General features: G+C 38.1%; 13 protein-coding genes, 4 long non-coding RNA genes and 1 other non-coding gene across 31 annotated transcripts; 10 read left to right on the forward strand and 8 right to left on the reverse strand.

Moving 5' to 3' along the window:
• Positions 1-1636: 1636 nt before the first annotated feature.
• LOC139190280 (uncharacterized) lies at positions 1637-2346 on the reverse strand. The gene is made up of 2 exons (XR_011574380.1): positions 1938-2346; positions 1637-1845 (listed from the first exon to the last, which is right to left on the reverse strand). It is a non-coding gene; the product is annotated as an uncharacterized lncRNA (long non-coding RNA).
• A 4719-nt stretch (positions 2347-7065) lies between these two features.
• LOC103452999 (uncharacterized) lies at positions 7066-12161 on the forward strand. 2 transcript variants are annotated; one of them, XM_008392526.4, is made up of 3 exons: positions 7066-7374; positions 7928-8027; positions 8687-12161. In XM_008392526.4, exon 3 carries the CDS (start codon positions 8849-8851, stop codon positions 11759-11761), a length of 2913 nt encoding a protein of 970 aa, XP_008390748.1. In that variant the 5' UTR covers positions 7066-7374; positions 7928-8027; positions 8687-8848; the 3' UTR covers positions 11762-12161. The 2 variants fall into 2 exon arrangements, with proteins under 2 accessions (XP_008390748.1, XP_008390749.1); XM_008392527.4 differs by having other exon boundaries at positions 7114-7374; positions 8695-12161.
• A 569-nt stretch (positions 12162-12730) lies between these two features.
• TRNAP-UGG (transfer RNA proline (anticodon UGG)) lies at positions 12731-12802 on the reverse strand. Its single transcript has one exon. It is a non-coding gene; the product is annotated as a tRNA-Pro (tRNA).
• A 492-nt stretch (positions 12803-13294) lies between these two features.
• Positions 13295-19282, forward strand: LOC103452998 (uncharacterized). 2 transcript variants are annotated; one of them, XM_070811144.1, is made up of 9 exons: positions 13295-13713; positions 14033-14584; positions 14945-15001; positions 15521-17910; positions 17990-18259; positions 18334-18414; positions 18545-18656; positions 18743-18809; positions 18991-19282. In XM_070811144.1, exons 1-9 carry the CDS (start codon positions 13599-13601, stop codon positions 19085-19087), a joined length of 3741 nt encoding a protein of 1246 aa, XP_070667245.1. In that variant the 5' UTR covers positions 13295-13598; the 3' UTR covers positions 19088-19282. The 2 variants fall into 2 exon arrangements, with proteins under 2 accessions (XP_070667245.1, XP_028946955.2); XM_029091122.2 differs by having other exon boundaries at positions 13359-13713; positions 15557-17910.
• A 668-nt stretch (positions 19283-19950) lies between these two features.
• LOC103452996 (uncharacterized) lies at positions 19951-24061 on the reverse strand. 5 transcript variants are annotated; one of them, XM_008392523.4, is made up of 8 exons: positions 23581-24061; positions 22584-22997; positions 22037-22151; positions 21530-21842; positions 21028-21100; positions 20587-20677; positions 20426-20505; positions 19951-20235 (listed from the first exon to the last, which is right to left on the reverse strand). In XM_008392523.4, the coding sequence occupies exons 1-8, from the start codon at positions 23659-23661 to the stop codon at positions 20095-20097; spliced, it is 1308 nt and encodes a 435-aa protein (XP_008390745.3). In that variant the 5' UTR covers positions 23662-24061; the 3' UTR covers positions 19951-20094. The 5 variants fall into 5 exon arrangements, 4 of the variants coding, with proteins under 4 accessions (XP_008390745.3, XP_017192636.3, XP_070667246.1 ...); XM_017337147.3 differs by having other exon boundaries at positions 20365-20505; XM_070811145.1 differs by having other exon boundaries at positions 22584-23011; positions 23581-23983.
• A 1994-nt stretch (positions 24062-26055) lies between these two features.
• Positions 26056-27944, forward strand: LOC139190464 (uncharacterized). Its single transcript, XR_011574696.1, has 3 exons — positions 26056-26195; positions 26320-26416; positions 27668-27944. It is a non-coding gene; the product is annotated as an uncharacterized lncRNA (long non-coding RNA).
• Positions 27945-41998: 14054 nt separating this feature from the next.
• Positions 41999-45230, reverse strand: LOC114824375 (uncharacterized). Of its 2 annotated transcripts, XM_070811147.1 has the most exons (5): positions 44912-45230; positions 43319-43426; positions 43165-43234; positions 42994-43089; positions 41999-42243 (listed from the first exon to the last, which is right to left on the reverse strand). In XM_070811147.1, the coding sequence occupies exons 2-5, from the start codon at positions 43372-43374 to the stop codon at positions 42139-42141; spliced, it is 327 nt and encodes a 108-aa protein (XP_070667248.1). In that variant the 5' UTR covers positions 43375-43426; positions 44912-45230; the 3' UTR covers positions 41999-42138. The 2 variants fall into 2 exon arrangements, with proteins under 2 accessions (XP_070667248.1, XP_070667247.1); XM_070811146.1 differs by lacking the exon at positions 44912-45230 and having other exon boundaries at positions 43319-43575.
• A 2029-nt stretch (positions 45231-47259) lies between these two features.
• Positions 47260-51336, forward strand: LOC103414631 (peroxidase 24-like). Its single transcript, XM_070811225.1, has 4 exons — positions 47260-47518; positions 47854-48045; positions 48172-48337; positions 48555-51336. The coding sequence occupies exons 3-4, from the start codon at positions 48184-48186 to the stop codon at positions 48935-48937; spliced, it is 537 nt and encodes a 178-aa protein (XP_070667326.1). The 5' UTR covers positions 47260-47518; positions 47854-48045; positions 48172-48183; the 3' UTR covers positions 48938-51336.
• Positions 51337-61884: 10548 nt separating this feature from the next.
• On the reverse strand, positions 61885-66003 carry LOC103453010 (probable 1-deoxy-D-xylulose-5-phosphate synthase, chloroplastic). The gene is made up of 10 exons (XM_008392542.4): positions 65545-66003; positions 65262-65393; positions 64998-65162; positions 64728-64878; positions 63981-64252; positions 63601-63874; positions 63053-63360; positions 62626-62907; positions 62244-62528; positions 61885-62134 (listed from the first exon to the last, which is right to left on the reverse strand). Exons 1-10 carry the CDS (start codon positions 65668-65670, stop codon positions 61985-61987), a joined length of 2145 nt encoding a protein of 714 aa, XP_008390764.1. The 5' UTR covers positions 65671-66003; the 3' UTR covers positions 61885-61984.
• Positions 66004-76400: 10397 nt separating this feature from the next.
• Positions 76401-76970, reverse strand: LOC139190735 (uncharacterized). The gene is made up of 2 exons (XR_011575092.1): positions 76801-76970; positions 76401-76641 (listed from the first exon to the last, which is right to left on the reverse strand). It is a non-coding gene; the product is annotated as an uncharacterized lncRNA (long non-coding RNA).
• A 34-nt stretch (positions 76971-77004) lies between these two features.
• LOC103453009 (uncharacterized) lies at positions 77005-78389 on the reverse strand. 2 transcript variants are annotated; one of them, XM_008392540.4, is made up of 2 exons: positions 78252-78389; positions 77005-77377 (listed from the first exon to the last, which is right to left on the reverse strand). In XM_008392540.4, the coding sequence occupies exon 2, from the start codon at positions 77373-77375 to the stop codon at positions 77202-77204; it is 174 nt and encodes a 57-aa protein (XP_008390762.1). In that variant the 5' UTR covers positions 77376-77377; positions 78252-78389; the 3' UTR covers positions 77005-77201. The 2 variants fall into 2 exon arrangements, with proteins under 2 accessions (XP_008390762.1, XP_008390763.1); XM_008392541.4 differs by lacking the exon at positions 78252-78389 and adding an exon at positions 77949-78089.
• Positions 78351-80317, forward strand: LOC103453007 (NADH dehydrogenase [ubiquinone] 1 alpha subcomplex subunit 8-B). Its single transcript, XM_008392539.4, has 2 exons — positions 78351-78703; positions 80029-80317. The coding sequence occupies exons 1-2, from the start codon at positions 78516-78518 to the stop codon at positions 80159-80161; spliced, it is 321 nt and encodes a 106-aa protein (XP_008390761.3). The 5' UTR covers positions 78351-78515; the 3' UTR covers positions 80162-80317.
• A 124-nt stretch (positions 80318-80441) lies between these two features.
• Positions 80442-84328, reverse strand: LOC103453006 (serine/arginine-rich SC35-like splicing factor SCL28). 2 transcript variants are annotated; one of them, XM_008392537.4, is made up of 7 exons: positions 83970-84328; positions 83469-83546; positions 83115-83279; positions 82914-82975; positions 82752-82791; positions 81117-81389; positions 80442-80662 (listed from the first exon to the last, which is right to left on the reverse strand). In XM_008392537.4, exons 1-7 carry the CDS (start codon positions 84152-84154, stop codon positions 80653-80655), a joined length of 813 nt encoding a protein of 270 aa, XP_008390759.1. In that variant the 5' UTR covers positions 84155-84328; the 3' UTR covers positions 80442-80652. The 2 variants fall into 2 exon arrangements, with proteins under 2 accessions (XP_008390759.1, XP_008390758.1); XM_008392536.4 differs by having other exon boundaries at positions 82914-82978; positions 83970-84326.
• A 7352-nt stretch (positions 84329-91680) lies between these two features.
• LOC103453030 (squamosa promoter-binding-like protein 7) lies at positions 91681-97670 on the forward strand. Its single transcript, XM_029091185.2, has 10 exons — positions 91681-92457; positions 93629-93801; positions 93909-94132; positions 94229-94303; positions 94410-94517; positions 94631-94748; positions 94871-95006; positions 95438-95600; positions 96114-96677; positions 97133-97670. Exons 1-10 carry the CDS (start codon positions 91895-91897, stop codon positions 97454-97456), a joined length of 2448 nt encoding a protein of 815 aa, XP_028947018.2. The 5' UTR covers positions 91681-91894; the 3' UTR covers positions 97457-97670.
• Positions 97671-102315: 4645 nt separating this feature from the next.
• On the forward strand, positions 102316-106435 carry LOC103403801 (sugar transporter ERD6-like 16). Its single transcript, XM_008342648.4, has 18 exons — positions 102316-102732; positions 103073-103135; positions 103223-103312; positions 103413-103472; positions 103603-103668; positions 103813-103878; positions 103982-104057; positions 104158-104222; positions 104339-104431; positions 104523-104603; positions 104712-104796; positions 104893-104936; positions 105023-105085; positions 105174-105233; positions 105335-105388; positions 105494-105553; positions 105648-105762; positions 105876-106435. The coding sequence occupies exons 1-18, from the start codon at positions 102526-102528 to the stop codon at positions 106016-106018; spliced, it is 1491 nt and encodes a 496-aa protein (XP_008340870.3). The 5' UTR covers positions 102316-102525; the 3' UTR covers positions 106019-106435.
• Positions 106436-115873: 9438 nt separating this feature from the next.
• On the forward strand, positions 115874-121005 carry LOC114820471 (LEC14B homolog). 5 transcript variants are annotated; one of them, XM_029091139.2, is made up of 10 exons: positions 115874-116041; positions 116320-116797; positions 116942-117061; positions 117320-117397; positions 118124-118297; positions 118474-118551; positions 118921-119096; positions 119681-119839; positions 120071-120131; positions 120552-121005. In XM_029091139.2, the coding sequence occupies exons 2-10, from the start codon at positions 116408-116410 to the stop codon at positions 120741-120743; spliced, it is 1428 nt and encodes a 475-aa protein (XP_028946972.2). In that variant the 5' UTR covers positions 115874-116041; positions 116320-116407; the 3' UTR covers positions 120744-121005. The 5 variants fall into 5 exon arrangements, with proteins under 5 accessions (XP_028946972.2, XP_028946973.2, XP_028946974.2 ...); XM_029091140.2 differs by having other exon boundaries at positions 119684-119839; XM_029091141.2 differs by having other exon boundaries at positions 118921-119093.
• Positions 121006-121499: 494 nt separating this feature from the next.
• Positions 121500-122487, forward strand: LOC103453011 (uncharacterized). The gene is made up of 2 exons (XM_008392543.3): positions 121500-121999; positions 122096-122487. Exons 1-2 carry the CDS (start codon positions 121852-121854, stop codon positions 122236-122238), a joined length of 291 nt encoding a protein of 96 aa, XP_008390765.1. The 5' UTR covers positions 121500-121851; the 3' UTR covers positions 122239-122487.
• A 642-nt stretch (positions 122488-123129) lies between these two features.
• Positions 123130-124063, forward strand: LOC139190323 (uncharacterized). The gene is made up of 2 exons (XR_011574469.1): positions 123130-123255; positions 123452-124063. It is a non-coding gene; the product is annotated as an uncharacterized lncRNA (long non-coding RNA).
• Positions 124064-140340: the final 16277 nt, after the last annotated feature.

The following is a 140340-nucleotide window of genomic DNA, read 5'->3' on the forward strand; positions in this document are numbered from 1 at the left end:
CTAACAATAATGTGGCATTTGACGAGAATCGAACTTAAGACCTCTCACTTACAAGTGAAGTAGAATACTACTAAATCATACAACTGATACTATGCATATAATAAATAACATTAAAAAAGAGATTACTAATATTTAAACAACACATCATTAATACAACTGATACAATGCATATAATAAATAATATTAAATATTTGTACCAATGATAATGCATATAATTACTAGGACGGACTTCCATATTTAATAATCCGTGATTATTGATGACTTGTTTCTCCATATAATAATTTTTTTTATTATTATTAAAAATGTAAACGGTTTGGATTCTGGGATGCCCCAAATAACCATAGCCAAATTCAAAATCGAGAAATTTACCTAACAGTTACCCATAACTGTAAAATACTCAATATTTAATCTTCAAAATCAAACAGTTCGGACCGGTTACCTGTAGAGATCAAGTTTGACGGGTTAAATATCTACAGTGTTGATTGTGGCTTCATGAAGATATTTCGAGGAATATAATTGAACTCTTCAATGTCGCCTTTTTTTTTTTTTGGGTCAAACGATAGATTTGTTAGATTAGATGTTAGACTAGGGAATCGATGGGGTTCGAACCCATGCCAGGAGTGCAAGGACCACACTCCTCTCCACCACTATGGTAGAGGACCACTTGCCTTCAATATTTCTTTCAAATCAAGAGTTCTAAAAACTTATCTATTATGGCCACTTAACACTACAATTTAATGATATTCCTCTTCACTTGTAAGTAAGAGGTCTTAGGTTCGATCCTCACCAAAGATAAATTTGAACCAAATTATTGCTAGCCCATTGTGAGGCTAAGCCCATATCTTCTTTTTTAATATAGATAATATTGTTTGTTTAATTTTTTTTTTTATATCTATTATGTTGTTAAAAAAAAACTTAACTATTATGGTGGTGTCCTCCATAAATAATGGTGTGCTGAACAAAGAGGGTGAAATGACTAATGTACCTTTTTGTGTTCGTTAAGTTTCTCTCTCTCATAACATCCATCATCACATGCACAACATGTGTAGAAATTTCAAGGCAGCAAAGGGTGGATTTCCAACCAATCCGAGCTTCACCAATATTTGCCATGCTTCATCTCTTTCAGCAACAAGTGAAGGTTCTGCGACCCTCCTTCGGGTTGCTGCCATTAATCATATTGCTCCGCTACGAATAACTGCATCCACCACCTCGTACAACCTCATCCCCGTCCCTTTTCTGCAGGCATTTCGGAATCACATCTCACTTGAGATCGCATGTGGCTCTATTGCAATTTTCATTTGGTTTGTAACTTTGAGTTTTTGATTTAGAGCATTTTTAATGAGCTCCTAACCAAAACAAGAGTGAAATAATTTCTCTTATCATAAATCTTTTACAAGGCTACAGGAAATAAATTCAAGCCTCCTTTTTAATTCAAGATCATCCGGCCTACCCTCTTGAATTGCCTGGTTTGTATACCAGCAAAATTTGATTAGGATGAGCTTAAAAAGCTAGTAGGGTCATTACACCTTTATATATACAAAAGTATATCATCACTATGTAATCAAAACGCATCTATAGATGATACTAGCAAGAGTGCCCGCGCGATGCCGCGGGTTTTGAAACTGTACAAAATATGTAGAAAGTTATAATGTGTATATATACTATTTGCATACATGTGAAATCTATTTACAATCGTAAAAAAAGATTTCAACTTCGACATAACAAAAATAGTTTGCGGAAATCTTAGCAAGAAACAACTATATACATGAAGGGATCCCCTATAATGAATAGTTTGCACAACCCTAGATGATATAGCAAGAAATGAAGAACAAAAAACCTTTCCTTCTGTAAAAATGAAAGTAGTAATAACAACATTAGTTCTAGACATAATTAAAGTGTCGAATATAGGAGCATACTTATTAGCTATTGGATTATACCTCATCAATGACAAACAGCCAATTTCCGCACCATTTTTCTAGAGCTTCATAGTTGGCATAGTCTGGAGCTACGTAACAAATCTCTCCACTTCTTTGAGATAGTTTCGAACAATCTGTGGTTCCCATGGGACACCTTTGCTTAACATCTCAATGCCAAATCATCAGGAAATCCAAGAATAAGACATTGATGCAAAGATTCTCTATATTCCAAAAGATTGTTAAATAAAACCAACCACATACTCGAAACCAAAAAAGAGAAAAACTACATGCGTATAGAGCTATAGATAAGATAAAATTCAGTTCTTTGCGAAACCAAAAAAAATGAAATAAAAATAAAACCCAACGAAATAAAAGATGAGTATATGCAGTAATAGTCATATAGGAGTGAGTTCATCAGTTGTAATTTGGTATTTCAAATTGGCTCATTCATCATTGCTATAAAATTTCAATCATGGCATTCCCATTAAATTTCAATTTTGAAGTAACAACTCCACATTCCCCAAACGATTAAACCAAAACGCAACAAACTCACACCAAATTTTTCATTTTTTTCCGCATCTTTCAACACAATAAACACATTATGGACTGTTCATATCAACACGGATGGTATGATTATATTTAAAAGATAGCAAATTAGTAAAAAATAATAATCAAAACTTGGGAATTATGGTTGTTTAATTGTACCTAAGCTGCGGTAGTCCTTGTTGGTGTTGTGGTTGTTGGTGTTAATCAGCCTTTTAGGGAGTAGAAGACCTTCAATTATAGAGCAATACAGAACTTGGAATTAAATTTCAATTTCTCTGTGCACAGGACAGTTTAAAGTTTAAAGATTAAAATTCTACACACTTTCTAGCCCTAAATTTTCCCGGGAAACAAACGGAAAGTGATAGAAGTCATACCTAGTCCGCGAGAGCAGACGCGATCGGCGAGTTTGGCGGATCATGCTGGCAGAGATGTCTGGTGAGAAAAGGAAAGCAAACAGGGGCAAACACCCTATGTTGCATGGGTTGACTAAAATTGGGTACGGCTAAAAACCCAGAATTCAATCATTGAGAAAACATCAACAACCAAAATCACACCAAAATTCATAAAATTCAAAAAAAAATATATGGGTTTTATTTATCGGGTAGCGAATGAGTAAAAATACCACGAATGGTGCTGAGGACTAAATCAAACAATAGTAAAATTAAACCCTACTTTATTTATTTTTTTCAATTCGAAAAAAGGAAGATGGTAATGATTTTTCTTCACAAACCTTTCTAACCCCATGAAGGGCGCTCCTGTCAAGTCCTTCAGTGAACATATCTCTTCTGGGTTCTTCCTTTACCTGCACAAAAAGTCAAAAAATTAAAAACCCACAAACCAAAAACTGAAAAAAAAAAAAATCAACTTTTTTTCTCCAGAGATCTTGACAAAGAAGATTGGAGAGAAAACTGAAGAGATCTCCACTGTGTTCCTAAGAGAGAGGTCGAAACGAAGGAGACGTTGTCTAACGGATGAAGAGGAAAGAGGGAGGAACCTGGAGAATAAGGGAAGAACAGCGCATTGTTTCTATTGTTCCAGAAAAAAGATCTGCACAAATTTTGACTGGTTATGTCGTTTTTAGCAAGAAAGTGAGAGAGAAAACTTCATCGAAAGAACTCGAGAACGGCGATGGGAGGGGATGCCCTTTCTGAGATTAGCGAATGGAAAAGCAAATGGGTTTTTCCACTGCTTTCGTCGGCTTTCCACCACTTTTCTTTCCACGATGACCAACACGTGTAGACGTGGAGCTGAGAAAAAAAAAAGCGATTGCAGGAAAAGGAAGGCAGAGAATGAAACAGCAGAGAAATCCAACAGGAAAGGCCATTGATGAAGAACGCGTGGCCAGCCAGGACAAAGTGGTCATTTCACTGTGTAAAAGAGGCAGCACAACGGGGGATCAAGAAGAAACCGAGGGGCACATTCGTCAAATCACTGTTAATGAACAGTGTTCAGAAACTGAGTTTTAGTATATATAATGTATGAATGCACAACAACCATTCTTTCAAACTCTTTGTCTCAAACCCAATATACCACATCTCCTTTTTGCTAGTACTCTTGAATAACTCCTTATTGCCAGTCCCAAATATTACCCTGATTTAATGGGCACTTTGGGGCTAACATGAGACCTAGTACTTGCCAAGAATTAGACTCAACTACACAACAGTCTTCATCATTACCCATTTCCCTTTCTCCTTCACAAGATTCTCAACTCAAGATAATCAGTTCAGTGTTTGACAAATGAATGAAAAACATGCGTATCAATCCATCCAAGTGGTCTTATACGCAATGCGTTTGTAAATCAAGTGGTCTTTTATATAATAGCTAGTAGTAGATAAAGAGTTGGAACACCAACTCAAAAATCAGTTCTTTCAATTTGTCTCAACAAAGACCTACTGATAGGAGCATATTTATGCGCCTTAGTTAGCTAGTTCTTATACATTTTCGTTATGTTTTCTTCGTTAAAGTAGTCTTTTGAGCTACTTTCATGTGTTTTCAGGTTTAAAGGGCACATTACAAAAAATGATGCAATTCGGAGCTTTTGGAGCAAAAAGTGAGCTGGAATGTTGTGTATGCTTATGGAGCACAAGGAATGGACGAGTTTGAAGGTCAAGGGAGTTTAAGAAATGAAGAAATGAGAGTGAAGAACAACGAAGTCGGATTTGGCAACTAAAGTTTCTAAAGTTGGAAGTTTCTATTCTTGGAGGTTTCCGTATTTGTGAGTTTCTATTCTTGGCGATGGGCTTTTGAATGACCTATCCTTACCTCTTGGACTTGAGCCGCACTTCCTAGCCATTCTCTCTTAAATTCTGACTTAATAGGGCCTTTAGTTGTGGATTTGGGTTATACAAATCCCTGTCTAAAACTAAGTGGACCTAAGCCCTAATTCTTTGTGGATATTCACCATATGCCGCACCTAAACCCTAGCCCATTTCCAAATCTGATCTCCCTAATCCTATGCCGCACCTAGGGTTTTAAATACCTGATTTCCTTGCCTTGCAAGGCATTCTAGAAGCCTTAACCTTAGCCCACTAAACCAGCCGAACCCTAGGCCTCTTCCCATGCAAAATCTGATTGTTCTAACCTATTTTCTGTTGGATTTGGGCTTCTAGAAACCCAAATCTGATTGCTAGGGTTTTTAAGTGCCTATATATACTCCTTTAAAGCTTTTGGCCGAATATACCACCTCCCATATCATCCATTCTCTCCAGAAATCTACCCTAAGCCTTGCCGCAACCACCACATCATTCTCCCTAGGTCTAAGTCTCTGCCGTGCCCCCTAATCCCCTTAACCCTTCTACCCTATTCAAATAACCATTCATCCACCACAGCTGCACTTTTCCACCACCATCACCACCTCGTGCAGCCACCATTGAAGGAGAAAGAAGTAGTGCCGTGCAGTCCAAAGGAGGGAGAAACCTTGCACATGCAATCTGCCATTAGTGGAGTGTTTGGAGTTCTTTCTTCTCTTGTTTCTGTTTTCATGTTTAATTTAATTTGCTTTTCAATTATGTTAAACATGTGGAACTAATTTCTTTTTAGTTAGAGGCGAATTTGAAGCCATGGACATATGTTGGTTATGATTTGATTTACTCCAGTTATGAATTCATGAACTTTAGATGTGGTTTACTTTTCTGTTTTGATTAAGAACTTGTCTATGTATGTGGGTTGAGGGTCGACACTTAATTTGCATGCCTAAATTTGATGCTAGGATATAAGAGAATTTCACCTAATCGTTATGAACTTATATTCATGAGTAGTAAAGATCGCTAGTCACGATTGTGTTTAAGTAAACCCTAGGCTGGATTAACATGCGTATTCCATAGTTATGAATGCCTAGTTGATGTTCATGATTTCCGTTGAACTTAATGATCTTTGTTGAATATCTCTATCATGCGTATTCCATAGTTAGGGACTTTGATGAGGAATAATTTGGTTTTAATGCGTATCCCATTCAATCCAATGAATCTAGGGAAATCTGAAAGTTAATTTAAGCGAACCTAATTAACTTGGAGCATTGTCATTCATTGTTTGTTGAAGTCATAACTGGGAATCAAATTATATGCATATGTTCATGTGTGGATAAGGAACCCTCTAACTAGTTTCTCACCATTCTATTTCATCACAATCTGTTTTGTTTGAAGTTTGTTTACAAGTCTCTGTTTTAATTTCAATTTCGTCAAAATCAATCCCCCATTTATTTTAAAGTGTTAGATTAGTTAGAAATCAATTTAGTTTGTGTTTCTAAGTGTCTTGAGTCAAGTTTTAGTCCAATTTCGTCCAAATTAGTGTTAGGTACTCAAAACTGCCCAGAAAGTGGTTTTAAGGCAGTTTTGAGTTTTTTAGTTGCTGTTTTGAGTTTTTGGTTGATTTAAGTGTTTTAAACTCTAGTTTTGCATTAATTGAGTCTAGTTTAGTGTTCTACATTATGTTTTTATGTTCTTGAGTCAGTTTCACATTGATTAGCATCCCTAGTTAATCCCCGGTTTAGAACGATCCATATTTGCTCATATACTACAATTGTCATCCATAGGGTTTAATTTGTGTGTCAAGTTAATTTTCACATCACCTACCTCATATATCAAAGGGATGAGGTTGATCACTAACTCAAAGATAAACATCTACTTAACTTGATCCTTACTCCAACCAAATGGGATCATTCAATTACCAACTTTGCAGCATGACCATGGTAACCAATTTTAACATGCGAAATGTTTGGTATGATAATCGGTATACTATTTTTGGTTCGGTAATCGTACCAAACACAGTCCTACTATTATACATCTTTAGTTAGTAGTTTACAAGGAATTTGTAGCTTATACGGTTAAGTGCATTCGCCATTGCACTCGAAATAATGAGTTCGATTTCCCGCTTTCCATATTAGCACATTTTCATTATTCGGGCTCACTTTGACCCAAATCTGCGAGTTTTGGTTAAAGCTTTAAAATTGAAATCGTACTTGACCTGAAATAATCTATATGCTCAAAACGACCCAACTCGGACCAGAGCTCAACTCCAAGAGCTGGGCCGGGCCCGGGCATTGATAATCCCTATGCCCTAATTGATGAGTGTCCTTTTTAGTAATTTCCACAGAGGCTAGAATTGTAATTCCATGGTAGGTCATTGAAGTTCAATCCTAACGTTTCCCTTTCTTAGAGCGAAATGCAGTTCTTCACAAACACAACAATGGGAAGACCAAGGGGCAAATCGAAAATCCAATGAATATAAATCCCCCTCAATTTGAAATAAATTACAACTCTAATTACCAATAAACCCAAGAGACTGAATGAGTGGCATTAGAGAAATAAGCCGAAGTATCAGAGGTCTTCTTCTTCCCCACTTCTGAAAGCCCCAGGTCCGTCCGGACTCCTGTCTCCCAAATCCAGCCCTGTGATTTCTCAGCCAAAACAAACGAGTAAGCGCTTCTTTTTCAAAACCCCCCTTTTTTTTTTTGAATTCGTTTTACCATTTAATCACTTTCTGGGGTTTTCCCAAAGTTGTTCAAGCTTCCATCTTTAGCTTGAAGAGCGATGTTTGACTCTGTTTGTTCGTTGTATTATATTACGCATACTTTTTGGGGTTTATTTTTACGATTCAAATATGCCAACAAATTACAGTAATTTTTCAAAATTTTCAAACTTTTTTTAGTTTTTGGGTGAAATTAGGGTTATACCTCCCCATTTTACCAAATTTTACAAGGGTTTTGGTTTTTGGACTGTGATGTTATGGGTGTTTTTGGGGCTGGATTGCATGTGGATTAAGGCTTCTATGTTGGACCGGTTGGTATAATGTGTTTGGTTTATAAAGTGAATTGTGCTCTAGGACCAAAAGAAAATAAGTTTTTTTATTTTTTATTTTTATTTTTTAAATTTGCAAATGAATTCATTTGTGAATGGAATTTAATGTTTAGGACAGAGTTCAATGTTTATAATTCTCTAATTTAAACTTACAAGTCGTAATTGCTGCAGGTTAGTATAAGACCAATCCTTCCAGTTGGACCAAGTTTTCTCTATTGTGCCGGCTGTATACAATCGCCCGCTGTACAGATTTGTACTTGTTCGGGTTGAGGTAATACACAATTGTCTCAGTTTGAGAGGAATTTTGAAAATTCTCACAATTCATGAATTTGAGAATGAACTCTGCACAGTTTTAGCTTTCGAAATATGAGGAAAAATACTTGGAATTGAAATTCTATAAATTCAAGGATTTCATTTGGGTTCCAAAGGGACTGTTGCATAGGGGACTGTGTGAGATAAGTTGCTGTGTCTAGCTCTGGGAAATGGGATATTTTATTGTGAACTTCGTGTTCTTATTTCTTCCTTTGTTTTAATTCGTATTGTGTTATTATTTTATGGTTTTCCTGAGAAAGCAATTCATTGTTTGCGGTTTTCTATATTTATTTTTTGAACTTTGGTTTCCTGTTTTTCATTAATTATTTTGAATCTGGTTCTGGGCGGCTTATGGAGTTAGTTGAGTTGTTTTCTGATATGTGATGATAATATTTGCACCGGTTATTTGCTTATTACTCAAATTTGGTTTTGTTTTTCACACCTCATCTTTTTAAGTTTCACCACATAAGTGCTTAGTGATTTACTATTATACTGAAAAATGCATTTTCCATTACCTTTCTTTAGTTTGAATATCAACTTAATAAGTAACACTGGAGGTAAAATGTTGCACACTTGTAGTCGCTTACACCTTGTTTGTTTTTCTCTATGTTGATTAAGGGCTTCAGGGTTCAACTGGATGTGACTTGTGCTATTGAAAAGTTCGGAATTCAAACTTGGCTTCATTTCATTAAAGAAGCATGCTTTTGGGGTTATAATGTTTCCTGTTGCTTTATGCACTATTAAATCAGCTTAAGTCAACTCAGGTTCTCCATATTAGTGATGGATTGCAATAAGGAAGAGGCCATTAGGGCCAAGGTGATTGCTGAGAAGAAGATGCAGAGCAAGGATTTCGTGGGGGCTCGTAAGATTGCTATAAAGGCGCAACAACTCTATCCTGATCTGGAGAATGCATCTCAGATGCTTATGGTTTGTGATGTGCATTGCTCTGCTGAAAAATTGTTTGGGACTGAGATGGACTGGTATGGTATCCTTCAGATTGATCAAACAGCGGATGAGATAACAATTAAGAAGCAGTACAGGAAGTTTGCTCTCCAACTTCATCCTGATAAAAACAAGTTTTCTGGTGCAGAAGCTGCTTTTAAGCTGATTGGTGAAGCTCAAAGAGTGCTTTTGGACCGTGACAAACGGAGCATGCATGACCTGAAACGCAAGACTTCTGTGAGTAAAACAGGTGTGCCACATCGACCCCCACATAGGGCGAGTTGGAACTCAAATCCTGGAGTTCAAAACAACTCCAGAGGCAACTTTACAGGCGTTAATCTCCAGAGCCAGCAGCAACAACAGCCTTTTCCACCGGGGTATTCAGATGCCCGATCGACTTTTTGGACTGCCTGCCCATTTTGTTCAGTTAAGTACCAGTATTATAGAGAAGTTCTTCTTAGATCTCTTCGTTGTCAAGGCTGCGGTAAGCCCTTCATTGCATATGACACAAATGTGCCAGGTGGCGCACCACCACCACCACCACCACCACCACCAACTAACTTAAGTCAGCAGGCATTCCCCCCCAAAAAAGTCAATGTCAACATGTCTGAAGTGAGACTTCAGAGGAATGTTGGAGCTGAAAACTCCAAAGCTAAACCTTTCCAAAAGACAGACCAAAGGTCAAGTAGCTCTTCAGGTGTTCGTTCAGAAAAGGTAAAGCGTAAGAGAGACAGGAAACGTGTAGTAGAATCCAGTGAAAGCAGTGACTCTGAAAGCAACAGTGATTCTGAAGAAGATATGGTCATTGATGATGCAAGCGGCAGTGATTCTGAAGAAGATATGGTCATTGATGATGCTGTTCTTCAGGCTGGACTGAAATCTGGAATTTATGGAAACCAGCAACCACGGAGATCTTCACGGCATAAGCAGCATATTTCTTATAAGGAAAATCTAAGCGATGGTGAAGACACTCCTCTATCAAAAAGGGAGAAGAGGACTGTCTCATCCTGTGCCACTGAAGAGGAAAATGAAGACGCATCTAAAGTGGAGGAATCTATAATGAATAATAAATCTGATCGTGCCGCTGACACTAAAGGAGATGAAAAGGTGAAACAGAAAGAAGAGTGTTTGACAAATAGAGTTGGGGAAAAAAAGTCTGGGGCTAAAGAAAGGGTGAAAGTATTTGACTCTAAGAAAATTTCTGAGGCACTTGAGAATTCTGCATCACATAAAAGCTCCAATGAAAAACAAGAACCAGACCCCTTGTATTCTTTTCCTGAGAGTGATTTCAACGACTTTGAGAGGTACCGGAAAGAAGAACTCTTTGAAGCTGGGCAGGTGTGGGCTATTTATGATACTCGAAATGGGATGCCAAGATTCTATGCTAGAATCAAGAAAGTTCACTCACCTGAGTTCAAGTTGCAGATAACCTGGCTAGAGCCTGACCCCGATGATGATAATGAAATGAAATGGGCCAAATCTGACTTGCCGTTTTCTTGTGGTAAATTCAGACAAGGTGACTCTGAAATCACGAAAGATCTTCCCATGTTCTCTCATTTGATGACTTGGGGGAAGATTAGAAGTTCTTACATGATATATCCAAGAAAGGGAGAGATTTGGGCCATTTTCAAGAACTGGGACATAAACTTGTACACTGATGCAGACTCTAATCAGAAGCTGAACTTTGAATACGAATTTGTTGATATTTTATCAGACTATTCTGAGGATGTTGGAATATCTGTTGCACTCTTGGACAAGGTGAAAGGTTTTGTGAGTGTTTTCTGTCGAAGGGTTAAGGATGGGAAAGGCACATTTCAAGTTCCACCAGGAGAATTATTGAGGTTTTCCCACAGAGTTCCATCTTATACATTGACTGGTGACGAAGGAGTAGGAATTCCATCAGGATCTGTTGAGCTTGATCCCGCCTCTTTGCCTTTTAATATTGAAGAAGTTCCTATTTCTAGAGATCGGAAAACGGAGGCTAGTACTCATAGTAATGGTTTTTCTAAATCTCCGGATACAAGGAATGAAGACAGTAATGTTCCCAAAGGGTCATCGCCAGAAGGCATCGCTATTCCAGAAGCTGAGTTCTACAACTTTGATGCTGATAAATCTCTGGAAAAGTTTGAGATTGGTCAGATCTGGGCATTGTATAGTGATGAGGATGGCTTGCCAAAATACTATGGCCAGATAAAAAACCTTGATTGTCACCGATCCAAATTGCATATTGCATGGCTTGCTTCCAACTTACTACCAGACAGGGTGATTCGATGGCATGATGAGGGGATGCCTGTTTGCTGCGGGAGATTTAGGGTTAGAAGGAGTACGCTCCAGGACTATGATTCTACTCTGTCCTTTTCACACCGGGTAAATGCAATTTCTATTGGTAAGAATGATTTTGAAATATATCCTCAAAGAGGTGAGGTTTGGGCGTTGTATAAGAACTGGACAGCTGATCTCTCGTGTTCTGACTTGGATACCTGCGAGTATGACATAGTGGCAGTGTGGAAAGAAAATGATATTCAAAGAGAGGTCTTGATTTTAGAGCGTGTGGATGGTTTCAACTCAGTTTTCAAGACTCAGTTGAAAGGAGGATCAGCTGAAACCATGACCATCCGTGGGGTTGAGCTACTAAGGTTTTCTCACATGATTCCCTCTTTCAAGCTAACAGACCAAAAAGGCGGCAGCCTCAGAGGGTGCTGGGAACTTGATCCTGCTGCATTGCCGCTTCGGTTCTTTAGTCAGACTTGAGTTGGCAACCAGACTAGCCTTTTGCTTCATAGGGCCTCTTCCCAGGATGCCGGTGTGGGAAATGGAACCGTCTGGGAGAAGATTCTGATGTATTCTAGCGCGACCGAGCCTGCCCAGTTCTGATTAACGAATCAACCAGCCGTCTTTTGATTGGTATTATGAGGCAGGCAAATTTTGTAGCCGACTTTGGTCTTTGGTGAGGAAGGAGGAGGTGTCTCTGCTGGTTTTTTGTATTGCGTATTCTGAATATCTTGTTTATAGATCCTTTAATTTTCATTGAACCCTGGGTTACCAATGCTGGAATGTTGGCCAAACAGTTCAAAAAAGAAAAACTGAAATTTTTTACTGTATCTGGAACCTAGTATTTGAATTTTCTGATGAACAACCACATCTTCCTAGATATACGTTTCTGTTAGCTTTTTACTTTGATGTTTGTTCTTCCAACAGGTTGGCTTCCTAGTTATTTCCAAATTCATTGGACATGGAAGGCTTCAAGTAAGTGCTTTGGTCCGACCATGTCCGGCAGCTGCCGGGAAGTTCAAAGGCAATTGTATAGCATATGTTTGTTGTACTCGGGATTATATAGTCCTACAATAGTAGGTGCTGCATCCAATCAGATCCCATATACTTTTGTATGTTACTACTTTATTATTGAGGAGAAGATACACTTGCATTCTTGTTTAGCATAAGACCGTATCAGCTTACCGGTTGTATACTCATGTTGCATGTAAGTTTATCTCTTTACTAAAATTTTAGGATAAGGTCGTATCAGCTTCCCAGTTGTATACTCATGTTGCATGTAAGTTTATCTCTTTACTAAAATTTATTAAACGGCGTATTTTATTATATTACATTGGAGGACTAGAACTTAAACAACATATTTTAATTTTAACTCATTACCCACTAATGAACAGAGAGAAGAAACAAAACGTTACTAATGAACAGAGAAGAAGAAACAAAAATAAAAAGGGGCCGTTCCGAGAATCGAACTCGGGACCTCTTGCACCCAAAGCAAGAATCATACCACTAGACCAAACGGCCGATCTTGTAGTTGTGTTATTTATAATACTAGACTAGAGATTATCAAGTACATGCTCTATATTAGGCTGATGATTTTCAGCCGTTCGATCTTGACTTTATCGTTTCCTGTAACTGGTGAAGTGAAGGTTTTTTTGCCAACAGGATTCTCCGGATCCTTTTGGTAAGGATCTTAGGGATCTATAAATCGTGTCCATTTATCGTATATTGTACAGTTAATTTTTATCAGATACTGTTTGTATTTAATTTTAAATAAAAATATTTAAAATAATTTTTGACAACATAATATACGATGTATATATATGATTTCTGAATTCCTGAAATCGTCACAAATAGGATACGGAAAGGATCCGAATTCGTTTTTTTGCAGTACTTATGTTTTCACAGTTTTACTGTACAGGTGTCCGACAAGTAAAAACAAAAGAGAGAAAGTGAAGAAGAAGTTACCCATGTGACTCAAAAACAAAGAAGAAGTTACAAACTTGGGTTCCGGTTAAATCAGACTGTCACATAGTGTTGTCCTACACGCCTTAATTTTCCCTCCAAAATTTCATTACTCGCCCCCACTATTTTCCCTCCACCTCAAAAACCCTAACCCTAATCTCTCTCTCGCTCCTCTCTTTCCCAATTGGTCGTCTTTCTTTTCTCACTTCCGCATTTCCCACTCCGCTTTCGATCCTCTCCATCAAATTTTCTTCTTTTTTTATCGTATTTTTTCCTTCTGAAATTTCAATGCTTTTTTTTTTTTTTTTTTCTGGGGTTCCCGTGGATTCTGATCTAGTTTCCGATATGAGTTGAAATGGGTTCTCTCTGGAACGGCGAAGATGAAATCATGCCGATGGAGACAAACTCACTCGCCGATTGCGCAGACACCGAGCCCATTGACACTCAGATTTCAAGCCCTCCATCGTCCGGTAATTTTTTTGTTTGTTAAAGTTTTGCTTTTTATGGTGATTTTAATGTGAATTTATATACAAGGAGTCAAATTTGTTGAATTCATGCTCGCATGGTAAAACTTTCGATTCAAAGATTTCTGTTGTGTTTTTTCTCTCTGAATTTTTTTATGGAAAAGTGTGATTTTGTTACATGTTTGAGCTGAAGTGTGACTTGAAATTGACTGTGCTTTAGTATGTCTTTCACGCATGTCGGGATGTGAATGCTGTTGTCTTTTGGTGTAGGATTATTATTGTGATTGAGATTTCTTTTCTTCTTTTTTGTTTTATTGAAAATTAGATGAAAAGGGCAAATCGAGGGATGCGGATGAGTTAGTGCGAGACACCGTGCCTTGTAATGACACTGTTCCAGTTGAAGATGCATTTGAAACCCAAATGGTAGATTTTGGTGGTGAAACCCAATTAATAGATTTCGGTGGTGAAACCCAATTAATGGATTTTGGTTGGGAAACCCAAGTAATGGATTTTGATGGCGAAACCCAAGTAATGGATTTTGGTGGGGACACACAAGTGATGGATTTCGGCAGTGATACACAAGCAATGGGTTTTGGTGGTGAAACACAAGTAATGGATGATATCAACTGCTATGCGAACATGGAGGAGACCCAGTTATTAGAGTTTGATGATGTAGTTGTCAGTGCCACTGACAGTGAGGAGTCGGATACAACTGAAGTTTTGGATGATAGTAAGGATCTAAGTGATGATGAATCAGTACGGAGAGGTTCTGGTCAATTAGTGAATGAGGAGAATATCAGCCGCACTCCTTGTGAAAATAGTGTAAATGGGTTAATGGAGCAAGCCAATTATTCGGTCGACAATCAACACAATGCAGGTTTGACCTCTTTAATCTAGGCAAGAATACTAATCCTTTCATAACTACCTTATTTTAAAAACTGTCATTCACGGTCTAAATCTTAACCATGCATGATTAAATAATTGATGCCTTATTCTTTATCTTTATCTGCTATTTCATGATTTACATAATGGCCTCATAGATTGCAAATTAATACATTTTCCTTATTATTGATTCTTCTATTGAATGAAATTTTAATTTCTTGGTTTTCGAATGTTTGTTCTATTTCATCATTTTTAGGAATTCGTGAATTCAAATGAAGCTCTCATTTTCATATAAATTCTGCATGCACTCATTATGTGCTAATCTTAAAAAATAAGTTGGGCTTTTATCTTTTAGGGCTCCATGTTTCTGCTGCAACACCTGTGGTTGAAGGCTCCCCGGAACTGAGACCAGGTATGATCTATCCCACTTTTTCATGGTTAGACTGCATTTTTGTTAATCAGAAATTGGGTAAAGTTTTATGGATCAAGATCATGGTTGTGTATTAGTAACTCCTTCATTGCTTTGTTTGGGATGAACTCGCAAAGACTCGACCCTCGTAGAGTTGCATCTTTTATAAGACTCAAGTTGCATGGAAGGCGTATCATATATATTTTGCTAGACTGGTTTTGGTTTATGGCAATGTCATTTTGTTTGAGCATACTATTGGTTTTTTATTTCAAAGCCAGATGTCTGGGTCTATTATCTATTGATATGTTTAACTGATTTTCTACTAAAATAAAATAAATTATAAAGGAAACATCATCTGAATTATTGTCTGGCTACTTACATTGGAATTTCTGGTGGATTGTCTTTTTGGTCCTAATTGTAGGAGTATTGGGAAAGTCAGAATTCATGACTGCTCGATCTAATAATATAATGCTCTCCTGAGTCCTGATACGATCTAATAAGTCATTCTGCCATTTTAATCAGGTTCTGTGCATAAGCATTTTACCTCGGTTCGTGCAGCATCCTTACAGGCCTCTGGTCTAGCAGCTTGCAGTATGGTTTTGAAGGGCACCAACAATAAGTCTTGTTCTGTTAGAAGTAATAATCAGTCTTTGGATCAACTTTCCGGTAAAGATAATGCAGTATCTCTTCTAGGGGGTTCAGCCATAAATGGAGACGAAGTCAGGCAGGAACATGGTTCAAGGAATGAGAAAAAATGCAGGACTGGAAGTTCAACAGCGAGAAATCTTTTTCCTGAGGATTCAGATGCTGAAAACACAGAAATTTCTCATCACAGCGGTAGTGGTGAAGAAGGGGAAGATTTGCTTCAGTTTCCTTGTAATTTGGTAGGGTTAAGCTATGTTGACTCTCAAGAACCAGGTGAATTGTCACAAGCTAATGCACTTAATTTTGTGGATAAGTTCCTCCAAAATAATCTTGATGAGTCTAATAAAGAAGTTGGCCATGGAAAGAGAGCTAGGGACACTTCAAAATTTATCTCAAGTGCAAAAGGGCCACAAATATTGGCTAAGAAAGCCAATGACAAAAGCATAGATAAAGGGATTTTTGATTGGGATAATAACCGAGAGGATGAAGAAGGAGGTGAATTTTTCCGCCGAAGAAAAGCAGACTTCTTTGATGGTGGAAGCCATGGGTGGAGATCTCTTCCCCAACCCCAGAAGTCTAAAGGGAAAAGACAGGAGGAGAAGAAGGACCTCAAAACACAATTACAAGGAAAGAACAAGAGAATAGGTGTAGTTCATTCTGATTCAAAACTATTGTTGCATAAATCAAAAGTCGACAAGAAGACAGCACATGAAGATGAAATGAAGCATATAAAGAATCTTGTCAGTGAGTTCGACGAACAGTTCAACAATGACTCCCCAAGAGAGCAGTTGGATACTAATGTTAATAAGAATGCGCCTGAAATGATGAATGTAGGCTTTGATACTCAAATGGCAGCTGAAGCTATAGAAGCCTTGTGTTGTGGTGTAGGGATTTCCAATTGTGATGCTAGTGATGAAAATCAAGGTGCTGGAAGAAAGCAAAAGAGTCCTCCTGAAGGTTCGATGGGAGAAAAATCAAAGAACAGAATTTGTTCAACGAAACCTTCTTCTCGAAAAAGAGGGCGTTTTACTGATACAGGGGTTGCTTCTCGAGAAACTCGACAAGCCAAGAAAACAAGGGTTGGTGCCAGATTATGCAAACATTATTCAATTTCACCTCTGGAATTTTCTAAGAATGCTAGGAAACAGTGTGAAACAGAGGTGGTGATAACAAAATCAAAGAAGGGGAAGTCCATTGCTAAAAATCATCTTAAAATTGACAGGAACAAAAACATGGAGAAAATACCTTCTGTTGCTATTGACCTAAGAACAGAAAAAAAGAATTTACAACAGGATGTTGGTACTTTTACACCCATTGCACGTCGAACAAGACGGTCTATGGTGGTAAATCAGTTAAAGGAAGCTGACAAAGCATCCAGTGATTGTGGAGAAGAGTCAAGCGCTCAAACACAGTATATTGCAACTAGAGAGAAAATATTTAGTTTCACAGGTGGTAAGGTGTCTAATGCGTTGAATGCAAAGCTTTCAAAATTGGGTCCCAGTCGATCCGGAGAAGTTGGAACTAATAAACGAAGCCAACATGATGGTTCAGATCTCAAATTTGAAGCTATTTGCGATGGCATCAAATTGGATACTTTAAGCTTCTCCAAAGGAAAAAGATCTAGGAGAAAGTTATCTGATCAGGTTTGTGGGCCTGATAACTTAAATGATCCATCTGCCCCATTTGCTCAGCCAGACAAAGTTGGACAGCGTTTCAGCAGGCACACAAGATCGCAGGGTGCTGCTCAAAGAATTTGTGTTGATGTAAAATCAACAAGAAGAACCCGATCATGTACACGTGGAGACCAGAATTTGGCTAGAAAGTATGCACATCAAAGTTTAAAAGGTGATCCTGGGAAAGTTCCTCTTCATTGTAATTCTTCTCACAAGAATGGGAGAATGATATCGGAGATTCTAACTGGTGAAGAGGCAGTTGGAATTCCTGACAGGAGGAGTGGTGCAAATCCATCTTCTACTACTAAAATGAGGGATGAATCCCCACTAGGGAAATGCAAGCCATCGGATTCAGGTTGTGCTACTCCAGTTAACAGTAAGGTGCCTGCCAATGATGCATCTCCAGTTTGTATGGGTAGTGAATATTTCAAACAGACATGCAAGAAGACCCCTTCAAGGCCAGGACTTTCAAAAGAAATCCGTGACTTAAGTGCAAACGGGAATACACCAACTTCAGCAAAGAGAGATAGGACTGATGTTCGAGTATTGTATAGCCACCACTTGGATGACAATGTAATTAAGCATCAGAAAAAGGTATTTTGTGAGTGAGTTTAGTCTCTTTTAAAATTTGTAAGTTCTAAACTAATCTTATCTGCATATCTTTTTTTTGCAGATTTTGGCCAGACTAGGAGTTTCTGTAGCATCCTCTATGACAGATGCCACGCACTTCATAGCAGATCAATTCATGCGTACAAGGAATATGTTAGAAGCTATTGCTGCTGGAAAACCAGTGGTAACGCATTTATGGCTCGATAGCTGTGGACAAGCTAGTTGTTTCATCGATGAGAAAAACTATATACTAAGGGATACTAAGAAGGAGAAGGAGTTCGGCTTTAGCATGCCAGCTTCGTTGGCACGTGCGTGCCAGCATCCACTTCTGGAGGTAAATATTAACCTAATGTTTGTCCCCACAGATAGAGACTTATTATGCATTCCCATTAAGACAAGTTTTTGCAGGGTCGTAAAGTCTTCATCACCCCAAATACGAAGCCTGGTAAAGATATAATTTCAAGTCTGGTCAAAGCAGTCCGTGGCCAGGTATGGTTTTCTTTCTCTTCGCGCACGCATATACAGCAACATGCGCGTATAAAGTTCATCCTTTTTATCTGAACTGTTGATTGCGATTAATTCCAGAAATGATTTTGATTTTGTTCGAAATGCTCATTAGGCTATAGAAAGAATTGGTAGATCTGTTTTGGAGGCTGATAAAATTCCTGATGATCTGTTGGTTGTATCTTGTGAAGAAGATTATGAAATCTGTGTGCCTTTACTCGAAAAAGGTTAGCAGCCATCTCTTTTATTTACCAAGTATTTATAAGAAGACAAGATTATTATTTTTTGTTTTGACACTGTTTTATACTTTCAGGAGCTACAGTTTACAGCTCAGAGTTGCTATTGAATGGGATTGTTACTCAGAAGCTGAAGTTTGAAAGGTTGGTTTTACTTCCTGGATTTTACCTTTGTTATTAGAAAGTAATGTCTCTTGTTCTTGTATACTCATCGTTGTATTCAATTGGTTTTGTCCTCTTTAAAAAAATGGAAGAAACTGAAGATTATGTGTATTGAGGATTCAAATCTTAGTTTCCTAACACGCTTGCACAAATTATGTGACAGGCATCGCCTCTTTACAGATCAAGTTAAGAAAACCCGTTCCACCATATGGCTGAGGAAAGATGGCAACAAGTTCCTCCCTGTGACGAAAGATAGATAAGGTCAATTATATTTGTTCATCTTTTTTCCTCAAATATTTTTCCTCCTTCACAGTCAGGCATTTTCGTTGTGATGATGTGCATTACTAATTGAGTTGAGTTTTCTTCTTTAAATTTTCCCTGTAAAAATCTCCATGTTGTATATAACCGTACCACTTGCAAATATGTGGAAAGGTTTCTTTGTTCTCCCTTTTTAATTGGGTGATGTAGCTAGTTACTGGATACTGCATCTAAAGATTTGCATACTGTAAAGGCATCAAGTTATGGTTTTCCATCGTACATATCTTGTACTTTGAGGCCTCATTTGGTGTGTATCAGATTGGATTGGATTATGTTGAAGCAAGAAATGGATATCAACTTCCAAGCGTGTCCAAGTTAAAGGTAGAAGATGGATTAGAGAAAGGAAACTTCTCATTCCAATCCAACGAAGGTGGACGGGGTAAGTTTCCTTCATGTCTAATTCATCGTCCACCTTTAGCTTGAACAAGGTTTCAAAGTCGACATCCATTTGTTGTATCAACATACCTAGAATGTGGTAGCTTATCCAATCCAATCCAATACAAACCACCGCCGAGACCTAAACTCAATGCCTCAGAGTCGTCGTTCCAGCACTAATTGCTCTACTGTTTCGACACAATGGTTCCCGAAAAATTTTGAGCTTTCATTTTATGGGAGTTTTGGTTTGGAGCTCATAAAGCAAACTACGCTTGCTTTAACGTGTAAATCTTACGTCCTTCAACCAAACCTAAGTGGGTAAGAGCGTCTATCCTTGTACTCGAGGTCTTGTGCTCCATTCTCCCGCCCCAAATGGCACGACATTGTTTAGAAAACTAAAGTAAAAAAATATAAATATAGACAGAAGAAGGGATGCAACATTTAGCACTTTACTATTTAACTCCAAGCTTCATCTTTCTATAATACAAAAACTTGTACATTCAACTTGGCCAGAGTATATAAGATTACAATTTACCAACACAAAATGCAATTGCTTGTTAATTACAGGAATCAGTCATACAGGGCTAGAGCTTTGAGTTTGTGCGACTTGAACTCTCCAGGTGTAATATTGGATATACAATGAGTTGAGGCTCATCGCTATCCCGAAACCCAATACCGCAGCGAGCAATATCGAGTAAATGGCAGTCAGATGAAGCTGAAAGAAAGAACACAAATGCTTTACTTCCCAAGGCATAGTGAAGTAATTAGTAATCAAAGCACTCAGTCTGGCATTAGGCAGTTTGGTGCACCATAGAAAAAACCGCAGTAAGCAACGTAAACACACATGCAAACCATGGAGCATATTAACGACAGGGTTTGGATCAGAAATCGAATGCATCACTCACTGTGCTGTAGAACAGGTGGACGATTAGGGCGACAAGCGCAAACTCAAGAGCTGCATATGTCCATATATACTCCCTGATTGCTGCACATTAAACAAGCAAATGGTTACAGTTATAAACTCATAAAGAGAAGAGAACCAGAAATCTCAGAGGCTCTGCTATACCAAGGATGATGGCGAATATGGATGCCAAGAGGCTCAATGTAAATGCAAATGGTGCTGCAATTACAATGGCTTGATTTTTCATGTCACGAATCTACACATTTGCAAAGAGTAGAATTAGCATCGTTATGCCAACTATCAGTCACAATTTGAACCAGCTCGGTCCTTCCTTTCAATGCGTACTTTCTGGGACCCTGTATGATCTCAGATAGTTTGTAGACCATACAAATGAACAGATAATATTTCATGGCACCTAGAGCCGCATAATTTAGGTTACACAATGTCTTGCATAGCACTCGGTATGGTATGATTATATACAATTCAATTGGATTATTTTGAATTTCAATGGGGGATATTGAACTCATCAGGAGACATGAACAAGTTAGTATAGTGGAAATCAAATTCTTAGTTCCTAATTTTTTTTTCAATAGAAGAATGGCATACCAGTAGCTGCTCAAGGAAGAAGAAATAGCATATGGTGCTAATTAAAACCAGTACCACAAAGTCCTGCCAGGCACTGCATAAAATATGACTTTTATTAGCTATAAAAGAGTAAAAAGGAAGCATGATATCTATCATAAGTTGGATTCTACAAATAATGTGGAGGGGTGACATGATAAAAAGGAAAACTGTACGGTAGCACTGTTGCCTGCCTATTCATAAATCAATGACGTGGGTATGATGGCTGACATTTGTCTCTACGAGATAAGAAAGTATGATTTGGATCCAAACGATATGACTTAGATCCTCTTCTGACATTACATGTTAAGAAATCTATTTGGACGTTCATGACTGTTCAATCGTGAATGAATGGAAATGGATGCATCGCAAATAGGTTTCTACCTGTTTTTTCTTTACCTTTAATAGTCATGATATCATGAATCTATATATATCATCCCCCTATCAAAGTCCTCAACAGAAGGATCTCAATACTGCATTATCATACCTTATCGTTTCTGGATGCAAACCCTGTTGGTTGTGCTGCTGTCTGCTACCCCTTTGAGCAGTGCTCTGCACCCGAAGCAATGTTACAGGTAAATTCTGAACCTCTTGACCACATACATCACATTTCTTGTTTCCTTTTGTGCTAAACCACTTAATGGCGCACTCTTCATGTAGAAGTCTGAGAGCACCTTTGCAAAAGCATTCCATTTTGAGCGTATTTTGTTCATCACATACATCAAGACATATCCTGCACACCGCTTCTTCTTCAGGAATTTCTTCATCATTGGCCTCCACCGGAACTGGAGTTATTTGATCTGAGTTGCCGAAAATAAATTTCAAAGGGATTATGTATAGTGAATAATCTTTGAGAGAGAGAGAGAGACAGAGAGAGAGAGACGTAAGCCAAAAAGTAGTTGAAATATAGTGAGTAAATTCATTCATGGTTACAAATATGTAAGTTGCATAGGCAGCATGAACAGAAAACCAGAATAATAGATTCACTACATACCATCACTAGGATCTGTTTGAGTCTGCCCATTTCTAGTTGCAAAAGATACGGATCTTACAATGACTTTATTTTGTCCAGGCATAGAAAGGGATCTCGAAACTGTTGTAGTTTCTTTCTGCACGAAATTAATCACAACCATCTCAATTTTTTTCGGATGGATGATTTCCGGATTTACAAGCCATTTCTATGGAAGCTTAAGCATTAGCAGCGGAAAAAGAATTAAAAGAAGCACAAAGATTGGTTAATTGCGAAGTTGACCTGAATTATCATATAAAACGATGACGAGGTATCTTGAGTGTCTGAACTGGAAATGTAAATCAGATTCCACTTACGGAACAATGAATGTACAGACACCATTCTTGGAAACAGCATTTAAGAGAGGAAAAGAAAGAGATATCTACAATGTCTGTAGGTAAATCGTCGATCACAATTTTTGTTTGGAAGATTATGATCTTTTATTGCACACCAGTTTTATACCTCCAAATGTAAAGAAGTTGATGTGGAATTTCAAAATCTAGGGGAAACTCTAGAATGCATGACCACTTACATGTTGCTTGTGCGCTTCATTATACATCCTTGCGGATATAGGCGTAGCAACAGAGGGGGACAAATTTGATGCCGGCGTAACAGGAAGAGAGGTACATCTTTTCCAAGAAAATGGCGATACTGAATTGGCCATTGTAGGACTTTCAGGAGCTCTACTGGGGCCTGAATTAAGGAGGGAGCTTTTCTCACCATCCGGTTGGTTACCTTTTTTCTTGAAGCTTAAACCCCGGAAGAGGCCGCCTGATAGCGAGCTACCCTTAGAGGAACCTTGAGACTGTAGTAAACCCTTTCCGCTACGGCTACTGCCAAAACCTGCAGGCCTTGGGGGTATCTGAAGTGATATATCCGGGCGCCTCCCGGGAGGTTCTGGTTCGGTGCCTTCTTCCTTTACTGTCTTCAGATTTTGGAGACCACCCTACATCATAACATCTAACACTACTTGTCATTTGGTCTATAAGCTTTCATAAGATTTCTTATATCAATGTAAAATTTTTAATAAAAAGACACTTTTTTTTCACAAAAACAACCCAAATGGCTGTAAAGATGGAGGGATTTTCTGGTAATACTCCGGGGTTTTTAACCGTTATTTAAATCAGTCCAGATCTGCAATAATTACAAAAAGTAACAGAAAAGCAGTTTGCAGAACACAATCAAGATCTGCAAAATACTAATAAAGGAGGGCAAAAGAGAATGTAACAGTTTGGTATCTGAAATCCAAAAAATCACCAAAAGTCCCAACTCTAATTTAAAAAAGCGGCACACGAAATAAATATTCTTAGAAAAAGTGGGAGGAAATAAACAGACAAAAAAAGACCACCCACTTGATATCTTGAGCTAAAGAATGAAAATCAAAGTTCAAATCTTGCATTTTGTCCACAAAAAAGTTCAAATCTTGCAAGAAGAAAGCATAAGTTGCATCCAAATAGGTACAGAAACAGTAAACGCAAACATGGAAACATAATAAAACAGTAAAAAGGTGGGGTAGTTGAGATACAAACCTGAGGGGGAGGAGGAGGAGGAGGAGGAGGAGGAGGAGGAGATTCTACAGCTCCATTGGAGACTGATTGAGCTGCTTGCATTGTTATTTTTTAGGCCCCTCCCCAAGAAAAAAACCCAGAAAACAGAAAAAGAGTGGCAAATCTGACAGAGCGAGGAATGAAAAATTTGTTAAGGAATTTGGAAAGTGGAAAGTTTTTATTACTTTATTGTATTGGTGAGAAAAAAAACATGGAATTATTGGGAGGGAGGGACTGGGAGGACGCTGGTCTGGTCCGGTTTGCGTAGGAAGGATGACGACAAGTTTTGTTTGAGAATGTTTCGTCTCGTTGCCGCATTCACTTCCCCCACTCGCGCCCTTCTTGGTAAACTTTCTTACTCGCTGCTTCATAAAAACATTATTTCAACGCTTCTATGAAGCTCAATTTTCTATTAAGCACAAGTCAATCTTTGATAAGGAAGTATGCAGTGTAGAAAGATCAGGTAGGAATAGGATTCCTCGCGGAAGATGAGTAAGTTCCATACATTTTAAGGGAAGACGGACTGAGCCATACTGATATATATATATATATATATATATATATATATATATATATATATATATATATTTTAACAGAAGATGATATTATCTACACTAAAAAGTGACGATGAGTTCACCCTCACAATGAGCTAGCAATAATATCGTCCAAATTTGCCTTAGGCGAAAATCGAACCTAATACCTCTTACTTACAAGTGAAGAAGAATACCATTAAATCATAGTACTAAGTAGGTTGAATGCTATTGAGAATAATAAGATTGTTTCAATTTCATAGTTGGTTATATTATTAAGGGACTTTTTTTTCTTTTTTTTTAAGTAGTTATGTTTGTTGTGATACTAGACTTTTGTCTTGTATTTGAAATAATTTATTAGAAACTAAACAATCATTTTATTTTTCAAAGCATGAATATATATATATATATATATATATATGAATCCTTTAACAAGAGGGATTCTCATTTTTTTTTAAATAGGGACATCATCTTGACCGTTAAATTTGACTTTAATGAAATTGTGTGGCCTGTGATTTAATCTCAACCACACAATTTCATTAAAGCCAATCCAACGGTTAAGAGGGTGTCCTCAATTTTTTTTTGAAAAATGGGGATCCCTCTTGTTAAGGGATTCCTATATATATATTTGTGAATAGTACTTGCTCTTGTCTTTGCCATTGGCCTTTTCAAAATAATAGAGTTACACAAAGACAAGTATTATTCGGAGTGAACAAGGACAACTTATATGCCTTTGCCTCTGCCTTCTACCAACTGATGGAAAAGTTCTTAAGAATTTCACATACATAAATATATATATACATACATATATATATATATATATATATATATAGACACACGTATATTGTGATATCCATATAATTATACAATTCTAAAATTTTACAGATCAGTACTCAACTGTGTTGGTTGAGCTCAAAGTGGCAAAAGCAATTTGGAAATGATATTCCCTTGCCCACTCATGTTTGTATTTTACCTTTAAGTTGAGTAAATCAAATGAAATCAAGAGACGTGATATAAGTAAGGCATGCAACACCTCATTTTTGTACCCCTTTTTGTTTCACCAAGTGAGAGGATACCATACATTTTTGCTCATCACCTTCCAAGTGGTGAGCATTACCATTATTTCAAAGTTGTGATACATTTTTGCTCACCACCTTACTTATTACTATTGATGAGTTTAATTTTGAGATTTATATATATTCACTGTATAGATCTTAAAATTCAAATACATCAAGCAAACAGTAATACATAAAGTGACGAATGTTACCAACATCATTTAAGAGTAGTGAACGAAAATATTCTTGTAAAGTATAGAGCAAAGCAATCTACTTGTATACATGAGATGATGACAAATAACCTACTTGTGGTTGTGTGGGGCCCTTCCCATTGAATATTTAGCATCGTCATCATCAAAGACAAACCAAAAAGAGAAAGGGGAAGCACAAAGGAAAGGATCCTTCCAGGGAAGCTACGAGCCTACGAACCTCTGTCCTCCGCGACTTATGATTATTATGGTATCAGATTCTTTTTCTTTTCATATCAAACTTTATATTTACGTGTACATTGAATAATAGTTGATCTTTTGTTATAGTTTCGTATTGAACTTCATATGTGTGCTACATTGAATAAAGGTTTACCTTTCGAAGACGGGGAGATTTGAGAGAGATGACGTCAAATTCAAACGCTCTCTATAGATATTGGTTTTTGATGTTAAGCATTAATAAGTGGCGATGAACAATAAGAAAATATCACAAGTGTTACAACAAATAATATAGATTATGTGGTTTTGAGGTCAAGCCAAATAAATTATGATTTGGTTAGTGTAAGTTTTATTGTAAGCAATATCACTACTCTAATCATATTACACTTGATATCGTGCTACGGTGGTGAAGCGGGCTCGAGAAGTAGTCCGTCCCTGGCCGGGATGTGACACCTGTAGCCCAAAACACAAGCCCATCTTCGAAGTTGTCCAGTCCAAACTCGAATAGACGGAGAAATTCGCCACTTTCGCGGCCGGAGAGAGTCTCAGCCTCCCAGAGCTCCACCTACTGTTTAGACTTCAGCCATGTAATATCTAGCTCTCGTTCTTACCTTGTAATTCTTTAAGCGAAAGCATGCCCTGATTATAATATGTATTATATATACATAGTGGTTGCTGAAATTGAAGTTTTGATTTCTTGTTTATGTATAGTGGAAAATGAAGTTTGTGGATTGGTATTTGAAGATCGCATTTGGGTCGGCTCTGATTGGAGCGTCCATGGAGCTTTTCATGATCGAGATCGGCTTCTGTGTGAGAACTCTCCATTTCATCTTTACCCTTGTCTTTCTTTCTTCTGATTATGCACCTGCTGTGTTTTTTTTTTTATGTGACACAATTGATGGAGCAATATTGCAAATAATTGTTCAAAATTTGTACTTTGTTGTTTTGTAAATTAGATTATAGTTTGTCAGATAAGAAAACAGAGTTGCAGTAGGAAATTGTGAAAAGGGCTTAGACAACATTTCATGTGGGCTTTCATTGTTGGATACAAACATATCATTTGTGTTGGTTGAACTCAACTTAGATGAGACTTCACATTCACTCGGATTTTATCGAATTTTGAACCATTTCAATTGGAGTTTGTGTGCAAACGTAACCAATTACCGGTTGTTATGCTGGTTACTCCCCAAGTGGTTTCGAGGATTGAAAGATTTAGAGTTTGATCATTGGGAACAATTGTCTTGACTAAATATTTCCTTTGATCTGTCTTGCTCCACATTTGAACTGATATTGGAGGTGCCCTTTGAGTTTTACAATGGTTGGGCCATCTAAGTTGTTCCTTTGCTCCCACCGCCCTCTAACTTCGGGTCTCCACTACGCTAAGTTGTTCCTTTTTGTTTTCTGCAAAAAGCCTCCAATCTGTAGTGGCCACTCTTTACAGAAGATAAGTTACTTTCATATGTGGACATTTTGTCTAAAACTGCTCTTTCACTTGTTTGGAAATCTGCAATTTGTTTGCTTAATAGAGTTTCTCATTACTGTTTCAATTTTAGGAGATTTTATTTGCTGATTTGTTGCGTGCTTTCTAGCTTTACTTATGGACATCTTGATCTTGTTGACATTCACAGTTTCTCGCAAACTCTAATTCACTATCTTGTTTTCTTTGTTTTCTTATTCAACTTCTGGCTGGGTCATGATTCTAAACCATTTTTATTGAGGGTGTTAGCTGCCTTGTTTTGTTTCAAATAATCCATTAGAGTTACATATCACATATATTATTCTATGGACTTGGCCATTTCTTTCCATGATTGACTGATTTTACTAATATATTTGTTTACAAAATTTGGATGATAGTTTGATAGTATTAGAATATGTTTATTGACTCGGCTTGAACTAAGCATGGAAAGTATAACAACAGAACATCTGATTTATGAGAATTTTAACTCTCCAAACTGCACCTACGGTTTACTTGCTAGTTACATTATCTAACTGCTGAAGATTTTCTGTAAACAAGTTCGGTTTATTAAAAACTAAACAGTTTTTTTGTGTGGCTTTGCAGGAAGAAGATAACAGTACTAGCAGGAGATCAATTGAGAAATACTGTAAAAGATGACATTGTTTCTTTTAGTTGAACAACGTGAGAGGTGACCTTGATCATCCCGAAAATTATTTCATTCCTTCGATTTATATAACTTAACTTATATCGTTCTTGTCTTGGGGAACATGATCAACAGTTTTGAAAGAATATGAATGTAGCCATTTTGGTTGGTTCTTGTACGCATCTATAGTTACGAACGAATACACTTGAGAAAATTTATGTTACTCTTGTTTTGTCTCTTCGCTCTCTATGTGCCATGGCTACAAAACTAAAACCTTGCTGCCAAAATACATGCATCAAGCATCCCGTTGCATAGCAAATTCAGGGTGTTCTAGTAGACCAAAACTTGTCCCTTCCATTCCGGTTGTATCCTACCAGTCTATCTTTCTTGTAACGACCCGTCCTCAAATATTACGGTTTTTATAATTTTAAACGTGATTTTACGAAAATGCCCTTTGAGGCAAAAATGTTGACTTTTGTTGACTGTCTTGTCATGTCACGTAAGATTCGTTTTTTTGGCTATCCTTGTAGTACAAAATTCGAAACGATAAGGGTATTTTGGTAATTTTATGTCCCACGAGATATTTTTCCGTTTCATCTTTTCTTACTTTGTTTGGTGTGCCCGTGGGGTCCACACCTCACTTCTCTTCTTCCCCGTGTTCTCCCTCCCTGATTCTCTCTTTGGAACTATCTCTTTATCTTTTTCTCTATCTTTCTTTGATCCTCCTCGGGAAACTCTTTCCCCTTCTCCAAGCAACACCCACACGCATGTAGACCACCAACCTTCTTTCTCTATTCTCCTTCATCCCTCTTGAACCTTCTTGCATATCTCGTTCCTCTTCTCCCTCTGTAAGTGCAGAGACTTACCACCGTTGTCGACGAATTCGGCGAGTTCCACCACCTCTGATTAGGTGAGCCTCGGGAATACTCTAAATCTTATACATTCGTCTTCGTAGTTCGATTTTCAGCATGTTTGTGTGTTTTGGATTGGTTTTATGACAAAAAATAACACGGGGAAACTAATTCCTAGATTCCAGCGAAGTTCGAAGGTTTCAAACCTTTTTTCTGCCAAGTCAGGCCACGACGAGTGACCACGACAGTATAATCTTACTTCTTATCTCCCTAGCTTCAATTTGACTATTTATACGCTGAAAATGGTTGAGTTTTGACCTTGATCGGAGCTCGAGAAAATTTCTCCAGTTTCTGGCCTTTTTCTACTTTTGGCTCCGGTAGTGCAACCAATGAGCCCAATCGGGTCGACTCGTAACCCAAACCAAGCCCAATCCAAAATCAGCCCAAACCTTTGGCCCATGTAACCCAAGCCCTTGGCCCAACCCAACAGCTTGACCAAGCCCATATCTGACTCGATTTAAACCCAAGCCCAGTTTCCATGGTCGATGCATAGGTGCGTATGGCCTATGGAGCATATGCGCCTCCCCCTGGGGTAACGTGTTCCGCTGCCGTCCACAGCGGCGCCAGCTAATATTTTGGTGGCCCGTCTCGGCACGTGCAGTGGCGACAGGTTTTTCGACATGCCGAATTTGAATCTGCTGTTCACTTTTCCAAATTATGTCATTTTAGTAGAGTTTTATTAAATGGCCTCTATTTGTGTTTAGGTTCGTCGGTGGGAAGTGACACCGTCCTTTCTAGCTCGAGTGGCTCTCGGGCAACAAAATATCTATGAGTGGACCTCTTCTTAACTTGCATGTTTTTTTTATTGTATTTTATAAAATATTAGGCTTGCATTCACGAAAAGCATGATTTCATGATTTTATGTTTTATGCATTATTTATGATTTATCGAATTTACGTTTTACGGAAGGTTATGAATCATTGGATTTTCGTATATAAAATTCTACGGATTTACGAATATATTTTGTTTGTACCATACTTGACCAATCTCGAAACTACTGAGCACCGGTCAACGTTATACCGTCAAGGACCCAGAAGAGTTTCCCTCTAACCAGGAGGCCAATCACAGTACGACACGTGTCGACATCAAAAGCCAATCATATCGTGACACGTGTCAACATCATAAGCCAATCATAACACGACACGTGTCAATGTCAGAATGAAACTAGAAACTCTCTTCTATAAATAGAGATCATTCTCTCACAATATATCCTAATGTCATTTGTACTAAATCATTCACTAGTACTCACTAAAGGAGAGCTTGAACCTATGTACTTGTGTAAACTTTTCACAATTAATGAGAACTCATCTACTCCGTGGACGTAGCCAATCTGGGTGAACCATGTACATCTTGTGTTTGCTTCCCTATCTCTATCCATTTACATACTTATCCATACTAGTGACCGGAGCAATCTAGCGAAGGTCACAAACTTAACACTTTATGTTGTATCAAAGTCCTCACTGATTTTGTGCATCAACATTTAGCGCCGTCTGTGGGAAATGACACTTATTCCTACTATCTTCAGCTTTGTCAAGGTGGTTTCCACCATTCGTACACTCTCTTTTGACCAGGCATCGCTCTCCAACATGGGGAGCGAAGGAAGCCACAACGCATAGAATGACACCCCTCTTGCACCTAGTGCGAAGCAACGAAAGAAGGAAGGAAAGAAGGTTGCTCTTCAAGCTAAAGTCGATGAGCTAGAAGCTCAGAACAATAAGATAGCAATGAAGAATGAGGTCCTCCAAGAGCAGTATGAGAAGCTCTTTGAGACACTCCACAAAACTAGGCGTCCCCTCCACATATGCTCGAAGATCAATGACCCAAGGGTTTCTGAAAGACTCAGTCCCATCCCACGACCCAGGTTAGCTGCCAATCTAGAGAAGGAACAACAGGTCCCAGAGGAACATGAAGGTACAAAGGACTCTGAGGTATTCTGACAGACTCGTCCTAGAAGTCAGTACGGCGAGTCCAAGGAAAAACCATACGCTTTTGCTCAAACTTTCCTACTTCCAAGAGGTAATGGAGACTTACGAAAGAAAATTTCAGTGGTACATGACTCCACTCAGGACTCATTTGTCCTATAGCTCATTGAGGAAGTAAACAAGTTGAAGGCCAAACGTCAGGCTGAGATACCTAACTGGAACCAACCCAGGCCTGGCCCTCTCACAAGGAGGATCCTCGACACCCACATTCAAGCGAAGACAAAACAAAAGCTTGGTTTACAACTCTATACTGGAAGGGAGGACCCAATTGAACACATTAACCTCTTTGAGTCCACCATGGCATATCGGATGCACACCGACGAAGAGCAATGTCTTCTCTTCCCCTCTATCCTCTCTGGCGGAGCTCTAAACTGGTATTACCGTCTTCCACCTGAAACAGTAGACTCATTTGAGGAACTGAGGAAACTGTTTGTCTCTCAACACATCTTCCAGACCGATCACTTGCATTCTGCAGATGACTTGTACACTATTTGCCAGAAGCCGGACGAGTCATTACGAGAGTATGCCGGTCGCTTCAGCCATGAGTATTCTCGCTGCGTTGAGGCAGATGACAAGACCGCCCTCAAGGCCTACGTGATTGTTTCTTCAAGTACATGATCAATGCCAACACTTGGAAGACTTACTCTGAGGTGATGGCACAGGTTTACAACCATGCATCCGCCGAAGCAAGCACATACCAAGGGAACCCTCATATGGTTAACCCTTATCAACAAGTGGGAAGTGGAAGTCAAGTTCTACCAAGTGAGGAGATCTTGGCCATTCAGACACCCATTGCATCATCTCCTGCCTCATTTAGCTACTCGTTAAGTCATCAAACACATCTATCTTTTGGTAAGAGGAATGATTTTTACTCTCAGCAAGCCCATTACAACAAGAGGTATAAAAGTTCGTATCAAGACAACCAGAGGTGAACGTACCGTCGACTATTATGACTATGGAGCCAAGCCTCACTCTTTCAAAGTGGAGGACTAGGTACTGAATGAAATGCTATTATAAGAAGGCATACACATTACAAATGTTTTGACTCTCAACTGCTTGAGATCTTTTGTCACACAAGCCATTCGGCAAATATTTAAAGAAAAAGGAATTCAAACAACTTCTTCTGAGTCTTTTGCGTTCCTAGCATTGGAACATTTGGTCTACGCTGACCTACCCTTTTACTCCAACTTAAAGCTTCAACATGCGTACTTTGACACAAAGTATATGATACTAAGGGTTACAACCAACATGGTTCACATATCAAAAGCATGGATCCCTTCATGCATAGCAAAACATTCATAAGCATCACTCATATCAATCAACATAAACATCATACATTCCAACACATTCATACATAAACATAATACATTCCAACACATTCATACATAAACATCATACACATCCATACATAAGCCAACTGTGCTTCGAAAGGGTTCAGCATACTTTGTGTCATTCGACACTTGCTACAATGTGCCTAGACACCTTACCCTTATTCTCACCAACCAGGTGATGAAATGTAAAGAAGGAACTCATCTTCATGCCACCAACCAGGTGATGAAATGTACAACCCGTACTCTAATATCATTTGGCAACTTGCCATTCATGCCACCAACCAGGTGAAGAAGGAACTCATCCTCGTGCCACCAACCAGGTGATGAAATGTGATGAAAGGTGATGAAGGAACTCACATTCGTACCACCAACCAAGTGATTGAAGCAACTCACCATTCATTCCACATACCAGAAGATGAGTGTTACAACTTGTACATGTGAACTCCTAGCATTCAAAAATAATAAAAAACCCTCAAGCTTGGCAACTCAACTAGGGGAGCACTTATGCCCAACAAGAGTTATTGTCACCAACAAAGTCTTATTGCAAGCCAACAACAACTTCAGTGCATGGCATACGAAGATTAAACTATTCAGCCCTCTTGCATCTACTTCAGACATTTCCTCTCTGTAACAATGCAAACACTACAACTCGTAGAAAGCTTCACACACTCTTGATCAAGACAATGTGAAGCAAAACCAATTTATGGTGCCAACAAAAGCTTCATCAATGGAGGGCAACCACAATTCTCAAAATCTTCACACTCTTGATTAAGACAGTGTGAAGCAAAACCAATTTATGGTGCCAACAAAAGCTTCATCAATGGAGGGTAACCACAATTCTCAAAAGCTTCACACACTATTGATCAAGACAGTGTGAAGCAAAACCAATTTATGGTGCCAACAAGAGCTTCATCAATGGAAGGCAACCACAATTCTCAAAAGCTTCACACACTCTTAATCAAGACAGTGTGAAGCAAAACCAATTTATGGTGCCAACAAGAGCTTCATCAAAGGAGTTCAACCACAATTCTCAAAAGCTTCACACACTCTTGATCAAGACAGTGTGAAGCAAAACCAATTTATGGTGCCAACAAGAGCTTCATCAATGGAAGGCAACCACAATTCTCAAAAGCTTCACACACTCTTGATCAAGACAGTGTGAAGCAAAACCAATTTATGGTGCCAACAAAAGCTTTAACTCCAAAGCGTCACCAACAAAAGCTTCATCAATAGAGGACAACTACAAATTCTCAAAAGCTTCACACTATCTTGATCAAGATAGTGTGAAGCAAAATCAATTCATGGTACCCAACAAAAGCTTCAACTTTAAAGCTTCACCAACAAAATCTTCATCAATGGAGGACAACTACAAATTCTCAAAAGCTTCACACTATCTTGATCAAGATAGTGTGAAGCAAAATCAATTCATGGTACCCAACAAAAGCTTCACCCATAAAAGCCTCACCAACAAAAGCTTCATCAATGGATGACAACTACAAATTCTTAAAAGCTTCACACTATCTTGATCAAGATAGTGTGAAGCAAAATCAATTCATGGTACTCAACAAAAGCTTCAACTCCAAAGTTTCACCTACAAAGCTTCAACTCCAAAGCTTCACCTACAAAGCTTCACCTACAAAAGCTTCACCCACAATAGCTTCACCTACAAAAGCTTAAAGCTTCACCCACCACAAAAACTTCACCCATAAAAGCTTCACCCACAAAAGCGTCCCCCACCACAAAAGCTTCACCCACAAAAGCTTCCCCCACCACAAAAGCTTCACCCACAAAAGCTTTACCCATAAAAGCTTCACCAACAAAAGCTTCACCCACCACAAAAGCTTCACCCACAAAAGCTTCACCTACAAAGCTTCAACACAAAAGCTTCACCTACAAAGGCTTCACACTATCTTGATCAAGATAATGTGAAGCAAAATCAATTCATGGTACCTAACAAAGCTTCAACCTACAAAGCTTCACCTACAAAGCTTCAACACCAAAGCTTCACCTACAAAGCTTTAAAAAAAAATATATATATATATATATATTTTTTTTTTTTTCGGAAATTTGAAAATTCAAAAATTCGAAAATTAAAAAATTCGAAAAAAAAAATCGAAAAAACAATTTCAAAAAAAAAATTGCCTAGGCTTTCTCTTCTTTGGGCCTAACAACTTTCATAACAAATATATATGAAGGAGTTTTGGGCTACCACTTAGAAAGGAAATGCCTCATTCGTCAACTCCCTCGACCGGAGACTTGGGGGACTCCTACCATATGCTACTGCACCTTAATACTCGGAAGTCTCACGACCACTCAGTGACTTGGATTTTTCAAGTCTCCAAACAAGAGGTTTTCCTCACTCGGGAAATTAAGGGAGCACTACCTCAACCTACATGCTTCACTCACAAAGCTTCAACATACAAGCTTCAACAAAATGAAAAATTCAAAGAACTTAGTGAAGAAGGCCTTGGTGTATTTAACACAATACGTTGAAATGAAGCAAAGCTGGTTTATTGATATCTTCGATAAGTTACAAATATGTACATATACATTAATCAAAATAAACAAACAAGAGCGAGCCATCACAAAGGTTGCTCGGGAGAAGTCTCAACAGTCGGCAGAGCCCCAGAAAGATAAGGCACCAGAGGGTGATTATTCGGAGCCTCAGTACTAGGCAGAACCCCAGAAGGAGGAGGCACCGAAAGTTGATCATTTGGAGCTTCATTACGCGGTACAGCCCCAGAAGACGAAGGCAATAAATGCCTTTGGAACAAACCCACAAACCTCTGATGATCAAGTAAAATCTGACCATCAGATTCCTGCAGCTGGTCGAGCTTCCTCTTCATGTTTGTAGCATAGTCATGTGCGAGCCTGTGCAACTGTTTATTCTCATGCTTGAGCCCTCTAATCTCTTGTTTGAGACTTATCACTTCAGCCGCTAATGATTCAACTTGGCGGGTTCGAGCAAATAGACGTTGGGCCATATTAGACACAGAACCTGCACACTGAACACTGAGAGCCAGAGAATCCTTAACAGCCAACTCATCAAACCATTTGGAAAGTAGTCTGTTATCTTTGGGAGTGAGAAGGTTCCTGGCCACCACCGCAGCAGTCATATCATTCTTCATCACAGAGTCCCCAACGGTAAGAGAACCAGTAGGGGATAAGAATGATGGGCGCCATATGTTGTCTTGAGAAGGCATGGTTGCCTTTTCACCAAAGTTCAAGTCAAAACGACGGTCGAATGTGCCAGACATTCTCAGAAATGATGAAGGAGAAATGAGGTGCAATAAATCTCTAAAGTAAGGGGAAAATTCCTACAAGCAATAACTCTCTGAATGTACTTTTTGCACACAATTGGTGCCTTTATAAAAGAAAGGGCAACATGGATGTTGGTTTAAAAATCGAAAAGGCACAATTCTCCGAATTTCGAAGAGGTACCACTTTCCACACGCAACATCAACTCCTCGGGTACCACAGATAACTCTGCCAAAGATCTCTGACAAAGTTTAGACACATAAATTTTGAAGGTCCAGCTACCATACCCTACTATTACCCATAAGGGTAAAGGAACAGCACCACTGCTTGATAACTAGAAAGTCCCAATGTGTGTTAACCTCTGTGCTCCATGGCAAGGCAGACTGGTAAAAATGCCCAACCTTTACTCACATTCGAGAAAACACTCCCAACAAGATTGCTTGCTCAAAAATCAAAGAGGCACCACTCTCCGAATCTCGAGAGCCAGACTCCCAACAAGATTACTTTCTCAAAAATCGAAGAGACACTGCTCTCCGAATCTCAAGAGCCAGACTCCCAACAGGATTACTTTCTCAAAAATCGAAGAGACACTACTCTCCGAATCTCAAGAGTCAGACTCCCAACAGGATTGCTTGTTCGAAAATCGAAGAGGCACCGCTCTCCGAACTTCGAGAGCCGGATTTCCTTGGATAAAGCTTGTCTGCAATCTTCACACACAATATCAGCTTTCTAGATACCACAAACCACTTTTTCAAAGCGCTCTGACAAAGTTAAAACATGTGAAGCTTGCAGCTCCCACTATATTGCTATGACCAAGAAGGGTAAAGGAATAGCATTATTACTTGCTCAAAAATCGAAGAGACACCATCTTCCGAATCTCGAGAGCCAGACTCCTAACATGATTACTATCTCAAAAAATCGAAGAGGCACCGCTTTCCGAATCTCAAGAGCCAAACTCCCAATAGGATTGCTTTCTCAAAAATTGAAAAAGCATCGTTCTCCGAATCTCGAGAGCCAGATCCCCGACAGGATTGCTTGTTCGAAAATCGAAGAGGCACCGCTCTCCGAACTTCGAGAGCCGGATTTCCTTGGATAAAGCTTGTCTGCAATCTTCACACACAATATCAACTTTCTAGATACCACAAACCACTTTTTCAAAGCGCTCTGACAAAGTTAAAACATGTGAAGCTTGCAGCTCCCACTATATTGCTATGACCAAGAAGGGTAAAGGAATAGCATTATTACTTGCTCAAAAATCGAAGAGACACCACCTTCCGAATCTCGAGAGCCAGACTTCCAACAGGATTACTATCTCAAAAAATCAAAGAGGCACCGCTTTCCGAATCTCAAGAGCCAGACTCCCAATAGGATTGCTTTCTCAAAAATTGAAAAGGCACCGATCTCTGAATCTCGAGAGCCAGATCCCCAACAGGATTGCTTGTTCGAAAACCGAAGAGGCATCACTCTCCGAACTTCGAGAGCCAGATTTCCTTGGATAAAGCTTGTCTGCAATCTTCACACGCAACATCAGCTTTCCAGATACCACATACCACTTTTTCAAAGTGCTCTGACAAAGTTAAAACACGTGAAGCTTGCTGCTCCCACTACATTGCTACGACCAAGAAGGGTAAAGGAATAGTATTACTACTTGTTGTTAGGGAGACTCCTATATATGTCGACCTCCATCCTCCACGGACAGGCAGACCTGCAAAAATGCTCAACCCTTCCTCATATCTAAGAGGGCACTCCCAACGAAGCCTCTCGAAATACTCATCTTTCTTCCCCCCCCAATAATACCTATGCAAACCAGCCACACCAGAGCAAGAGTATCTTATATCATCAGGGTCAAAAGCAAGAGTATCCCATATCATGCTTTTTCCCTGTCTTTTCCTTTGCCTTTGTTCTTACCTGTAAGACAAGGAGAAAGAGAGCAATCAGTCAGCACTTGGAATCAAGCTTCCAGTCAGGAACTGACTGCCTGGAACCCCTTGCCTGATTACTTACCTGGCATTGCTCTCGAGTACTCATCTTCAACATCTTATGCTTCCAGTAAAGATACCACATCTGCCTGAGGAACAGATAGGGCAAGGGAGAAGGATACAAGGAAGCATGTGGAGACAAGCGCAACAGAACACGTGCCGATTCATCTATTACTTCGTCAACAGCAAAAGTATCCAATATCATCAAGGTCGAACGCACTCTTGATTTGATGGACTTGTTTTGACCCTCAAATTCTTGAGTCGGCCTTATACTCTGAAGGAAACCAGAAAACCCTCCAGCCCAGTTCAAGAATAAGCTTATGGAAAGTTACTTCTTCAAAAGCAAAAGTATGTCATATCATCTCTTCTCCATTTGCTTCTCCTTATCCTTGTTGTTGTTTACGACACAAGGAGAAGGAGAACAATCAACCAGAAGTTGAAGTCGAACCTCCGATCCAGGTTGCTTGCTTGGAAGTCTGATTGCTTACCTTATCTGTTACCTCTTTCTGCAAATCTCCTAGCTCGGCGACTTGGGGGACTCATACTATAGGGTTTTGTATCGCACTTGACCAAGCCCGAAATTACAAGTAAGCTTCAAGTGAAATTGATACATTACCTTGTGCATCTTCATCAGTTAAAGATACCACCCCTGGATAGAGGAAAAGTACTTCCAGAGAACATGTCACATCTACGTATGAGACAGATAAGGCAAGTGAAAATGATACCACACTTCGGTACTTAGAAGTTTCGTGATTACTCAATGGCTGGGATCTTGCAAGTCCCCAACCGAGAAACTTCCCTTACTCGGGAACTTAGGGGAGCATTGTTTGTACCATACTTGACCAATCCCGAAACTACTGAGCACCAGTCAATGTTATACCGTCAAGAACCCAAAAGAGTTTCCTTCCAACTAGGAGGCCAATCACAGCGCGACACATGTCGACATCAGAAGCCAATCATAGCGCGACACGTGTCAACATCAGAAGCCAATCACAACACGACACGTGTCAATGTCAGAATGAAACTTGAAACTCTCTTCTATAAATAGAGATCATTCTCTCACAATATTTCCTAATGTCATTTGTACTAAATCATTCACTAGTACTCACTAAAGGAGAGCTTAAACCTATGTACTTGTGTAAACCCTTCACAATTAATGAGAACTCCTCTACTCCGTGGACGTAGCCAATCTGGGTGAATCATGTACATCTTGTGTTTGCTTCCTTATCTCTATCCATTTACATACTTATCCATACTAGTGACCGGAGTAATCTAGCGAAGGTCACAAACTTAACACTTTCTGTTGTACCAAAGTCCTCACTGATTTTGTGCATCAACATATTTTATTATGGATTTATGAGATGAGGCTTTGAGCTTTTGAGCTCCGATGATTTGATATGAGATTTTGAGATATATTTTCGGTGCTTATCTAATGGGTTATCATACAACACATACACATAACGGAGTATGTAGACGTCTATGGCCATAGGACACAATTGATAAGATTTATGACATATTCCCAGCTTCACTAGCCAGGGGCTAGTGTCGGTGTGTTATGTGTGTATGTGTGTATATATATATATATATATATATATATATATATATATATATGTATGTATATTTCTTATTTGGCGTAGCCTAGAGTCGTACAGCTTCACCTTCAGGTGATGGACCCCTATTTTCTTCTCTGGCATAACCCAGAGTCGTACAGATTCACCTTCGGGTGATGGACCCCTATTTCTTTCACTAGCGTAACCCGATGTCGTACAGCTTCACCTTTGGTGATGGTTATGCCTTCGGGCCACTATGATACCCCTAATTGAGTACATCATTGATGAGATTTACAGATTTACCTTCCGGTGGCGATATCAACATTATTGAGCATTATTTTACACGTACATGTTTTATGAATGTTTTCATGACATGCTAGAGTTTTCAGAAAACCTACTATGTAGTACTATATATGTGTTTTCAAAACAGGAGGTTAGTATGTTTAGAAAGAAAATGGTTTTCTTATTATTAATATTAGAATTATAAACTTTGGTCCACTCACCCTTTGTTTTGCACCCCCTTCAGGAGTTAGAGTCGAGGCATACAATCCCTGCGTCAGGGCACTTCCGCATAGGTATCTTCGAGTTTTCTCAAAGTAGAAACCACTCTTTTGTTCGTATCATTTTATATTAATTCTTTCACATTATTCTTAATTAGTTGTATGCTTTGAACACGTTCCTGCAATTGCATACTTCATTGTATTCAAATTTACATATTTTATTTACGTTCGTTCCTTCTTTCTAATTTGCATGCATGTTGAAATAGCTTCGTCACTCTTGGGTGTCAGCCAGCACGTGCCTACCCTAGTATATAGGGATATTGGGGTCGGGGCGTGTCATTTCTCCTCGTGTGACTTAATTCCGAAGCATTGAAATTAGAAAAATGAGTGGCTAAAATTGTCTAATACTCTCTAATCCATGTTCTCTTGCTAACCACAAAATTAAAATTTAAAAAGCCACACTTTTTGGGGAACAAGGGATTTGAAGCCATACTTGCTCTCTTGTGGATGCAAGCAACGACACATCCTCAACTAAAACCAATATCTCAAAAAATCACAAATTTGAAACACTCCAATATTTGTCGGTAAAACCCACATTAAAGGTTGGTGAAAACGATTATGAGGGATTTAGTTCAAGATTTCAAGTGTCTTTGCTAGTGCGTTTTCAATAATTACAGTATTGCTTTTGTGCAAATGATGATTAGCATTTGAGGAAAGTAGATCTAATCACAAAATGAAAAGTAAAATTTGGGGATTTAAAACCCATTTAGAATGATAATCAAGTACACGAGTGCTTCATTCCCTTGCTTTATTAGTGCTTCAATTGTGTTGGTTAACCATTTGAGAGATACTTTATACTGTTGTTACCCTAGCAGTGGATTGCACCGACAAGACGGATCAATTCCTTACTAATCAACACCGATAATTTTTCATAACTTGCATATTGGCATAATATGTGTGAGGAGCACAAAAGGGATCAGTATAATTAGTTACTGAAAGTCATACATTATATATATATATTATAATTTATCAAACTTTTGAGGCAATTCTTTCATTTCTTGATATAATTAATAGTGAAACCATTCATTATATTGTAAAGCGTATATAACAGTATTAACTTCCCGAACATGAAATTTGTACTGTGTCTAGATTCTTGTGAGGAAGATAAATAGCAAGGTACTTTGAAAAGATGGAGTGGATGGATGACATAAACCCACCACGAAATTGGAATGACAAGCAAGAATTAACCTACCACATTTTGACCAAATAGGAGTGACGAGTGCGTTTTGTCACTATTGCATCAACAAACAGGAAAAGGAAAACGTTTTAACCACAGCCCTAGCTATAAAAAAAAAACTAATCAAGATCAAAACCCACCTAATTAAACCACCACAAAGTTAACTAATTTCAATAAAATAGTAGCGGTGAAGATTATGGCTTGCAAAGAGGGTAATTTTGTTGATGTGTCTTGTTTCTTTTTGTTTGAAGGAAGTGCAGATTCAGAGGCAGCAGATCATCAGACTACTGCTCCTCTCAGAGCTAACAACACTAACACAGCAGTGGTACTACTTGAAGATGATAAGGATGCAGAGTCATGTAGCTCTGGTACATTTGGTGTTTGCGTTCATAATTACTCTAAGGATCGCGTAGAAGATCAGCGTCCGCCACAGAGTTGGGGTCGTAGCATGGTGTGGCTGCAGTACTCAGATGGAGCAGCCAAAGGATATGAGGAAGAAGAAGTGGAATCAAAGCTGGTTGGTGTACTTGGCAACATGGATGAAATGGAGGATAGCCTCTTTTGGAAAACTTGCATGGCAGTAGGGTACCCATGAATATTTTATGAATTTAAGTGTTGTTTTTTTAAATAGAGAAAATGTCACGGGATATGTTTATACTACTTATTTTGATGCATGTCATATGTGCGGGCGTTAGTATTACAGTTTAATGTATTTTTTTTTTCATTTGTATGTGAGAGATCTTAGGTTCGACTCTTATGGATAACGAGTTCGATATCTAATTGTAGCTGGCTCATTGTGTGACTTAGTTCAAATTTCCCCACTAATGTTGTTGTATCAGAAAGGAAAAAAAAAGAAAGACAAAGATCAATGTGTACATAGTTTGTGTTGTGAGTAGAGTGAGAGTCTGGATTCTTGCTCTGACCTATCGTCAAAAGAAGGCACGAGAAAGATTAATATTGGAAATGATAAATTTTTGCAGTTGTGGGTAGAGTGAGAGCACTACTACAAATTTTTACATACATGACGCATTTTATGGGTCATGTTAAAAGTTTAATGACACAAGGGTTTAGCGTCATCTTTGTGGGTGTCATTAAAGATATTTTTAATGACGTTGAAAGAATGTCATGTATTACTTTTAAGGACGCCTAACAAGCGTCATTGAATTAAGAACTTGTGTCATCTATTACCATTTAAGACACGAAATAAGTGTCATAAACATAGGAATAAGCGTCATGATATACTAATCATGACATACACACAGTGTCATGTATAGCTTTTAGAGACACCTAACAAGCGTCATTGAATTAAAAACGCGTGTCATCTATTTCAATTTGAGATGCAGAATATGTGTCATAAACAGAGGAATGAGCGTCATGGTATAGTAAACATGACATCTGTATAGCGTCATTTACCATAGCACTGCAGTGTCATTGAATATTACCAACGACACACAAAGCGTGTCATAAACGATTCAATACATGTCCTAAAATATGTATGATGACATATAAGAAGACTTACATAATTCATCCAAGAAGCAAGATATTTACCTCAAATTAAACAGTATTGCTTCATAAATTTGTAATTCATCCACTACCAAAGTATTACAAAAGACAATATAATGTGTAGAGTTTCCTACTAAAATAAAACTATAAGTTCACTTAATTTAAAATTTCACAAACCAGCTAATCTAGTGTTTCATCTATTGGGATGAAGTCATCAACATACTCAGCCCACTCTATTCTTAACGCATCAATTTCATGTTGAGTGTATGTAGCTTTTTCTTTGAACTGCAACAAATCACAACCAAAGAGAACATGTCAGGACAAAAACTAATTTCAATCATTTAACTAATAAGGAGGTGGTCAATTAGCATCAACTAGCCCAGAAAGAACAAGGGTTCTCTAGTCGTATTTTTCGCTAATGTGTTTTTTTTTTCCCACTTGGTATAGAGCTAATAAAACGTCAAGCGGTCTAGCAAAAGATTTAAACTTTAAAGGCCTCATCTTGATGGTAAATAACACCAAGCTCAAACACAACATGGCTTAACAAAATCAGCTCTGAACCTATTTATTTATCACATTCAAACGTAAACAAAAGATAGACTAGCATTACAATTTTATTGAAGACAAAAAAAAAATCAAGAATTAGAATCTGAATCCAGACAAGAAAAAAAAAACAAACTCATTGATGACTTGAATCAACTCAATACACGAATACCTAGGATGGTTTTGAAGAGCTAAAATCCAATTGGGCATCTTTTGGAAGATTCAAAAGTTCCAATTTCTATTGTAATTAACTTTAATTAAACACTACAAATCACGCTAACAACAATCCATCTCATCATCAATAGTGTGAACATTCAAGTAATTTAGTTCAGTTATGCCGATTTCCTTCATGGGTTGCCAATGATTTGAGTAAAAACCATGGTTAGCTGTAAATTAATTTGCTTGAACTATAAATTACCTACAAAGAACTAATACTAATAAGATAGTAGCGAATACACCCGCTTAAGTGCTCTTTGTAATAGTAGTACTAACCTTGGTAATAATTGAGCAGTTTGGATCATTAATGATTTCCTTCATGTATTTCATCACATAATATCCACATTCTACAGTTCCTTCTTGCAAAGGGCACTGCATATACAAATAAAAAAGAATAAAATGTAAGTTAGTCAGATTAATTTAAAGTCAAAACACAATGTTCCTTACCTTTACTACTTTCCAATTGATGTTTTTTCGACCCTTTATTCCCTTTTGAGCTTTAAACATCTTCAGTGCTCTGCACATAGAGGATAAGAACACATGAATATATACAAATCTTGAAATGCATGAAATAAAGACAAACATATATCCAAATACTTACAGTTCAACAATGTCCTTCATTCCAGGATCTATCTGTATCCAATTAAGCGAGTCCATATAATACACTAATTCCTCATAGGGGTCAATAATAGCCAACAACCAATGAAACCTACAAAACATAGATAATTGCATTCTTTATTACACAATGGTCAACTACTGATCTGTTAGGAACAAAAAATTCAAAACACATAGTACTAATAACCCTTTGTTATACGGAGCAAAAATTAATTGTCCTTTTTTGCAGTTCTGTAATCTAAGAGCCAGTGCATTTGATCTTTTCGTACTCAATTCCGAGAGAAAACAATGTTTTTTTTGCTTCATACACAGAGGGGGGGTATTTCATTCTTTTGTGGGAGCAAAACTCCTAAAAATTCTAGTAAATCTGCAAATAGTTTATCACTACACCCATTCTTTGCTTTTATATTGTACAATCTGACCAAGGTTGATAACTTTGTGAAGTTTGAACCAGGGTATACATGCTTCTCTGCATCCTCTAACAACTTCTCAAATTGTTTAGGATTTGACGCAAAATGATCATAAGCTGCTTCCACCATCCCGATAATGTTATCTTCAACTATATCTTCCCGATTACTCATTTTCTCATTCTTACTATCTGGAACAGCTTCTCCATGCCAATACCATGTACAATAACTTTGATCTATACCATTGAAAAAGAGATCCTCTCTTATCTCTTTAACCGTCCTTGATTTAATGTTACCACATTTTAGGCACGGACAACGTATGTAGTTAATATCAGTAGCGTGAAGCATCGCATAATTCAAAAAGTTTTCAACCCCTTCAGAATACATTTGTGATCTTCTATCCATAGACATCCAAGATTTATCCATCTAAAACAGATTGTAAATGCAAGCCAAAGGTCAAGTACGTATGTGTGTGTAAATGCAGGCTAAAGATAAAAAAGAATTTATTACATCTTGAATTATTTACAGCTATAGTAAATGCAAGCCAAAGGTCACGTATTGTGTGTGTGCACATAGATTTGCATGTACATATGTGTGTGTGTCTAGCAACGTATAAATAGACGAGAGTGAATTCAAGACAAACTGAACATAAAGCTCATTTATCCAATGTGCACTTGTGGGTTAGATATGTGTGTCTGTCTACCTACAAACAATTGAATGCATTGATAGACACCATACTGCTATTAGCCAACACGAGTTATTATGTCCAGTTCATATGTCACATAAGACCATAAACAGAGCTTATGAGGAGTTTTATCAAACATGTGGTGTGCTATAAGCACCAACTCCCACAACAACACACAATCTAAAGATTAAAAAAAAAACAAGAAGATAAAAGTAATAGTTAATCTAACGAATTGGTATTAAGGGGATGACAAAGTTATTAAAAACAAAAAAAAAAAAAAAAAAACAACGATCATGGCAATGACTAACCAAATCAAATCAAATAATCAATCTCAACTACAATTTGTACAACAACTACTTTAGCAAATGACAAGGCTAAACTAAAATCTGTCCAGCCACATAGCTCCAAATAATCCATACAACTTCACAAAAGAGATTAATATATAAATTATTTTCTAGAAAACCCATAACCATTCCAACAAACTTACCTTACACAATTAGGTTTTGAGTGAAATTTGGGGAAGACAATCAATCTGGTTGATGAAGGCTGGGCGTCCCAGAGAGAGAGAGAAAGAGAGGGAGAGATAGAAAGACAGTGAGTGTTCGTGATGAAGACTCTGGGCGTCCCAGAGAGAGAAAGACAGGGAGAGATAGAAAGACAGGGAGTCTTCCGCCATGAGTCGTGAGGGTTGATATTTCATTCTCTATCTGGGAGTTGGCCTGGGACTGGGAGACTGGGAGTGGGTTGGGTAGTGGAGCAAATGAGTCGTGAGGGTTGGGAAGTTTTGATGAATTCGCATACCAGAGTCTTTTATTTTAGTTGCGTTTATAAATCTTTCCCGTTGGTTTTTTTAGTTGCGTCATCGATTTATTTTAATAACGTTTTTAATAAAAAAATGTCATTAAAAATTTTAATAAGTGTCATAAAAGCTCTATTTTGTAGTAGTGGAGTCTGGGTTCTTGCTTTGACCTATCGTCAAAAGAAGGTACGAGAAAGATTAATATTGGATATGATAAATTTTTGCAGTATTGATAATAAAAGTCACATGCATACACTATTTTTCTTGCTAGTTCATGCATTAGTTCATGCATTTGTTGCTATTTATGTGTATTCATTTTCACCTCAGTGGCCCAGCTTTTTGTTTAAGTTGTTTGAGAATGACTTTAAGGATGGTATAGTGATATATAAACTAGAAAGTTGATTAACATTAACATTAAATTAATGTTATGAATATTATTGGACTATTGACTGCATTTATCCAAAAAAAAATTCAGTATCCGGTATCCGAAATACGGGCATATACGTAATATGTCATTATATAAGTGGAGGAATAAAAAAGAAAACTTCCCTTCACTTGTATAATTATAACATATGACATACGTCCTGTATTTTGAGCATACTGAGAAATGTCTCATTTATCTACACAAAGATCATAATTAAGGATCCACACGGAGAGATTAACATGAGGTTAATTGGAAGCCATTCTCAATCTCAAGAATATCCAAAACAAATCTATGATTTGAAGCTATATCCCCAGATCGAAGAGAACATGCTGTATTATGCTTTGAATGAAAGAGATCTTCACTAGTATTTGTAATTCATATTTCCCAGATTTTCGCGGATCCTTCTTCATATGCAAGTGTGAACAAAGTCCACGAGCGGACGTACATGGCTCGAAAACGAGCTGTCCTAAATTTTTTAATGGTTATGTGTGCTTTATGGCCGTAAAGCTTCATATATATACACAGACACACGCATACATATCAGAAACTAATTACAAAACGTCGAATTATCATTTGCTTTGCTTTCTTTTTACTCTCCATGAAATGTGCTCAGATCTCTTTCCAACAAAATTGAAACTCCACAATTTTCCAGCCATTACATATTTCTTATGTTTCTTAAGTAAAAACAACTACAGACAACTTAGATAATTGATCGTGGGACGTGCAAAATCATGCATTATATTAACAGAAAGTATATACCTTGAGCTACCAAGAAACATTGAATTTATGTCTACTTTCCAGACATTTTGCACGCATTTTATGTATATCCCTAAGTGGCCCCAACACTTGCCATGACTGAGTTGACAGTTTCCAGACATTTTCGCTCATTTTCATCTTGTAATCTTACATGATGATCAATACAGTCTACTTTCTAGTTCACCTTTTAAGATCAACTCTGCAAAAAATTAATTAATTTAAGAATCTTTTAACCGTTCGAATAACGTTGTCCAAATTTCAGTGTTTAACTGAATAACATAGTTCATGTATTATTCTTGTATAACCGTAATATGACTAATAGATTTAAATTTGGTTGGTTTTTAACCGGAGTTGATATTTGAAGGACGACTTAAAAAGTAAACAATTCAAATCATTCATTCACATTGTAAAATGAAAAAGAATGATGAGAAAGTAGAACGAGAAACAAAATTAAATAAGAAGATTCCACTCTAACCCTAATATCCCAATTTATAGATGGAAAGTTACGTCTACATTCGTTCCCCTAGCTATTATTCCTCTTTTTGCTTTCCATTTGGTCAATGGCGGCCATTATTCAACGTATAACAAGTGCGATGATTAGCTAGCAGCCGCATCCTGCATGTATGTTGCAATTAACAAGTAGTTGACTAAACCAATCATATACTTCAATCATCAAAATGTATCATGAAGAACATTATAATGTTATACCATTTGAATACCGAGATCACTTAAATAAGTATTTAATTGATTAATTTATTGCTCAAGGAACCAAGAATCTACTTCGAAACTAGGTTTTCCACGGCTATAAATACTCCTAGATTCCTGTTGCTTTTCATATTGCACCTTCAAAAAACAAACTCATACTCATAAGTTGGGTTTTTGGATACGTATCTTTGATAATGAAGCCTAGCATAAATGCGGTGTTAGTTTCTCTTCTTCTGCTCATTGACGTTGTTAGCGTTTGTCATGGCGGTGGGCTGAGTCCGGTGTTCTATGAAAAGAGTTGCCCTCAAATTGACAGAATAGTGAGGAACATCACATGGAGCAAGGTTGCAGAAAATTCTACCATGGCACCGAAGCTTCTACGGATGCACTACCATGACTGTTTTGTTAGGGTACGTATATATGAGGACAAATTCCTTTCAATTAAAGTTTATCAACCACATGTTCATGGATCATTTAAAAAAACCTTAAGACACACCTTAATTAGAATATATATGTACACACACATACACGTTATGCGTCTTTGAGAATATGTTATCCTAGTATTATAGAATTGATTTTGGGGGTTGGATACTCTAATTCTATCATTTAGAATGTGGATCGGACTTATTGTCTTGCTAAGTATTAAAACCTCATCATGTGTTGACGTTTATATAGTGGCGATGAGTTGTTCTTAATTAATTTGAAATTAATTAGCTTGCTTAATTTTCTCTAGTGTACGTTGTAGGGATGTGATGCATCATTATTGCTAGATTCAACCAGCGGGAACCCGGCGGAGAAGGAAGCAATACAAAACAGTAATATTAGAGGTTATGAGGTTATTGATGAAATAAAAACCAGACTAGAAGAAGAGTGTCCCGGCATCGTCTCATGTGCTGATATTGTTGCCTTGGTAGCCTGAGATGCTGTCTCTTATCAAGTACGTGCCATGCACTTAAATCAGTTTTATTATTAAATAATTGTTAATATAATCATTGATATAGAATATCGTTATTGATGGCAATACTACGTGACATATATTTAATTAGTATGGGTCATTGTGTAGTTTGGAAGGCCCATGTGGCAGGTTTTAACCGGGAGAAAAGACGGAAAAGTCTCCCATTCGTCAGAGGCTTCAATAAACTTACCCTCCGCAGGTGCAAACTTCACCACACTCTACCAGCAATTTATTGGTTTGGGGCTGAACATCATAGATCTTGTGGCTTTATCAGGTATGTATCAAGTTTTCTCTTCTCCGTGGATAATCAAACAGTCGCGTCATGTGATATGTATTCAGACAGCTAATCTAAATCACACATTCAAATGAAAATCTATATATATAATCAATAGTTCGGTTTAACTGATTAAATCTCGTCTAATAAGAGAACATTTTTCAATGTGAAATTCACTATTTTAATAAATTGTGACGTTAATTTTAAACTTTTGTAGAAGCACATACAATTGGAGTGGCACATTGCGCAGTATTTCAAAGGAGACTGAACGTAACCGGAAAGGGTGACATAGACCCTACACTTGATCCAGAATACGCAGAGTTCGTGAGAACACAATGCACCAACCCGGGCGTCGCCGTGGCACTGGACGCCAACAGCTCAGCTTCCTTTGACAGCCATTACTTTGCGGGGTTGAGGCAAAACAAAGGCCTCTTGAGATCAGATGCTGCGCTGCTCACTGCCCGGCGTTCGGCTCACATTGTAAGACGTTTTGAGAAGTTCCCTGTTTTCATGACCTACTTTGGGAATTCAATGAAGAAAATGGGTTCCATTGGAGTCATAACACGAGAAGAGGATGGCGGAGAGATTAGAAAGAATTGAAGGGTTGTTAATGCTAATTAACTGTTAACTAATAAGATTTTCATAATTTGTAATATATATTAAATTCCAATTTCTGTAATGTCATAGATGCTGTAATTTTTTTATATTCTCCAATGGAATAAATAATTAAGCAGGGCTTTGGTTGCAACAGCTAAAAGCTATACTGCAAATTTTATGAAATCTCTTGTTTTTTTTCAGGGAAAACTTAATATAAGTTCAATTTTACGAGTCATTAGTAGTTATAGTTTTGTTTAATTTTTTACTTAAGTCCAGTAATTTATTGTCCACATCAGCTTGTTTGTATTCTCTTGCCACATTTACCTTAGAAATTGACTAATTAAGTAATTACATTTTTTGTTTCAATTTGTGAGTAATGTTAATCTTATCCTTAATTATAGGATTATTTTTAGGGATTTAAATCTCATTTTGTTCTTCTCCTTCCACACACCGTTCATTTTTCTTTTCTTGTTTCTCCCTCACAATATCTTTCTCTTCCTGCGTTATTCTGCCCAATAATCTTTTTCCATAATATTTTTCTTCTGCTCCTCCTCCTTCCATAAGGATAATCAATATACATTTGATTGGATTAAAAAAAGAGATTGCACTAGTCAATCTTATGTTTTGGGTTTCTACAAAATCACTTCTTCTTTCTTCCACGAATTGCAGACTCTTATGATTCTCGTTTATGCATATATCATTGCAAGCTCTCACGATTAATTTCTTCTTCAGTTTTTTGGTATGTATTAAGTAGAATAAATCTACTTTGTAGGTATAAAGTATTTGTCTTCCTAAAGAGTAGGTATACATAAAATTGAATGTATCTGGGAAATAAAATCCTAAATGCCCCACCAAAGGAATAAACCCTCCATCCGCACTCATAGTCACCAAACTGCTGCTCCATTTTGATCTGCACCTTCCACCAATTCAGGTAAACAAAATTTTGTTTCGTTTTTTTGGGACAGAAGGGAGAATATTAAACAAATTAAGATGACATCATAATTAAAGATCCCCAAACACGAAGGTACAAGCACAGAAACTAAAACAAGCTTTGAATCAAAGGAGTTTTAACGAAAAGCCCGTGGTACTGTTCACTTTAATGAAAAACCACATTTTACACTCAAAAGTCAAACCTGGTATTATTCACTTTACTCTTTATTTTATCCTTATCATTAAAACTCAAAGTTTTCAAGCCTTTTTTATGCGTAAAATAAGTTAACACACAAATTAAACCCTCTTTTTGACAATTGTAGTATAGATGTAAGTAGGGTATCGTTCTAGGCCGGGGATTAGGAGGGATTGCTAATCTATTAAAAATATTAAATAAGACTCAAGGACACAAAACTAGGCTAAAAACTCTAATAACTCGAAACACACTTAGACTGACTCAAAATAATGAAAACAATCAAATTAGACACTAGGAACTGAAATGGACGGAAATTGAATTAAAAGACTAACAACAATGAAAACTAACTAAATAATATAATTTAATAATGGGGGGGTTTGGTTTTGACGAGAAGTAAATTAAACTTAAATAAATTACAGAATTGACAAAAGCATGAAATTAAGGTGAAAGGATAGGTGACGGACTAGCTAGAGGGTTCTTCTCCACACATGACACATATGCAACCTAAATTGATTATCAGTTGTTCTTTCAATAAATTGTAAATCTCAACGCCCCAAATTAACCGTGAATTGCACTAATTAACCCTTAATTTTTCCACAAGTTATTGGGTTGGATGATTGCATACGACAACCCAAAACATTCCCTACAAGTTCCCTACATGAATTGCATAATAGAGATACAAGCAAGAATCATTAAGTTCTATGAAAAAACATAAGCATTGACGAGGCACTCGTTACTATGATTTGCATGAAACTTATGCCAAGAATTTACTTAACGTGATTGTGACTAGCAACCTTCACTACTTGTGAATATAAGTTCATAACGATTAGGTGAAATTCACTTATATTCTAGCATCAAATTCATGCATGTAAATTAAGTATGCATCCTTAATCGACATACAAAAATAAGTTATCAATCAAGCAGTTAAGCAAATTAAATCACAACTCAGAAATCACAACTGAAGGTAATCAATTCATATTACAAATATATTCATGGCTTCGAATCCCCCCCTAGCCAAGGGGGGTTTAGTTTCTCATTATTACAAAACAAAGATAAACAAATTTAAACATTGAAAAACAAAGGAAAGAAAGCACCTAAACGTTCCAACGATCCATGTTGGATAGCAAGTGCGTCTAAGGACTTTTCTCCTTCTCTTTGCCGCAACAACAAGGTTGGAATGATGTTGAAGGGTTGGTTATTTTGAGGAATGGATGGGAAGGGGTTTAGATATGTAGGAGAGGCAAGGAAAGGCTTGGAGAATGGTTAATTTCTGGATGATTTGAATGAGGTTGATGCCATGGTATTTATAGGAAGAGGATGGACTTGTTTAACACAAAATGTTGGTGGAATTGAGTAGGTGAGCATGGCAAAGAGTGGGAATTGTTGGTGGGTTAGGTATTGAGTCATCCACTCACATGTCATGGTTAGCTAAGCATTGCATCATCCACTCACATGTCATGGTGAGCTAAGCATTGCATCATCACTCAAATTTCTGGTGGAGGTGGAAGTAAAAGCCACGGCATTGATGTGTTTTGAGTGAAGTTTTGGCCAATCCTTCTAGAAATTTATCCCTTCTTGCAACTTGTATTTGTTTCACCAGATTTTTAGCATGTTCTTAGCCTCTTTTGTCTTCAAATTCGTCCATCCATCTTGCTCATATCATATGTAATCCATTCCAAGCTCAAAACTGCTCCAAAATGCACCAAAATGCACTTTCTTGCTACCTTAGCCCTTTGGACCTACAAACACACGAAAATGGCTTAAAGTACTAAAATAACTAAGAACTAATAACGTAAATGCAAGAAAACTAGTTAACTAAGTCGCATAAATATGCGTCTATCACTTTTTCATTAGTTTTCCTTTGAATCAAATGGATATATACAAACTCTGGCCATACGAGGATGATGGATTGGGTGCGCCATGAATTATACACAAGGAGGATTGAAGATGCATATATCATTCCACCAAAATAGGTAGATAAAAATAAATTAATTAATTCCACCCACAGAGGTAGAATGAAAACCCTTTTCCACCCATAGAGGTGGACAAAAACACATAACTTACGTACCTCTATCACAGGTTTTAATTTTTTTTATCTACCTCTCACAATTGTTTTACTTCTATTTTTGATAAACTTATCATATTTGTTGTATATGGATTTTTAAATTTTTTTTTATGAGAAAGTAGATAAAGGCATTTGAAATTCAAATTTAACAAATAAAAATATATTTTTATTTTTACTTTGAGGGGCAAAATGGACATACTAACGAATCAAATGAAACTGGACTTGATTTGAAAGTAGGTGATTTTTTGGACTTGGATCAAAATGCCCCTTTTTTTAATAGGATAATTTACACTAACTTCTTTTAAATTATGAGTAGAGATACGATTTTGAACTTGAGATGCAGTGAATTAAACAAGAATGACTTAGCCAATAGGACAATCCACCACTTGCAACTCTCTTTTATTTTTGTCAAGTTTGTTTATGATCTCATTAGGCCATAAATTTATTATCAACTAACCCTTAATTTAGTAGTATTATTTTTCATAATGGTAAAAATGTGCCCTAAATTCGAATCTCCCTATATATCTTGGTATTTTAACGGATCAAAAGGATTAAAAAAAAAAACAAAAAGACTATAACATGGCTTGGCCCTAAAGAAACAAAGGCAGTCCCAAATTCAAACTAATTAAAACCAAAGTAAGAGTGCTTTTAAGAAAATTTAATTATCATTTCGAGCATTTAGATGAAAAATTTAGAGGATGTTCCATAGTCATGTCGTTTTTAATTTTTATTTCATTTTTTTAAAATTAAAAACTAAAAATTAAAAGCTACAATCTAAAACTAAAAGCATAAGGAAAAAAACCTTAAAACTGAAACGATTACCAAACGGGCCGAGTAAATTGAAAAGAAAAAAAATAATTATATCCATGTCATTTTATGCTTCCTACTGGTGGAATCCTATAGTTTAACAACATTTAGTCTCAACTTTGTTGAAAAATATTATTAAATTCAAATCTCATGTCCGTCCGGTGTCGTTGAAAGAAAATGTTGGGTAAATATATAACATCTTAACTTACATTCTTAAAGTAAAGTGCTTAAACTAAGTTGGTAAGATTTATGTTCTGAAGTGGCAAAGAGAGATTCAGCAGTTAAAAACGTTAGAACATCATTGAAAAAATCGCCGTGAAAAAAATAAGGGACAATAAATAATAAGTTTTAATTCGTTTCCGACCAAGAAAAGGGGCATGTAGGTAATTTGATACTCGATGTAATAACCGCTTTTACCAAACACATGCATATATTTACTGAGCTACCCTTTTCTCTCCTTATATTTACCAAACACATGCAGTTAACTTGCATGTTTTGCCTTCTCGTCGTCAACAGTGTCAATGGGAAAGAATAAGAAGAAAAATGACCAGGAATTCGAAGTAAGATTCTACGTTTTAACCCGGACATACCTTTTACCTTTACATCTGAGACTCCAAATTACAAAATCAAATTTCCCCTTCATTCATTCACAGGTTGTATACATACAACGTAAAGTATTTGTTTTGTATATTTTATTTTCATGAGCAATAGGCCAAAGTGGCCTGACTTTTCAGTACAAGGGAATGTTTTGGAGATATCACATACATGAGATATGATTGGAGGACTGAGAGATGTGGGTGTATCACTTGGGAATGTATTTATATGCATCAACAGATTGTTGGTATTTCGTTTTCCTTCGGCAAGAGATGACATGACATTTCATGACACATACTTTGGATAATGTGATTTCAAATCAATCTCCACTAACTCATTTCCAGCCTACACATATATGGAATGTTGTGTCTTGGCCAAACCCTCTTAGAAATACCACAAACCCAATTGCTCTCTCTCTCTCTCTCTCTCTCTCTCTCTCTCTCTCTCTCTCTCTCTCTCTCTCTCTCTCTCTCTCTCTCTCTCTCTCTCTCTCTCTCTCTCTCTCTCTCTCTACTAAAACATGTCAATAATCCCTTAATAATACATTATTGAATTAAAATATTACCGTGATGTTGAACTCATTCCATATAAATTGCTCTTGTCACTTACGGTCTCCTTTGGCCACGATTACAATATGGAATGCATAATGCAATGCATGTGAAGCTTCCACCATCGACCCACATTGTGGAGCAAAAAATAATCAAGAAAAATGTGGAGGCAACATGTGGACTTTTGGGTAAAAAGGACAAAATTACCCTTGAGGCACACCAGGACTCCCATGCGCATGCAATGGACAATAACGGGTCAATCAAGGTCAAATATGATCAAAAGGGTATTTATTCAAACTCTATTTCATCAAATCCTCCTCACAAGGCAACCCCTAATTATTCTTTTCAAATTAGGATTAATTAGCTAATTAATTGATTAATTGCCTAATTGATTGCAATTACACTCAAATCACCACCATAAGTGGTCGGTCCCTATTTCTCCAAATAGGGCCGGCCACACCCCTATATATAGCCACTCATTCTCTCCAAAACTTAAGTTCATTCTTCTCCTAAAATTCTCTAAACACTTTCTCTCTCAAATTCTAACTTTGGCATCGAAGATTCTTCGACCAAAGCCCCCCCCGTTCATCGTGGGCGCTTGAGGCTCTTGGCTTTGATCTTATGTGTTAATTGTTTTGCAGGTGCATTTTCGTCCAAGAAGAAGAATGCGGAAATTTGCATCCACAAATTGGTGCTTTCATTAAGAGTCTTGATTCAAACACTTGTAAAAGACTCTCGCATTCAAGGTTTTTGTTTTCTTGTTCATTTGTAGATTTTTCGTACGTTCTTATTCTTGGAATTTTTATTTATAAAAGTTCTTTGATAAAACGTAAAAGAAAAGTACAATGACTAGAAACTCGAAAACCACAACGAACGAAAATTCCAACGTTCAAGAATTGGGACCACGACGATCCACAAGGCTCAACACAATGACAAGTGGAGCGACACCACCACCATGGGGCGCCACCGTAGCAGCCACCACGGCAGTAGCCGCCATGGCCAACCTTGGAAAAGCCCAAACCCACGGTGCCCAAACAAAGGCTCAAGGCTCGCAAGACCAAGCCATGCCATTCCAACTTACATATGCCTAAGCCCAAGGCGAGCCAGCCCGAACCGTGATCTGGTGCAAGCCCAGCACGCTCCCGAGCCGAGCCTAAGCTTAGCACCCACATGTGCCGCAACCCATTCATGTGGCCCAGCCCACTCATGTGGTGTCCCAAGCAACACAAACCGGTCCAAGACTTGTTCAACCATCCCAACTCTAAATTTTTGGGCTGGCGATTGAACCGGGGGCATTTTCACTATATTTCTTTATAGATTTGACATTTTTCAACTTAAATCTCTCGCCTAAAGTCTACCACACTTCCATTGCTCAAGGAGACTCATTCCGTCCAAGCTCTTCCAACCCAAATGGAGAACAACACTTGTCTCGACCAGTCATAGAGTGATGAGCGCCCTCACACAGCAAACGACCTTGGTGAATCAGCTCTTGCAGTGCACCGAGATGCAACGTGCCCTTGACGAGGTGTCCTGAAGTAGGACAATGGAGAACGAAAAACCTCTCCAACAACGTCTCGGCAAGCAGCCACTCGACCAACCACGAACCGAGCATTTCAATAATTTACACTCCCGACTAAGCTCCGAGATAACGTATACTCTCGTCTTAGTGCGCGGAGGAGCGTGCACTCTCGGTTAGGCTTATGGGCAATCATGCACTCAAGGTTAGGGCCACACTCCGGTGATCAACAAGAGAAACCTTCCAGACGAAGTTTTCATTCCCAATTAGGCCCGCAAGAAGCATCCACCACCTCACATCGAAGTAGGCGGCACAACGGACGGAGAGAAGCAATCACTCAATCCGGCTTAAGTTTAACTGCAGCCTGCGAGAAATTCACTCGCCTGCTAGGGATGTACCACATGCACTATAGTCGCGGTATAGATGAGCCGAACATATAAAAGAGCAGCCTAGACCAGCAGGTTAAGATCGGGGGCAGTCGAGAGCTCCGCTACCCTAACAAAGGAAAATTCACGAAGAAGTAGAAAGGCTCTTGAATGAACGATTGTGTGACTTCCAACGCAACGAGGTCACCAATGCAGCACTACAACGGGACATGACCAACATGAGCAGGTCACCTTTCACTGATGAGATCGAGCCAAAAGAGCCTCCACGCAAGTTCAGCATGCCATATTTCAAATATTTCAAAGGAGTTGGAGATCTGAAAAGACACTTGAAGCATTATCGAAGCACGATGGTCCTTTATCGGAACAACGATGCCCTTATGTGTAAGATATTCGTCACCACTTTGTAAAGCAAGGCACAAGATTGATTCCACACCTTACCGTCATGATCCATCCAGAGTTTCGATGATCTTTCTTTAGTTTTCACCAAAGAATACTCGTCCTACCACTCGATCAAGAAATAGTCTGACCACTTGTTCAACGTGAAGAAGAACCCAAATGAGTCACTCTGCGACTACGTGAAGAGGTTCAAAGCAGAAAAAGCAAAGATAGTCGAATGCGATAACTCGATAGCAAGTGCAGCCTTCCAAAAAGGACTCCCAGCAGACCACCCACTGTTTGGAGAATTGATCATGAAAGAAGATCTAACTCTGGTAGACTTTTTTGCTCTAGTAGAGAAACATGCACTTTGGGACGACACTCGGCGAGTAGACAAGGAGCCTGAGTAGTCTCAAGTTACAGAGAAATGGAGGCAAAGATATTAGACCCCTTCAAAGCAGCAAGCTCATATTCCAACCTCTTGATCTTCTCGGCCGAGGAATAGGTTTCGGCTGCCATAGTCTTTGTCATCCCCTTGGAAGCCTTGGTATCCTCTTGGTCAATGAGCATAGACTTGGCTGCCAGAATCGTCGTTTTCTGCATCATAGCAAGTAGAGCAGTCATCCTATACTTTGTCGTATGCTTCTCAAAAGAACTTGGGCAAACAACCCTTTTAACGTCATCAACAAACTTGGCACATGCATCTATGTCTTCAAACAGACAAGGTTTCAAGAGTGCACAAATCTTAGCAGCCTCCCTGGAAACAGGCTTGGTGGATTTCTCATAACTACCCAGACAAACAGTCTCATTCTTCTCAACGGGCGAATTAGTCTCAATAGTAAAAGGAATGGATTTTAGCGCCACTTTAGTAGCAGAGTCCACCTTATCGCTCTTTATAGTAGCAAGTCTCTCTAAATGTGAACCAAACTTAGCCCCCGACAGATGTTTTGGCATAAATTTCGGCATTGAAGGCACGACGAAACTTCTCCGCTGAGCAATCCTATCAGCAATTAAACTAGCCACCTTTGGGACGGTAGGCGTCATGGGCACAAATCTAGTAGCCTCATCTTTCTCGCCCTTGGAAGAAGTCAAGTCATTCACAAGCCTGGGGGTAGCCGATGAACTCTCACAAGCAACGGAAGAAGTCCTTGGCTTTTTCTCATCTGACATCTCTTAAGAAGGCAGGGAAGATCTCTTCTTTCCACCTTCATTCACAACAGGCTCCACTACAATGATCGGACAAGCTAACGCATCAACCTTGATTCACTTTACTTCCTTTCTCGGGGGCAGCCCACCTTTATCCTGGCATAGAAGGTTAAGCAGCCAACGCCACTCACGGTACTCAGAAGGAATGCCTAGTGCGATATGCGCCTTCTTTATATCTAAAGAAGTCTTAGGAACCGAATTGAATTCCAAATCTACAAGAGTAGAGGAAGACAATTAGTAAATCAGAGAACAGCTTAGCAAAAGTACAAAGTAGCCAAGGGACTGAGCAGTCTACTTACTGGAGATGAAAACTATCAGAACACGTAACTCGAGAGAGGAATTAGACTTCCATTTTTCGCTAATTTCCAAAGTCTCCTTGGCCCAATCATGGTTTCCCTTACTCGAATAGCCAAAAAGCCTATGGCGAGATCGCAGCTGCCCAACTTCTTTAATGTGGTCGATGTCAAAGAAGTACCAAAATTCGTTGACAGTCAAATCCAAGTAAAAAAATAGGCTTAGATTAAGGAACTCCACCATCACACGGACTGTATTCGGAGAACATTGAGTAAGGGCACACTTCATGGAGCAAAGCACATCTTGGAAGAAACACAGCATGGGAAAAGTAAATCCCAACACAAAGTAATAGGGGTGAAATTTGATGGCTCTCTGAGCCCCATTACATGGCTCATGACTGTTATTTTCCTTGACGCACTTCACACGCACCCCAAACTGAATGACATGCCTATAAGCCTTAAGAAAGTCTCTAAACGAGTCATCTGAGCTAATTTTGAAGTGAGCAGCCTTGAAGTAGCCCACCTTACTCAAGGGCCCACCTTGACAATACAACGGTGGTACATCATCATTACCCTTATTACTTGACGAAGACATGCTCAAAGAAACTCTACAAAGGCGCAAGGAAAATTCGTTAGACGGTTACCCACAAAAAAAACAAAAAAAAAGCAGTCAACACAAATAGACCAAGCCCAATGGCCCAAGGTCCCTCTCTATTTCTCTTTTAAGTGCACGGGCCCGAGCCCAGTAGCAAAAAAATTAAAAAATCACGGCCCAAGCCGCAGGAGCCCAGCAATCGCATTAGGCCTCACAGCCTGGCCTAATACATTGTCGGCTTGCAAGCCTCACGGCCCAAATCAAATGGAATAAGGCTGGCGCCCCGCGTCTCATCTCTCTCCCTTTCTCGCATGGGCTGAGGCCCAGCTCAGCGCCTCTACACTCCTATTAGCTCGGCCTAAGCCGAGGCCAGGCCGAGCCGCTCCTGGCTTAGCCAACCAACGTCGCGCCAAGCCACACACGGCAACAGTCTAAACGTGACTTCCCAACCATCTTTTCACGCTTTCTCAACCCTCGTTGAGCCAAATTTCAAGCCCTGAGGCTCCCAAAAATTACGAAGACAAGGAAAAATTAATCTTTTCTTACCTTGGTGTGGTGTGAATATGAAAAAAGCAACGAAAGACAGTCATTTGCACATGCAAGTGTAGAAGATTGCTAGGTGAGGGGGAACAAATATCTTCTAGCTTTCTCTCTCTTGCAGGATAGAATAAACCACTCTCTAAAGTTGATTTAATAATCAACTTAAGTAGACTTAAATAGACTTTAGAAGTAATTTATTTCCCTTTCCTAGAAGGATCTAATTTCCAATTAAAGGGGGAATCTACATCAAAATAGGAAACAATCCTATGTTTCCTAAAGCAAGAATATTTATACACCTGCTGCCCTTTCCTGCGAGCAGTCGAACAAGTGTGGGGGCATTTGTGGAGCCAAAAATAATTAAGAAAAATATGGAAGCGACAAGTGGACTTTTGGATAAAAAGACAAAATTACCCTTGAGGCACACCAGGACTTCCACGCGTATGTAACGGACAATAACGGCTCAATCAAGGTTAAAGGTGATCAAAAGGGTATTTATTCAAAATCTCTTTCATCAATCCTCATCAAATCCCCCTCACAAGGTAACCCCTAATTATTCTTTTCAAATTAGGATTAATTAACTAATTAATTGATTAATTACCCAATTAATTGATTAATTGCCTAATTGATTACAATTACATTCAAATCACCACCATAAGTGGCCGGTCCCTATTTCTCCAAATAGTGCCGGCCACACCCTTAGCCTCTCATTCTCTCCAATTCTAACTTTGGCATCGGAGATTCTTCGGCCAAAACCCTCCCCATTCATTGTGGGTGTGTGAGGTTCTTGGCCTTAATCTTAAGTGTTAATTGTTTTGCAGGTGCATTTTCGTCCAAGAAGAAGAAGGCGAAAATTTGCACCCACAAACATCTGGTTTTAACATATCCTATCGGGATAATTCACACTTCTAAACAATGTTTGTCCTACTTCATCAAATTTTCAGCAAAAAATCAAATATGAGAAAATGAATTAAAATTCCCCACTCTTGTTCCACTTCTTTTATTCCCACTATCTTGTATAGTATGTATTTTTCTCGATACGAGCAATAATTTACACTAAATTAATCTAAATTAGAAAAAAAAATTATTCAAACTTGAGTGCAAAGGGCGATGAGGTAACTAAAGTTAAAAATTCAAGATTGACACCATGCAAAGACTTAGACGAATTCCAACTCATGGCCTAAAACCTATACTAAAACTTGAAAAAATAAAATAAAAAAAGCCAGATTTCGACCAGGTTTTAACCTAGAAAATGGTGTGGACTCCCACCAACGAGAGTGAAACTCGGTGCTTGAGCGCGAGACGAAGGGTTGCGACGCTCGCATGCAAGCGACGCGCCAAAGGGACAGACTGGCATGGCCCCTCCCACGTGGGCATATCAGCCACTTGCGTCAGATTCCAACGGCTAGTTTTTCAACCAACAGCTGAGATCAACTGGCCATTGGTTGATCCAACGACCTACATTCAAATATTTTTTGTTTGTTTTATATTTATATATTTATTGAATCTAACGACTGAGATCGAATATAATCAAATCTAACGGTAAAAAAAAATTTAACGGCCCAAATTTAAATCCAACTGCTAAAATAATTAAAATATATATTTAACTCAAAATTCACCATAAAAACTCTATAAATACCCATGTATTTGTTCAAACATCCACACAAAACTCACTTTTCTCCTACAATTCTTCCAATTTTTCTTTCTACCATTTCTTCCCAGTTCCAAATTTTTCAAGGTGGCAAAAGAGCATATTAGAGGTCGTAATTGGACATTTGAGGAAGATGTTGCTTTATGCTTGGCATGAGTTTCTATTAGCGAAGATGGTGTCGTGGGCACGAATGCATATGTGAGCTTCTGATAAGGTGATAGACTTTGCCAGCCTACGACATCTATCTTCCTTGCAAAGTAGTGGTCGTGATGGACAACTGCGTTCAAGATGCTTTCAAAAAGCTCTCTGCTCATCCAATACCGCCTCCGAAAATCATGAGGAGGATATCTCGGACGTTCGATGAAATAATCTTTCATCATCCGGTCATGACACTCTTCTCTATCATGCTGCACAAAGCAATGTCCCGTGACAGAATCACGATAGCTAGATTCGGCATGGTGCTCATATTGCATAAGCAAGTTTGCAAATTTGGCTTCTTCATTGTTCATTTCTACATCCGCAGTTGCAAGGCTTACTTGGTATTGTGACATCTACATTGACAAGCTACGCCTTCTTCTATCACCCATTGATGAGATATTGATGATGTTGAAGGTTTGCGTTTCATGTGTGTAGGTTTGTGTTTCTTGTGTTTTGTATGTATTTGGTATGTGTTTCGTGTGTGTCATATGTTTCACATGTTTGGTGTGTTATACATCTCTATCATGTGTTTTGTATATGCTTCATATCTGTTATGTGTGTCTTGTGTGTCTTGTGTGTTTCATGTATTTTGTGTTTATACATCTCTATCATGATTTTCATATTCTTCCATAGTGTTTCATAAGTTTCATGTATCAATTTAGTAATTTTTCAACATTTATCGAAATTTAAATATTTTTAGGTTAAAATGTTCATAAAATTAATTTAGGATAATTTACATTTTTTTTATAAAAAAAAAAGTTAATTTAAAAAAAAATAGCCTAAATTCATTCTTTAATAATCTAGGCTAAAATTTTAGGCCATAAAGGTTGGAGCAGAAAAACTGTTTCTTAGTTAAAACCTATATTTTTTGGGCTAAAAATTTTAGGTTTTAGATCAAGGGTTTGGAGATGGTCTTAGAAGAGTTTTCTTCCAGTTAGAAATCAGTTCTTGCATTTATAGGACATGTTAAAAGCTCACGTACCTCAACTAGTTGGAGCTACTAATTGATGAACTGGATTATTTAGGTTTCGTTCAGCTACCTAATGCTACTCCTTGCTCAGATATGGACTTTTTATACAGATGGAAATAGAGAGGATTACAGTTTCGGTTTTATATACAGCGAAATAATGGCGCTGCTTTGTAATTTCTGTTTTCATGACACTATCTCCAGGGCCTCTCTTGATTGTCCAAGCATATTGAATACTGTTGCTGCAATGTGTGAAGGGGTGAGTCCGGCTTCGGCCAATTGATCAACAGGGGAACCGTGGTCAATGTACCGGTCAGGAAGAACAATCGGTCTCCACTACAAGTTATAGACATCAATGTGAGTTTTTCAGGAATTTGAGTATAATGTTAATGCAAGTCATTGAGACATCATACTAAGTATGTCGTAACAAACGACACATTCATACCTTGAGTTTTCCATCAAGAAGGCCATCGAGGGCCAGGAAATGAGCAACGTGAGAACCAAACCCTCCGATGGATCCTTCTTCGACGGTAATCAAAATCTCATGTGACTTCACAAGGCTTCGAATGAGAGCTCGGTCCAGTGGTTTGCAAAATCGTGCATCAGCAACTGTTAGGCGCAAACCACGGGATTCCACCAAAGAAGAGGCAGCCAAACAGCTCTGTACTGCTGCTCCGTAACCCAAAAGTGCAACTCTTTCCCCTTCGATCAATATTCTTCCCCTTCCTACCTGTAGGCAAATTGCCAAATATTCAATTATCTTGTAAGTATTGAGACATATGTTTGCTATATATATATATATAGTAGCAGAGACTGCTGAAAGTCACCTCGAGAGGAGTGCCTTTATTCCCTAGTGGCAGCTCAACGCCAACACCATTTCCTCTTGGGTATCGGAAACAACTTGGCCGGTCATCTATGGCAGCAGCAGTGGCTACCATATGGAAAAGCTCTGCCTCATCAGAAGGGGCCATCACTACCATGTTAGGCAGACATGCCATGAAAGTGACATCAAAAGAACCAGAATGCGTAGGACCGTCAGCTCCGACCAGTCCAGCTCTGTCCATAGCAAATCTAACCGGAAGCTTTTGCAAATCTACGTCATGTACTACCTGCGGCATGAACGCGGAAGTCAATCTTTAAGTTTATATACTCTTTCAGTAATATTCTGACTACCTAAGAATAGCACCGTATGAGTTTTTTGAAGGAAGATAAAATGATGGAAGAAGTTAAAGATGAAAGAAACTAATAGCTTGCCTGGTCATAAGCTCTCTGCAAGAAAGATGAGTAAATTGCACAGAAAGGTTTTAGGCCTTCACAGGCCAGACCTGCAGCAAAAGTAACTGCATGCTGTTCTGCTATTCCAACATCAAAGCATCTTGTTGGAAAACGGCGGAGGAAGAGATTCAACCCTGTTCCACCTCCCATTGCAGCATGGATCGCAACAATATCTTTGTCCGCTTCAGCTTCGGCAATCAAAGCCTCTGCAAAGTATGTTGTGTAAGATTGTGTACTAGCACTGGCCTTGAATTGCTTTCCGGTTGCAGGATCAAACTTGGCCACTCCTGCAATATCAAAAGAAAACTACTTTATTCATCTTTCATTGACTTTATCCAAATTAAGCATATGCAGACGACATGAATGAGATCTTTTTAACTGCATTAAAGACGTTCAGTCTTCCTTCTATAGCATTATCAGCGAATAAATTGTTTCCGTACAATAATGGATTAATTTCAGAAAATAATTCAATGAATAATAATGCACTCGTGTGCTCAACTGCCTCTTCGGAAAGAAATGTATATTACCATGGTACTTGTCTGCCGCTTTTTCTGCATACGGATATCCCCGGCCTTTCTCAGTGACAAGGTGGATCAGGACAGGACCCGTTGTTTTGGTAATTTTAACCTCTTTGAGAATGGAAATAAGATCATCTATGTTGTGACCATCAACTGGACCTATATAATATAATCCAAGCTCTTCAAATAGTGATGAACCAGAACCACTGATCATTCCTCGAGCATACTCATCAACTTTTGCTGCCAGATTATGCACAGAGCCACCAATTTGTTTGGTAACTCCCTGCAAAAATCTCAAATCAAAGTTGAACCCTAATTAGACTTGGCGCATTTTGGAATGCAAGTGTTTTCTTTATGCTTAATTATGTTTAGACTTCAGTATTACTTACCTTGGCAACCTCTCTTAATTCTCTGAGTGGCCTGTTTGATTGTAATCTACTGAGAGCACTACTCAAAGCTCCTACTGGCGGGATGGGTCCGTCGAGACTGGCAGTAGGTAAAGAAACCTGTTTATTGTCATTAAGGATAATAATCATGTCAGAATCAAGGTACCCCGCATTGTTCATGGCTTCATATGCTTGTCCTGCTGTCATGGCACCATCACCTATTACAGCAACTACATGATTATTTCCTCCCCTTAGATCCCTCCCTACTGCCATCCCTGCATTTTCAATAACATCCCAGATTATAAAAACCAAAAACAGGAATGGACCTTGCGACCTAAGAATGTAATCCGGACTCTAGAAATTAAATAGAAGTCAGTAAAAGGAATCTGATTTTTCCAGCGCGAGGATGATAACATTTTTCCATGGCATTAGATGCATGATGCAATATCAATTCGTAAATAGTTACATGAGAGTATAGTAAAAGGAATCTGAATTCTTTCATATAGACAATTATAGACATATTGTTAAAGTTAGGTTTCTAATTTGTTCTAGAATAAATAATCTTATCATTACAGTCTGCAAAACTTACCGAGGGACATTCACTTGATCTGATCCCGATTGTTAAACGGAAACCTTTTACCTCATATCATCGGTTAATATTCTAATCTTAAACTCAATTGATAACCAAAAAGGAACACTAACAAGTTCAATACACTTGAGTTGTCAATGTTGAGCAGAGAAGGAAATTACCCAAGCCTGCAGAGATAGTGGTAGAACTGTGACCAGTGCCAAAGCAATCGTACTCGCTCTCAGAGCGCTTAGTGAAGCCGGCCAACCCATTTGTCTGTCTCATGGTGTGCATCTTATCTCTCCTTCCAGTCAAGATTTTGTGTGGGTAAGACTAGACAAATCAAAAAACAAAATTCACAATCAAACATGGAAAAAGTTGAAGTTATCACATCAAAGCTTTTTCGATATCAGAAAAAGAGAGCAACCCAAGAAAGAAGGTGAGGTTGAAACCTGATGGCCAACATCCCACAAAATTCTGTCCTGAGGAGCATTGAACACATAGTGAACAGCCACAGTGAGCTCCACAACACCAAGGCTTGAACCCAGGTGTCCTCCAGTTTTAGAAACATTGAAGATCACATCAGACCTCAGTTCATCTGCTAGTTGCTTAAGCTCCTGAATTCAACAGTTAATTACCACAAACAAACAAGAAAAATTAAAACCAATGCAAATATATATTAAAAAAAACTAAATTAGGATAAAAAGGTTATGTACCTTGACAGAAAGATTTTTCATGTGAATTGGATAGTTGATGGTGTCCAATAGAGGAGTGGGAGGTCTCTGTGAGTAATACTCCTCTCTCTCTGACAGTGATGCACAAATCCCGCTTGGCCTTTTTCTCACCACCTGCTCCAAATGATGACAAAAAACAACTAAATTTTTTTTCTGAATGATGAAATTGACATTTTAAACAAAACCCATTTATCCAAAACTCAAATCATCCATGAAATGAGTGCCTTTTCTGAAATTCACAGGAAAGATGCAAACTTTTTCTGACCTGATTGAGCTTCTGCTGAGATGGGCATGGCAGAGATGTTCCCACAGAGAAGAGGGATTTCTGAGCATCTGCAGATGCTGCTGATCTGCTGATATCTGCAGGAAAAGAGAATGTGCAGAGAGCCATTGCATGTAGAATAACAAGGAATGGAGCTCAAGAACTTCAAGTTTGTGATAAGAGGGGAAAAGAAGAAGAACCCAGAAAAGGGTCTTGAGAAATGAAGGTCTCTGGGACTCTCAAGAGTTTATCCCATTGAAACGGTGATAGTGTCAGTGGGAGTTACAGAATAACATATGAAGAGAGAGAGAGAGAGAGAGAGAGAGAGAGAGTGGATGGTTGGAAATTAAGAGCTTTTTTTCAACGACCAAAAATGGTGAGTTTGTAACTGTTATTACTTCCATTCCATAGCTTTGCTGTTTCTGGGTGACTGTTTTGCATGGGCATTCATTGGACCACGTCATCAGAAATCACAGGAAGGATAGAGTGGATGATAGGTATGAATACACCAAAACATTTTTCAAATTGTGTTGAATTACTGACGTGGCTATCCCAGGATTTGCCACATCAGCAATTTTAATAGTTGACAAATTTTGTAGCGTATTGTGTTGGAGATCAACCATACACCAATGCAAAAATGCCATGTACTGAAAATGAAATGAAATGATGTTGAATTGTTGAGTTGATTAGTCATACCAAAGAGTTGAAATAAAATGCTAATAACTAAGACATTTATTATATTAGAGCATTACAATTTTCCCTAGAAAAACAATATTACCTACACTAGGGGTGGGAGAATGGGCTAAGCCTCACAATAGGTTAGCCATAATAATATGGTTCAAATTCACGTTTAGTAAGAATCGAATCTAAAATCTCTCACTTATAAGGGAAGAGGAATAGAGAAATTTTATTTGAACCCTGCAATCTTATCTCTATACCCATTGTTTTTTTTTTTTTTTGAAAAAAAAATTATATTCCCATTTTGCCCTAAATAAAAAATGGGTGTAGAAAAAAATTATTGAATTAACAACCGACAAATGGGTGGGTCACCATAAATCAAGAGGGATTGTGGAGTTTGGTTGCTGGAATAGAAGGAATGTTGCCAGAGTTGGATTAGATTCGTAAGAGAAAAGAGAGCGGTTATGATGTTGCAGACGACAGCAGCCTCCACCTCCTCCTTGTCGGCCGCCGTCGAGTAGTGGGTCACCACTCTTTCTCTCTCAATTTTGGTCTCTCGTTGTAACTATAAACCCTAATAGAAAAAAGTATGGTGCATACTCAAATTCACCATTGCCACCCCCACCCAAATTCTCTATTTTTTCACTTTCGTCCATCATCCTACCCAAAATCTTTAGAAAAACATCAACCCCATAATCAAAAACCAGCTTAATCCACAACTCTCTCTCTCTCTCTCTCTCTCTCTCTCTCTCTCTCTCTCTCTCTCTCTCTCTCTCAAGCCACAATCGGCGAGCTTAATTATTAGTTCATTGAAGAAAATAAAATAATCGGAATAAGATCCATCCCTGTGGAGGTTTCTCAGAAAAACTGAACAGCGGCGAGTAAGGATAAAAGGTCGACGACAGTTGTTGCTGACGTGCCCGGGTTTCTTTGTTTTTTTGAAGTTACTTTTTAGGGTAAATGGGAAGTTCATGAGGCAAAACTTTTAAGTTGGGTGTTGTGAGATAATATTTGGGTTCAAATAAAATTTCCCTATCACTGGACCATAGTACTCAGTAGCCCCTCTTTCTGTTGTTAGAACCAAACTGATCACGACAGAGTTGTCATTTTCCATGTTCATGGTTAAAACCAAACAAATCATTACAAATTCGCCTTTTTCTTTTCATCGTGGTTAAATTTGAATGGATCATGAAAAAACTGTCTTTTCCTTGATTTTTGCAATTGAAACCAAACGAATTACGGCATAGACACCTTTTTTCTTAATTTTTTCAATTAAAACCAAACGGATTACGATAGAGCCACCCTTTCCTTAGTTTTTGCGGTCAAAACTAAACGAATCACGACAAGCGTCATTTCCTTGATTTCTGAGCTTAGAACCAAACATATCATGACAAAGCCGTCTTTTCCTTAATTTATGCAATTAAAACCAAATAAATAACGACAGAGCCACCTTTTCTTTGAATTTTGCAATTAAAACTAAACTAATCATTGGCAGAACAACATGTTTTCTTATTTTGCAATTAAAACCATAATGATCACAACAGAATTGCGGTCATAGCCAGCGGAAAGGGATCCTCTCCGGATTCCTTCATCCTAATCAACCAAGTTCGGGGATCCGGGCTATTAAAATTTGATCCAACGGCTATAAACAGGGGCTCACTTTAAAAGTTATAATAACTTTAGCTATTGGATCAAATTTCAATGATCCGAATCTCCGAACTTGATGAATTAGAAGGAAGGGATCCAGAGATGATCCTTTTCCATAGTCGGCACCCTGTTTTCTTATTTTACTCTGATGTTTGTTTCTTAGCATTTTGGTCTCATGGATGTCGAATGATTTATATTTTGGTCCTACGGCATCCCCCAACAAGATTTCAAATTTGAACTCAATGCTTAAACAGTTGCTTCATACATTTTGCAATGTGTTGTTGCCTTGGTTGGTTAATAGACAAGAATCTTTGTCAGTTGCTTAATTCTCAAGCAACGTAGGGTTTGGTCTTATCATTAAACTATTTTTTTTGTCGAAATTTGAATATTATTAAATATGAATTGAAATGTTTACATCAGACACCAAAGTGTTAAATAACCATTCTGGTTCAAAACCATCCCATGAATAAACACCCCCCACACGCATGACATAAGATGCCACAAGATGCGCAACCTCATTACAGGCACGAGGAGCATATAAAAACTCAATAACACATAATTGTTGCTTAAGATTGCTTAAGAAGATTAATATCCCATAAAATACCATCCAGAACTGCCTCCGGTTGCAAACTCCCATGAATTATGTCAACAAGAACTTGTGAATCAGTTTCCACCTGAACAGACTCAAAGCCTCTTTCCACACAAGCCACCAAAGCCAACCTCAGTGCATCCGCTTCCGCCATAATACTCGACATACAAAGGATTCTACCCACACCTCCAGCACCTTTGAAAATACCCACAAAATCCCTCGCAACCCACCCAAAGCCACACATACCAGTATAACTACACCATGCTCCGTCACAATTAACTTTTATTGTTCGAAAATGTGGCTTTATCCACCCTTGAAGGATCTCCCTTCTCCGTTGCAGCCCACGGGTTAGCTGCTACAGTGGTTCCCCCTCACACATTGTTATCTCTTCCCATTGTTGTTGAAGTAATTGTAACACGACGATAGGCTCTACCTTAATCTTATCAAACACTAAACTATTACTACACTTCCACATCCTCCACAAACCACCCACCGCATAAGGTTACTAGCCTCCCCCTCCTTGACATATTTTTGCACACAAACACTTCCAACATTCTAAGAAATCCTCACCTGCCACCATGGTCACATCTAATTGTAACGGAGAACCAAACCAGAAAACACGAGCAAATGGGCACCTAAAGAAAACATGTACATGTGTTTCCACCTCACCTTCGCAAAGCGGGCAACTAGTCTCCAACGAAATCCCCCTATGTTGCAAATTTGTATGCACTGGAAGGATGTTCCAACACCCCTTCCAAACAAAATGACACAACTTAGGCGGAACCTTCAACCTCCATATATCCCGCCACACCGAATCCTTGTTGTCGGCCCTACTAGATTGACCCACTCATTTCCGTCCAAGCTCCCCATTCTGATTCATTTCTTGAGCCACCATATACCCATATTTCACCAAGTAAATCCCATTTCAAGTGTAATGCCACATCATACGATCCGAACATCCAAACTGACTAAGCGGTATACTTAAAATAGTACAAGCTTCCTCTTCATTAAAACACATCTCAACAACCTCACGCTTCCATTTACCCCCTTGAACCACCAAGTCGGCAACCATAATAGGCATCTCCTCATGTCATGAAATAAGCTGAAACATCCATGGTATAGGCAACCAAGGATCCTTCTCAATCTAAATATTTCTCCTATCCCCCATGCTCCATCATATACCAGCCTTCAATATTTTCCTTCCCTGCAAAATCCCCTTCCAACCCCAAGAAGTATTCCTACCCATCGGTGCTTCAAAAAATGACGAAGAAGAGTAGCATATGGCTTGCTGCACTTAAGCTAAAAGTGAGTCTGGATTACATATGAGATGCCACCCCACCTTAGCCAACATAGCTAGGTTGAAAGCAATAATCTCCTTGAAACCAAGACATCCAGAAGCCTTTTTTTTTTTGCAACCTTATTCCAAGCAAACAAATGAACGCATTTCTTTGTCTTCTGATCCCGCCACAAAAACCGTGCAATAATTTGTTCAATCATAGGCAATTGGAAACATGACATGGTATAGATAGGAAGAGCAGTCGTAACACTCTTAATCAATACCTTAATTCCCACTACCGACAAAAATTGCTCCACCCACCCATTAATTCTGTCATCCAATCTATTCTGTACTTCTTCGAACACCTTTTTCTTCAAGGCCCCAAAAACCACTTGAATACCCAAAACCTTCCTAATGTCTAATCCCCAAAACCTGTAATAAATGAGCCTTCAACCCCTGCGAACACCCTACACTAAAATGTACCAAGCTTTTATCCAAATTAATGAACTGTCCAGACCCGTCAACATACCGTTGGAGCAAAATTTTAACATTTTGAGCCTCAATCTCCGTAGCTCAACAAAATAAAACTGAATCATCCATAAAGAAGACATGTGATAAAGGCTCGGCGAATGCATTAACAGACATACCCTGAATGCAACCAACCCTCTCTTCATTATGAATTAAGGATGAAAAACCCTCCGCACAAATAAGGAAGAGAAAAGGTGATAGCGGGTCCCCTTGCCGGATTCCCCTACTAGGCGTGATATAACTTGTTGTCTCACCATTAACCATCACACTATAGGACACCGTTTGCACACACTCCATCACCCATTGGTAAAAATTATCTTCAAAACCCAACTTGTGCAACATAGCATTCAAAAATGACCATTCAATCCAATCATAAGCTTTTGCCATATCTAATTTCATTGCCATAAAATTAACACCATCCTCATTCCCATGTTGCATAGAATGTAGGAGTTCATGCACCACTAAAATATTATCAGAAACTTGTCTTCCCGCCACAAAAGCCGATTGATTCTGACTAATCACTTTAGGGAGAACTCTCTTCAACCTGTTTGTTAGAACTTTGGAAATAATTCTAAACACCACATTACAAAGCGAAATTGGGACATTTTCGTGGGATTATCCACTTTAGGAATAAGCACAATATTAATATGGTTCAACTCTTTTAACATTCTTCTCGAGCAAAAGAAAGATTTTACCATACCCATAACCACACCTCCAACCGTCTCCCAATGATGATGGAAAAAACCCGCATTAAATCCATCCAGACCCGATGACTTCGTTAGGTGCATATGATAAATAGCAGTTTTACTCTCCACATCAGTCATTGGGGCAATCAACAAATTATTATCCGTATCCCCCACTTTTGTCGGCACACATTGCAGGATTTCCATAAAATTAGCAAGTTAATCCGTGGAGAACAAGGATGTGAAGTAATCAACGGCAATGTCATGGATTCTGTTCTTATTCGTACACCATGTCACATCATCCTCTTCTAATCCTCGAATAGCATTCCGTCGTCTTCGTTTCAACGTTTACGCATGGAAGAACCAAGTATTTTTATCACCTTATCATAACCATTGTACTCAAGACTTCATACGCAAATAGACTTCTTCCCTTCTAAGTGCCCGTGTAAGCTCATCTTCTAAACCTCAAATCCGATGACTGTCAAACACCGGTTGCTGATACGCATCACGAAGCACTTCCTTCAAACGACAAATTTCCTTATGTTCATTGCGCCCCTCCTTTTTCCTCCACATCACCAACCTCTGCTTGACCTTTCGAAGATTATGCACCAGGTTATGTGCATGAGACACACCATGTGCACCACCCTAATTTTCATGCACAACCTTATCACATTTTGGATCCTGATTCCATCGAGGGTCATACATGAACCTTTTCGCTCACCTAGGTTGCTTTACAACCATTGATAACACTAACATTGCATGGTCTGACCCCTTCAACATAACATGTTTTACCATTGCTTGCTGATAACATTGAACCCAATCAAGTGTAGCAAGCGCACGATCCAATCTTTCCTGTATAAAGCCATTCTCCCATCAATTCCTCCACGTATAAGGGTATCCTTCAAATTCCAAGTCCAACAATCTCGCTTGAGCCATAAAAGTTTGAAAAGACCTCATGCTAGCAAATGTTCTTCCATTACCCCTTCCTTCTTCGATTCCAATAATAAATCATTGAAATCACACATTAACAAGCATGGCTCAGGATAACACGCAATACGCGTCATTAACACCTTAAATTGTTATGCTCATTTACGCACATCCGTGCTAGCATAAACAACCACCAATCGCCATCTAAGATGTTGCACCCCATCCTCAACTAAGACTTCAATAAAAAAAATCATTATACTTAACTAACACCACATCCTTTACATCCCTCCAAAAGACACGCATACCTCCGGCAATTCCACTAGGCTCAATAGCATGCATACATGACATGTCGAACCTATGCTTCAATAACGGTACCTTCGACTATTATTTTAGTTTCTAATAAAGCCACAACCTCGAGGGAGTGGAGCCGATTTTGCTCCAACAAATCATCAATTGTCAGGTCCGCTACCCTCCGATACCCTAACAGTTCCAACATATAATTTTCATTGCAATCGCAGAGACCCCTCACAGGTGGCCTCCGCTTGGTCTACTACAAACCTTTGGATCTTGTGCACATGAGTCAAACCATCTTCTAACACCGCCTGATCATCACCAGCATCCTCCCAGATCTTTTTCATCTCATCCTTCGATACAACCTCAATGATAGGAAAAAGATTAAACGAATCCGAATCCTGATACAATAAACCTTGGTCCATATCCCCATCTACACTGTCCCTACCAAGGACCCCTTCAGACACCTCATCATTCGCTCCCACAATTGGCATATTAAGGTCAATATCACGGCTTGGTTGCAACATTTCAATACTCTCCCCATTAACCTCAACTTCTTCCGGATGATTCACAAACTCTATTGTCCCTGCACCAGTTGCAATGGACCCTTATGGGCCAATAAGTCATGCATCAAAGGCCCTTTCTCATTCCAACCACTACCTCTCATTCTCATCCGCCTCTAAAGTATGTTTTCCACTTGAATTATCATAGATTCTCCCATTCGACGAGGAAGTCGAACTACTCAGCCCATGTGGTCCCCGCTACCCATCTCCTCTCCCCACGAGATAGTTCCCTATCAGGTCATACTCCTCATTAAGCCCTTTGAACGCATATAAAGCCTCTGTGTTAACCTCAGATGCCTCCTCCCCAAGTCGTTCCACCTTACACCATCTAGTAACTTGCCCTACCTTGCCACAAATAAGACAATAGTTAAGTAGCCCCTCATACCGAAAGTCTACCCAAATTGTTCCATTCTTAGGGAATTCCACATTAGTTCCCCGCATAAGCGACTATCGGACGTCGAAAGAAATCTTCACACGTAAGAAACGGCCAACGCAATCCCTACCATCATCCTTATCAACCTTAACAATTGTACCAAGCAAGCCGCATATTGCCCTAGCAACCACCCCAGTGCCTATGACGAGCATCATCTATAACCAAAACCAAATCATGCCTGAATAACCATGGTTTCTCTACCTCTAACACGCGACACATATCTCGCCGACCCATAAAACGGGCCATGAATTGTGCCTCACCCAAAGCGTTAATGGAAACCCCCTCTCTTCCTCTCCATAGACTCGTGAACTAGTCAATGAAACCATTCTCATTGTCAGGGTTTCATTGAAAATACCTCTGGTACAACACTGTAATGGAACCCTAACAGTGATCCTTCCACCGCCTTCTTTTCGATCTTAACCCCACCCTTCTCCCTCTCCGACAAAAAAAGACTACTTCCAAATTTTGATGCCAAACCCTCCATGTTTTGCATTCCTGCCATAGCCGTGTCCGCAAACCTCAACCCTAACAACCTTCTGCCCAGCACCTAATACTCCATACAGTCCATTTGCATCCCTATTCCTTTTACAGCAAGCCCAGTGATGTTGATCACAGTTCCCTAAGGCGCGATGTCGGCCTTACTCTAGGGTTTCAAAAAACAAATTGCTAATTCCTTTGCTCCGACTTTCTCGGACATAAACTCTTTGCAAGGACATGAAGTCACCTTCAATTTTTTCATGAAACTGTTTGGGTTCAACATTTAGCTGAACCACGGCAGAAGAAGAATAACAAATGATCTTAAGCACATATTCGATGCCAAACCCTCCATGTTTTCCTATTCCTGCCATAGCCGTTTCTGTTTCACAGAACAAAATTTGAGGAGCGGGATACAAATACGGGAATGTAAGTTCAAGAATAAATTATCTTAAGCACATGTCGTTACAATAACAAATGAGAAATCATTGTTGTACTTTCAAAAGTTTTATGTAATTACTTATTAAACATCAAACAGCTAGCTATTCGTCCACTTACCACCATGAAACTAGTACATTGAGACCATCAATATCTCAACCAAGTCAATTGAAGTCAACACAGGAACCTGATACATGTATAAAAGAAAGAATAAATTGTAGCAATGGTCCTTTAACTTTAACTGAGTGGAGAAAGAGCACTTTGGTGCCTATCTACAAGAATAAGGGTGACGTACAAAATTGCATGAACTATAAGGGTATTAAGCTAATAAGTCATACAATGAAGCTCTGAGAGAGAGTCATTGAGCATAAATTGAGGCAAGAGACACGGGTTTCGGACAACCAATTCGGGTTCATGCCAGGGCGTTTAACCATGGAGGCAATCTATCTCTTACGAATATTGATAGAAAGATATAGAGATAGGAAAAAGGATTTACACATGGTCTTTATAGATTTGGAAAAAGCGTATGATAAAGTCCCAAGAAACATTCGTTGGAGGATTTAAGAGAAGAGATGAGTACGAGAAGCATATATCCAAGCTATAAAGGATATGTATGATGGAGCAAAGACTGCGTAAGAACTCATGAAGGACAAACCGAAAGCTTCCCCATAACTGTTGGTTTACATCAAGGCTCATCCTTAAGTCCTTACCTTTTTGCATTGGTAATGGATGAGTTAACGGGACATATTCAAGATGATATTCCTTGGTGTATGCTTTTTGCAGACGATATAGTGTTGATAGATGAAACTCAGGAAGGGGTAAATGCGAAGCTTAACCTTTGGAGAAAAGTGTTGGAATCTAAAGGTCTTAAGCCGATCAAAGACAAAATATATGGAGTGCAAGCTCAGTGCAAATGGAGGCCAAAATGAGTTAGGGGTGAGGATCGGAGATCAGGAAGTACCAAAAAGCGACCGCTTTCGCTACCTAGGATCTATCTTGCAAAAGAACGGAGAATTAGATGGAGACTTCAACCCTAGAATACAAGCTGGATGGATGAAGTGGAAGGGTGCATCTAGTGTGTTGTGTGACTGCTATATGCCACTGAAGCTCAAAGGAAAATTTTATAGGACGGCAATAAGGTCGGCGATGTTGTATGGCACGGAATGTTGGGCGGTGAAGCATCAACACGTACATAAAATTGGTGTAGCGGAGATGAGGATGTTTCGTTGGATATGTGGGCACACAAGAAATGATAAGATTAGGAATGAGGATATCCGAGGTAAAGTATGAGTAGCTGAAATTGAAGGAAAGATGAGAGAAAATCAGTTACGGTGGTTTGGACATGTGCAAAGAAGGTCTACTGAAGCTCCGGTTAGAAGATGCGACTACGGGACAGAGGTCCAGGGCCGAAGGGGTAAAGGAAGACCTAGGAAAACTTTGGAAGAGACTCTAAGAAAATACTTAGAGTACTTAGATCTAATGGAGGATATAACAGAACCGAGCGCAATGGCGTTCTATGATTCATATAGCCGACCCCACTTAGTGGGAAAAAGCTTTGTTGTTGTTGTTGTTGTTGGTCATTTAACTTTAACTCAATTGGAGCAAGAGTCCGTCAAATAAAAATCCATTACCATTGGTCATTCAACTCATCAAAACGTCCAGCTATGGTCCCTCAACTAAAAATCCATTAGCATTGGTCTCTCAACTTTAATCCAATTGGAGAAATGGTCCCTCATTTTTAACCTAATTGGAGCAATGGTCTCTCAACTTTAATCCAATTGTAGTAATGGTTCTTCCAATATAACTCATTTTGACAAAATTCTGACGAATTTGACGAAAATAACCATAGGTACACGTTTTGATGAGTTGAGGGACATCAATTGTAGCCATGGTCATTCCAACATAACTTATTTTGACAAAATTCTGACGAAGTTGACAAAAAAGACCGTAGCTACACATTTTGATGAGTTGAGGGACCGTTGGTAATGGATTTTTAGTTGATGAACTATTGCTCCAATTTGATTAAAGTTGAAAAACCATTACTACAATTTACTCTAAAAGAAAATACTCAAAGCCATAACTTGTTTTTGGCTTCTGAGCAGAGGCAAGTGCGGCCCTCTTTGCCCGAGCTTCTCTTGCACCCTACTCGACCGGCTTCTTCTTGACATGGAAAAATCCGGTGCCAGCCGCTGAGATGAGTAGGTAGCCTTTCACGACAATTTGACTTGGAGCCGGCTGATCACCTTTTTTTTTAGTGTGCTTTTGCACAACAATTTTGGTCGGCATGTTTAACGTGGTTTCGAGTTTCTTCTTGGTTTCATGATATTCATGATTTTGGTACCCCACATTTTCCATTACCACCAAGAAATCAGTACACTGACCATCAACATCTAAACCCACACAACCTGAAATGTACATTTGCCTCTTTAGATGGGACATAAAACCTAATCAAACTTTGGCGGATGAATCTCCAATCCCAACTCTGGTGACAAGGGCAAATTCTCAGGTACTGGGACTGTTATCCCCAATCGGTATCTCTCTCATCATGTGTACATGCCAGATTTTCTCAGTGACTACAACCCAGAAAACAACCATAAGACAGAAAAGCAAACATCATATGGCCGAGACACAGAACCAAAGAAGACATAACAATGCTATGATAGAATGATGGTCTTCCAAAAAAGAAACCACAACACATTAACTCTTAATATAGCGAATGCATTTTTGCTCACCATCATTTAGTGTAGGGTATGCTCATCACCCAATTTATCACCATCAGATGAGTTTGAATTTTGAGATTTGTGCTTATCCACTACACGAATCTTGAAATTCAAACTCAACTAACGGTAATAAATAGGTGGTGAGCAAAATGCTCCCTCGTAAAGCTCTTCAATATTTCAATCACCCATGTTTTCGAACAGCATGAGAATAGTAGATTAGCAATCGAAATTTGAGCTTATTATACTTCAGCTAGAGAGAGAGTGTGTGAACTTTCATCAAGATACAACAAAAAACACAAATAATTAACTCAAGTTTTTAGGAGTTGGGTCTACCTTTAAACAGAGTGCCTACAAGGACTAATGGCAAAAAGATGGACAACAGTGAATAAATCCACATTGCACTAGCAACTTGCTCATTTCATTTTTGCCTCGGTAAATAGAACATGACGATTTACCCGAGGGTCGAATTTCCGGAACTCAAGCTTCTCTTGGACCCTACTTGGCTTCTTCTTGACATAGAAAAAACCAGTCCCAGCTGCTGAGATAAGTCGGATGAACAAGGTAGCCTTCTTCTTCTTTTCACCCATTCCTTAATTCAAACAACAGAAAGAGAAAGCCAATCAAAAGTGACAGAAAACAAAGTTTCACTACACAAATAAAAATATGTTCAAACTAAATTTGTGCATCTGCAATCAAAAACAAAATTCCTATATGGGTTCAATATCGCCCCCCAACAAAAAGGAAAAAATAATCAAGAGGAACAACAACTATCTGTAATCCAAATCAATTCAAGTAGTTCTCAGAACAGAAAATCCCATCTAATCACACGGGGAGAGGTGTAAAATAGCATCCCCGAAAGGAACCACTTGGGGAAAGTCATAAACATAGGCATAACATCAACAAAGGCCTTTGCACAAACAAGTTTACAGCTTTACATGGCTGAGAATCTGAGATTCATTTTCCCAAGCCCACAGAAAAACAAGGGTTGAATTTCTCTAAATGTAATCACTTAGGTTCATAAATCTGAATAATATCTGAGAGGGAGGTGATTTGTACACACTCTAAATGTAATCACTTAAGTTCACTGCCCCTCAATTGATATGATATTTACCTCTAGACAAACACTCATAAACACAAGTACCCTAGAACCATAATAATACCTTTATCCAACCTCCTTTCAAATTGCTGCAACCCAACTCAAATTACCCAAATCTAGAGAAACCCCAGTTGAATTCTGAGCAGAAACTGTTTCAGATTGGGAAAAAAATAACTGGGTTTTGGGAATCCAAGCGGGTTTTGAACAGGGTCAGATTGGTTTGGTTCTGGGTCTGGTTCAACCTTCCATCGAATCACAGAAAACAACATAACTCCTACAACCATTCTCATTTCAAAACAAAAAACGAGTAAACAGAAAATCAAAAGAAAAGGAAAAGCAGAAATGATTGAAGGAATTTCGGACTTACCGTTCAACTTTTGTAAGCTGCAATCGTCTGAGAGGTACAAAAAGCCGAAATGGAGTCTGAAATACGAGAGTGCAAAGCCGCGGTGAATTCAAGGGCAAGGGTTTAGGGGCTGTTGAAAGACGAAAATGCCCTTTTAATCTTTTCTTTTCTTTTCTTTTCGGCCCTCCCAAGTCCCCTGGTGTTTGTGGACTTTTCCGAATTAACATTTTTTAGCCTCAAAGTTTGGATCTTTTTTGTCGGGATCGATCGGAGGAGGAGCTGGAGATGGCGAGCGCGGTGGACCCAGCGGGAGATCCAATCCCAACGTCGGCGGTGCTGACGGCGGCGGCGAAGCACATTCAGTTCAGCTGCCAGGCCGAGAACGTGGCTTTCCTCAAGTGCAAGAAGAAGGACCCGAACCCCGACAAGTGTCTCGACAAAGGTCGTCAGGTCACCCGATGCGTCCTCACCCTGTAAGCCAATCTCAAATCCGCTTCCTACTTTTTTTCAATTTTCTGAGTTTGTTATGAATTCTTACTTGTTTGTATGTGAACCCTTTTGAATCGAAACGTTTCGGTGTTTTGTGAATTGAGGCTTGGTTTGCTCGATTGAGCTCAACGTGGTTCATGGCGTATGCAGTATGCTCAAATTTTTGGGAGACAGAGAACTGATCAATCGAAAATATAACTAAAGGACACTAAACAGATAATAAGCCGTATATAAACCGCGGTTTAATATAGAATTGGGAGAAGGTAATGCCAAAATTTGTAAGGTCTAGCTGGATATACTTTGTATTTGAACACTTTTCTGTGCTTAATTGTTCACCCTCGGTGTTGGAGTCGGTTAATCCCGAGGCTTAATTGAGTTTGGACTTGTATCATATGCCATAAATTTTGAAATCATTAGCTTCATATCAGTTGTGGGGAGCAGATTTCAGGAACTTGGTTTCATACCTTGTTGAACTTGATTCGACTTGATTCACCTGATGGCTGCTATGTGACCGTTAGTCCGTGTACCCTCAAGTTAACATAGGAAGACCGTTTGGTAACCATTTTTGTTTCTCGTTTTGATACATATTTCCTTGTTAGATAGAGAGGGGAAATAGAGAAAGGGGGAGCGAAGAAGGGGAAAAAAAAGGGTGATGAGTAGCAGTTGGAAGAAATGTGTAGAGAACGCACATAAAATGGGAACTAGAAACGATTTTGAGCTGCTTTTGTTTTCACACATTATCTTTCATTTTGCCCTTACTCCCGTCACCCTTATGTACCAGGAAATACTGTATATTTTCCTCTGTTGCAACTTGCATCCATTACAAAGTATAACCCAAATAGTATATTGAACTTGGGTTTTATGACGGTATAGTATAGTGTTCTTTTGTTCAATTGCTTTCCTGTTCTTCTTCTATATTATGAACTCTATATCTTCATTTTTTATCCCGCTTAAACATTTCTTCGTTGTTCCGTGGTGGTGATGTTTGTATGCATCCGTCCTCATTCTCTTACATGACGTATAAGCATTTTTCATGAGGAAAACATAGAAAATCCTGCCGGTCTTTGCTTGAATAGAGACACTCTCAGACCATTAGTTAGTATATGGTGTGTGGACACTCCCTACCTAACAGCGTTTGAATTGGATCAGTTTTCAAGCATAATCATTCCCTTTACGTTCTCTTGCCGCAACTTTTTGATATATGTACACCATTTTCATATTTGGAATTTGTTGTGATTTGATCATCCTGTTAGTTTCACGAGCGGTATGCCTAGTTACGCAGCTAAATACGAGACATTTCTCCGTGCAGGCTGAAAGATCTTCATCAGAGGTGCACAAAGGAGATGGATGCTTACGTCGGGTGCATGTATTACAATACAAATGAGTTTGATTTATGTCGCAGAGAGCAGGAGGAATTCGAGAAAAAGTGCCCATTGGCATGAGAATTCGACCCCTAGTTGCTTGGGAAATGCTTCCTTTCCGTGCAGGAAAATTTACACCCTTTTAAAGCATGATTGATTTCTCTTGTATTGCAGTTGGTACTGTAATGGAATAATTGGTTTAATCATGAAAAAACCAATCCTTGGTTTCCTTTTTAACTTTAGTATTACGAAATATCAAAGAAAAATATACCCCCTTCTTCCTTCCTCGGCGTGGACGTGGGATTTATAAATCAAACAAGACTCAATGGGACGGATACAAGGAGACTAGACAAGGAGTAACTAAAGTGAGAAATGCCAGCAAAATTATCAATTAGAAAACGTAGATCCACTCGACTAACATATAGATAGAATAAATCCATAGACGAAAACCGATACAGTCCAAACCTCATATTTACCAAATATTCATCATCTTCCAGAATACTAAGCATATCACTCTAGCTAGCAATGCTCAGAGTACACTTTGAAGCAGCAACCAACGTACCCGACAGGCATCAGCGAGGACTGCAAAGCCCAAAAATAATAATAATCACCACAGTAGTTACGTCTAGCTTACGTCTAGCCAACAACAACAACAACAACAACAACAAAGCATTTTCCCACTAAGTGGGGTCGGCTATATGAATCCTATAACGCCATTGTGCTCGGTTAGCTTACGTCTAGCCAATGTAATTAAATAGATAGGATATAAATATGACTGTACAGCAATAGTTGTAGATATTATCACCACTGTTACCTATTTGGTTAGCCAATTTAAGCATATAGGGTCATACCCGCACACAACTTTAGGGAACCCCAATCACCAACCACGTAAACTCCACTTCCATAAGGGTACCTCTCGCACATAATATGAAACTATACTCCGCAAATTTAAGACCATACTCAGTGGCCTCAACCAATCTTATTAAGATTACACTAGAAATTCTTTACATGAGTACAAAGTGGAAGAGGCACCTACCTGTATGATCGCGAACGAGACCTTGACGGACTGCGACTGCCACCCCTAGGACTCCTTGATCTGCTGGATGCATACTCTCTCACATCACGAGGACTCCGACCATTCACCCTCGGACTTGGGGACCTCCTGTAGTCTCTAACTTCACGCGCACTTCGACCCTTCTCTCTCGGACTTGGGGACCTCCTGTAGTCTCTTCCATCCCGTGGTGAGGGTGATCGTGAAATTGATCTAGACTGTACTGGCGAGCGATAATCATCCCTAGCCCGATGGTCCCTTCAAATGGAAAGAAACACTTTATTATGTTTTGAAAGAAAAAAAAAATTGCAGATGCAGCAAGAGAATAAGATATGAAATATTCCAAATGAATAAGAGATACCTACTAAAACCATCTTCATTTTTCACAAGTAAAAAACTTCCCCATTAATAATCCACTACAAGTGCACAAGAAAATGTAATGTGGGCATAGATCAACAATTCAGAACCAATTATCAGTTTCAAGATAACAGAACAACTACTTGCATCCTCTTCAAAATCTAACTGATCAAGATATGACCTTTACTTTACCTGAACCTTTACAGGGTTCTGAACAAAAAATATGACACTTGGTCCAAACACTCAGAGTTAGGCTAGTACTGGTTGATCAGCATCTGAAAACTTCATAGCCCACTTTGCCCCAACTTTTCTAAAACCAGATAATATCTTTTCCTTCAACATGTCACCATACTCTACCGGTAAAAACTTTGAGTGGCTTCATTTCTTTGTAGATGATTTCTTTCTTTCTTTGGCCAACTATAAGCTTTATATTCTTTCTTTACTGGATGGTATATGCAAAACAAGATATCAAACTTAACAAATTTTCTTCAAAAACTTACTTAAACAGCTAATATAAGAAGGAAAAGTAAATATATACTAGTAAAGATTCCAATATCTCTAGCACCCTGTTTAGCTTGTCAGTTCAGTCGGTCGTAGAAAGGTCTCACAAACCGAAGTCATAACAATAGGATCCCAATGCCATTTGTAGATGAAAGTTGATGGTGGATATAGATGGTACTTATGGAGAGCATAGGTGGAAGGTAAAGAAGTTGCCCATCACTTGTATGATCTCTTTTCTCATTAAACTTTACTAATCCAGAAGTCTTTAAATATCCACCATAGTACTTATGGAGAGCATTGGCGGAAGATAAAGAAGTTTCCCATCACTTGTATGATCTCTTTTCTCATTAAACTTTACTAATCCAGAAGTCTTTAAACTATATCTGTATAACAAGGCCACCAGAAAATATTACACAATTCACTAAACACATGATACATGCAAAAGATGCGATCTCCATACCTAAAGAAGATTTCATTCTGCAATTTCATCAGAAACACAGGTATGTGAACATAAAAGTTGGATTCAGAGATTTTCCAATGAAAATGTGATCACCCTCTATTGTACTCATTCATGAAAACAAGAATTCAAAAACTATAACCATTGATCAATTTTGGAAAAAATTATATGGCCACATGAACCTGTCGCTGATGAATCTACCCCACCCTTGAAAGGAGTAACCACCCATCCACACAGACTACGGTGTAATAGAAAAGAAAACAGTGTTAATGAATAAAAGATACATCTAGAGATAATATACAGACCTTGAATCACGCCTAACAGGTGATGGTGATGGCGAGTAAGCTGTGACCAAAAAAGTTTGACGACGGTTTAGAAGAAAAATAGGAGCAAAATTATTTCACAAAGGACTTGAAATAAAATCATGCATGTCGATCAAAAACTGCCAAGTAAAAGTTAAAACTGACAACGATATTGCCGTCTTGGGGACCTCGGTGGAGTTCTCCTTCTGGAGCTTCCTCCATGTCGACTACTGCAGATAAATATAAAATAAAATAAAAATTGCATTATAAAATAAATTAAAAATTGTTTTCATGAAGTGAATATGTAATTATATTTGGGGAGGCATAATAAACTATGGGGTAGTATTGGAGCCAAATACAATGTACCTTACGCGAGTAGTTGTGCGCATTTCTTGCGGAGTTTTTCTATTCTCCTCAGCAAACACAATTCTTATCTCACGCCCACCAATAACTGTATGATTCAGTTGTTGCTTTGCTTCTGCTGCATCCTCACCATAACGGTACTTCACAAACCCAAAACCCCGTGGCTCCCTATGGATGGAAAGTAGAAACGCTTGAGTAAAAATAACTTACATTTGTGTTATCCAGAAAACCCAGAAATATATCAACTTTCGCAGGAGTATCTATTCCAGCGAGCAAGTTTTACACCACTGAACCACGGCAGAAGAAGAATCGCATTACGTACAATAATTCACGCCATAACAATCAAGAATGGCATACCCTGTGTAGTAATTCTTAGGAAGATACACATCCTTTACTGGGCCAAATCGCTCAAATGGGATCCTAAGATCTTCTGGCCTGCATATAACAGGTATACAATGAATAAGCCTGGATCTTTAGTAAAGGTCGTACCCAGTGCACAAGGCTCCCGCTTTAGGCAAGCCTGGATCTTTAGTAATGCAAAAAAAAATAAAAAAGACATGTATACGTAATTTGGGGTTAATGAACTTGTTGTAATTAACTCAACTAGCTGAAGGATTAAGTCTATAACCATGTAATAATATACTTATTCTTCGATAATATACTAGTATTACCATTAACAAGAGATTAACACACAATCCCATATTTTGAAAAGTAAAGCACAAAAAATTACTAAAAAAATACCAATCATTCATAATTACAACCCAATTTTAGTCACGCATTTGAAGAATAAACTACATAAATATATATACATATCTATGCATACACAGAGATGAGAGAGAGATACATATACATATATACCTAGCGTCGAGAGGGAGATTGCGAACGAGCAAACCGGAAGGTGCGGGAGAACTACGGTCTCTGTGAGACCTACTGTCACGGTGTCGATCACGCGGCTCGTCGTCGTATCGCTTGCGTCCGCGAGGCGGAGTCCGACTACGTCGACGAGGGCTGTAGCTTCTGCTTCGGCTTCTGTACCTGACCATTGTTGCAGCTAGGACTTGAACCCTGAGCGCCCAAACCCCTAACCCTAGGTCCCCAGTATGATAGTGAAGAAGAACCGAAAGGAACGAGCGCTTGTGGTTTGTGTGGGGAGTTTTGGGTTTCGGATTTGGAAAGAGGAATTGAGTGCGGAACAGATACCGATCTAATGATGCGCGCTCTTCAACTAACTCGGTTCAGTGTGTTGCCCAAATAGTATTAACCTGGCCCACCTAGCTATCAAGGCCCAACCCAATCGATTTTGTTATATTTCTTTATTTACAAGAAACTTCTAAATGTACCTAAGAGCAACGGAGTATGATTCTCTCCCCTCCTAATCTCTCTTCCCTTCCATCCCCTTCAATTTAAACGGTTACGATTACGTCATATCTACATTTTATTTTGAATTTTTTATGTAGAGAAAAACATAAAAAGAAGAGTAGGAGGGGATGGAAGAGGATGGTAATGGTAGGGGAGAGAAACCTACTCCAAGAACAACTCCACTCCAAGCAATTACTGCCCAGGCTATTCAGCCAAGGCAATTACTGGCTTAAGTGCATTTTTATCTCTAAACTGAATTGTCCAAGCTATTGTTATTAAAATATTACTTTTTTATTATAAAATAGTAAAAGTTAATTTTGCCTTTAATTTTGGATATGATTTTTAATCAATCTCTTCACGCCACGTTTCATTATCCGAAAGTACAATTTTTATGAATAGACTTTTTCAAGTACATTTATAGGAAAAATTATAATTCTTTTTAATATTTTTCTGAGTTGTTTTATAAATTTTATCTAACTTAATTAATATGGACCGTTGCATTACATTATATGTTTTTTCCAAAGACCTAGATTTTGGCATGTAATCCCAACAATAATAATAGTTTTTTTCTGATTTTTTTTTTAATTTATAAGCCCAAAAAATCTGGACCGTTGATCAAGATATCTAACTGACCAAAATTCGCCACATGTCCTCGCTGTTAGATTTGAATTCAAATTTTATTAACCTTTGGAAATCCAACGGCACAAAGTGAGCCACATAGCACCCATTTCTGAAGTGCTTAGTGTGCCTATAGCGCGAGCTTCAACAGTGTTTTCTTGTTTGCTCACTCCCAAATTCTTGCGCGTGTAATTCATGTGCCTAGCGCAAAAAAATTTAACATGACTAACGTCAGCCTGACATCAAACGCAGTCACAAGGTTGGGCTATTCTAGCCTGTGTGCTTGGTCGGGCTTGCTATAGCCCAGCTAATTGGGCAGGGTGGAGTGCTTTTGGGGAGCTTAGGGGATTGGATGGCCTAATAGCCCAAGCAATTTGCGTGGGGTGGAACTGCTCTAAGAGGCTAAGACTCAAGCAAAGGCAGTATAAACTCGTCATTCATACGATTCAAATTGAGACCTCATACTTATAGGAAAATGCCACTAAATTGGAGTGCTAATGAATATTGGGGTACAACTTTCATCTCTTCACATAACTTGAAATCTCCTGCTTTGAAAGTTTTTCCATCATCACATGTTTATTTACTATTAGTGAAAAGGCAAGGTATGCAAGTCATTTTTATCATTGACAAATTATTTGTCAACCAACCAACAAAGGCATGAAAGAAATAAGTCGGCCTCATGCTGAATTATGTGTTCCTTTCCCAATTTCTACAAAATATCATGACGAATTGAGTATGTTTATCTCATACTTAGAACAATTTAAGTATCATTTAATTTTCTAAAAGTGTAAATAAGCCTGTCCTAATTTAATTCAATCCATTATGTTGATGCACAAAACCGGAGATCTTGGAACAACGTAAATCCGACCGTGAATCTGCAAATAATGTAAATAACACAAGATGTATCCATTCAAAAGTTTGATGTGAGCCAACGAAGTACTCCGAGCTTCGTGAGAACGTCCTAGAGCTAGCTGTGAGCTTGGATTGTCCTAAAATGTAACCATTCAAAAGTTCATGAATAGTGCTTAACTCGGAGCTTGAGTTTTCAACGTGATATCGAACACGTTCTTACCTGAAATGGGTACCTTTGAACTCGTATGGTCCTCACGAACACAATGGTACCATTTTCTTCCTCGATTTGTGAAGATTTGGCTTGGTTCAAGGTTGTCCGTACGAAGGAGATGGAAGAGAGAGTGAGTCCGAGAGAGAGTACGGGAGAGAAGAGAGAGAAAAGGTATGGATGTGTGTGTGTGGTTCCAAAATGTACACTAATCAAAACTCTTTAATCTTTTAGCTCTAATTGGGTCCAATTAGTTAGGGATAAAACTAATTGACGCAATTTCTTAACCCAAAATACAAACACACACCCAACGCTCAAGGGTAAATTCGTCTTTTCACAACCACGATAATTATTTCTCGGAACGGGCTGTGACAATTTTCCTCATTTTTTGTGTTTAATTTTCTATTTATGGTTGTCTGAATATTCAAATAATTTTATTTTCTATGGACAATATTCAAATTATTTAAAAGTTGAACCCGTAGCTTAATTTGAGCCCTAATTATACCAATTGAGCGTATTAAGAGAATATGCCATATACTCAAGACTCTGTTTAGTGGTTGCTAAACCACTAGCATACGTGTAATGCCATATATCAAAATCATTGATTTTATTTATTTAGTACTACAGTTTAGTGGTATTCCTTTTCACTTGTAAGTGAGAGGTTTTAAGTTCGATTTTTGCCAAAAGCGAATTTGAACAACATTATTGCTAATGCATTGTTAGGCTAAGCACACACCCTCCCATTTAGTATAGATAATATCGTTTGTTCCAAAAAAAAAAAAATCATTGACTTTATCCCACACAATAATTCACATTGCACAAAATCTCGTTGACCTTGAAACATAAAAACTACCATGTATCCAAATTCTTCCAAGAAAACATCAAGTACCAATTAGTAACCAGTTTATTTATTTATATGATGAATCATCCATCATCTTCGTATCATCAGATGATTTGAAGAGGAAATGAATCTAAATATGTCCCGCCACTTAATACTAAATGAGTAATGATGTTTCTCCATTTTTTTTTTCTTAATTTCGGTAACAAAACATTCAGGAGGAGGGGAGGCTACACCATCATATGCGGGCATATCACAAGCCTATCTGAGGACTTACAAACGAGGTCTTAGCTTATTTGATGTTTCTCTTTGAGGACTTACAAAGAAAATTTATAACAAAAATCAATCTACGAATTCATTAGCGGACATGTAAAAGAAGTCATGAAACAAAACAAATGATAAATAATTTAGTAGAAACTATAAATACTAATCCAAATTGCAACAACAAGTGATATTAAAGTGATCATATATTAGCTAAAATTTGGAACGTTTTGGAAGAAGGAGGAGGGGGCTATGTGCAATTGCGTAAGTTGCTCCTCCTCAAAGTTGGAACTGTGTTTAAAATGGTTTTTAATTTTCATTTTATGTACATTTTTCTTGCACATATATTTACATCTACGACATTATCCTTCTCCACTCCTAATTTTTCTTATACACATATATCATACTTATATCCTAGGCGGATTTAGATAAATCTACTATATTTCGTGTAAATAAATGTTTGTTTATACTTAAAATATATATAATTTCATCATAAACTACAAAATAGAATGACATATATATTATGAAGTATTGGATATAATTAAAACATGAGGAACAAACATATAATGTGTGTTCATTTAAGTATTCAACAAGTATTTACAATTGATTGAAAAAATAAAATAAAATGAAAGCTATTTATTTTCTGTCTAAGTGAGTCGCAACCTAATCCGTGCCTAGGTGGGTCTGAGCGGGTTAGGCGGGTGCCTAGGCAGTCTAGACACTCTTTCTTAATTTTTAAGCACCTAAACATTAATTAGAGCGATGACCAGCCGCCTAGCGGAGATTTTTCATGACCCCAAATCTGATTGGAATTTGAAAAGTGTGTGTGCATGTCTTTTCCGCTAAATTGAATTTGATAAATGCAAGGTCATTGATTGTTGTGACATAAAGTCTTTAACCAAGGACCTGGATTCTCTCCGTATCCTTTATGTGCAGACTCTTGAAATCAATTGATCATGGCCGTTCACCACATATCGAACGGGTACGATCAAGTCGATCCCTGCTTTTCTTCTTCCTCTTTTTATCCACCTTCACCGACCTTGAACTCCCCCTACAACCCACCACTGCCTACTCCAACCTCTTTTCTTCCCCTCTCAATTTCCCTCTCACAACACCTACCGCCTCTCGGTCCTCTATTCGCATCGTCGTGACATAATCACCCCGTCCTTTACGACCTCTTCTGCCTAGTCTAGCAAAGAGAAGCTGTTGGCGTGGAGGTGACGAGATGATGCCACACGAGCGAGGATGACGGAGAGAAGGGGGGAGGAGAGGGAAAAGTAATTGTTGGTGTTAAATAGTTTTGAGTTTTTTTAGCCAAAATGATCATTGAGATTGACATAATATCATAATTTTACACTGGTCTATGATAATGAAAATCGATAGAAGTGGTCCTTGAGTTTGTCTACCGTAACTCATTTTGGTCATTCCGTTAAATACTTGTCAATATTTTAGTTAAATTGTCACGTGAACACTTTTTAAGAATTTTTTTTTATCAAACCAATCCCTCCACTTAACAAGGATATTAACAGCTTTTTTACGGAATAAACAACATGATTTACAACGGACAAACTCAATGATCACTTCTACCAATTTCATTTAGAAACAAAAATACGTCAATCTTAGTGATCATTTTGGCTAAGAAGGCAATAATTTTGGGAATGGATTGGTGAGAGAACGGGAGAAGAGAGAGAAGGCAAAGAACAAGAGTTTGGGCGGGATTGTAACCGTTCGATCTGTGGTGAACGACCAAGAGAGTATCTTGATCCCTTAACATGCATCACACTTATGTATTTACTCCTCAAAACTTGTTTTTTTTTTTTTTACAAAGTATTTTATCTTAAAAAATTTCTCTCATTTTATTATTTATTTTTTTCTATATAATTCCTGGTAATAAAGGGCAAAAGGAGATCATTTTGCAACCTTTTGTTGTTTTACGCTTTAAGAGCAATCTATAATTTGTATAGACAATTCACGTAGGCAAAATTGTATTATCCAAGACTGATGTGGCATGTTGCCTATTCATAAAAAACGAGATGCGAGGTTCAATTTGCCTATTTATGTTGAAGCAGGCAACATTCTACTTATTTTAAAAGAGTAGACAAAATTTGTTTCCTCAATTGCGTATTGTATTTACGCAAATTTTTTAACCGCATAACTTGTCAAAACGAGATTGCCTACTCATCATAAAACAATGGGAGTTTTAACGAAAATCTCGCGGTACTGTTCACTTTAACGAAAAATCATATTTTTACATTAAAAAGTCAAACCTGATACTATTCACTTTACCCTTTATTTTGTCCTTATCGTTAAAAATCAAAGTTTTCAAACTTTTTTCATTAGTTTTCCTTAAAACAATTAGTAGTTGCTCTCATACTTTGTTATTTTGCAACACAGAATATTAGAGGTGGACACGGTTTGGTTCGGTGCGGTTTTGAATGAAACCAAAATCGAAACCAAATTTTTTTGCGATTTGGTTCAGTGTGGTTTTGAAGCCAAAACCGAAATGAAACCAAACCGTTTGGTTCGGTTCGGTGTGGTTTCAAACGGTTTTGGTTTGATTTTTAAGAACAAATGTACAACAATTTAACATATTAATAAGCATTTCTTAGTAGCAATACATTTGTTACATAAACAATTAGCATGTTGTATGCAGTTGTGATGTTAAAATATGTTTGTGCAACAAAATGGTGTCTCGTACAAGGTATAACATAAAACAAGTTGAATAACTTTGAATTCATTAAGCATGAGCAAAACTTTCATACTATAATATGTGATATTATGCTTCAAATGAGTGAACTTCATTAGATCATTGTTCGACTCTTGATAACAAGATTAGTCCACCCTTGTACATATATGTGTGTGTGTGTATGATGGTATAAAATAACAAAGGTCCTTCAAGTTAATGAACGAAATAAAGTGATGAATGATGATATTTTAGTGTGGTTGTGTTCATACTAAGTGCATGGATTCTAACCAACAACCAATTAAAACATGAAATTTAATATAGACATTTAATTAAATGTTTATTAATATTTACGGTGCGGTTCGGTTTTCAAAAGCCAAAATCGAAACCAAACCGTTTTCTATGTTGCGGTTCGGTTTCAAAACCGAAACCATTCCAAAACCGCAAAACCAAATCATTCGGTGCGGTTCGATTTGGTTCGTGTTTCGATTTCGATTTTCGGTTCTAAGTACCTACCCTACCGAATATGCTCTATGATTTGTATGATTATATTCGTGGGGCCGCGTTAAGCTCTCAAGGTCCCCTTATCTTACTTTTGCGTTTGAATTTGATGTTTGATAGATGCACATGTCCTCACCATTTCACCACCAGATTTGGCAGCAACTCAACCTCAAACCAATAACTTCACCAACCCACTCTCTTTGAAGCTTACGCGCCACGCACATCGCCACAATCTCACCGTGCAATTCGCGCGTAAATGGCAAGCGAGCCTAAATCAACGTCCTTTGCCGCACGGAATAAACACGAAGTGTCGTCATAATTTGCCACGCTCGTCCAAAACGAGCACGCCACGGCCACGCTACCTTTTTTATTATCTTCAACCAGGAAAAAGGGGAAAATAAAAAATGGTTCGCCCAATCCAGGCGGAACACGACAGGCTCTCCACTCTTAAAACAACGCCACATGCTTTATCTTGTTTTTTTATTGTCTCATGATATTTTTGATGTTTTATTTTTTAAATGTCATTAAAAATTGCATTGGATCCTATTAAGCGGGAGGTGCATTCCGATGGATGAGGATCATCCTCAGATTCTCTTTGTGGGGATTTTAGAAATTTTCACATCATAACCGTTTATTGTATATTATACGATTCGTTTTCATCTAATGCTATTTGTATTTAATTTTAAATAAAAAAATTTAAATAATTTCTGACGCCATATGTACAATGAATGGCTAAGATATGAAGATTACTTAGATAAAGTAATTAGTATCAACACCAGTTTTTGAACACAAATATTCGTATTAAGTTGTTAAAAGTATATTTTTTATCCAAAGTGGTTAGAAGTGGTTGAGATGTGATATTTGTTGATCTTGAACATGAGAAAGCTTCTGGGCATTTACATTTACTAGTTTATCTCCTTGAAGGTCAAACCATTTCAATTTTTATTGGTAAGGGATTACGCGGAAATATGATAACAATCATTTGTAATAAAAAATTAAACCGTAAAAATTATTTAAAAAGCTGAATTACTTAAATATTTTAACTTCCAAAGACGCGAAAATGTGATAACAAACATTTGTAATAAAAAATTGAACCGTAATAATTATTCGAAAGGAGAATTTTAATTAAAAGCTCCGAATACTGTTTATTTTAACGAAAAACCATATTTTTACGCTAAAAAGTCAATTCTGTATTATTTAATTTACCTATTATTTTATCTTTATTGTTAAAATTCAAAGTTTTTAAACCATTTCTATTAGGTTTCTTTATTTAAAAGGCCGGACTACTTAAATATTTTAACTACCGAAGACGGGGAAATATGATAACAATCATTTGTAATAAAAACCCAAAAAGTTGCCATTTACTTGTAGCGCGCCGTTGGGAGGAGAATCTTGACGTCTAAGGGTAGGAGGCATTAGGGCAGCTGCCACTGCCAGGTTTAGGTAATTTTGACCCATAAACGATGGAAAGGCCGCCCTCTCTCCCTCCAACGCAACCGCGACGGCACCGTTTAGACCAACCACCTGGAGTTTCACACATGGAAATTCAACCGCCGCTGCCCTCCGACGAAACCTCCACAGTCTGGGATTGGGGAGATCTCTTGGATTTCACCGTCGACGACGACTTGTCCATCTCCTGGGGCTCCGCCGAGAATCCGGACCCCGAGGTCGGCCCGGCCCCGGAAGACCCGCCGGAGGATCCGAATTCCAATTCGAGTCGGATAAGGAAGCGGGACCCGAGGCTGGCTTGCTCCAACTTCTTGGCGGGTCATATCCCCTGTGCGTGCCCCGAGGTCGACGCGAGGATGATGGAGCTAGAAGAGGAGGAAGCCGGGCACGGGAAGAAGCGGGTTAAGACTGGTCGGGCTACACCCGGGACGGCGCGGTGTCAGGTCCCGTCTTGCGGCATCGATATCAAGGAGCTGAAGGGGTATCATCGGAGGCACAGAGTGTGCCTTGCGTGTGCAAATGCGATCACTGTCGTTATCGACGGTGAGACCAAGCGTTATTGTCAGCAGTGTGGCAAGTAAGCTTAGTTTTTTACTTCATTTTTTAGGGCTCTCGATTCTGTTGTTTCAGTTATGGAAGTTTCGGTTTTGTAGCTTCGAACTGTTTCACTGAGTAATTTTTCGGATAAATTGGTTTTTTCTAGCTCAATTCGGGGGTAGTGATTGTAGTCAAACTTAATCTCTAAAGTGCCAATGACGAGAACAATATCCACAAATCGTTTTGGCTTCAAATTGACTGTTAATTTGAAGGCTTTACCTAAGTTGGGGCAGAAGGGTTTCGCTGGACTTGTTTAACTCCCAAAAATGTGGAGTAGGGAATGTTTAGAAGCAATGCTGACAGTATCAACCTGCTACTGTTAGACTACCCTGAAGTCTCTTTGTGTTCGTGAGCGAACACAGTAGAGATAAATAGTTACTCAAGGCTTAGATTGATATAAATTAGTGCCGCTAAGCAAATTCGGTAACGATAAAGCACATGATTTATCTTACTGGGAAATCATTTGAATTTGTTGGGCAGAATTTGGCTTCGGAAGTGTTTAGGTGTAGGCAATCGGAGAAATTTTCTTAGGAACGAGACAAGTATCACTTTATCAGAAAGGATATGCGTTCTAAGCTTTATTCTGCAACGCTGGAAATATTGGGGAACTTTCAGTGAAATAAGAAAAGCAGTTAGGAGGATGGTAGCACATAGCTCGACAATAAAAATAAGAAAAGCAGTTAGGAGGATGGTACAATATAATGTTGGAGAGACAAAATGAACGCAACAGACGCAAGTGGTTTACTTCGCAGTTGCACGGATGACACTATATTCATTTATTGGTTTGGAGGTACTGAAATAAGATATTAATATTAAGTTGTTAGCTTCTTTTTGCTAAGGCCCTTTTATGTATAAAGATGGATGCTGAGAAAAGTGAGGTAACCCCTATTAGCAATTTAGCACATTTGTTTATGCATACTTGGTGCTGTTTTTTGGAAGTGTGGCAGGTTAAGACAAGAAATACTTTATACCATATAGAAGATCAGCTGGTCTGAGATGAGAGAGTTGTAGAGTTGTCACTGCTCTATTTTATTGAGGAACTGCATGTATTATTCTTGTTATAATGTGCTGGGATTATTTTGATATTGTTTTTGTAATTTCGTTATTGTTTTTGTAATTTCGTTTCTGCATGTATGGCCATTCTTTGGCAGGTTCCATGTCTTACCAGACTTTGATGAAGGTAAGCGAAGTTGTCGAAGAAAATTAGAGCGTCATAATAACAGACGGCGAAGGAAACCTAGTGATTCTAAAGGAGCAAGTGGAAAGGAATCACAAAAGGAAAATCAAACTGAAGAGACCAATTTTGATGGTGGAGCAACAGAAGGTATTTAATGTTTGTTTTTTATGCGAACAGCTTGTAAAAGAGTAGTAAAGCTGCAACACTGCTTTGGAAGAAGAATCTACTAGTCTAATTGTATGTATAATGTACAGACAGTCTACAGTTAAGTAGCCAGCTGAATGAGAAGGAAGAATTGCTGGTGTCTGAAGGTGGGCGAACTCCTATCCTCTGTTCAGTGCCTGAATCCCAGAATGCCCATAGTGACAGTGTTGTATCAGTTATGGCTTCTGGTGAAACCCAAAAGGATGCAAGAAAACATGATTCTAACAACTCTCTTTCTCCGCCTAATTGCGACAACAAAAGCTACTCATCTATGGTAGGTTTTGCTAATGTTGTAGCTTTTGCATGGCTGACTTCGATTTTAATATGAGGAGCTCTGTTTGAGGCATACTGATTTGATACATTCTTGTAGTGTCCGACAGGTCGTATATCATTCAAGCTCTACGATTGGAATCCAGCAGAATTTCCTAGAAGACTTCGGCACCAAGTACTATTAAAAGATTGTCATTACAGTTTAGTATATACAGGGAGAAATTTTTTTCGATGGAAAAAACATCAGGAATCGATTAACAAGTGAGCGTATGTTTTTGCAGATCTTCCAATGGTTGGCCAATATGCCGGTTGAGTTGGAGGGATATATCCGCCCTGGATGTACTATCTTGACTATTTTTATTGCAATGCCTAAGTTTATGTGGATGAAGGTAATGGTGTTGACAATCTTATTTGTAAGATTGAGTTTGTCACAGCCTTTCTCTTACCTTCACTCTACAAATTTTGTTCAACCACTTTGGTTTTGACGATATTTATTTTTCAGTTGCTTGAAGATCCTGTATCATACATACATGAGTTTGTTTCTGTACCTGGGAAAATGCTATCCGGGAGAGGCAATATACTTATTTATCTAAACGACATGATTTTCCGTATTGTAAAAGGTAATCTGATGCTTCATATCAGTGTTATGTTTCTATTAGTTTATTTCGTTTTATGGAAAGTAATTGGTCTTTACTAGTATTTTGTATTACTGACTTGCTTCTTTTTATTTTGATGTGCACAGATGGGACTTCTGTAATAAAAACAAAAGTGGAGGTGCAGGCCCCAAGGCTTCATTACGTTCATCCTACATTTTTTGAGGCTGGCAAACCCATGGAGTTTGTTGCCTGTGGAAGTAATTTATTACAACCCAAATTTCGGTAGGGGCTTCCAATCAAGGTTTTCCACCTATTTTAGTAGTTTGTTGTGTTGTACCTTTGATTCACTCCTTTCAGCTCTGTTGTGTTGCTTGTCTCCAATTCTCAATCATGTATTATTATGATCAGCTTGCTTTTTATTCACACACCGTTTCCTATAAACTGTAATTTATTTGAACTGTTAATAAACTTGATGGACACTCTCAACACTCTACATAGACTTGTCACTATTTGATAGCACATAATTGCTACTCTTCTCTGTTGCTCCTAAACTTTAAAACTCATGGTGATCTTGAGATGTATCTCAAATATGGAAAATATCTATAGTTGTCATTTTGGTGTATCTTTTATAGTATTCTGTTAACTGTTCCATGCTTGTAGAGAGTAAAATTGTTGTCACATAAGCTTCTTAATAAAGATCTTTACGGTTACAGATTTCTGGTATCCTTCTCTGGAAAGTATCTGGCCTATAACTATTCTCCTCCATCTTCTCATAGTCGGATTGAAGGGGACACTGCTAGTAATTTAGACCATCAATTGTGCAAGATACAGGTCCCTCAAACTGACGCAGATTGTTTTGGTCCAGCATTTATTGAGGTCAATATTCTGGTTTCTTCTCTTTTTTACTTTTTTTACACCATGTTCAACTATCAGTTGGGACATTCAATCTATCTATATAGTTGTTGGTCATATGTAAATATTTCTGGTATATATTTAGCCTCGTTCTGGTGTATATCTTGTCTAATCATTTTTCCAGACTCCAGTGATCAAAATAGCATTATAACCAGGGATTTATAAAATTGATATGTGGTTAGTTTCTTTAGCTGGTCATGCATTTGAGAGCGCTTGGTCTTCAAACTGGCATCTCGTGTGGTATATGGCACAATTACGTAGGTTGCTGATAACATTAGCCATAAGCTTTAACTCTGGACCAGAATCTGCGATATCTGTACTGTACCAGATTCATGTAGACAAAAATAAAACTTTTAACATTCATACAGAGATATAACCATGGTTGACCGTAGCATTTTAAAGCATGAGACTTGGTTTTGAAATTACCAGGAATTTTTCTTGTCTCCTAATTTATTATTGGTGGAATCTATGTTGCAGATTGAGAATGAATCTGGCTTATCCAACTTTATGCCAGTACTCATTGGGGACAAAGAGGTTTGTGCAGAAATGAAGACTATTCAGAAGAGATATGAAGAATCTTTCTCTTCGCAAGGATTACGCTTTTCTTTCACCGGTTCTCTTTCAAACTCTTGTGAAGCATCTTCACTGAGGCACACAGCATTTTCTGAAGTTATTTTAGATATAGCATGGTTATTAAAAAAGCCCTCGTCAGAAAACTTTCAACAGATCATAACTGCTTCACAGATTCAAAGATTCAACTATCTATTGAACTTTTTGATATCCATCAAGTCAACAACCATATTGGACAAAGTTTTACAAAATCTGGAGACTCTGATGGCTAAAATGGAGTTGAACAGTGCAAATAATGGCAGCATTGATGCAGATATGAGGCTATTACAGAATTACATGAATTATGCCCGTGATCTTCTTTGTCAAAAATTCGAAAGCTCTGGAAGGTTGGTGAAAAAAGAGGATCTTGTCTCTCAAAGTCAAACCTGCTTTCAGAATGATGGAAAATTGGTTGCTCCATTCCACTGTCAGGTGAGGGCTTCAGTTTTCAGATTTATATTTTCTGATATCAGTTAATCCTTTATTTAAGTTAGCTTTTCGCTTTACATTTTTCTCATTTTCAATTTAGCATTTAATCTCATCGGGTGCTACAATTCCCTTGTACTCATGAAGGAATTATTTGATTCTACAGTTTGGCTAGGTTGTGGTTGAGCTTGCAATCCTTTGTTTTTTATCCTTCTCCATTTTTACAATTGAGATACCAGTTTTACATTTGCCATCTATGATCTTATAACTATTTGAAGAATTCACCATTGAATTTGTATCTGTAAAAGGTTTTCGAACTTATAGCTGGTATAAGAGATCTTCATTGGGAGTATGGTGGTTTTGTTGAGCATGATTGATGACTGTATATGTTTAAAATTTCATGACTTGTTATTTTCATAAACTGATACGTGTTTTGTTACATGAACTGTTATTTAAAGCAGGATACGGAGATAACTGTAGACGGTAGGCTGGGTGTGATTGTGGGTTCAACTTTTGACGAGAGAAGTGAAACTGTTCCGCTTTTGAGTAAAAAAGCAGTCGGTAAAGCTAACCTCATCAAGGAATTGCCTAGTTTGGCTAAGCGTTGCACTTCTGGGGAGGTCTTAAGGTCTCGCTCTGGTGGGATGTTCTTGAGATTTCGCCCTACGCTTCTCGTAATTTCTGCTACAGCTATCTGTGTAGGATTTTGTGCGGTCCTCATCCATCCTCACAAGGTTGGCGAGTTTGCAGTAACGATACGCAGATGTTTATTTGACAAATTTTAGACGTTTAAGCATTTTTTTCTTCGCCCTTTAATGTATTTCGCAGCCCCTAAATCTTCTGTACATATTATCTCCGTTGTACATAACTTTCTAACACTAGATTAAGACAAGCCGCTATAAAGTTATCTTGTCACCGTTGTAGTTCTTGCTGGAATCGGAAATTCTGGAGGCGATGTTTGCCCACGGCGTTTGAGATGGTTATACTTCTTTTCGAAAATGAAGCTTTTGCTCGAAATTTGGTTGTCCTGTTGGGCTTAGTTAACAAGAAAACCTGGTTTCCAATCGGTTTGCTTCCAAATTGTAAATTTGTGAAGATCTGAAATCAAGGGTCTCCTGCTTTTTGAATTCTAGTTTTAGCCGTCTTTGTAAGAGGAAGTTGTACCAATGGTCTTTCAAATTTAACTCAATTAGAGTAATGGTTTTTTAACTAAAAGTATGTGACCATTAGTTTTTTAACTCATCAAAACGAGTAGTTATGATTTTTTTTTGTCAACTCCATTAGAAATTTCGTTAAAATGAGTCACGTGCTACGTACGTGAAGCTGAATTAAGGGGCAAATATGGAAAACCAAATGAGAAAAATTGTAGTAATAGTCTCTCAACTTTAATCCAATTGGAGAAATGGTTCCTCACCTTTAACCAAATTGGAGTAATGGTCCCTAAACCAAATCGTAGCAGTGGTCCTTTCAACGTGACTCATTTTGATGGAATACTGATGGAGTTAACGAAAAGGACCATCGTTGCACATTTTGATGAGTTAAAGGACCAATGGTCATGTATTTTTAGTTGAGGGACCATTGGTTCATTTGGATTAAAGTTGAGGAACTATCTCTATAATTTTTTTGTCTTTATAAAGAGAAGTGAACTCATTCCAAAGAAAAGAGTGACACCATATTATATGGGGTGCATTTTTGCTCGAACTTTAACTCATCTGGCAGTGATAAATAAAGTGGTGAGCGTTACTTTCATTTGAGAGTGTTGAGCAAAAATATCTCCTATTATATGGAGACCCTCAAATAAATTGAAACTTCTCATTGGCTGGCTACAATATTTACATGCATTTAATACAATCATCATTTGATGGTCAGATATAATGTATGTTAATATATATATTTAATACAATCATCATTCGACAGTCAAATGATGTTATATTAAATTCACATGAGTATTGTATCCAAATCCTAATTATAAATTTTCAGCATATATTCTATTTAGAATCTAGACTATAATTTCAGGATATAGTATGTGACATGTTTCAATGTTCTAGTATAATTGGAGCTTGAAAAAAAAAACTGAGAATGGATGAGTGTTTATACTTTACTTTAAGGCATAATATTAATAATTAACATGTGTTAAAATGAGTAGAAAGTTGCAAAGAGTTTGCATAATGTTCGTTAGCTTAGAGTATTCACTCACACATTTATTCTCTTTGTATGATACTAAAAATGGTTGTATAGAGTGAAATTTATTCTTATCAAACAGAAGACCAGCCTCAAGTACCCATCTACAAACTTTTAAAAAGAATTTTATAATAAAAATAAGAGTAGAAAATTATTCCGCGTCACCATATTGCAGTACTAGAACATGCTCACAAATTACAAATTAAATGACGCAATTAGATTTAGTATGTTCATTTATTATTTATTTGCTTGATAATTCATTGGAAAATTGTGTCTTTGTCGCAACGAAATCTCAAAGCATACTCCCTTTCAACTGATCATTCATTATACCACGCTAACCATTAAGTTTAATCACCAATAACAAATTTGCATAATTCGGCCATGTTCATATTCGCGCAGTTGGATTTGTAAAAGCTAGATTGAGATCTACTTTGGATCTGTGTGTTCGGAGCATGCAAAGTGAGGTATTCAAACCACTCAGTTTTTGTCCTACGATCTCCATTAGTCCATCCTACTAGCTCACTTCACAAAAATTCAAAAACTTGAATGGTCAGAATCGATATGCGAATTACAAGACCGAAATTCAGAGTAGATCTCTTTCTACGTCGTTTAACTTTATGATGATACTCTATGGGAACATATTCAGGGCTGGTTTGGTATTATTTAGCTTTGAAAAAAAACTGCTTCTGTTGTGCTGTGAGAATAAACAGCTGTGAAATAAAGCAGCAGAGTATTTGGTAAATTTTTTTTGTAAAAGTGCTTTTGGAAAAAAAAAACAGTATTATAGTGTTTGGTAAACTTTTATGTAAAGCAATTGTGACTGTGTGAAATGACCAAAAAGGGTATAATACTAGATGTGCCATTAATTTATTTTTCTTAACAAATAAAGGTGAATTACTAAATATACTTTATTTTTAAAAGAAAAAATGTATAAACTTTATCTTAAACATATAATCCAAAGTTTAACAAGAAATCATAATCCAACATTCAACATATAATCAAACATTTATGCTGCTTCATGTTTTCAGCTTTTTTTCAAAGCTCATTTTGTTGCTTCACATTTTCAGCTTTTTTTTCATCTAAAACTGTGAAAATAAGCTGTTTTTAAGTGTTTACCAAACATCTTTTTAAGTTCAACTTTTTTTTATACCTATTTTTTATATAAGTACATCAGTACAAAACCAGTACTCAATATTGTGATTCTTTGAGAATCAAAAGTGCGAGAAGCGTACATCTACTTGCTTGTAGGAAGAAAACACTCGAGCAACTAACTTTATAGAATCCATAAGCTCATGTAACCCTCAAACACTTTAGAGATTTTGAGATCATAAATGTAAGATAATTACACACGCCAAAGGCCCCAACAAAACTGAAGATGATATTTCTTCACGTAAGTGTATTGTGTGTGACGATATGGTGGCTACTTTCAAATCACGATGTGACATGGGATATTTTTACTCCTCTCTCGCCATAAATCCTCCAAATACATAATCACTAACGTAAAGAGACTTTGAATTATTTTGAAGGTTGTAGAAGATAAGGAAAGATCTCAGAAGTCAAGAGACATTGAATTTTGAAAGTGACCCACCATTCCCATCATATGATATATGTTGCATATTGATGTAACTCACCACCACACTATAATACTACTATAATACTGAGTTTCGTTTCTACTAAGTGAAATTGATTCTATGTATTTTAGAATATCACTACTTTACAATAACTAATTAACATGGATCGTATCACAAATTAGATCACCCACTACTCAATCAAAACGTGAGGCAAATTATATTTTGTACCACGTTAGTTACTATATGACGTAAACAATGGTCTATATAATGTCACATAATAAAGGACAATATGTAGTATAAATATATAGCATCCCCCACACTACTCATACCCGTATTATGATGAACATTGTCTTTGTAACTTGCAAAACATAAAACTTGCATAAATAATGAAGCGATTTAAAAAACAATAAATTACAAAATTTATAACAAATGTGTGTCAAACTATGAGTGGTTCATTTGTAAGGAGCTTAATATTTTCCACGAACAAAAATTGGACCATTCAATAAACATCTTAAATGAGTTTTGGAAGTTAAGGATGCATACGATATTATCTACACGAAAGATGAGGAGTAGACTAAACCTCATAAGTTGAAAGTTTAAACTCATACAAATTATACTTAATCAGGCTCTTTAAAGAAAGAGGTCTTCATTTTTTTTAATAAAAAAATAGAGATTAATTATAGGATCTATTCCATATGAAACTTCATTGATCCGAATTATCTATTTTTGTCTCTATTGATAGATGATACTTGCAAAAAATCTATTCAATCCGAAACCATTTGTCGATTTAATTGTCAGAATGAAATTTTAATAATTTAGAATATAGTGTTCGTTAATTACTTTGAACTTAATTAGAACCTAAAATTTTTTCGATTTGGTTAATATTTTACTAGAATGATCTAGGAAGTGTAACTTAAAAAATACACAATTATGATCAATGAATTTCGATGTGAAATGGACCCAATAGCTGATCCTATTTTTTTATTTTTAAAACATAGACATCCTTTTCCTTAAAAAAATATGAATACTTAATTATTACTACGAGTGATCGGTCAAATTATGCGCACCGTTTATTTTATATATTAAATAAAATCATCTCTCTTACTTGCCAGCTCCATCTTTGGCAAAAAAAAACACGACGCACACAATGCCCTGCCGCCCACTGCCCCGTTTGATTTTTGTCATCGTCCTTAAACTGCATAAGGTCCACGTAAGCATGCAGAATCATTTATCCTTAATTAATCATAAAATAATATTACAGAGATTAAATTTGTAAACTAAATGATGTGTCACCAATACGAATGTGTACATTTATCAACACTTAATAAACCAATCATCAACTTCTATATCCTTTAGTTTTCCAAAATTTTATCTCTCTACTCTCCTTGAATAACATAAGTTTGATCACATGCATAGTCTGCTTAAAATTTCTTAATTATCAGTTAACACCGGACTTATGTTTTAGTCTGCTCCACTTGTTCAAAGAATTTTTTCGGCCTGCCAAAACGGTTCGGTTCCAAAGAATTTGGATCTCAGAATCTTCATATCTTAATCATTCATCGTGTATCGTATGGTAACAAATCAGTTGATATTTTTATTTAAAATTAAGTACAATGTACAATAAACATTTAAGATATAGAAATCCTTAAGATCTTTACAAAATAAATCCGGAAAGGATCATCTTCCAGTACCAAATATCATACAATATAATTAATTAAAAATTTTAAACTTTTCAACTAATTATGTTAGTACAATTAACAAACCAGTTCTTGGTAGTCTAAAAATCTCTGGTTCATCTGCTACAACCTTCTAGCGTTGCCCTTTACCTATTCATCGGAATCAATTGGTAGCAGCCAAGCTTATAAATATCTAGATGCATTTTATAATTGTTTATTATTTTTAATTAGAAAAAATCTCGAGATGCATGCAGTTTGACAAGTGTATAAATAATCACAACAAAACCAAAGTTCTGCATCCCAATCCCACCAGGATTCTGGAGGCCTACCGGAGCAAAACTCCTCCAATTTGCTCCTGTTTTTCTTCTTCTTTGTTTTTTTTTTAAATTAAAATTAAAATTTGTGATTAGTGTAGTGAATTAAAACATGGCAACTGGGGAGTGCAGAGATGTTGAGAGTGGGGAAGGTAATAATCTTGGGGATTTAGATTTAAAACAGCCTTTGGTGATTAAGAAAGACAAAATCTTTGCTCATGAAGATGGTGATCAAGGGAGTGACAAAAGTGGATCAATTGGGATGGTTTTGGTCAGCACTTTTGTTGCTGTTTGCGGCTCTTTTGAATTTGGATCGTGCGTAAGTACTATTCTTAAAAAAACTACCTATAAACATTCTTGTTCTTTTTAATTTATGAAGAATGAAACTCCAAGTTGGGTGTAGGCACGCTGTCCTGACCAATTTGCCTAACCGATCCCTGTTTTGAATTTGGCCTTCTGTTTTCTTGGTCTTTTGCTTTTGTAATTAGATTTCCTGCAGTTTTGCTGGGTTTAGAAAGCTGCCTGGTTTACTTATGTGTTATTATTGTTGTTTGTGTTTCTTCTGATAATTAGGGGGGGCAAAAATACAAAATAATCCAAAAAAAAGAAAAAAGAAAAAAGAAGAGAGGTTTGTTTAGCTTAAGTTATTGTTTTGGCAGGTGGGATATTCAGCACCCACTCAATCTGCTATCAGGGAAGATCTTAATCTCTCTCTTGCTCAGGTAATTTGCCTTCTTCTTCCTCCTCAAGAAATGCATTATTTTTACAGTGAAGTGAATTGGTTACAATAATTTGAAGTCATATGGCAGTTCTCCATGTTTGGATCAATTTTAACAATTGGTGGAATGCTGGGTGCTGTAACAAGTGGCCGGACTGCAGATTTTCTCGGCCGAAAAGGGGTACGGTAAATCTTAATTTCTGATGTAAAAGTTGAAAGTTTGGAAGCTCTGGTAATTAATTTTGTACTAATTGAGTTTCTTGAAAATTATGTGAAAGTAGGCAATGAGGATGTCAGCTAGTTTCTGCATCACAGGATGGCTAGCAATCTACTTCTCTAAGGTATATGTTTGCACCATTTGTAATTCTTCAATTTATTTAACTAAGTTCAGTTAAATGGGGTTCACATACTGATCAGGTTTTTTTTATTTTTTTTATTTTTTATTTTATTTTATTTATAAATCTTTTGCAGGGAGCTTTGTCACTTGATGTAGGAAGGTTTTTTACTGGATTTGGAATTGGCGTTTTCTCTTATGTGGTATGCATATTTCCTTAAAACTCGAGTTCTTGTGTTTGCAATATATGAGCAAGGATGTTTGATCTGGTGATTGTTTTCTTATTGGAACCATTTATTGATGATTATTTCGAAGTTTTAACAAAAATCAGCAATCTGGATGGACAGGTACCCATATTCATAGCAGAAATCGCGCCCAAAAATCTCCGCGGAGGGCTTACAACGCTAAATCAGGTACGAGGGTTTAGAGATTTCTGTGCGCATAATTTCCTCCCTACTTGAAAAGCATATGATCTTTTAACATAATGTTATCTCTGTCTCTCTACTTGTTCTGCAGCTCATGATTGTAACTGGATCATCAGTTTCGTTCGTAATAGGAACAATAATAAGTTGGGAAACACTAGCTCTGACTGGTAAGTTCTTATTTGATAGGATATTTGTTGTTCTTAATTACAATAGGTGGTTCGCGTAAGTGCCTTTGAAAGGAACTGATAGTTGTGTTTTGATCTGAAGGAATTATTCCTTGCATTTTCCTGCTTGTCGGTCTATGTTTTGTTCCAGAGTCCCCTAGATGGCTGGTGAGGTTTCAATCGAAAATGATGCTCCGGGCTTTTTGTTATCATGTTTTTACCATTATAAAGGACGAATAAATAAGAACAAGAAAGATGTTTAAGGCTGAAAGCATTGTTTTCAGGCAAAGATTGGCCGTGAGAAGGAATTTCAAGTTGCGCTGCAGAGACTCCGCGGAAAGGATGCCAATATATCTGATGAAATGGATGAAATTCAAGTACTTGTTTTGAACCATAAAAAACATTGGTCATCTTTTATATCTATCAAAATTAACATTTCTAACAAAACGACCGTCTGTATCTTGACAGGAATATATTGCTACCCTACAAAGTCTTCCTAAAGGCAACATGTTGGATTTGTTTCAGAGCAAATATATTCGAGCTGTGATTGTACGCGTCCCTCTTTTCTGTCGATTTTCATTATTTCCTTTAGTTCCATTAAGCAAATGTCATCCATTTTTTTTAAAACTGAAATCCTGAACATGGTTTTGGTTCTAGATTGGGGTTGGATTAATGGTGTTTCAACAATTTGGAGGCATTAACGGAATAGGATTCTATGCAAGTCAAACCTTCGAAGAAGCTGGTATATATACATATTCAACCAGGGCTTTCCTATACCTCGTTTCATTTCGCTAATCTTTCTCGTAAAACTTTTCTCCTTCTGTAATGTCCATTGCAGGAATTTCAAGCAAAATAGGAACCATAGCTTATGCGTGCGTTCAGGCAATCATTTTCTCCTATCTTCCGTTAAATCTCAAATGTTTGAGTTTGTTCATCCAAAGCTCATCTCATGTAAAATTCATTGACAGGTCCCGATCACCGTAGTGGGAGCAGCTTTAATCGATAAGTCAGGAAGGAGGCCTCTTATAATGGTAGCAATTGATCTAGAAAACCTGACCGCTTACGAATGATCTTTATATGTATATACAAAACTCTGAGGATTTTTGTTTTGGTATGAAGGTTTCCGCAACCGGGACATTCCTAGGCTGTTTCCTTGCAGGAACTTCTTTCTTTCTGAAGGTACTAAAAGTTCAAAAACTATATCCTGCAACAACATTGTTCTGCGCCTGAATCCCGTTACATTGTGGTCTAATGTTGTACAATTCATCTTTCAATATCAGGGAAATGGATTGTTGCTCGATTGGGTACCAATAATAGCTGTGTCCGGCGTGCTGGTAAGTTAACCATACTATACTGCATACTTCAATAGTATCATGTAACTATGTTATTCCAGCTTCTCAATGTACTAATTTGTTTGTTCTTTGTCCCTTTGAAATCAGATTTACATTGCGTCTTTCTCGCTTGGAATGGGAGCAGTGCCTTGGGTGATCATGTCTGAGGTAATGTTGAAAAATTAATCTGTCAGTTTCTCAATGCGACCGATAGTATGATACGTCCTTAAGCACGCTGAACCGAGCGTGATTCCCTTTGCAGGTTTTCCCAATCCATGTGAAGGGAGCAGCCGGAAGCTTGGTGGTGCTCATGAACTGGTTGGGAGCATGGGCAGTTTCCTATACTTACAACTTTCTTATGAGCTGGAGTTCCTCAAGTAAGTAAACAACTTCTGCACCAAACACACCACGTACATTATACTGATTGGTTAGCGCGTGCCAAAAAATGTGTTCCCTGATCCCGACCCTATATACTTGATTTGTCGTACAGGAACTTACTACATTTACGCCGGATTCTCTTTGTTGACCATCATATTTGTGGCCAAGTTAGTCCCGGAGACCAAAGGCAAAACACTAGAAGAAATCCAGGCTTGCATCAATTCAGATAAAGGAGGACAAGATGTTGTTAACTGATAGCATGTAGGAGTAGAGTTGTTAGAAATTTGTATCTTGTGTTTGGCTCAAAGTGTCTACTCCATTTTGATTTGGAGGTGTGAGAATTCACGTCGTTGGAGCGATACGAGAGGATTGCAGGCAACATATTTCATTCTGCGTCAAATTCCTTGGCTTTCAGCTCAAAATGGAAGAGACCTTGTGGCAAAATGCGCTTTTGTATTATGCCTGTATAAGGGCCTGATATAATCCCTAATAAGAGACTAAGGAGGCGTTTGTTTGCCCTCACTAAGTGTTATTGGACTAGACTGGACTAACAATTAGTCCAATCAAGTGTTTGTTTTGTACTGGGATTATGTTTAATGAGACTAAGAGGGACTCACAAACTCATTCGCTAGGAGTTCTTAGCGAGACCCCTCAATACCCATGGATTGCTAAGACCTCGTCTGCTCCGTCTTCATATGCTCCGTCCTCATCGTGCTCTTATCTCTTTGCTCTCTGTTCTCTTGAGCACTGACAACCACCATCACACCACAACTCACCAACTCTAGCGAGACCACACCACCAGCCCACCACCACTCTCTCCCTATCTCCTCACCCTAAACCGAGAATTTCGAACTGAGGAAGATCCCACTCTTACCGTTGTCCGTCCAACTCTAGCCATCCTCCGATCCACCTCCGAGGAAGATCTTGCACTTGCTGTCCTCGATTCAATACTGCCGAGGAGTTGTGTAGGTTAATTTATTTCATTTCCTATATTTTTTTTTGTTCAATTTCAAACTCGTGATGCATCTCTAAAAAGGGCAGCAAAGCCTTGACTCGTAGCTCCAGCACCAAGCCCCTTCTCCAGCCCCACCAGCTTGTTCATCAGGTTTGTGTTAATGGGTTTGATAAAGTTACGTTAATTTGGATTAAACTTTATTAATTTTTGGTCAATTACTTGGCTTGATTTGTGATTTTTGCTACTTAGTTTCCTTGTCGTCACTTTTGAAAGAGGCTATGGTTTGATTTTGACCCTAATCCATCACCAGCGCCTTACCTTTCTGGAAGTGGATAACCCCAATTAAAGTCCTTAAATAAGTTAGTCATACCACAGTATATCACTAGTCAATTAAAGGTCCTCAAATAAGTTCTTTGAGTATTGTGCAATCTTACTTGTTCAGGTTTTTTTCATGTGGAAACATTACAAATCTATGGTATTAATCTGCTTCTTGTGTTAAACTTTTGGTCTTTATTTGTTTGCCTTGTATGAATGAATCTGAAAATTCTTTTGAATGTAGCCAAGATGGAATGTTTGGGGTTGTGATGTTGGTCTCCATATGTGGAGGAAATTGGTGTGTTTTGGCATTGGGTCTTCAATGGTTAAGTATTTTGGGATCAATTTTGTGGAGTAACTCAGATCGTGAAGATTTTTATTTGAAAAGAAAAATGATCAATTGCAGCACTGCTGTTTTACCTTCTTTTTGTACTAGGAAAGCTATCTTAGCTATGAGTTTGGCTATTGTAGTTGATATGGTTCTGATAGCACGCCAAGCATTATTTGGATATGGGACATGTTTCATACGCCATTTTGAACTCGCTGCTATCTTGATATAGAAATATCTTATTCGTGCAGCAGTTTGGGATCCTACGTGCACCTGTCCTGTTGTTTGCACAGGAAGTTCTCGTTTGTACATATGGACTCTTGGTATTGCCTACAGTGTGAGCATCCTGCCCTAACCATAATTTAGCATACTTGATCTAAAATGGAATTGAGTTGGAAGCTATCTCCTCTGTTGCAGTTCTTGAATTGAGTAGATATAGCTTGAATGATTGAGGCAGTTAGCTATTTTCCAGAGTTTATTGTAAAAAATTGTAGAATGTACAATTAAGCAGTTTACCTTGCTCTGCTGTGTACTATATTAATGTAGTATTGGGATCTTTCTTTTGTTCTAGTTGGAACATCCAACAGTTTGATTAAATTGGTGACCTTTCCCTCTCTCATTTGTTTTTTCCTTTCAATGGATTAGCACTAGTGCACATGGAATTGACTAATTGACTTGCTTCATTGTCAGGGAAGACATTTTAATTGCTTAGTTTTATATACAAATGGAATGCATAAATTGTTCATGATCTCTTCCTTTTGCATATTGTTACTAGTTTCCTTCAAACTAGTTGAAGCAAGCCAATTTACATGCTAGAAATCCAAATGTAGCAATGATCAATGCACATCTATCCATTTGTCATTGTGCCTCGCATCATTGTGGTCTTGGGATTGAATGCAATTGTCATGATATGGAATGAAATTGGCTTATACATATAAGAGCAATTCCAAGTAATTATTTCACAATTGAGTACAAAACTGAACTTGTCAGACATCAATTTTCGTTCTACTCAAATACAAGTATAAACCAACACCTTTAACTTTAATCTACAACTTTAAACCAAAGGTGAATAATTAAGAAAAGAATCCTGAACCATGTCGATTGTTGGAAGAACACTTTGTTATATTGATGTTTGGAACAATGCTACTCTTGAATCATGTATGTTTCTTTCGTTGGCAAGAAAATTTGGTTTTTGTATTTTTATTGAGTCTCACTCTCAACCAATATTATTAATTTTAATAATATCTTTAATAAAAAAGCAATTAAAATAGAACAATAATGTAGTCTTAGTTTGAGCCAACATCAAATTGGTGACAATACTATTTTCATTATCCTGCTTCTTAGTCCGATACTGCACCAAATGCTTCACTAAGTTAGTCCAACTTAGTCTAGTCTAAGCCAGTCCACTTTAGTCCCTGAAGCTAGTCCAGTCCGAGACAGTCCGCTGCAACAAAGGCACCCTAAGTATGCACTTGATCTTTCCAAGTTTTTATTTTGTTAATTTTCATGTCTTTTGATTCTCCTTCGATTGGTTAACTACGCCGCATCAAGATTGATTGGTTGATCAATTCCATTCGTTAAATGGTGCGGCTTGGTTCAAATCGAACCAAATCGAAAATTAGTTTCGCCCTCAAACTAAGACTAATTGATGGTTAATCGTTTTTTATGCCAAAAATTCTTCATCGACCGTATATCTGAAAAGAGAGAATTTAAATATTCTAATTTTATTTTAACTAATATCGAGTGATTTTGTAATAAAATCTCATAATTGTTGGACTGATTAATTTGACATAGTATTAGAGCCAGGGACTAGGCCAATACTCCCACGTGATGGGTGGGTTCTCTTGCCCCTGGTGGGTCCCTTGACTCTACGTGTAGGGTGAGTCCTCTTGGCTATACGTGGTTGTTAATGTGTAAATCTTCTATGTGTGACCCACTAATTGAGTCATGTGAAAGGGCGTGTTGAAATATCATTTATCGATTGTATCAAATTTTTTATTTATTAGTACATTAATATTTTTACACTAATGGGAGGCAGAGTTCGACTAAAACACACAATGAGCAGCCTAATTTAGTATCAAATTCTTCATTTATGTGTTGGGTGAGAAATCCGATGGTCCACAAATAATCACAGCAGGCAACGGTCCCACTCTTCGAGTCGAAGACTTTCTATGCTCTTTTATCATGGAGGAGGATTCTCTCTCATCTTAATCTCTTCCCCCTTCTCTCTCATCCTATTTGAACGGTTATGGTTAAGCCATATCAATATTGATTGTTTTTATTGAGATAATAAAACAAAAATAATATGTAAGAGGAGGGGAGGAATGAGAATAGGAGGAGATAATCTACTCCTCTCATCATCATTTGTTCGTGACCACGCCCTGTTGACTTTTGTATTTTAGGTAGGATCCCTAATTGATATGTAATCCCATGTAATCACTTGTAATTAGTTTTCTTTCCTTTTATGTTAGGGTTGTACACCTATAAGTTCTTCACATAGAGAAGAATATATCATCATTCAAAGCATTCTCTTCTTGGCATCAGAGCCAGGTCGAAAAAAGGAAAAAAAAAACCTCATAGCTGCGATAGCACTGTTGCGGCTCAGCCGTGTGTGATGCGCCGACCTCGATCAGCGAGCGACGCCGTCGTTGCTGACCCAAATTCATCGAATCGTTTCACTTTCTGATTTGATCTGAAGTCGTGAAAGATTGCACAGATTGCAACCCAACAGACTTGTGTTGCTGCGCCGTACCCGATTCAAGGTCCGACTGACCCAGGATTGCATGCCCGCTGCTCATTACATTCTTGTTGCACTGCTTCACAGACTACCATCGCACAACCGCTATTTTTGACTCGCAGACCCGCTACACCATAAACCAGACCTCGATTGAACCCGCTTGCATCCGCATATGCACCCAGATTTGTAGCTGTTGTTGCCCTACGTTGCTGCAGTCCAACTCGTTTGCATCTGGACCTTGTTCCTGCACTAGCACAGTTGCACCTTGTTTCTGCACTCGTGTTTTGTAGGTTCTTTCTGGAGCAGACCACGTAGAAAGGAGGGAGAGAATAAAGGAAAAAAGAACAAATAGAAAAGGGAAAAAGGAAAAGGGGAATCAGAATTGGTGGTGTTGAAAAAAGAAAAATTGGGTTATTTGATTAAGGCCCACAGAGCAAAGAAAAAATTGTGGTTTTTTTTTAGATTATTATTATTTGTACTTGTTGTTGGGCTATCATTCTTGTTGGCCCGTGCAAATTGACACTTCTTGGGCTTGGTTTGCTTGGAAATTTGGGCTTTATCAATCACCGAGTGACGTATTGATTGAAGTTGCTTGGGAATGACAATTTGGACTTGTGATTCTGCTAATACAGGTAGCAATGGTAAGGCTTTAAAGGTTTCTACCTCTGTTACGAATAATACATGGATAATTGATTCTGGTGCTACTGAACATATGACTTGTGATTCTAGACAGGTAGAAACCCTAAAACCATCCACCAAAACTGTCGTCAATGTCGCCAATGGTAATCCTGCCCCTGTTATCAGGGAAGGAACCGTCTCCCTTTCATATACTCTTAGTCTTGATACCGTACTTGTTGTGCCTTCTCTTGATTATAATTTATTATCTGTTACTGTCGTCCCGCATTGTCTTGTGATTTTTTGGCCTTCTTTTTGTGTTTTTAAGGACATTCGGACTCGCAAGACGATTGGTTATGGTATTAGGAAAGGGAAGCTCTACTACTTGGAGCTGACATCAAACAGTTCTCGAATGTTGACTCAAGCTCTTGCAGTGGACGGAAATCCGGGGGATAGGAATAAAGCTTTGAAGGTTTGGTTGCGGCATCGTCGACTTGGACATGCTTCTTTTGGCTATCTACGGAGGTTGTTTCCTAGCCTATTGTTAAGCATGATGTTTTTAGCTTTAAATGTGGTGTTTGTGAACTAGCTAAAAGTCATCGTGCTTCGTTTCCATCCAGTTTGAATAAAAGTTCTGTTCCATTTATGATACTTCATTCTGATGTTTGGGGTCTATCTAAAACTGCTACATTTGGTGGTGCTCATTGGTTCGTTACTTTTATTGATGACTGCACACGTATGACTTGGGTTTGTTTGATGAAATCCAAAGGTGAAGTTACTTCTTTGTTTCAACAGTTTTACAAAATGGTACAAGTACAATATAAGTCACAAATACAGGTTCTTAGGAGTGATAATGATGGCGAATATGTTAACTATGAACTTCGTGCCTTTCTTGATCATCATGGGATTATTCATCAAACTACATGTCCATATACTCCACAACAAAATGGGGTTGCCGAACGCAAGAACCGTCAGCTTCTGGAGGTTGTTAGTGCCTCTTTACTCGAGGCTCGTCTCCCGTTATCCTATTGGGGAGAAGCTCTCACCTCAGCTGTGTATCTTATTAATCGTGTTCCATCCTGATCGGTTGATTTTCAGACACCCCTTCAGGCACTTTCTTCACATGTTTATGCTCATGCAGTCCTTAATCTTCCACCTCATGTGTTTGTTTGTGTGACCTTCATTCATCTTCATAAACAATAGCGAAGTAAGCTTGAACCTCGAGCCTTACGATATGTGCTTGTGGGGTATGCATCCAGGCAGAAAGGATACCGTTGTTATCACCCACTGACGAATAAGTTGTTTGTCATTATGGATGTTGCGTTTTATGAGAATGATATGTACTTTGCCAATCTCGAGTCTTCACTTCAGGGGGAGAATCAGAAAGAAGTTCAAACTCTTGATTATACAATTCCAGATATAGATAGAGTGAATGATTTGGATTTAAGTGGTGATGTCTTGGAAATAAGTGGTGATCATTCACACGAAAATAATGATGTGAATGCATTGGAATTAAGTGGTAATGTCTTGGAGACAAGTGGTGATCATTCACATGGAAACAATGTTGAAAATCTTGAAAGGGACGAGTCGACATCGCCAGATAACTCACTGCCTGATAGCTCACTGCCAGTTTCCTCACCACCGAATAGCCTTGTGTCGCCAGCTACCTCATAGTCGATCTTGAGTCCCAATAACCATAATCAATCATCTTCGATCCCGGATGCACCACCACCACGTCGTCTCCTTGATTGCGTCAACCGAGGTATTCCTAAACTTACTTATGAAGCCGACCCTAAATGCAAAACTAGGTATTCGGTGAGTAAGCCCAACCCTGAGTCTAATCTGTTATACCCGTTAAGTAATTATGTGTCTACCAATCACCTGTTAGAATCAAATAAGTCATTTGTGCATCAATTATCTATTGTATCTATTCCTAACAGTGTGCAAGAGGCTTTAACTGATCCACGTTGGCAAGTAGCAATGAATGAAGAGTTAAAGTCTTTGAAGAAGAATGCTACCTGGGAGATCACAGATTTGCCAGTTGGCAAGAAACCTGTGGGATGCAAATGGGTCTATACTGTGAAATACAAAGCAGATGGGACGGTGGATCGTTTCAAGGCAAGACTGGTAGCAAAAGGATACACTTAAAAATATGGAATCGACTACACAGATACATTTGCACCTGTAGCCAAGATCAACACAGTTCGTGTTTTGTTGTCCTTGGCTGCAAATCTTAATTGGCCATTCCAACAGTTCGATGTGAAGAACGCCTTCTTGCATGGAGACTTGACATAAGAGATTTATATGGATATTCCACTGGGATGTAATGCTCCAGATAAATACAAAAGAAAAGTGTGCAGGTTGAAGAAATCCTTGTATGACTTGAAACAGTCCCCTCGAGCATGGTTCGGAAGATTCACAAAATCTATGAGAGCATTTGGTTATAGACAAAGTAACTCTGATCATACTTTGTTCCTGAAAAGACAGAATGTGAAGATTACTGCACTTATTGTGTATGTAGACGATATGGTGGTAACAGGTAATGATCCGGAAGAACGTGCGGCCTTGCAAAGATACCTGTCTACAGAATTTGAAATGAAGGACCTTGGATCCCTGAAATATTTTTTAGGGATTGAGGTGTCGAGAAACAGTTCTGGAATTTTCTTGTCTCAAAGGAAGTATATTATTGATTTGTTGCACGAAACTGGCATGTTAGCTTGTCAGCCAGTAGCTACACCATTAGAAGAAGGATTGAAGCTTAGTGTTGATCCTAATCCAGTACCAGTTGACAAAGATACCAAAGGTTAGTAGGCCGTTTGATGTATTTAGCACACACAAGACCGGACCTTGCTTATACCATGAGTGTAGTGAGTCAATACATGCGTGATCCCGGAGAACAACATATGAATGTCGTGATGAGAATATTGCGATATTTGAAGGGAAGTCTGGGCAAAGAAATTTTGTTTAAGAAGAATAATCACTTTAGTGTTGAAGATTATACTGATGCAGACTGGGCATGTTCCATTGATGATAGACGCTCAACATCAGGTTACTTTACGTTTGTTGGGGGTAACTTGGTTACATGGAGAAGTAAGAAACAGAATGTGGTTGCCTGTTCCAGTGCAGAAGCAGAATACAGAGGTATGACTTTGGGGATTTGTGAAATTTTGTGGCTTAAGCTTCTATTAAGTGATTTGGGTATACAACATGATCATCCCATGAAATTATTTTGTGATAATAAAGCTGCTCGTGACATTGCACATAATCCGGTACAACATGATAGAACAAAGCATGTTGAAGTTGATCGGTTCTTCATCAAAGAAAAATTGGAAGGGAAAATAATTGAAGTACCGGCGATAAGAACAAAAGATCAGTTGGCAGATATCCTTACAAAAGCTGTTTCGACTCCCAAGTTTTCAAGTTTATTACACAAGTTGGGCATGAGCAACATATATGCACCAACTTGAGGGGGAGTGTTGACTTTTGTATTTTAGGTAGGATCCCTAATTGATATGTAATCCCATGTAATCACTTGTAATTAGTTTTCTTTCATTTTATATTAGGGTTGTACACCTATTAGTTCCTCATATAGAGAAGAATATATCATCATTCAAAGCATTCTCTTCTCGCCCCTACACCTTAACGACCTCTCCTAGACCTGGCATACGTGTCGTGTTTTTCGTGTTCGTGTCGTTTTCGTGTCATACCCGATATCTTAACGGGTCGTGTCGTGTAACACCCGTTAAAATAAATGGGTAAAATGACCCGACCCGAAATCGACCCGATAATATTAACAGGTAATATGACCCGACCCGTTACCCGTTAAAGAAAATATATTTTAAACCAATAAATGATCAAATGAAAATCATAATACTAAATAAGTATATACATACCATATTATCACATCCAAAACATAAAAACACATTTTTCTTTTAAGTATATTTTCACTTACCTAAAGTCTTTAATAGTTTTTTAATTAATGTAGAAGTGTTAAAAAATATAGAAAATATGTACAAACGCTCGTAATGACAAACTTTACAACTTTCATGAAGAGCTTAACTTCGAAATTCGTCACTATAATCATATAAATCATAGATAAAAAATTAACCGTTGATTGTTGTTTACATTTATGTTTCATTGTTCTTATCAAATTTTGTTTTTTTTCAGATTTTGTTTTTTGAAAACTTGAGCTATTAAAGGATGCAAGAAGATGAACGGTTTGGATCGTTGATATTATATTCAGAGTTTTACGGTTAGTGAAAATATTGCTTGATGTTTATAAAGTTTTTACAAACTATATGACATCGACTCATATTTCAGTTAACCGTAAATATCAAAACTTGATATCAAAGATCTGAACCTTTCATCTCCTTACATCCGCTAGATAATCATGTTTTCAAAAAAGAAAATTTTAAAATGAAATTCAGGAAGAAGAATAAAGCGTAAATGACAATCGACGGTTAAATATAAATTTACGGTTTATGAATTATAGTGTTGGATTTCGAAGTTGACCTCTCCATGAAAGTTGTAAGGTGTGTCACTGTGAGTGATTGTATATTTTTTTTTATATTTTTTACACTTCTACAATAATTATTATTAATTTTATTAATTTTGCCCTTAAATAAAAAACATTATTCATGAAGGTTTGGAGGATTTTAAAAATATAAACAATAATGTAAGTGTAACCATTATCTACTCGTAGATGAATAATGATGAATTACGAGTGTTTATATATTCTTTCACATTTTTCATACTTGTATGTATATCTTCTTAATCTTTACCTATACAAATACTATATTTGTTTATTTTAATTTTGGACAATAACATGTTAAGTAAAATTTATCCTAGTAATGATAATAAGGAACTCTCATAATAAAAATAAATAATGACTAAAACTTTTTTTTTTTAAACTTATATAGAATAAAACTATATATTTAATATAGAATATATTGTATATATTAATATGGCTATTGTATTTTATAATAAATCTTTTAGTAATTAAACTTTAAAATTATCAAAATAATTTTTTTCTTAACGGGTCGAAATGGGTTACCCATGTGTGACTTGTGTGTATACCCGTTAAGAATCCGTTATTAACGGGTTCTTAACGAGTCACCCGATAATGATCCGATAAATTATCGTATTGACCCGAAACTCGTTATTTTCGTGTCGTTTTGATGTCGTGTCATCTTATCAGAAAATGCCGGGTGCATCCTTCCACACAAAACCCATTCATGGCGGCGATCGTTCCACTCTCGGGCTCAGTTGAAACTCGCACGTCCTTTCTCCTCTCCTCCAATTCGTAGAGATCGAAGCTCGATTCGCCAGGTAAGTCACTGTAGCTCTGGTTATCCTTCAACGGTGAAATTTGTAATCCTTTGCCTACAAATGTTGAATGGGAACTCAAAGTTCGAATCTTTTGTTTGAATATTGTTTGGGTTTTGATGAATTTGAATTGGGTTTTACTGGGTTTGGTTTAATTTTCTAATTGATTTGAGCTGTGTTTTTACTGTGCGTGAACTGTGAACTGTGAGTAAGATGGTTCAGGTTTGAAGTTTAGGGACTTTTACGGTCTGAGCGCTGAATTATACACTTTTACTGTGCAGGTTTAACCATGATCAGAACTAAATTACGTTGATAATTTGTTATAAAGGTCCATTGAGTAGTGGGTTTTGGGTTAAATTTAGAAAAAAAATGAGTTACAGAGCGAGGTTTGGTAGAGATAATAGCGCCTGTGATAGCGGAAATTCTGCTGAAGGTTCCGGTTCAAGTAAAGGACCTGATGAAGTATCCAATGATTTTGATCATGAAATTGCTCAACTCACTAAGCATAGATCAAGACCCCACCGACTTTTGAGCGGGGATATGGCTGGGAAGTCGAGGTTACCGGTTTCAACGATGAAAATGCTGGCCGGCCGTGAAAGTAATTATTCAGGGCGGGGAAGATTCTCGTTGGCAGATTGTTGCCATGTTTTGAGCCGGTATCTGCCCATAAATGGTCCTTGGGGGGTGGACCAGTCCAGAAGTCCTGCTTATGTTTCTCAATTTTCGAATGATGGTTTGGCTTTTGTTGCTGGATTTCAGGTATTGTAATTTATTAGCTTGATGTTATAATTCATTTTTCTTGTTGTGATTTTGAATTGTTCTACTTAAAAATCAATTTCCCAGTACTCATGCACACAACTGCAGTTTTGCAATCTTAATTTTCTTCTTTTTTTAATGAAACAGGGAGGCCATATTAGAATATATAATGTTGAAAAGGGATGGAAGGTTCAGAAGGATATCCTGACCAAAACCTTGAGATGGACTATTACCGATACATCTCTATCACCGGACCAACGTTATCTTGTGAGTTTATGATGTTTGGTTTGTTGAATAAGAAGGAGCTTGTCTATATAACTACGACTTTACAATCTGAACTTATTCTTCCTTTATGATATATGCAAAAGTGTAAATACTGCATGGTCCTTTCTGAACCCATGTTTGTTTTAATGCCTGTTTTTGCCGATGGAGCATCATGTATAATTGTCATCTTTTGTAGTGATTTAACTTTTTTCTGAGTCTCTTAACTTAATTAGTCACACTTCTAAGTTGATAAAATTACAGGTTTATGCTAGCATGACACCGGTTGTCAATATTGTGAATGTGGGATCTTCGACGACAGTGTCAGTTGCAAATGTTATGGTATGTGAAACTAGTGGTCCTTATAGTGCTACTAGCTTTGAGTTTCATATGAATCGCTTACTAGTTTAATTGGTTCATCTACAGATTTGGTAATCAATAATGTCCCTGGGGATTCTTTTTTAACTAACCGATGATTTTTTTCAGCATAATCTTGTATGAATCTTTGTTGTCATCTTGTAAAGTAGGTTACCAAATCAACAATGTTCCTGGGGAATCTTTTTTATCTAACCGATAATGTTTTACAGCATAATCTTGTATGAATCTTTGTTATCATCTTGTAAAGTAGATATCTTTATCAATGTTACCAGATCACAAGATCTGTAAGATGTTTATCTGAAATTGGCTAGGGGTACTTGTCTTGGATGATCTGTTAAAGGTGATGGTATCTGAATTGTAGTATATGCTACCATCTGTTGAATCTCGAAGTGGAGATCTTCTGGTAAAGGAAAAGAAAGTAATCCAATTTGACGATGTTTACATTTCCAAATTATTGTTTTTCTTGGATAATCTATTATGGCATATTGATGACTTCAGATGTTACAGCTCACCCTATAATGCTCATTATAACATGAATTTGTACTTTTTGGAGGGTACAATTTTTTTAATCAATTGATTATTCACGTTTAATAGTCGGTTTCTTTGCTATGATGATTGTGTGCTACAAAGAGTCACTTTCTAGTTCTTACTAGTCTTTTTTTTAGCATAAAAAACTTTCTTTTAATTCAGGAAGTTCATGAAGGTCTGGATTTTTCTATTGAAGGCGATGAGGATGAATTTGGAATTTTCTCAGTTAAATTTTCAACTGATGGGCGAGAGCTTGTTGCTGCAAGTAGTGATGCTTCAATATATGTTTATGATCTCCAAGCAAATAAAGTTAGCCTCCGAATACCAGCTCACCAGGCAAATGATCTAACAATATAATATACTCGAATTACTTCTTGATGGTGGTTTTGAAGAAATTTTTCATTTACTTTTAATTTTAAAGACACAGTCTCTCCCATACTAGTTCCTTCCCTGGAGACTCTGGATGGCACTTAAAAGCATCATTTGATTATTTTGTTCATTGTTTGTTGCAGTCTGATGTAAACACTGTGTGCTTTGCTGATGAGACCGGCCATCTCATATATTCTGGCAGTGACGACAACCTCTGTAAGGTAGGGTTCATCTCTGGTCTTTATATGGTATAAGATGTAGAAACCATGATTGCTTCATTGTATGGCACTCTTTTTTTTCATTTTTTTTGAACTCTGGCTTTCCTTATTGTAGTCGTTGAACTGTCACTCTTAAATGCTGTTACGTTTTCACAACATGTTCTTTGCTAGAGTTGCTCAAATCTTGAGATTCAATATTCCAGCCTCAAATCCTAAATTTGGTGCATAAGTGTTGTTTAACTAATGGGATGCTTTTCCTTTTTATGTTGTCATTATCTCTCTCATGGGTGTGGGGTTAAGTGCTTAATATGTTCTTTACTATTGAGCCATGAAGTCCCCATGAAGTTTAGGCGTTTCTATTTTCTTGCACAGGTGTGGGACAGACGCTGCTTAATGACGTACGGACAAGCATCTGGGGTCCTGATGGGACATCTTGAAGGTGTTACATTTATTGATAGCCGGGGAGATGGGCGTTACTTAATATCAAACGGGAAGGACCAGACAACCAAACTCTGGGATATAAGAAAGATGTCCTCTAGAGCCATGTAGTACGTCTGTATTACTTGTTTCCCTTTTCTGCTCATTTTAACTTATTGGCTTTCTGTTTGGTGCTGTAGAAATATGAAATTTACTGCTGTCAGCATGAGATAAGTCAACTTAATTTTAGTATATTGTCCTCCAATTATTTTGACTCTATAATATTCTAAAGTGTGGAAAATAGTTTTGTTGTATTTGGGCTAAGAATAATGTGGTTAAATTGATGTTTAATGCTTCAAGTTTATATGGTCTAAAAGACCGGGGAACATATAGTAGCGGAACGGAGGGCTATTTGTGAATAGTACTATAATTGATTTTGGAATATTTCTTGTTTTTAGTGAACCATTTATCATATTGTTTTGTCATATTAAAGCAGCTTTGTGAGATCAAGCGAGTACAACAGCTTCTATTATTAGAGGGTCTTAAGTTAATTTGAACCTGTCTGCTTGTGCTTGTCTCTGCACGGAATCACATTCTTGTTGAATAACTTTTGTTATTTAGATACTGTGGCTCATGGCCTAAAGTCCAGAGTCTAGACCCTTTCTTGGTTAAATGTAATATTTTTGTGGTCTCTGATTTTCAACTTTCCAACCAGCAGCCCAAGGCTTACAGATCGTGACTGGGATTACAGATGGATGGAGTACCCAGCTCATGCAAGAACTCTGAAACATCCAAATGATCAGTCATTGGCTACATATAGAGGCCATGCAGTCCTGCGCACTTTAATTCGCTGTTACTTTTCTCCAGCATATAGGTAATTTTTATTTCTTTATTCTAATCCTGTATGTGGAATTTGTCGTAATAACTTTGTGCGAATTCAAAGATGCTGGAGTACATGTATTTTCCACAATCTTATTGGCTATTGTTTTGGATCTAAGGCTTCTGGTTTCATCTGATGATATCATATAATCAGTTGGCTGTGTTGACACACGGTTGTTTAGGAGTATCAGATGATGTTTCTAACTTTCTATTCTGCTCATTGCAGTACTGGACAAAAGTACATCTACACTGGCTCAAGTGATCATTCCGTCTATATATATGATCTGGTAAGTAACTGGCCTTTAATGTTTCTCATCACCAAGATCATGTTCTTCTCGTGTCATTCTGTTAAGGAAAATGTAAAGGGAATTCACCTGCCATCTGTTTTCATGTTCATTTCTAGGTATAAAATTTCATGTGCATTTCTACGAACCGTAAAAAGGATGTTGATACATAATTGGTTCGTTTTCAGACTAGTTAGGAAAAAAAAAGATGATTTGAAAAGTAAATGATGGTACGAGAGTTCCTTGTAGGAGAGCAAGAATCATGGTTGGCAGTCCTTCATGAAATTAACACTCCTGTTACTTTAGCCTGTAGGCTTGTTATTACTACAAAGGCCAGTAAAACAGGCCATCCTGCTCGCTTCAAACTGCTATATCTTGAGAACGTGATATTCGATCTCTAGTAATTTGTTTGTTTCTATAAAGGTAACCGGAGCTCAAGTTGCGAAACTAGATCATCATGAAGGACCTGTGAGAGACTGTAGTTGGCATCCTCTGTATCCCATTTTGGTCAGCTCGTCTTGGGACGGGACCGTCGCCCGATGGGAATTTCCTGGTGATGACCAAGTTCCCACCCTCGTGAGGCCGAAAATACGCCGGAGGAGAGGCTTCTATTGAAGAAGGCTCGTTGTTTTGCGCTTCACAAGATGATTTGGTATTAAATTGGTTCATGATTTTCATACGTTCTGTGAAGTTATACTGCATTTTTTTAAAGAACTTTTGCAGTAATTACAGAGAAATTATAAACTTTATATTGGTTCCTGGCAGCTTTGTAATAGCTGTCCACATGTAAAATATGTAATTTTATGTATTTAAAATCGAATTATTGTTTAAACGTTTCACTCTTGTTCAAATAATGTATTTCAAACATTCATTCCAATTGTTGGTTTTTATAATCGATGAGGCATGTTGTAATTCATTACCATACTGAAAATGTAATCTTTTTGCAGTAAACAACTTAACAACTTACACGTTCCCCGCCCAACTTTTGCAAAGCAGAAAGCCTTATTGGCCTGAGGTCGTTCCCTTTTTATCTTGTAAGAGCTTTGCATGAATGAGGATCCTCTCCGGATTCTCTTTGTGAGGATCCCGGAGATCCTCAAATTGTGTTCGTTTATTGTACATCGTGCGGTTATTTTTTGTTAAGTACTATTCATATTTAATTTTAAATAAAAGAATTTAAATGACTTCTGATCATACGATGTACGATGAATGGATACGATTTGAGGATCTTCGAGATTCTCACAAAGAGGATCCGGAGAGAATCCTCATTCCATCTGCATGGAGAGATACAATTTATGATGTAAAAACCACTACTACATCCTGTCTATCTTTTAAGGTAATGAAAATGATGTTTTTGAGAGCAGTCCAAGTGTGGAATAACGTAACTTAGTATTTTTTTTTTCTTAAAAAAGAGATCAGCGGGTGGCTTCGTGACTGCATTTCAATGTTTTGGGGGCCAAAGAAACTCATAAAGACATTTTAACCTTTCTGACCATTATCGTGTGATTCACACGCAAGAAAAATTAAACTTAATCTGAAAAACGAATTTAAAATTCGCCCCAACCATTGAGACTTGGTAGTGATCAACGTAACCATTGAGCGACTCGGAACCTCCCACCTCCTTACGCACACACCACCAAACAACAAAATCTATTTTCCTCGCCAACGCCAACTGACATAGCCAAAGCACCCAAGCAATCGAGAACACGAAAAGCAGACGAAAATGGCGTCGCCCGCCGCAAGGATCACCTTCCGCATAGTATTCGTGGCTCTGGTCGTTCTCGTCCTCTTCTACGTCGGCCGCCCTCTCTACTGGAAAATCTCCGCCACCATCCACGAGATCCGCCAAAACAAACAGACCGTTAAGCAAGGTAGCATTCCTCTCACTTCCCAATTTTTTAATTTTTTTTGTTTCTGGGTGCGAATTTTTTCTGAAATTTGTGATTTTGGGGCCGAATTCTGTTCAGGTATATCGCAGATTGTTCTGGAAGCTCAGAAATCGGTCGGTTGGTACCACGACGAGTCGGATTCGGGTGCCCGCTACGATAGGGCCGCGAAGAATGTCGGGTTGGCCACGACCCGGAGGCTGCTGCTCCGCCAGGTTTCGTGAAATCCCTTGATTTTTCCAAAATTTACTGCTTTGTAAGACTGAGGTTTCAGTGGGTCTGTTCAAATCTGGTCACATTTCGAATGAATCGGTTAAATTATGTTGAATTAATGTGTTTAGGGAGTGAAATACTTCTTCCTGACACTACTAAATGTTAGAAAAGTTTGCACAACTGCAATGCTGGATATGTATCGGTTTCGGAATATATATAGAATTTTACTGAGTATGATTATATATATAGTATTTTGGGTTTTTTTGGTGCATTGGATTAGTGATTGCCTCTTATTTTGAATTTTGTTACACTTTTAATTTAACTTAAACCCAAAAAGGCGATGAATTGGATTATTCGGACGCTCTGGCTTGATTGCTTGTACATAGCATTCATCAATGATTCCTCTGCAAGAACAATTTCCTCCATTCTGCAAATTGTTATGTTACTTTCAGCTGATTTTGTGTTGTATTTGTTGAGGATACGCGTGTCGTCTTAGTCTTCATTGCTCAAGAACTAATGGTAATTTGGTTATGATCCAACAGATGATAATTCATTTGGATTTGGATAATTAGTTGTTTGATTTTGGTTCAATAGTGAATGAGCTTGAATTTCGTGTTCGTTGATGTTAGGATTCTAAGAACATTTAGGTTTCCCTGATTGTTTTGGGGATGTGTGGCCCGACTTCCTAAATCAAGTGAGTTTGTGGACCTCAAGGACCTCAACAAACATTATGTAGGGGTACATATAACTATACATATCCTCAAAGTTTAGTGAGAAGGTCTAAGATGTTCGAGTGTTCTTGTTTAGGCTACTACAAGTCTTGGACCATATTTACTTGTTTAGTGATGTAAAGCATCAGTAAATGTTGAGTATACCTCAAAACTTCCTTGGTTTGGATGAGGCACCTTTTGTGAACGATTTCATTAATGGTTTGTTTGCTAAACTGCGCTTAGAAGCTTCACTTCTTTCTGCAGTAGGTGTCCTGGTGTTCAATCTCTTATAGGGGTCGCATGTGTAAAACAGAGAGGGTAAGTGAGAATCTTGTACCTACACTGATATTCGATGTTAGAACTTGGACGGTATATTTTTGCAAGATTTTCTGTGCATAGATTGGTTAAGAAACTGAGTAAGCCAGTAAGAACTTCCTGTTGTAGGTTTATTTTCTTTAGCTAGCTGTTCCAACTTTTTGGGCCACTAGATTATGTTGTATTACAATTTCTGTAGGTTGCGGCCCAACCGAAGCTCTAGTTCTTCCAACTTCCTTTCAAATTCAACAATCAAACTGGCTCCCTAAGAATGGAATGGATGACTTAATTTTGTTCCTCTTTTGGGGCACGGTGTGAGTAGTCTTAGAACTTCGCTAAGGTCAGTCGCCCAAGCGCGCTATGATCATCGATCAAATTTGGGTTCCACAGTAATCTGCAGTCAGGAGTTGTGGCATGTGACCGTCAGCATGATATAGCATGGCATGAAGCAGGAGCCACGAGATGATCAAAGACTAATAAAAACGGGCCATAAGAGAGATTTGGAGTAATGGGACTTTGAATATCCTTAGTACATCAACTGGAAGTGCTTCTTGAAGAAGCATTTGGTATGTACTTTTCCATAAAGCCTTTCTATGATCCCGAAGCACTTTTTTGTTTTCTGTCAAATGCAGGCGAGAGTGCTTTTGGTTGTCATAAAGCACTTTTAGCATTTCCGTATGCAATTCCTACATGATACTCGAAGAATGTTATATTTTATCTGGAGGCATCTTCGCTCCGCGAACCTGGCTGCTATTGAAGCATAATCATCTTCTACTTCAATCACCAGCAACACAACCCTTTTAAGTTCTAATCCATTAAAATGATCTTCTCTTTCGTTATTATTCAAAATCAACCTATTATACATCCTGTAGTGGAAATTAAGACATCAGTGTGAGGTTCACTCTTGCAACCTAGACGATCTTCTTAAGTGAAATTGATTCATCTTCCATGGATTAAACTTTTAGTTTTTAGATTCAGGTTGTAAACTACGTGCGTGTGCTTGAGCGAATGTTCTTAACCAAATTTATGTTCACAATTATATTCACAAATTATTAAACATCAAGGAGGTAAAGAATATATATCCAAAATTGTTTTTTTTTTTGTGTGAGTAACATGATACTGACATGTATCTTTTGGAACTTGCACCTTATATAAATTATACAAGCCCATGTTAACACAATATATACTTTGTAAAGGTGGTTGACAATTCTGCGCAGATCTTATGCATCTTCAAAACGTCCAAGTTTTCCGATTCACATTCATACACACATGCATGCACCATACTTGTTCTGCTAGAATTTTCAAACCTGATTCTTGACATAAAACGGGGTAATGAGTAGGAATGATCAATTTTTAGTAACGACAACATTGTTGACTCAATGACGACATAACAACTACGAAACGATGATACAACGACAACATAACAAACACTAATTATTTCCTGCTAATTGTCCTAAAAAAGTTGAAAACAGAAGTATATAAAAAATGAATGGAGATGGAGAAACCCACAACCCATGTATTGACTTTGAGTTTTCTTAATTTTGTTTAAATTTCCAACTATCTAGGGTTTAGGTGTATACATTATCTTAGCACGCAGTTTTAGCTACAAAACATGAGCTTTTGGCTCAAATGATCTCATTTAGAACCCGACTGCTGAATTGATCAAAATTATACATGAGCAACACATCAATAGAAATTTGACAATATAACGATCAGAAACTGATAACATACTAAAAATTGATCATTTCAGTAATTAGAATTTAAAAAAGAGCTTTAGACTAAATGATCCACTTTTAACGTTTGATTATTAAGCAATGATCTGTTTTTAGCATGTTGTTGGTATATAATCCATCTATCGTCGATACTTGATTCAACCATTTAAGCAATCAAACGTATAAAATTGATCATTTTAGCTAATTACCTAAAATGATCATTACCAATTGTGGACAAAATATTGCAAAGTGGATCATATTTCCCCGTGCAGATGGAGCCATCATTGTCCCCCATTTTCTATGATAAGCAGTATTTTATTTCATTTTCAACATTAATGGAATCGATTAATTTGCGATCATCCGGAAGACTAGACGTGGATTGGCTAATTTTAATAATGTTTAATAATAATAGGTATCTATTAGTAGAAATTTAAGTGACACCCTTATGCTTAAGCTTATGGAGCATGAGTTATATGAACACCAGCAACTGTTGTTGCTTTTATATGTGGCCTTGACTTTGTATTCTCACTTTAATTAAGCTACCCTTGAAAACTAATTAGAGTATAAATATATTCTTAATTGTATTGGGATCCTACAAGTTGACCTCTACAATTTTCTAAATGTAATAATTTCTAGATTAAAGTTTGATATGTTGGAAGCTAAGATCTTTAGAGGATCTTAATCTTTATCTTGCAATGGTATTCACTAACTTAATAGTTCAGTTGACTTATGTTTAAGCCTTAGAGGAATGTCATTCGAACCCGCACTAGAGTGAATAGGTATTATTACTTTTCGCAACTGCGATAAAGTATTATTTGCAACAGATACTGATTAATCCCACTTTAACTTGCCTTTCTGAAAGTCTAAATAGAATTCATCAAAGAAATATATCACTTGATAATTGATCCAATGTTGGATACATTTTTCTCATCCGGTGTAGGATACATCATTCGATCCATAATTTTTAACAATATTCACATGAAAATAATTATGACATACCCTATTATTTAAAACCCTATGGATCAAATGGATAATAATTGGAAGTCTAACTCCATCATGGGTCACGTATTGTCTTTGTTCCCTACATACATATGATATAAGATGACTTTAAATTTACAATCATAACCATCATCCATGATATATATGTACCACTCACTTGTCTGGAGAAGAGGCTCGACCTATGGCCACCATAAAACGATATTATTATCTCCAACTTAACCATTAAAATTGTGTATGGGGTTTATGTTTAAAGGTTTTGGCAGAAATTAAGGGGATGTCTTGCTTGATATATCAATGATGGCAGCTTGATTCATGCTTCCTATACTACCTTTAAATGTAATTGGGTGCTCGAGGCGTATGATGACATACAATCTGTCTAAAATCGATCAAATTGCCATGCACCCTACCACCCCGCAATGAATATTAAAATGTAAAAACCTCCTCCATTGTTAAGGGCCATCTCTCAATTGAGATAGAATAATACATACACACACACACTAATGCAAAGTAATATAATATAATTGATGCAAAGTAATACAATAGAATAATGCGATATTGAAATTATAACTTTTTATTTATTCAAAATGAACTTACAGAAACCTTGACTAAAAGATTTTATTGAAGAGTTGCAAGAAAATAAACCGAAATAAATCATAGTAATTGTACTAATTTCTCTGAAATTGAGAAAATAAATCTTGAAATTAAAAAACGTTATGTCTAAGGCTTTCGAGCCTTGTATTTATAGGCTGGAGCTTGAGTTATTGAAAGAGTGATTGTTGGAGCACGCGTGAATAGAGGCTTGTCCGAATAATTAACTTTTACTGTTAATTTTAGATGTGTAATAATTCTGCAAACGACATCACTGTAGATAAATAGTAACTTGTTAGAACACTATTTGACATTTTTTGTCCTAGATGAATAGCGACCGAGAATAATTGTCTTCAAAATTCCTTGTCTTCATTAAGATCATATGGATCTTTAGAATCTTGATAATATGCCCATCTTAACTTCTGAGTAGGAGAACCAACCTTTTGACTGGAAGATGAGGCTTGCCAAGAAGTTTGTTGTTCTTCTTCGTCTTCTTTGCCCCATTTAGGAAACTTGGGGGGTGTTTGTTTGATCTTCTTAGGTGGGATTGGACTAGACTACACTATAGTCTGATGTTTGGTATGGACAAGGATTAGATCCGACTCGCACGGATTAAACCCCTCGCTAGGAGTTCCTAGTGAAGCACCCAAAAAACGCCCGGATTCGTAAGACCTCATGCGCTCCTACTAGAGAGATCCTCGCTCATCCTGCGAGAGAGTGTCGTCGATGGCCTCCTCCCTCACCTTTTCCTCCTCATCGCCTCTCATCGCCCACAATCTCATATATTTCTTCCTGTCCCTCCCAATCGTTGAAGAATCTAGAGCCTCCCTCGTCGTCCAAATCAGCAAGCTCATCTTCTCTGGATCCTCAACGTTATATGGTTCTTCCTATTCGAATAGCCGAAGCCCTCAATTCCTGAGACTTGGAGCTCGCTCGATTTGACCGAAGAGGTGGGTCTTGCGTTTGTTGCACATGAGCTTGCTCTGATTCTGATTTGCCAATTGATGTCCAGCTTGGAAGCTTAGGTGCAGGAGAATCATAGCAACATTAAGAATTTGGAATCTGGTTTGAGATCGAGAAGGCAAAGCTGGAGAGGGGAGAAAAAGAGGGAGAGGGATGGAAAAAATTAGGAAAAAAAATAGGAATTTGAAGTAAGGGACTAGAAGCACCTGCGGGGATAGCAGGCAAAGAAAGATTTAAGATTCAGAAGGAAGAGAAAAATAAGAGACCAGAAGCCTCTGGAAAGAAAAAGAGAGAAAAAAAGAAGAAGGTAGAGAGCGTGCAGAGAAAGAATTAAAAAAAATGACAAAATATTTTATTCAAAAAATAATTTAGTCTATAACTTAGTCCAACACTGCACCAAACGCTTCACTAAGCTAGTCCAGCTTAGTCTGGTCAGTTAGTCCAGTCCGAGGCAGTCCGGTGCAACAAACGCACCCTTGGAGTATTATCTGTCAGGCTATTTCTTTGGTTTTTACCTTGATTTTCCATTGATTGTGATGGAAGAAGTAGAGGCTTCTTGTAACGTCCCACATCGCCTAGGGGAGTGATCCTTAAATGTATATTCTCATCCCTACCTAGCACGAGGCTTTTTGGGAGCTCACTGGCTTCAGGTTCCGTAGGAACTCCGAAGTTAAGCGAGAAGGAGGCCAGAGCACTTCCAGGATGGGTGACCCACTGGGAAGTTGCTCATGAGTTCCTAAAAACAAAACCGTGAGAGAATGGTAAGCCCAAAGCGGACAATATCGTGCTACAGTGGTGGAGCTGGCCCGGGATGTGATTCGCCCCGGGCCGGGATGTGACACTTCTGAAGTAGCAAACCTTTATTGGAGAGGTGTAACTATAGGGAATTCATTGTTAACTTGTTCAATTATCCTGTAATGTTTGAAGTTATCCCACCATTTGTAATGTTTGAAGTTATCCCACCATTTGACTGTGATTCATTCGGCGGAACACATCACTTTCTTCCCAATTGGCATTATAGTACAATTTGGGAATCTAGGGGACCTTATATTTTGCAACAAAAAGTAAAAGATTGGGAAAATTTGTTTCTTCTTTCTTGACTTTGTAAATTGAAAAAAAAAAAAAGTTTAGAATCGGTTTGGTACTCTACTTGAATCCAACTTTTTAAACTCAAAAACAATTTTCAAGTTTTAGACTTTATAAACTTGTTTGGTAGGACTATTTTCAAAAAATGAACTTAAGACTAACAAAAAAATATAGTCTATTATCTAAAAACATAAAAGTGAGTTTTTAGAGTTTTTAATTTTAAACTCACTCATTTCTTTTCTCCCTCATCCCCTCTCACTCCAAATCTATCTCTCTCTTTTTTCTTCATTCTCTCTCCTTTTTTTTTTACCTTTTTCGTCTCTCTTTCAATCCGTTCTCTTCATTTTCTCGGTTATTTCTCTCACTCATCTTCTTCTCTATCTCGTCCGATCCTCTCTCTTTTTTTCTCTTTCCTTCAATCATCTCTTACTTTCTTTCCTCCTCTCTCCTATTTCTCCCTCTCCTACGATCCCCTCTTTTCTGATCTCTTTGTCTAGTTTAAGTCGTAACATTTAAAATTTTTAAATTGCAAACCAATCAAGTTTTTGAGTCTTACAGAAAATTGTTTTCAAGAAATGTTTTGAGAAATGATAAAAAATTTCAAATAGAATACCAAACAAGCCCTTACTGATTTTTTGAAACTTTCAGAAAATAGATCAATGGATGGTCCATGCCATGCTTATCCCACCAATATTTGAACAAAGTTGGGAATTGGCTTTGGAACCTACTGAGTGACTAAAATCTTCTGTTTGGTGTAGGAAGATATTATGCCATGCATCAATAAAATCATAAATTCATAATAACTGCATCGGATATTTGATTCAAGTGTTTCAAAAGAAAGTGGATGACCTCCCCATTGGGAATGGTAGAGAACTTTATTGGCATTGTTTTTGTTTTCGATGGGTTTAATGACTATGGACTCAGTTTCAAATAGAATATCTCTATAAAACTTAAGTGACTTTTCTGGGCATGGTGGAATGAAATGACAGTTTGGGAGAAAACAAACCTTGGCAGTTTGAGCTAGATTTCTAAGGTGAAATGATCATAGTTGGAAACAAGAGCTGACTGGTAATTGTTGGCTATCCCACATCAGTGGGGGAAGTCACAAATAAGGACTTTAAATATGATTACCCCACTCTAACTAATATCGAAGTTTTTTGTGATAAAACTTCACACATAACGGATTGGGCAGTAATTACTAAGTTGGGGACACCTAACAGATTGGGTAGGTGGTAATTACTAAGTTAGGGGCACTATCGGTATAGTTAGAGTGGCCCCCCTAGGCCTGTCGATCTAAGAATTCCAACATAGTATCAGAGCCCACGGTTATGGGTTCGTGCAAGCCAAAGGCTCGTCACTAGGAAGTGTGGGCTTGGAAACAAGTTTGGCCTCTTAACATCAAGGAATAAAATATCGGTAATATCGGAAATATCGGTAGTCCGAAAACACGGAAATATCGATGGAAATATCGGTAAAATATCGATATCGATAAAAATTACATGGAAACCACGGAAATTGTAAGAAAAACTTGGAAATTTTTATTGAAACTTTGTAGGATGTTTATTTAGTCAATTATCTATTAGTTTATCACAAAAAATTGGAAAGAAATGCATTGCATGATGGATTTAACATTATCAAGTTGATTATATAGCGAGCTGACAAACATTGTGAGTGTAGAAAATATGTAGTAATTAATGAAAGAAGTCTAAACACACCATAATCATTTATATATAATGAATTAGTACAATATTTTACACTTTATACATTGCATGGTAAGATACACAAGTGACTTAGTACCACATAGAGTTCCTATGAGGTTCAAAATTTTCACTATCTTCATCATCTCTATGTGTATAGTGAGTGTATTGTGAAGAGTAGTTATCCAATTTAATGAATAATAATCCAATTTGATAATAATCCAATTTAATGAATAATAATCCAATTTGATAATAAAAAAAGGCGATAACAAGCCAATTGGCAAAAATGATTAAAAAAATCTAAATTGTCTAACTGACCGACACTCTTATAGACTCATTATATCACTTTTATAGACTCATCTTACCCTTATAAATTCATTATTTTTCTTGAAATTGATTAGAATCATTAGAAAAACAATTTTTTGCATTTCCATATGCCTAACCAATAAATACAACTTCTACTATTTCCCTGAAATTATATATTTTCACTTTTTCCCTGAAATTGAGTCCTTTATCCTAATCTAATCTAGACCCCCAGATTAATTTATATTTTCACTCTTTTTCTGAAATTATATAAATTGTGCAATTGAGTCCTTTATCCTAATCTAATCTGAACCCTTCATCTTGATTCTCACTCTCTGTTACGCTGCCACGTGGCAGCCCACTAACCCTCACCCTATCTCTCTCTCTTTTCCCGAGTCCCTCTCGGACCCCTCACTCTCTCAGAGTTCTCAACTCTATCTCTCTCTCGAACTCTCCCTCCCCTGAACTCTCCCTCCCTCTCCTCCTGAACTCTTACCCTCCTGAACTCTCCCTCCCTCTCCTCCGTCTCTGGGAAGCACGGCGACGTGCAGAGGAAGCTCGGCTTCCCCGATCGCACCCACACCCAGGTACACCCAAATCCGTCCACCCCGATGCCAGCGCAGCATCTCCACCACCCTCCCTCCCTCTCCCTCCCTTTCCTCCGTCTCTGGGAAGCACGGCGACGCGCAGAGGAAGCTCGGCTTCCCCGATCGCACCCACACCCAGGCACACCCAAGTTTTCAGGTGAGATCCGACTAAACCCTATGTTGATTACCTTTTGCATGCGTGAAATCTGAAGTTTATATGTGAAATTGATGTTAAAAATCGTGTTTTTGCAAGGTTTTTGGGACGAAATTGGCTCGGGAATAGGCACACCATCTCCGGCGTTCTTCTCGGAGTCCGATTGCACAGTTCCAAAAAATGTCGCGATATTTCCAAAATATCGCGATATTTTGACAAAAATCACACGGATACCTATTTAAATATCCATTCCCCGAAAAATCGATATTATCGGCGATATTTCGCCGATAATATCGATATTTAAATCTATGCTTAACATAGAGCCGGCCTCTGAGTTCTTAAGAAGCACTTCTTGAAAATATTGAAAACAAGTCTGGACTCCATTGGAGCCGACCTCGGAGTTTCAATCCAAACCTCCATTGGAGTCGACCTCTAAGTTTCAATTGCCGATGTACGGATCTTCACGTGTGAACCACTAAATGGGGTTTCCATGTGAGGGAGCGTGTTGGCTAAGGATTTTAAATATGATCACCCCACTTTAACTAATACCGAGTTTTTTTGTGATAAAACCCCACACGTGACAGATTGAACAAGTGGTATTACTAAGTTGGGGACAATATCAGTGTAGTTAGAGTGGCCCCCCCCTCAATATAAGAATTCTTATAGTAATTAGGTTGAATGCTACTAGCATTAGACCCTAAGCTAGTAAATCAATTGCTGATGTGTGGATCTTCACATATGAACCACTAAATGAGGTTGGCTATCCCACATAGATAGGGGGAAGTCACAAATAAGGGCTTTAAATATGATTACCCCACTCTAACTAATAACGAGGCCTTTTGTGACAAGACCCCATACCTGACAGATTGGGCAGGTGGTAATTATTAAGCTGGGAACAATATCGATGTAGTTAGAGTGCCCCCCCTAAGGCCCGTCAACCTAAGCTAGTAAATCTATTGGCAATTTGTAGCGACTGACTCTAGTGAAGAATGTGAATTATATGTGATGAAAATTGACTAATTATTTTTTACTGAAGGCATGGATGAGGGAGTTTTCTAGGTTACTGTTGTTGTGCTAGCTTTTTGTTCGTCATGATTTTCTTGTAGGAATTCCTTGGTGAGAAAATATGGTATACAATTGTCACTGCCTTTCAGGTATAGCTTGCCATCTTGTAAAAAATTGTTTTGGATGTCTTTTTCTAAAATGAACAATTTGCTTAGGTTGATCTATAGATATTTTCTATTTGAGGATGCCACCATAACCAATTTAAGAGGCATCAGTTTCAACAATTTTTAAAAAGTTGAATGAAGGAATGCCAAGACAAGGTAATGTTTTAACATATTGTTTGATGTTCTTGACAATTTCAGTATGATTAGAAGACCAAGGAAGATGATTACTTCGGAGTCTATCAAACAAGGGTTTACATTGTTTTCTTAGATTTTGATAGAAGTTTGCAATATAATTAAGAGAACCTAAGAATATCTGAAGTTGGCCTTTGTCAAGAATTTCATCTGGAAAGTTGTTTACAAATTGTATGACTCGATCAATTGGGCTGATTTGGGAATGGTGGATATTAAATCGAAGGATTCTGATTGGTTTGAAACAACTTTATCTTAATGGCAGAGACTACCAGTCCATTATTTTTTACTATTTTTAAGAATTTATTCAAATGCTTCTAATGTTGCTCAATTGACTAGGAAAATATAAGAACATCATCAATGTAAACTATGAAAATTTTACTTAATGGGTTGAATATTTCATTTATTATATTTTGGAATTCGCTAGGTTCATTTTTTGATTTAAAAGGCATTACATTCCACTCGTAATGTTCAAACGGGTAACAAAAGCAGTTTTGTACATTTTACCCCCTCAGGTTTCGGTGCAATTACAATCTCATATAATATCTTTAAAACATTTCAATCTCATACATTTAGTATTTTTTTTCTTTTCAATTTCATACAACTGTTAAAAAATTTGTTAAGTTAACCGTTAAGTGATGACGTAGCAGATATGGGGCCCCCATTTGTGCTGACGTGGCTGTCACATTTATACCATGTGGCTAAACACTTAATAAAATATTTAAAAATTTAAAAAAATTAATTAAAGAAAAGTTTAAAAACAAAAAAAAACCCCAAAATCCCCTTCGTCTTCCCCACCCGAGCCCACCCCCTTCTCCCATCCCCATCACCACCCCTTCCCCCATTAATTCTACACCTCCATCTAACCCAAAATTCCAAATTCCCCTACCCAAGCCACCCCTCCATCAACCCACTGTTCTGTTTCCCGCATGTGGCCCCCTCTCTCGCTTCTGTCCCATCTATTTCCCCTTCCCCATTTTCTCTCCCTCAGAAAATCTAAACCCAAACAGCCCTAGAGATTTTCAGAGCAAAAAAAAAAAAAAAAGGACTTGAAGCTTGAATCGGCATCAAAAGATCATGAGGTTGACCTGGTTTTGGGGCTGTTGATTGGAGGCAACTTCCGAAAACCAGAGAACTTGAAGCTGGCCAAAGGGTTCGACATAGATCCGAGAAAGGATGAGCACCAAATACTACCATCCTAACCGAATGCGCCATCTCCGTCGCCGTTTGAGTCGTTGGAGCCGGAGAGCACGCTTCTGGATTCGCATGCGAAACGGTAGATGCAGACGTTGAGAAGGCATGAAGTGAAGAGGAAGCAGGAGTAGAAGAAAGACCGGGGACAGAATGATCCCTAATTGGAGGAATAGCCGGCCAAGAGGGTTAATCCAGTTGGCAGGGATAAGGGGGTAGGCTCAGGTAGGGAAGACGAAGGGGATTTTGGGATTTTTTTTGTTTTTTTGTTTTCTTTACTTTTCTTTAATTAATTTTTTTAATTTTTAAAATTTTTTATTAAGTGTTTAGCCACGTAGCATAAATGTGGCAGCCACATCAACACAAATAGGGACCCCATATTTGCCATGTCATTACTTAATGATTAACTTAACAGATTTTTTAACAGTTGTATGAAATTGAAAAAAAAAATACTAAATGTATGAGATTAAAATGTTTTAAAGATGTTGTATGAGGTTGTAATTGTACCGAAACCTGAGGGGGTAAAATGTAATTTATCTTTGTTTTTTGGATTTGAATTTGCCAAAAACCACTCTACATATCAAAATTTGAAACAACTACTGACGTAGTTAGTCTTTTTATTAAATCTCTTTTATATGGGATTGGGTATTTTATCCATTCTAAAACAGGATTGAAGGGGTTGATGACTAGTCCTGGTGCACCTCATTCTAATTCAACATTTTCTGGGCAAGGAGGTGCTAATCAAAGCTGTTGTCCAGGCCATTCCCGCTTACCCCATGAACATTTTTAAGTTCCCTGCTACCCTATGTAAGGAATTGGATGTGTTGATTGCTAAATTTTGGTGGGGTGACTCTGGTGAGAGACGAAAAATTCATTGGGTTTCTATGGAGACTTTGGGTTTACCAAAGCATCTGGGTGGCATGGGTTTCAGAAACTTCCAGGAGTTCAATGATGCCCTCCTTGCCAAGCAGTGCTGGCGGTTGATTGCTGAACCTGACTCGTTGTGGGCTCAAGTGATGAAGGCTCGGTATTTTCCGAATTGTTCCTTTCTTGACGCATCCAAAGGTGGACGTGCTTCTTGGGCTTGGTCTAGCCTTCTGGTGGGAAGGGAGTTGATTCTCAAGGGTGCTCACTGGCAGATCATGGGTGGGGAGGAAGTTCGGCTGTGGGTGGATCGTTGGCTGCCTGCGCTTCCGTCGGGACATCCCTCTCCGATGGGCGAGGTTGCAGTGACCAGAAATACCCGGGTAAGTTCTATTATTTGTCCATCGTCCAGGACCTGGGACTTTGAGTTTCTCCTGCCCTTCCTGTCGGCGGGGGAGTGTGCGGCTATTAGCAACACCCCTATTGGAAATCCTCGAAGGAAGGACCGGCTGGTTTGGGCGTCCACCAGGAATGGCAACTACTCTGTCAAGTCCGGTTATTTATGGTTACAGTTGCATTCACTTTCGTTGAGAGATCATCGTTCCCCCTGGTCTCGCTCTGTTCCGGAGTTGTTGTGGAAGGGAATTTGGAGGATCAGGGTGCCACCCAAGGTTAGGAATTTTCTTTGGAGCTCGCTCCACAACGCCTTAGCTACTGTGGCTGTGCTGTTTCGAAGACGCTCTTCTCCAACCCCTATCTGCCCAATTTGTCTTTGTCAGGAGGAATCAATTGTGCATCTTTTTCTCTCCTGCCCTTGGGTCCTCTCTATTTGGTCTGGGGGGGGGCTCTTAAGTATAATATCCAGGGTGGGAGCTTATCTAGCTGGGGTGCTTGGCTGCTTGATGTCTTCACTTCTAATTTGGGCTCTTCGGCGAGTAAAGAGTGGGTTCTAACTTATGTGGCTTTCACGTGTTGGCATATTTGGAAGTCTCGTTGTGATTATGTCTTTAATCAGGTCCATATCATTCCCTCTAAGATTATTATGGGTATTGAGCTTTCTGTTGCTGATTTCCTGAATGCCAATTCGGCCCATGAGATCCCGCGGGCGGTGGATCATGGTCGGGTCAGGCAGCCTTGCAGGTGGACTCCTCCAGTTTTCCCTTTTGTTAAACTGAATGTGGACGCTAGTTGGTCTCGGGTGTCTAAGGCGGGGTTTGCTGCAGTTGTGGCTCGAGATGCTAGGGGGGAGTTTATTGCTGGTGTGAGGTATCCCATTTTTGCGTCTTGCGTTGCAATGGCCGAGGCGTTAGCTCTGCTCCGTGGTTGTGAGCTAGCGGTCTCTCTGAACATTAGTTCGGTCATTTTAGAATCTGATTCCCATGAATCTATCTCTTGTCTCTCGAATTCTCTTCTGAATGGCAATTGGAAGGCTTATCCGTTCTTGGCAAGTGCTTGGGACTTGGGTGAATCTTTCCAGGATTGTCGCTGGTCTTGGGTTCCAAGATCGGCCAATTTGGCGGCGGATTCTCTTGCGTCGTTTGGTAATTTGGAGATGTGTAATGTTGTTTGGGTCAACCGGCCCCCATCTTCTTTGGTTTTTGTCCTTAACAATGATGGGTTACCTTGTCCTCATTAGTTTCTCCCTGTGGCGGTGTCGAGGGTGACGCTTTGCTTTTGCGGCGTCTTATTTGTTGTACCCCTCTGCTCTGTCTTTGTGGTTTGGTTGTGTTTGCCTTGTCTGGCTTTCGGTGTTTGCTTTGGCCTCTTGGCCCGGGAATGATATTCTCTGTTTACCAAAAAAAAAAAAAAAAAAAAAAAAACCCTGAGCAAGACCAAGGGGATTTACTTTTACAAATTATTTTTTTGTTGAGTAATTTTGATTTTCTTTTTTTACAAAATTTCATTATTTCTTGGCTCATTTAAATTAGTCAAGCTTTAGTGGGAATATTTTTCTCATAAGCCCCTTGTCATATCGAAGGCTGTAACATGTTGTTTCCTATGCCAGAAGCAGTAGGGATATTGACCCCCAAAAAAAGGCAGAACGTATATCAGCACAGACTTCTGTTTTAAGTTTCTCTTAAAATTTTTGAATCTTATGTTGAATGGTTATCAATTCTTTTAAATCTAATTTCTTGTTTGAGAAAATCACTTAGTCTAGAAACTGCATGCCGGCGTCGTCCCAGCGCCGTGTTTTGTTTTCCGCCTCGTCGTCTCCACTCAAAGTTGTTTGGGAGCATATGCTTCTATCAACTTTACACGGGACACACAAAAGAAGTACTTTGATCCTATTAGACGGGGGAGGGTGAAGAAGCTAGGACAGAAGGGTAGAGTTCAAGAGAGCAAAATGCGTTTAGGAACGTGGAATATAGGAACCTTAACGGGAAAATCTATGGAAGTAGTGGAAGTTATGGTGAGGAGAAGGATAAATATTATGTGCCTACAAGAAACTAAGTGGGTTGGTAGTAAGGCAAAGGATCTAGAAAACTCAGGGTTTAAACTTTGGTATTTGGGCACAAATAGAACGAGAAACGGTGTTGGCATCATCGTGGACAAGACCTTGACACAAGATGTTGTAGATGTCAAGAGGGTAGGAGATAGAATCATGGCAATCAAGATTGTAATAGGACAAGAACTTATCAATGTGATTAGTGCGTACGCACCTCAAGTAGGGTTGGATACGAGTTCGAAGGAGAAATTTTGGGAAGACCTTGGAGACTTGGTGCAAGGAATTGCTCAGACGGAGAAGTTATTTATAGGAGGAGATCTAAATGGACACGTGGGCAGGGAGACAGGCAACTATGGAGGTTTTCATGGTGGCCATGGTTTTGGGGAGAGAAACGAGGATGGGGAAGCTATCTTGGATTTTGCAATGGCATATGATCTCTTCTTAGCCAACACCTTCTTTAAGAAGAGAGAAGAACATGTGATCACCTACAAGAGTGGGTCGTCAAAAACACAAATAGATTTTCTTCTAATGAGGAAAGGGGATCGTATAACTTGTAAGGATTGCAAAGTTATACCAGGAGAGAGCGTGGCTAATCAACATCGCTTGTTGGTGATGGATGTACATATCAAAAGAGGGAGACAAAAGAACAAGACTTGGAAGTGCCCAAGGACTAGATGGTGGAATCTAAAAGAAGAAAAACAAGCCATTTTCAAAGAGAAGGTAATCACCCAATGTGTGTGGGATAGAGAGGGGGAAGCTAGCCAAATGTGGGATTCCATGGCTAGTTGTATCCGAAAAGTAGCAAAAGAGGTATTAGGAGAGTCCAAGGGCTTTGCCCCACACCAAAAGGAATCTTGGTGGTGGAATGAGGAGGTACAAACAAAGGTGAAGGCTAAGAAGGAATGTTGTAAAGCCTTATACAAGGAGAGGACCGATGAAAATGGTGAAAGGTATAGAAAAGCGAAGCAAGAGGCGAAGAAAGCGGTCAGAGAAGCTAAGTTAGCGGCTTACGACGATATGTATAAACGACTAGATACCAAAGAAGGAGAGTTGGATATCTATAAACTAGCTAGAGCAAGGGAAAAGAAGACAAGGGACCTAAACCAAGTGAGGTGCATCAAGGATGAGGATGGAAAGGTTCTTGCTACAGAGAACGCTGTTAAAGACAGATGGAGAGGTTATTTTCATAATCTTTTCAATGAAGGACATGAAAGGAGTGCTTCTTTAGGGGAGTTGAGTAACTCAGAAGAGTGTAGAAACTACTCTTTTTATCGTCGAATCCGGAAGGAAGAAGTGGTTGTAGCTTTGAAGAAGATGAAGCATAGAAAAGCAATAGGCCCAGACGATATACCAATCGAAGTGTGGAAAGTTTTGGGAGAGACAGGTATAACATGGCTCACTGACCTTTTCAATAGGATTTTGAAAACGAAGAAGATGCCAAATGAGTGGCGAACGAGCACTTTGGTGCCTATCTACAAGAATAAGGGCGACGTACAAAATTGCATGAACTATAGGGGTATTAAGTTAATGAGTCATACAATGAAGCTCTGGGAGAGAGTCATTGAGCATAGATTGAGGCAAGAGACACGGGTTTCGGACAACCAATTCGGGTTCATGCCAGGGCGCTCAACCATGGAGGCAATCTATCTCTTACGAAGATTGATGGAAAAATATAGAGATGGGAAAAAGGATTTACACATGGTCTTTATAGATTTGGAAAAAGCGTATGATAGGGTCCCAAGAGACATTCTTTGGAGGATCTTAGAGAAGAAAGGAGTACGAGTAGCATATATCCAAGCTATAAAGGATATGTATGAAGGAGCAAAGACTGCCGTAAGAACTCATGAAGGACAAACCGAAAGCTTTCCCATAACTGTAGGATTACATCAAGGCTCATCCTTAAGTCCTTACCTTTTTGCGTTGGTAATGGATGAGTTAACAGGACATATTCAAGATGATATTCCTTGGTGTATGCTTTTCGCAGACGATATAGTGTTGATAGATGAAACTCAGGAAGGGGTAAATGCAAAGCTTAACCTTTGGAGAGAAGTGTTGGAATCTAAAGGTCTTCGCCTAAGCCGATCAAAGACAGAATATATGGAGTGCAAGTTCAGTGCAGATGGAGGCCAAAACGAGTTAGGGGTGAGGATCAGAGATCAAGAAATACCAAAGAGCGACTGTTTTCGTTACCTAGGATCTATCTTGCAAAAGAACGGAGAATTAGATGGAGATCTCAACCATAGAATACAAGCTGGATGGATGAAGTGGAAGAGTGCATCTGGCGTGTTGTGTGACCGCCGTATGCCACTGAAGCTCAAGGGAAAATTTTATAGGACGGCAATAAGGCCGGTGATGCTGTATGGCACAGAATGTTGGGCGGTGAAGCATCAACATGTACACAAAATGGGTGTAGCGGAGATGAGGATGCTTCGTTGGATATGTGGGCACACGAGAAAGGATAAGATTAGGAATGAGGATATCCGGGGTAAAGTAGGAGTAGCCGAAATTGAAGGAAAGATGAGAGAAAATCGGTTACGGTGGTTTGGACATGTGCAAAGAAGGCCTACTGACGCTCCGATTAGAAGATGCGACTATGGGACAGAGGTTCAGGGCCGAAGGGGTAGAGGAAGACCTAGGAAAACTTTGGAAGAGACTCTAAGAAAAGACTTAGAGTACTTGGATCTAACGAAGGACATGACACAGGACCGAGCACAATGGCGTTCTAAGATTCATATAGCCGATCCCACTCAGTGACTTGGATTTTCCAAGTCTCCAACCGAGAAGTTTTCCTCACTCGAAAAATTAAGGGAACACTACCCCAACCTACATGCTCCACTCAGAAAGCTTCAACATACAAGCTTCAACAAAAGAAAATTCAAAGAACTTAGCGAAGAAGGCTTTGGTGTATTTAACACAATACGTTGAAATGAAGGAAAACTTATTTATTGATATCCCCGATAAGCTACAAATATGTACATATACATGAGTCAAAATAAACAAACAAGATGGAGCCTTCACAAAGGTTGCTTAGGAGAAGTCTCAGCAGTCGGTAGAGCCCCAGAAAGAGAAGGCATCGGAGGGGGATCATTCGGAGCCTCAGTACTGGACAGAACCCTAGAAGGAGGAGGCATCAGAGGTTG

The sequence above is a fragment of the Malus domestica genome, chromosome 13 (assembly GCF_042453785.1).
Source record: "Malus domestica chromosome 13, GDT2T_hap1".
Classification (NCBI taxonomy): Eukaryota; Viridiplantae; Streptophyta; class Magnoliopsida; order Rosales; family Rosaceae; genus Malus; species Malus domestica.

Coding starts and splice junctions, on each gene's coding strand:
- LOC103452999 (XM_008392526.4), top strand. CDS start 8,849: ATGGATTGCAATAAGGAAGAGGCCATTAGGGCCAAGGTGATTGCTGAG.
- LOC103452998 (XM_070811144.1), top strand. CDS start 13,599: ATGGGTTCTCTCTGGAACGGCGAAGATGAAATCATGCCGATGGAGACA. Junction 18,260..18,333: donor GCCAGCATCCACTTCTGGAG/GTAAATATTAAC, acceptor AAGTTTTTGCAG/GGTCGTAAAGTCTTCATCAC. Junction 18,810..18,990: donor CAGAAGCTGAAGTTTGAAAG/GTTGGTTTTACT, acceptor ATTATGTGACAG/GCATCGCCTCTTTACAGATC.
- LOC103452996 (XM_008392523.4), bottom strand. CDS start 23,661: ATGCAAGCAGCTCAATCAGTCTCCAATGGAGCTGTAGAATCTCCTCCT. Junction 22,998..23,580: donor CTCCTCCTCCTCCCCCTCAG/GTTTGTATCTCA, acceptor GTTATGATGTAG/GGTGGTCTCCAAAATCTGAA. Junction 21,101..21,529: donor TTGCATCCAGAAACGATAAG/GTATGATAATGC, acceptor TATTTTATGCAG/TGCCTGGCAGGACTTTGTGG.
- LOC114824375 (XM_070811146.1), bottom strand. CDS start 43,449: ATGCAATTATCTATGTTTTGTAGGTTTCATTGGTTGTTGGCTATTATT. Junction 43,235..43,318: donor ATGAAGGACATTGTTGAACT/GTAAGTATTTGG, acceptor CTCTATGTGCAG/AGCACTGAAGATGTTTAAAG. Junction 43,090..43,164: donor TCAATTGGAAAGTAGTAAAG/GTAAGGAACATT, acceptor TTGTATATGCAG/TGCCCTTTGCAAGAAGGAAC.
- LOC103414631 (XM_070811225.1), top strand. CDS start 48,184: ATGTGGCAGGTTTTAACCGGGAGAAAAGACGGAAAAGTCTCCCATTCG. Junction 48,338..48,554: donor AGATCTTGTGGCTTTATCAG/GTATGTATCAAG, acceptor AAACTTTTGTAG/AAGCACATACAATTGGAGTG.
- LOC103453010 (XM_008392542.4), bottom strand. CDS start 65,670: ATGGCTCTCTGCACATTCTCTTTTCCTGCAGATATCAGCAGATCAGCA. Junction 65,163..65,261: donor TGAAAAATCTTTCTGTCAAG/GTACATAACCTT, acceptor TGTTGAATTCAG/GAGCTTAAGCAACTAGCAGA. Junction 64,879..64,997: donor TGTGGGATGTTGGCCATCAG/GTTTCAACCTCA, acceptor TGATTTGTCTAG/TCTTACCCACACAAAATCTT.
- LOC103453009 (XM_008392540.4), bottom strand. CDS start 77,375: ATGGGTGAAAAGAAGAAGAAGGCTACCTTGTTCATCCGACTTATCTCA.
- LOC103453007 (XM_008392539.4), top strand. CDS start 78,516: ATGGCGAGCGCGGTGGACCCAGCGGGAGATCCAATCCCAACGTCGGCG. Junction 78,704..80,028: donor ACCCGATGCGTCCTCACCCT/GTAAGCCAATCT, acceptor TTCTCCGTGCAG/GCTGAAAGATCTTCATCAGA.
- LOC103453006 (XM_008392536.4), bottom strand. CDS start 84,154: ATGGTCAGGTACAGAAGCCGAAGCAGAAGCTACAGCCCTCGTCGACGT. Junction 82,979..83,114: donor CGCACAACTACTCGCGTAAG/GTACATTGTATT, acceptor ATTTATCTGCAG/TAGTCGACATGGAGGAAGCT. Junction 82,792..82,913: donor CCCAAGACGGCAATATCGTT/GTCAGTTTTAAC, acceptor TTTTGGTCACAG/CTTACTCGCCATCACCATCA.
- LOC103453030 (XM_029091185.2), top strand. CDS start 91,895: ATGGAAAGGCCGCCCTCTCTCCCTCCAACGCAACCGCGACGGCACCGT. Junction 95,601..96,113: donor TTGGTCCAGCATTTATTGAG/GTCAATATTCTG, acceptor TCTATGTTGCAG/ATTGAGAATGAATCTGGCTT. Junction 96,678..97,132: donor TTGCTCCATTCCACTGTCAG/GTGAGGGCTTCA, acceptor TATTTAAAGCAG/GATACGGAGATAACTGTAGA.
- LOC103403801 (XM_008342648.4), top strand. CDS start 102,526: ATGGCAACTGGGGAGTGCAGAGATGTTGAGAGTGGGGAAGGTAATAAT. Junction 103,136..103,222: donor TTAATCTCTCTCTTGCTCAG/GTAATTTGCCTT, acceptor GTCATATGGCAG/TTCTCCATGTTTGGATCAAT. Junction 105,086..105,173: donor GAAGGAGGCCTCTTATAATG/GTAGCAATTGAT, acceptor TTTGGTATGAAG/GTTTCCGCAACCGGGACATT.
- LOC114820471 (XM_029091139.2), top strand. CDS start 116,408: ATGAGTTACAGAGCGAGGTTTGGTAGAGATAATAGCGCCTGTGATAGC. Junction 116,798..116,941: donor CTTTTGTTGCTGGATTTCAG/GTATTGTAATTT, acceptor TTAATGAAACAG/GGAGGCCATATTAGAATATA. Junction 117,398..118,123: donor TGTCAGTTGCAAATGTTATG/GTATGTGAAACT, acceptor CTTTTAATTCAG/GAAGTTCATGAAGGTCTGGA.
- LOC103453011 (XM_008392543.3), top strand. CDS start 121,852: ATGGCGTCGCCCGCCGCAAGGATCACCTTCCGCATAGTATTCGTGGCT. Junction 122,000..122,095: donor CAAACAGACCGTTAAGCAAG/GTAGCATTCCTC, acceptor AATTCTGTTCAG/GTATATCGCAGATTGTTCTG.